General features: G+C 38.8%; 1 protein-coding gene and 1 long non-coding RNA gene across 4 annotated transcripts; one reads left to right on the top strand and one right to left on the bottom strand.

Moving 5' to 3' along the window:
• Window positions 1-93,286: 93,286 nt before the first annotated feature.
• LOC310633553 lies at window positions 93,287-108,461 on the bottom strand. Its single transcript, XR_014491025.1, has 3 exons — window positions 108,420-108,461; window positions 107,157-107,239; window positions 93,287-94,427 (listed from the first exon to the last, which is right to left on the bottom strand). It is a non-coding gene; the product is annotated as an uncharacterized lncRNA (long non-coding RNA).
• A 309-nt stretch (window positions 108,462-108,770) lies between these two features.
• On the top strand, window positions 108,771-143,512 carry TXNRD3 (thioredoxin reductase 3). Of its 3 annotated transcripts, none has more exons than XM_083352221.1 (16): window positions 108,771-109,026; window positions 118,040-118,100; window positions 124,868-124,977; window positions 125,660-125,779; window positions 128,690-128,762; window positions 131,520-131,639; window positions 133,044-133,186; window positions 135,218-135,333; window positions 135,421-135,646; window positions 135,814-135,906; window positions 136,213-136,289; window positions 136,783-136,939; window positions 137,786-137,893; window positions 139,674-139,769; window positions 140,727-140,861; window positions 142,304-143,512. In XM_083352221.1, the coding sequence occupies exons 1-16, from the start codon at window positions 108,904-108,906 to the stop codon at window positions 142,364-142,366; spliced, it is 1,821 nt and encodes a 606-aa protein (XP_083208347.1). In that variant the 5' UTR covers window positions 108,771-108,903; the 3' UTR covers window positions 142,367-143,512. The 3 variants fall into 3 exon arrangements, with proteins under 3 accessions (XP_083208347.1, XP_083208346.1, XP_083208348.1); XM_083352220.1 differs by lacking the exon at window positions 108,771-109,026 and adding an exon at window positions 113,175-113,599; XM_083352222.1 differs by lacking the exons at window positions 108,771-109,026; window positions 118,040-118,100; window positions 124,868-124,977 and adding an exon at window positions 128,047-128,181 and having other exon boundaries at window positions 125,736-125,779.
• The last annotated feature ends 667 nt before the right edge of the window (window positions 143,513-144,179 follow it).

The raw sequence follows: 144,179 nt of genomic DNA, 5'->3' as shown, positions 1-144,179 counted from the left end.
ACTATGGATTGTCACATGGGAGCACAAGGTCTGATGTCATTATTTTCTTTGTTACTGTGAAACATTTTTTCTCATTGTTTTGTCCACTGCTATGTCCTATTGAATTGTACTGAAGAGTCCAACAGGTGGAGCATGATGGCTACATTTAGCAAGTATGCATTTTAATAATTAACAAGCCCTAAAAAGGCTTACATTTCTGATACAGCTTATGGCCTTGGGGCATTTGCAACTGCTTCAGTTTTCTCTGCACAATTGTACTGTATATGATTCATGTATCAAAGACTGACTGCAATATCAGGTAATAATTACTGCATTATGCTTTGAGGACATGCACAGGTTTTCTATAGTTATCCCATCATTTTATCAGTGACAATGATATTACTTAAATAGAACTCAGTGCCTGGACAATTTTGAACCACCTGAACCATGGCTGTCTGCCAACGTATTGCTACAGATGCCACACAAGGAACAAACTAGATATAATGTTATAAACATGTCTTTCTTTATATGATGAGAAACATCTTGGAATTCTCCTCTTTTTTACCCAACTTCAACTAACTCCATTTTGTTCAATGTTGTCCTCCAGCAACATTAGACAAATGTCTTAATTCCTGTCCTGTAATAAAAAAAATTAAAGGCAGTTTTTAAATCCCCATAGGTTTGGATAGCTCCACAATTTTAGCTAGAGAAAACACAGGTGTAGCTCATGGCCTCCAAACAGCTTTTGACAGCATTCCTTCAAGTTTTGCCAATCCATTACAGCTTCTACTTTTTTTGCATAGAATCTATGGAACTGGAGGTACTTTGGATGTGACATTTTCTTCTAACACGTTTCTTATTTTTGCTATACTTGGATGTGACAAGACACAATGTCTTTTGATAGACACAATGTCATTTGATAGCTTTTTTGTGATCTCTGGGTGTGGAATTGTAGCTTCCAAACCACTGATAAAACTCCGATTCTTTGGCAACTTCTTCAGCCAGTTATGATCCCAAAATGCTGGTCCACTTCCTTTCACAAAACTTTAGTACAATGTACTCTGTTGCTTATTGTCTTTTGCAGTTACATGTATCACTCCACTGAGAGCTATTTTTTTCTCCAGCAGCATTTTCACCTCTGAAAAATCAAAAGGTAACATCCAGCAGTAATCTAATAGTTTTGTTTTCTACCAGTTTAACTGTCAGTGTTCATTTTCTTCCCCTCCCAAAGAATCTTGGGAATTATACTTTTATGATGTTGCTATGATCTATTACTGAATCAAGAGACTGTACTGAACAAGCACCACGAAAGGACTCAATGCTTACCAAGGAGGAAAGGATAAAAAGTTGGTGGCTACTGAAATAAAATACATCCAGTTGTTGGGATGCTTCATGAAGAAAGTGGAAGAAGATGAGAAGTAGCACCTGGGCTGGGACTATTTTCCTCACAAAGGAAAACATAATAATGGTAGAAAAGGTGACAGTGTTGGAGATTAGGTAATATTTTGGGCTAGGTAAATATGGTTTGGTCTCTACATTTATATTGAATTAAATTATCATTTGGAGATCATTAGAAATATACATTTGTTTCTGTGAGTATGAATTTATCCTCTTGGTCCCAAACCAAGATAGAGACCCATATTTATTTTAATATTCTTGATTGATTGATAAGATTTATTGGTCACCCATGTTACCACATGGTAACTCTAAGCAGCTTACAATCACAAAAAATAAAAAGATTTATGTATATGTATGTTTCTGTGTGTATATGTGTATGTATATGTATATGCATATACATATACATATACATATACATATACATATACATATACATATACATATACATATACAGAGGGCTGGATGCCAAGATCATGGCATCCAGCCCTCTCAATTCCTGGCAAATAGATAGGGAAGAAATGGAGGTAGTGACAGATTTTATTTTCCTGGGCTCCAAGATCACCGCAGACAGGGACTGCAGCCAAGAAATTAAAAGATGCTTGCTCCTGCGGAGGAAAGCCATGGCAAATCTAGACAGCACACTAAAAAGCAGAGACATCACCCTGTCAACAAAAGTGCGTATAGTCAAGGCTATGGTCTTCCCAGTTGCAATGTATGGCTGTGAAAGTTGAACCATAAGAAAGGCTGAGCGCCAAAGAATTGAAGCCTTTGAACTATGGTCCTGGAGAAGATTCCTGCGAGTCTCTTGGACTGCAAGGTGATCAAACCAGTCAGTCCTAGAGGATATCAACCCTGACTGCTCTTTAGAAGGCCAGATCCTGAAGTTGTAACTCAAATACTTTGGCCACCTTATGAGAACGAAGGACTCACTTGAGAAGAGCCTAATGCTGGGAAAGGTTGAGAAGGGGACAACAGAGAATGAGGTGGCTGGATGGAGTCACTGAAGCAGTAGACGTGAGCCTAAATGGACTCCAGAAGATGGTAGAGGACAGGAAGGCCTGGAGGAACATTGTCCATGGGGTCGTGATGGGTCGGACATGACTTCACAACTAACAACAACAAAGCTGAGGGATGAGGTGGAAATGTGAATTAGAAAAGCTACAAATTCCATCATAGAATTATAATGCTGAAATTTACTTCCAATGAATAATGGGCTATGATTTTTTTTTCACTTTTCAACAGGCTATTCATCTACAAGTTTTAAAGTGCCTGGAAATCAGGGCTTTCTGCTGAAGACTAGTCTCCATATTTAAGCCCAGAAACAGTTTCAGGACTGTATACACCCAGACACCCCTAATGCTAACATCAACGTAACCTTGTCTGTTTCTCTGGAGACTCTTGGCTGTCACCCAGAGCAGTTGACAGTGGGATTAACACTCTACGCTGCAATATTCAGGCAATATTACTGTAGCTTTTCCTGTTGCCTAGCAACAAGGCCACCCAGAAGCTTAATGAAGAATTTCTCCACAAGCTGTGTTTGTCCAGAATAGGCACTCATCACCTCTTTGCAAACAGTAAGCAATCCCCCCTCCGTCCCCTTATTTATTGAGGCAAAGCAAAATGAAACTCCATATCCCACAAGGGACTTTTAAAGTAAATTTGTTAGATAATCAAATATTTGCAGGTGCCTGCAAGGAGATATTGATTAAAGAGAGATCTAAACTGTCTGGTTAATTTGAAGGGCTTGTTTGTCTATATACCCACAGAGTCTTTCTAATGGATTGTTTTTTCTGACCAGGTCAGTACTCTGGAGATTTCCCAGGATCAGTTTTTCAAGTATCAGACCCAGCATAGAAGACTCATCCCAGATATTCCTGGCATTTTGATTTTACCACAGATTTGTTAATGCTGCATTCAGATTTTGCTGGAGCATGTTTAGTGTTTCTGTTTTGTTGCATAGTTGTAATTCTAGGATTTTATCCTCAAACCAACAATTAATTAATAGAGAAAATAAACATAGTAACCAGGTTTAAGGGAGGAGTAGGGAGCAAAAATTCTACCTTATTTTAAAATCTTCAATAAAAAAAATACTTTCCCATGGATATAGACAAAAGACGATGAGAATAGAGCTGGAAGGGACATTGGAAGTCTTCTAGGGCTAGGCCAGGGGTCGGCAACCTCGGCTCTTTTATGACTCGTGGACTTCAACTCCCAGAATTCCTGAGCCAGCTGGCTCAGGAATTCTGGGAGTTGAAGTCCACGAGTCATAAAAGAGCCGAGGTTGCCGGCCCCTGGGCTAGGCCAACCCCCTGCTCAAGCAGGAGACTTTATACTATTCCATACAAGTGGTTGTCCAATCTCATCTTAAAAACCTCCAGTGATGAAGCACCCACAATTTCTGAAGGCAAGCTGATTTTACTGTTTCTCCTTAATTCCAGATTGCTTCTCACCTTGATTAGTTTCCATCCATTGTTTCTTGTTTTGCCTTCTGATGCTTTGGAGAATAATTTGACCCCCTCTTCTTTGTGGCAACCTCTCAAATACTGGAATACTCCTATCGTGTCACCTTCTTTTCTCTGGACTAGCCAAACCCAAATCCTGCAACCGTTCTTCATATGTTTTAGTCTTCAGGCCTTTAATCGTCCTAGTTGCTCTTCTCTGTATAATTTCCAAAGTCTCAAAATCTTTTTTGCAACAAGGTGACCAAAACTGGATGCTGTTTTCTGGGTGTGGTCTTACTAAAAACTAAATGGATGGAGACAGTATAAAGGACATTTACAGAAGGATATTTTTTTAAAAAATTAAAATTAAAAAGAAAGCCTGTAAGGGGCAGATTCTGAGGCATTAAAGTATAAGCTGCCAAGAGTTACCTCATGGTGAGATGGACAGCTAAATAAATAAATAAATAAATAAATAAATAAATAAATAAATAAATAAATAAATAAATAAATAAATAAATAAATAAATAAATAAAATGTTCCAAGTGGCAAATGGCTGAAAAATAGCTGAAGCAAATAAATATATGTTATATAACCAAGCAGGCAAATCTTCTTGTTTTGAGAAGTATCATTGCTGCCACTATCAAACTTCCTAAGTAAATATTGTTCATTGAAAGAGAAATAAACCTGAGAGAAAGTTGATGAATTGATGGGAGTGAAATAAATAAAAATCTTTGCAGTTAATAATCTGAACTGAAAAGGAACAGAAAGCTTTTATAACATAACAGACATGGCAAACTCGCGATGTCACGTGACATCGCACAACGTATCGGGATGGTTTTGCCATTGCTGGTAATGGGGTGGGCGCGGCTTCCGGATGATGCATCCAGCCCGCAGGCTGGCAGTTTGACACCCTTGATTTATAACATATAGTGTATAGTATATAACATTTTCTTTTAAATAAGTATTACAAGTGCCTGAATCTGAGACATTGGCCCAAATGTGTAAACATTCACAGGAATCTATAATTGTAGAAGTTTCCACATCTCTGAAGCAGGAATGGGCAATGTATGCAAATTTCCATGCATGTTCGTCATTAGCTGTATTCAAATATTTATTATAGATTCATTATAGATTGCTTGAAAAGCAGAAAGAGGGGAGGAAAACAAAGAATAAAATTTACATTTGTCTGAGATACACGCAACCTCATATACAAAAACTTATTCAGTGCAGACACGTTCATTTATTAAACTTCTCGGGCTTCTTTGAAGAGTCAGGGCTTATCCTTACTGCTTATGAGGTGAGATTAAGCCTTTAGCCTAAACACAGCTAGGGATGCTACTGAAAATTAGATATCTTGGGAAAATGTTCAACTACATACACACATGAGATCTTCCAGTCCAGATGACTTCCTATCCTAATGGCTGAGGATTAACATAAGATCTAGAAATACCTATGAAAGCACTGCTGTCAGAAATTGGGCATCCCCAAACCATGACTTTTGTTTCATTTGCTAGCTATTGAAAACAAGATACTTTTCCACTCTGGGGAATTTATCTTAATTTAATATAAAATGAATGAATAACAAACTATTACTATAGAGCAGGGGTCGGCAACCTGAAAAAGCAAAAGAGCCACTGGGAACCGGTTCCATCACACATAAAAAAAGTGGGAGCCATGCACGTGTGTCCACGCACGCGCACGCGCAAAAAACAAAACATTTTGCGCATGTGCAAAATGTTTTGGTTTTTGCGCATGCGCGTGCGTGGATGCACGCGCACGGTTCCACTTTTTTTTATGTGGACGCACCTGCACGGTGGTGGCGACGGGTCTCCCTGGTGATGGGTGCTGGGTTGCGGCACTGCCTTCAGCCCGGGCGCCGCCGGAGCCACCCCCGGGACCTCCAAACTGCCACCCGTTCTGAGAGGTGCGTGCGCAGCTCCTCGAACGGGTGGTGGCGTCGCCCATTTGGAAAGCTGCCACAGCCCATTTGCAAAGCTAGCGCCTTCGGCGGAAGGCGGCAGCTCTGCAAACGGGCCGCTGCAGCTTTCCAAAATGGCGGCGCCACCGCCCGTTCTGAGAGGTGTGCGCACAGCTCTCCAAACCTTTGGAGAGCTGTGCACGCACTTCCGCCCGAATGGGCAGCGGCGCCACCCGTTTGCAGACCTGCTGCTGCTGGCTTGGAAAGATGCTGCAGCCCGTTTGCAAAGCTACTGTCTTCCTCTGAAGGCGGCAGCTTGCAAATGGGCCGTGGCAGCCTTCCAAACGGGTGGCGCCACTGCCCGTTCAAGGAGGTGCATGCACAGCTCTCCAAAGCTTTGGAGAGCTGTGCGCGCACCTCTCAGAATGGGCAGTGGCGCTGCCCTTTTGGAAAGCTGTCGCGGCTCGTTTGCAGGCTGCTACCTTCCTCCGAAGGCGGTAGCTTTGCAAACAGGCCACGGCAGCTTTCCAAACGGGTGGCTCCACTGCCCGTTCGGAGAGGTGTGCGCGCACCTCTCCAAATGGGTGGCGCCACTCTCCATTTGGAGAGGTGCACGCGCACCACTGCCCTTTTGGAGAGGTGTGCACGCACCGGACGACTGGGAGCCGCAGGAGATGGCTTAAAGAGCCGCAGGAGACTCTGGAGCCGCGGGTTGCCGACCTGTGCTACAGAGCATTGGTCATTAATGTGGATAGAGTTATCCATAATGAGTGGTAAAGGAAGCAAAGCCAAGGGAAGAAAAACTAATATCGTTAGTGAAAATTCAGCAATCTGTGTCCTAGTTTTACATCAGAGTGTCTGACCTGAAGGGTATATAAAGGCCTATTTCTATTTGTAACCAGAGCTGTCAGCAGAAGTCTTGCTTTGTATCCTATCAACAGGCATGGCATACCCTTTTCAGATGGCCCTAGAACTTCTTCCCAAGAAAAAATTAAGTGATAGCATTTGGTGTGTTTTCAGATAGACAGGCAAGATTGAGGAGTGGGGAGGTTTCAAAAAGGCTTTGAATCCTTCTGCTCTGTTGTTCTTTCTAAGTCCTTTTAAAATAGTTTAGCTATATTAAATGCTTTTGGATTTTTTAGTATATTAAAATGTGTGCTTGGGGTTGTAACTTTCTTGGGGCCTTTTTGATTAAGATTTTTATTACACTTTGGTTTGTGTCAGTGCAATGAACACAGGCCAAAGAATAAACGGCTAATTAAGAAAGGGAAAGGGAAGCATGGGTGGCTGTCAATAGTTATAGGTTAGTTTCATTATCAAGCTTCAGGAAGTATGGTAAACAAAGTACTTCATCTACTGTTAAAGCATTGAGTCCAGGAGAGCTATTTACAGATTTAGCTGTGGTATACAAAACATTGTTATAAATAAATTAGTAAGAAAGGCCACATTTTTTCACTATTTTCATTGTAGATCCACCTTTGTCAGCTACAGACAAAAGCAGTGATTGTCCAAGGTTGTAGTAATTGTGCTTATAACACACATACACAGTAATGTGTGTGCATCAACATCATTTCATGAGTGAATTTGGGTTTCTGCCTGTTGGGCTAACTTTGACTTACTTTCTGACACAACCTGTACATGGTACAAATTTAAATATGAAATCTTTTTTGCCAATTTGAATGTATACTTAACCATTTGTGAACCTGTCTCACAGACTCAAAAAAGTGAATATGGCAGGTGAAGAAATATGGATACCCTCCCATTTATTTTTCCTATTAATAAATATTTAAATGCTCCTAGATAACAGCATTAGCTATAAGACATAGATTAAGATACAGAAGTGACATGGGAGTGTTGAAATCAAGGCAGGATCTGGAAGAGTAAGAAAAATCTCTGCCCCCAAACTGGTAAGATCTACCAAACAGAATCTAGAGATTACAGCAGATGGGCAACTGCAAATTTTAGCTGCCCCTGAAGTGATTAGCTACAGATTTATAATGCAACAATTTCCTTGCATGACAATGATCTACATGGGAGAATTGTCAGATAGAAACCTCTTATTTGATCAAATAAAAGTTATTATCTGAAATATGCAAAAGCAAATCTCAATGAACCTGTGGGCTGTTTGTTTTTTTGTTTTTTGGCAACACAGTGTTTTAAACTGAAGAAACTAAAACTGAACTTTCAGCCATAAGCACAGAAAATATGTTTCGAGGAAAAAAAATGCAAAATCTTTGGGAAAAATAATACCATGCCAACTGTTAAGCACACTGGTAACTCTTTTATGCTTTGGGGTTCCCTAGCCCTCATGGCCCAAGAAATATTCCACTGGTACAGGTAAGAATGAATTCTTCCTAAATAAAAAATATATCCCAGAAGCTAATTTCCCACCATTGATGCAAAGTAGGTATGTATTGAACTTTGCAGAAGGATGCCTTGTTTAAATTTATGCTATGGGAACATTGGTCAACTTCTGTTCATTTGAGGATTCCTTGAAACATACAATTTGACCAGAGGTTGCTAAACTTTTGCATGTGCCTGTAGCAGCTTAAATTCAGCTATGTCAGTGTAGCTAGGTTGTGCTGTTAGTGAGCAATGAGTATTATTACTCTTTGCATTCTAGGGCTATTTTTCAGTTTTTTTACATTTCCAATTACACCTCAAAGTTGCCATCGATCTGTTTGCCGTTAGCATGGAACTCAGAGATGCTCTGATCTATTTAATGTAAAGTCTCTACCTTCATTAACCCTCCTTTTTGTTTTAAGACAGACCATTTAAATTGATCGCTATTAAATAAAAATCACAAGTGCTATCAATCCCTCTGCTTCAGAGAGTTAAAATAAGCAACGATTAGACCAGAAAGCGACTGCTTTTTTTAATCCTTTTGCTTAAACTACTGCATTAGTTCTAACATGTAGGTTTAAAACTGCTTCCTGCATACATTGATATTGCTTAGGAAAAACACAAAAGAAAATGGACCATTGATTTGAATTGAGCAGTACTGAATCTAACTTTTATATGTCATCTCTGCTGGTGGATTAATGTTATTTACACACTATCCTGACCCACATTAACCTGATCCCAAATTCCTGGATCCTTTCAAAGGTTTTTTTGTTATGTCCTTTTTCCAATCTGGATGTCCCAAACCTATAGAATTGTATATAATGGGCTGTTGTAGTTGAGAATCCACATATTGATTAGTCTAGTGCAGACATGTCAAACACAAGGCCCGGGGGCCAGATCCGGCCAGCGAAGTGGTTTCATGTGGCCTGCGAAGCCATCCTGGAAACAGTGAAGGAACGGCCCCCACTGCCTTGGCCCTGGCCCAGAGACCCTCCTTCTGCCAGAGACCCTCAGATCTGTCCCACTCCTGCCCAGGCCCCCATAGGCCCCCTTGATGTGAACGATGTAGAGCTGGCCATGCCCACCCAGTAGGCCATACGCACTCTAGCCACGCCCACCCAGTAGGCCACGCCCACCCAGGCCATACCCACCCGGCCCCCTTAGGGCAACCGCAATGCTGATGCGGCCCTCAGTGAAATTGAGTTTGACACCCCTGGTCTAGTGAATACTGCCTATATGTAGAAGTTCTATGTCCAGGACATGACTAAAGTATAGGGGGTGGGACAGAGTCATTGGGTATAAACTCCCATGCTTTCAAAATAGACACATTTGCATTCTAAACATAACATTTTTGGGGAGATTACCTAAATTAAACTGGTGGAAGGAGTTCCATGCTACCCATGGAAGTCCCTAGCCTCTTCTCCTTCTGCTACTGGTTTTACCTTCCCTTTTTCTTCTTGTTTTAGGAAATCGAGCCCTTCATATATTTAAACCTATGTCTTTGATACTCAAAAGTAGTTTTCAAATCCCTTCTCTCTTGCTTGGTTCCTTCGCTTTTCTGCACAAAAAAAATTATGCACAAACATAAATATCATTTGCATTCAAAAATTTACCTTAAATATGCTTTTCACCAGAACCCCTCTTCAAGATGCTTGATTGTGTGAGTGAAGGAGGAAAAGTGACAAAAATGAAAATACATACATACATACATACATACATTTTCTTTTTTCTGGTATTAATCTTCAAATGCTATCACAAGCTAACCTGTATCATCTCAGTGTTGGGATTACAAATTGTGGGATTGTAACTAACATGATCCAAATCAGAATGGCAGAAACTGATGGGTGCCTATTTGGACTGATACCCAATGGTGTCAGCCTAGGTCAGGGGTAGGCAACCTCGGCTCTTTTATGACTCATGTACTTCAACTCCCAGAATTCCTGAGCCAGCTTGGCTGGCTCAGGAATTCTGGGGGTTGAAGTCCATGAGTCATAAAAGAGCCGAGGTTGCCTACCCCTGGCCTAGGTGTTTGATAATCTTTACATGCCTGCTAGAAAAAAGTAGGTACTTTTTTCAGGTCTTTTTTTTCTCATAGACTGCCCAGAACGGAGTTCCGGCACCTTTTTTGAATGGAACCTTGTAGGGTAGGCAAGGCCTGTGAGTTCCGGCACCTTTTTTTCAATGCTGTCGTAACTTTGAATGGTCACTAAATGAACTGTTGCAAGTCAAAGACTCCCTGTATGTGATCACTGAAAAGTGGACAGGACCTTTTTGGTTGTGATGACTTTTTTTGCAAAACAGTCTAGGGAACCCTGAAAGCCCCCCATGCAACTCATCTCAGGGGTGTCAAACTGCCGGCCCATGGGCCGGATGCATCATGCAGAAGCTGCGCCCACCCCACTGCCAGCAATGGCAAAACTGTCCCGATATGTTGCGCAACATCAGGTGACGTCACGAGTTTGACATGTCTCCTTTAAACTTTTAAGCAATGTTGTTCTGCTGCCCTCAAACACATTTTTGCCATTTGCAATTCTGCATCATTCACATTATTGTAGCATTTGTTTTATAGTGTGAGGGAAAAATAAATGATAGCAGTAAGCAAGAAGGGGGCATGACTGCTCCTTTTCTTCTCTTTAACCTTTAGTTTTAGCTTTGCAATCACAAATACTTCTATTTCACTTTCTGTTGTATAGAGAAGTATCAGGTTTTCTGGAAAAAAAATCAAGACTGAGAGTATGAAAAATCATTGAATGCCATTTGCTCCCTTGGAAAGAAAAAGCCTCTACATTCACTACTGGCTTTCCCCTACATACATCTTCATTCCAAATTCCTAAAAGTGCATCTGTGTGTTTTGAAACTGCATGTGAAAAGAGACAACCCACAGGGTGACAAGTCTAGCTGTGCTCAGCAGGAACAGCAACACCTATTGATTCATTATTTCTCTACCCAATGTTTATCTTAAGCCCCACCTTTATACAACTTGTGTTTTTTTTTTTCCTGTAGGCAATTAAAAGTGTATATCTCTATAGACAGCTTTGTTCCCTCAGTAAAAGAAACTTCTTACTTTTGTGCTGCAGTCCTACTTGGAACTTCAGTGACAGAATCTATATACCCTGGAGTTTCAATGTGTGTGGCTTAATGAGTTTAAAAGTATGTGACTTCCATTTTCATACGCGCTTTTGAAGTGATCAAGCCAATTGAATGGACAAATGTTTGCACTGTAGCTCCAGTTAAAACTAACCATCTCCTGCATTTTTCCTGAGTAAAAAATTATTTCACTTTCACAATTGTTTAAATCTGCTAATGTGGACGGCACTATAGGCAGAATGCTGTTGCGTACACCCTGAATGAAATTCACAGATCATTAGTCTAATGCTCTGCTATGAATCAGAGGCTTTGTGAAGAATAGTTTAAAGGATTTACATTTACAGTTTAAGAATGCAGAAAAACAGCTTGTATGGTTCAATTACCTCTAGCTCAGTATTGTCTACGTTGATTTGCATCTCCAGGATTTCAGGGGGGAAAAATTGAGATTCAAGGTACTGGTAATGGTGTTTAAGGCCCTACATGGCATGGGTCCGGAGTACCTTAGGGAGCACCTGCTGCCGGCATCAACTTCCCTCCGCCCTGTGTGTTCCCACAGAGAGGGCCTCCTCAGGGTGCCTCCGGTCAGAGAATGTTCATTGGTGGCCCCCAGGGGGAGGGCCTTCTCTGTGGGCGCCCCGGAGCTATGGAATCGGCTGCCGGTTGAGCTCCGGATGGCGCCCGGCCTTCGCTCCTTCCGTTGCGATCTGAAGACATTCTTATTTGAACAAGCCAGCCTGGCCTGATGGGGGATGGGTTGGGTTTTATGGTTTTTCTTAATATTTGTATTTACTGTTTTTAGTCGGGCATATGTTTAATTTTCTTTTAACTTTTGTATTTTTGTATTTTTTATATATTTGCCCTGTTCACCGCCCTGAGTCCTTCGGGAAAAGGGCGGTATATAAATAAAATTATTATTATTATTAAAAAATTCTCCAACCTCACCTGAAGAAAAGAAAAGATCATATTGTCAGTAGGGTGGGTATTTCACCAGTAGGCTTCAGACTACCACCAATTCTCCCTTTTTTGTAGTCATTTGGTTAAAGATTACAGTTAGAAAAGAAATTAATGCAAACTCCAAAAAAGTATAAAAAGAAAAACAATTTAAAAAGATGTAGAAAAGAGAAAAAAAGAAAAAGGAAAGCACAGAAAAAACTACAAGTATAAACAATTTTAACAACTTATCACCATCTCTTAAAATACAACAAATACTTTGTTCATCCCATGGTGATGACCTATAAAGCCCTAAATGGCTTGGGTCCGGGATATCTGAGGGAACACTTGCTGCCGGCATCAAGTTCCCTTCGTCCTGTGCAGGGAGGGCCTTCTCAGGGTGCCGCCGGCAAAGGATTGCCAGCGGGCAACACCCAGGGGGAGGGCCTTCTCTGTGGGTGCGCCTGCCCTCTGGAACCAGCTGCCCATAGAGCTTAGGACTGCCCCTGATTTTCGTTCGTTCCACCGGGACCTGAAGACCTGGCTCTTTGAGCTTTCCGGCCAGGACTGAGGATTTTTTAAAAATTTTTAACTTATTGCAATTGGGTTTTTAATCAGAGTTATAGGGGTTTTAGATTTTAATTAAGGAAAATTTAATCTATTTTAATTGTTATTAATTTTTGTATTGTAATGTTGTTTTAATTGCCTTGTGAACCACCCTGGGTCCTACGGGAGAAGGGCGGTATATAAGTTTAATAAATAAATAGATAAATAAATATCTCATGTCTTAACTATAAGCAAAATCCAGACACTTCATCACTCATCCCTTGTCAGCAAAAGTCCATTAAGGGTTACCAGAAATAACAACCTATCTTTTTTAACCTTGATCAAATAAGACAACTATATATTCTTTTCCTGTACTTTCAACAATCTTACTTTTTAATCCCTTCAAATAATGTCTAAGAACTTGATTAATTTTCATTATTTTTGTCTCGTCTCGTAAAATTCTCCAAAATTTTAACAGAATCTCTTTGCATATCGAGTAAGAAAAGGCTATCCAAATCATTCTTCCAATTTGTTACTTGCATGCCATGTAAGCATTAACACATCAATTGGTTTCATCTATACGCCCAGCATATTATATTTTTCCATATCATTCTTGTAGCTTGTCATATGTACAGTAAATCCACATTCAAATCAATTTCAGTCTCATCCAGTATAGCTTGTTCTTCTTTTGTGACATCATTAACATACACATTAATACAGATACTATCAATGGTGTCAGACATTCTTAAAATTAACTATGGAGTCCATTGTTCAAAAATATCCTTTAAAACATCCACTATTAAAGTATTATTCTCCATTCTTTGTTAACAAGTCAAATTTAACTATTCTTCTCATTTAACTGAAATGTTTACTTTGTTCTAGCTTTGCTTCGTCAAAGTCCCATCCTATCATGTTTGTTTTTCTTCAAAGAACCCCAAAAACCACAGTTTCTTTTTTTATATAATTAATTTCAAATAATTATTTAAATTAAAAATGGACCCTTACTCCATTTTAACTTTCCAACCTTCAGAATTTGTAGATGCTGTAACCCTGAAGGTTTTTAAGAGATTAGACAGCCATTTGTCTGAAATGGTATATGATCACCTGCTTGGACTAGAACACCTCCAAAGTCTCTTCAACTATGTTATTCTGCTCTAATGTTATCTTTTTTGGGGGGGAGGGGGGCAGATCTCTGACTACTGTCTTAACAAACCAGGATTTAATAGCTCTACTTGTTATAAGCTTTGGGAAAACATAACTTTTTTTCATAAAGTTACTCAGAGGAATCAAATTAGCCCAACAGGCAGAAAATATCCATGGGATATTTTTAACCTGTACTATAGATGTTGTAGAAAAATTTAGCAATGTTGGATCAAAACCAAGCTGTGAATTAAGCCTCATCTTTTGTGATGCTGGTGGGGGGGAAAGTACCCTAATTATAGTTGGTCCATTTTATTCTTTCTTGCCAAAGATGCAGGGGAGGTTTATGCACAGATATGCCAGGAATGAATGCCAGCTAAGAGAAGCATAACAAAAAGTGTCTATTGTTTCAGCCAAGGAAAAGGTGGCCTGTTTTATGCATCACCCGGCAGATTTGCTTTCAGCTAATATTACAAACTATACCTTTAGAGAAGCTCCATACTGCAGCAGGAATTTAAATTTTATTCCTAATGCTAGAACAGAACTAACCCTGATCCAGCACTGGTGATATGATAATGTAATCTCCTAAAAGGAATATATAACAGAGTTATTTCCCAACTGGAGTGAGCATGCCATGAAAGCAATTCAGATGAGGAAGTCCTACAAATTTTATAGCCCCCAGATAAAATAATTACTATTCTGAGACTCCCTGAAGAGATTACAGATACCTGTAACAAAAACCCTGCACGTGAATTCTTCCATTTTTCCCTGCAATTGCCCTTATTGACGGTCTAAATTTGGACTGCAAGATAGGAAAGATCTTTGGTTTAGAACAGCAAAAGCAACAAGCTAGTTCCTACCTTTAAATATTTGCAATGCCATTTTAAGAAAGGGATGCTACTTTGAGGCTCTTCTCATTAACAAAGTTTGCCTTGTCAAAGCTGAAGCGGCATTGGCGAGGAGGGAAAAAATGGCTTTATTAAAAACAAAAGAAAGAATATTAGAAGAAATTCAGTGTTTTCTTATTTAACCCAATCAGTCTGAATACTTTTTTAAAGCCAGAGACTAGCCTAACTCTCACTGGGGCCAAATTCAGCAAACCAGTGTCAGGATGTGAAAGATAAGCGAGCCAAACTTCCAGCTTCTTCTTATTCTGCAGCTGTGAATTTCCATCTCTTTTGGAATCTCTTAAATCAAAACTGTAACAGTTACTGATAACATTTTTGTTTTATGAACAGATTGTGTCTGTTCTTTGCTTATTTACCAAAATGAAACAACTTTACTGGGAAGATAGCAGGAGGTGATAGAAGGTGAATTCAGCTGCATTCACACAGCACAGCCCTTAGAAAATCACTGGGCTACGAAGGAGACATTTCCATATTTCACAGCTATTTTTGGCTGGTGCCTTAAGTTGATGATACAGCATAAAAAAGAAGGGAGGGAGCAAGCTCTGAATGAAAGTGGGGGGGGTAGGGTAATGACAATTCTTTTACTGTGCCTTCCTTCTTGAAAACATGCATTATTCCAACCCTTTTGCTCATCAAACCTAGCAAAGGAAGAGGGCTATGCCTGTAAATTCACAATGCTTACAAATACAAATCTCTCTCTCTCATTAGCCCTGCAATAATTGGAACCAGTTTTTAACAGCATTTCTTGAATCCCAATTTTTCTTTCTTGTTTTACTTTTCCATGAAAACACTTCATCACTCCTGTCTGTTATCTATCTATCTATCTATCTATCTATCTATCTATCTATCTATCTATCTATCTATCTATCTATCTATCTATCTCTCTATCTATCTATCTATCTATCATCTATCTATCTATATCTATCTATCTATCTATCTATCTATCTATCTATCTATCTATCTATCTATCTATAGAGAGAGAATCTATCTTCTATCTATCTGTATCATCTATCAATCTATCATCAACTCTCATCTATCTATCCACCTACCTACAGTATGTATTTACTTTGAAGGTCTAAAATGACTATATTTTAGAAATGAACCTTTTCTATAGGTGTCACACAAGTGCTTTTGCTATTCAGGCTTCCTCCAAAATCGTACAATGTGGTTGCTGCTATTATTCCACCATCAGTATCCCTAGTTCTAGGAAAGAATAAGCTCTTGCCTAGAAAACCTTATAATCAATTATTTGATTATAATGTTATTAAACATAAGACATCTTTTCATTTATAGACCTAGTTCTAGTAGGCAGGAGGCACAGTTCAAGAGCATCACCAGGTATAGCACTGGAAATAGGAGAACAAATGCTACTTTTGCAGAAGGTTTTCAGAAAGGTTAAGGGGTGAAATGGGCACTTTAAGAGCCTATAAATGCACAAAAGGACCCAAATTTTTAGTCACCCACTCAGAACATCCACAAAGAAGCTGCAGACTGTACTTTTTATATTGCTACAGCATGGCATCAGGTTTAGGTTAAATATCTCATGGAAAAAGAAATGTTTTAAGAAAGTTTTAACACAATTTAACACAAATTAAACAGAAGGCACTTCCTGCTGTGTGCTGACATCTTGTTCAGCTCCTGTAGAGGCTTAAAAACCAACCTATATATAGTTTGAAACATTGGTAAGGGGAAAAAAATAATGGCCTATGGTTTACTTTTATTTTATTTTTGGGTATTTTTGGCTCTGAGATTACAGGTCGGCCATCAATACACCAGTGTCTAGCCAGTTTCATGCATCCCCATATACAGGTGAAACTCGAAAAATTAGAATATCGTGTAAAAGTTCATTTATTTCAGTAATGCAACTTAAAAGGGGAAACTAATATATGAGATAGACTCATTACATGCAAAGCAAGATAGTTCAAGCTGCGATTTGTCATAATTGTGATGATTATGGTGTACAGCTCATAAAAACCCCAAATCCATAATCTCAGAAAATTAGAATATTACATACAATCAATAAAACAAGGAGTGTACACAGAACAATATCAGACCTCTGAAAAGTATAAGCATGCATATGTACTCAGTACTTGGTTTGGGCCCCTTTTGCAGCAATTACTGCCTCAATGCGGCATGGCATGGAAGCTATCAGCCTGTGGCACTGCTGAGGTGTTATGGAAAACCAGGATGCTTCAATAGCGGCCTTCAGCTCTTCTGCATTGCTCGGTCTCATGTCTCTCATCTTTCTCTTGGCAATGTCCCATAGATTCTCTATGGGGTTCAGGTCAGGCAAGTTTGCTGGCCAATCAAGCACAGTAGTCCCATGGTCACTGAACCAGGTTTTGGTGCTTTTGGCAGTGTGGGCAGGTGCCAAGTCCTGCTGGAAAATGAAGTCAGCATCCTCAAAAAGCTCGTCAGCGGAAGGAAGCGTGAAGTGCTCCAAAATCTCCTGGTAGACGGCTGTGTTGACCTTGGACTTAATGAAGCACAGTGGACCAACACCAGCAGATGACATGGCTCCCCAAATCAACACAGACTGTGGAAACTTCACACTGGACTTCAAGCATCTTGCAGTGTGTGCCTCTCCATTCTTCCTCCAGGCTCTGGGTCCTTGGTTTCCAAAGTAGATGCAAAAGTTGCTCTCATCAGAAAAGAGGACTTTGGACCACTGAGCAACAGACCAGGTCTGTTTTTCTTTAGCCCAGGTAAGACACTTCTGACATTTGTTGTTCAGGAGCGGCTTGACAAGAGGAATACGACATTTGAAGCCCATGTCCAGGATCCGTCTGTGTGTGGTGGCTCTTGGTGCACTGACTCCAGCCTCAGTCCACTCCTTGTGAAAGTCCCCAACACTTTTGAATGGCCTTTTCCTGACAATCCTCTCCAGGCTGCGGTCATTCCTGCTGCTTGTGCACCTTTTTCTTTCACACTTTTCCCTTCCACATAATTTTCTATTAATGTGCTTTGATACAGCACTTTGGGAACATCCAACGTCTTTTGCAATTACCTTTTGAGGCTTTCCCTCCTTATGGAGGGTGACAGTGATGGTTTTCTGCACAACTGTCAGGTCAGCAGTCTTCCCCATGATTGTGATTCCTACTGAACCAGACTGAGTGACCATTTAAAGCAGGGGTGTCAAACTGCCAGCCCACAGGCTGGATGCATCACGTGAAAGCCACGCCCACCCCATTGCCGGCAATGGAGAAAAAGCTCCAATACGTCGCGTGACGTCACGTGACGTCGTAAGTTTGACATGTCTGATTTAAAGGCTCATGAACCCTTTGCAGGTGTTATGGCTTAATTAGCTGATCAGAGTGGGACACTTTGAGCCTAGAATATTGCACCTTTTCACAATATTCTAATTTACTGAGATTGTGGATTTGGGGTTTTCATGAGCTTGTACGCCATAATCATCACAATTATGACAAATCACGGCTTGAACTATCTTGCTTTGCATATAATGCATCTATCTCATATATTAGTTTCCCCTTTTAAGTTGCATTACTGAAATAAATGAACTTTTACACGATATTCTAATTTTTTGAGTTTCACCTGTATATGGGAAAATGGGTATTCTACAGGTCCTTTCTTCAAGTCAGATACAGATACAGCACTGAATGCACATATGCTATGTATGTACTCAAGCTTCCTACTGTATGTCATCAGAATTTCTGTTTGCCTAGATTTTCTGAATACTTTTAATTAATCTTATATTTGTGCCATTTTTTGCATTATATTGACTTGAGATAATTCTCATTTGAAATGAGAGTGACTGATGGCCGAAGCTAAGATATTGCCTTATATTAAGGAATGCAATTGGATCCTTTTAATCCTATGCAGCTTTCTATCAAAGTAGATTTTATTGCTAAAATCGGACCTGTTCAGAAATTACCTATCTGTTTTAAAGACTGGATCCAAGCCTTTAGGAATAATAGCTCCAGAAATTATGGAAATCCAGAAATTAATTTAATTTAATTAATCCCATTCCAACTGGTCTAGGCCAATTCAGGAATTGCCCAAAGAAAACGAGGATCCTCTGGTAGAAACCAGATCTGAATCTCAACCATTTCAAAGTTTTGTTGATTTGTAGAAATGTTGAAGTGCAGAAAGTGATACACGTCACTAAGTACCCTATGTAAGAATTATCAGAATGGGAAGAAACGGAAAAGGATGGGAGAGTCCCTATATTTAATTGATATTAGATAATCCATGGCCTGTTGTGTCATTCTTGTTTCCATAAATAATATACTGTAGACTTGTACCATTTCCCCCCCCGCCACTCTTGACCCTTAGAAGAGCCCCGATGAAGCCTCCTCCTCCTCCTCCTCCTCCTCCTCCCACAGAACTGGCTGCCACTTTGCTTGGAGTTGGGGAAAACAAGGAAACATGGATCATGAGGAAAACTGCACCCCTGCTTCTCATTCTGGTGCATCACCAAGGTCCTCCACCATCTTCCAGGGAGGAAGAGGGTTCACCTTTCCATCACCAGTAGCACCAGTCATCCCTATTTATCAATCTGGCACCACAGTTGCCCCTTCATCCTTCCACATAAAGTATAGGCTTGGGCCATTTCCCCTTCCCTCATGACCTTCAGGAGAGCCCCAATAAAGCCTCTTCCTCCTTTTCCTCCCCCCCACCTGTGGAATAGCTTGTCACTTTGTTATGGGTATGAGGAACTAAGGAAGCCATGGCCAATGAGGAAAACTGCACCCCTAGCCCCCATTCTGGCATGTTCCAAAGGGGCCCCTTCTTCCTGGGTGGAAGAGGGCTCACCCATCAACTGCTGGGCTGCACTGGCCAGTCCTACACTTCCAGCAATCATCCGAGTCACTCCCTTGTTCTTCTTTCACAGGCCACCACCATTGAAAGATTTCGAATTTCAAACTCAGTTCCAAAGCATTCACTGATGGCTTGTCAGTCAAGTCGACCAATTGGTTGCAGGAGCCAAAGGGAGTTGGGAAAGAAGGTGAGGACATGCTCCTCCGATCTTACCTTGTGCCATGCAATCTATGAACTTCTGGGAAGTCAGAAGATGTGGTGTCTCTGATATAGTCACAGCTATGCCAAAATTCAACCCCATGGGTGTGATGGGAGCTGGATTTTGGATGCATTCTGTATGTTGGCCCATTTAAGATACGTTGATTCAGAAATTTTCCTCTGTGATGCACCATTTCACCCAATTGAAGGTTACAAAATATCAACCTGGCACAAGAATTTTAATAGTATATAAACTCTAATTTCTACTAACCCTAAATGATTCTCGAATGTGCATCAAATGAGGGGGGAATGGATGTACTGGAAATTAATATTATAATCCATGCATGCCTCTACTCAAGATCCTTGAAGATTATCCCTGAACTGAGTGTTCAATGAGGGATTCCAGGTTGCAATATGGCTGTAGTACTTCATCTGTTGCTTCAAAGAGCTAGGCCCTATTATCACATCTGTCCAACTCTATTTTGTTTTGTATCTCCTCCACTTAACAATGGGCACAGTACAAAATGAGATAATTCTCCATTCCTGTTCAAGGCAACTGGGACACTGCATCTTGTGCCTGAATAAAATCTAAAAGTGTAATCAGGCCACCCTGGGGACTTCAAAAGTGGCCCCTCCTGCGATATTAGAGAAAGGTTTCTCCACACAAGGTCTAATCAGGTTAGCAGAGTTTTCTCTCTTCATTTCACAGCTTCCATTCGCTGCACCAGATTACAAACTTTCGACACGTAATTGAACCTGACTCAAGGAGCCAACTGTATTTCAGCAAACTTTAAAATGGGGAATAGCAAGGACTAAAGTTTTCTTTCAATGGATGCAATTTCTATGTGCAGAAATCAATTCAACTGACATCGGTTGAGTTTTAATGCTGAATTAAAGAGCTGCCAGGTTTCCCCCAGGGGGTGGTTTATAGTCTGGGCTTTATGAATTCATTAAAATGCACACACAAACTTTTAGGGAAGTAGTATTACACTGTAATAAGAGCTACAAATCGACAATATTCCTCTGAGAGATGACTCTAATTTGAGTTGCCTAGTTGGCAAAATTGTTTTCCATTGCTTTGCATCTATTAGCACAGGGTGTCATATTTTGCCTGGTTCTTGTTTCACTTCCTCACTGTTGGCTCAGCAGGGAGAGCATTTAAGAGCTCCAGAGGAAAGCAGACTCTTTTAGGGAGCTGTCACCTTTGCAGGCACAAGACCAGAAGGAGGAGAGATGCACAATGCATTTACAAGCTTTGTTCACACACACAGAGAGAGAGAAGAATGCTCTTTTTCAAGAAAGAGTCAATTGATTTTTCTCTCTGCTACATTTCAATAGGAAACACAGTAAAGCCATTTTGGGGTAAAGGCACAAGACCAGAAGGAGAGATGTGCAATGCATTTACAAGCTTTGTTCAGAGAGAGAGGGAGAGGGAGAGAGAGAGGGAGAGGGAGAGGGAGAGGGAGAGGGAGAGGGAGAGGGAGAGGGAGAGGGAGAGAGAGAGAGAGAGAGAGAGAGAGAGAGAGAGCAGTGGCGTAGCGTGGGGGGTGCAGGGGGGGCCGGCCGCACCGGGCGCAACATCTGGGGGGGCGTGCTCGCACTCGCAGCTCTCTGCCCCTGCCTGGCTCACTCACTCTCTCTCACTGCAGTGCTGGCTGTGCGAATCTGATCCGAGCCGCCGGGTCGCCGACCACTGTGGAGGGGGGGGTGCCAGGCGTGTGGTGCGGTGTGGAGAGAGAGGGACTATCTGGGGGAGGGACAGTGCAGTGGTGGAAGAGACTCGAGTGCTAAAATCCACGGGTTAGGGGGCGCAAATTACTTGCCTTGCCCCAGGTGCTGACAACCCACGCTACGCCACTGAGAGAGAGAGAGAGAGAGAGAGAGAGAGAGAGAGAGAAGAATGCTCTTTTTTAAGAAAGAGTCAACTGATTTTTCTCTCTGCTACATTTCAATAGGAAACACAGTAAAGCCCATTTTGGGGTAAAGGCACCAAGGCTCAGTGGAGTTTGCGGTTGGGCCATTTTTCCATCGGCAGGAATTCCCACCAACTCCTAGCCCTTGGGCTTTCCTTCTTCCTTATAGTGTCGAAATTCACATGGACATTTCTTTGCTCATTTAATAAATGGAGCCAAGAAATTGCTGTGCAATATCTTGGCAGCTTTGCAGCTCCCTCCCAATTCTGAATGCTCAGATTCAATCTTTTTTCTTTCTCCCCCAATTTTCCCAATGAAAAACTAATTGCAGAATCCTTTTCTAAATCTAATCTCTTGCCTCCTGTTATTTCCAATTTGATATTGTATAGATTGATTTCTTCTATGGTTAAGATTCTTAATCTTACCCCATGCCCTTTCTTGAATAGGGAGGCTCTTCGCTCGGTCACTCAAGCCCCGGTCCTATCCCATCTGGACTATTGCAGTGTGCTGTACACATGACTAGCCTTTTTTTAAAAAAAAAAAAGCTGGAATGAGGCCACATGAGCAACCTTGAGCATACCAACATTGGCACATGTAACATCTCTGCTACGCTAACTGCTTTGGATGCCAGTTTGCTTCCTGGTCCAATTCAAGGTGTTTGTTATGGACTTTCAACCCCTACATGTCATAGGGCCAGGTTAACTATTGTCCCATCACATCAACCTGCCACTTGGCCAGGCACGGAAGGAATGCTGTGGGCTCCATCAGTTATAGAATTTCAACTGGTGGGGTCCAGAAGAAAGCCTCCTCTGCCATTTACCCCATTCTTTGGAACATTAAGATCCGTGATGGTGCAGTGATTAAAGTGGAGCACTGCGGTCAAACTCTGCCCACAGCCTGGAGTTCGATCCTGATGGTGCTCAAGGTTGACTCAGTCTTCCCTTCTTCAGAAGTCAATAAAATGAGGATCCAGATTACCGGGGGCAATGTGCAAATAATGCTTTTACATTGTAAACCATCCAGAGAATGCTATAAAGTGCTATGGAATATTATATAAATCTAAATGCTTTTGCTATTATCTCCCCAGAGGTGAGATGGGCCTCCACTCACCTGGCTTTTTGGAAGTGTTTGAAGACCTGCCAACTTACTTGGGCTCCACAGAGGAGGGCCATGTGGCTGGTTAGTGTTAGTGACTGGTTAGTCTTAACTCTTGCCTCTTTAATTGTAATTATTTTATTGTTGTTTTTAATTTTTATCATATTTATGTATAGCTTTCAAGTTTTTAATTCTATTTGTATACCACCCAGAGTCACTCAATGAGGGAGATAGGCAGTTTCTAAACACTCTCTCTCTCTCTCTCTCTCTCTCTCTCTCTCTCTCTCTCTCTCTCTCTCTCTCTCTCTCTCTCTCTCTCTCTCTCTCTCTGTGTGTGTGTGTGTGTGTGTGTGTGTGTGTGTGTGTGTGTGTGTGTAAAATAAAAGTTCCTCCCAGCATACAACACCTACACAAATGAATAAACTAATCTGCCCCAAATCTGTCACTTTATTCTCCCAGAAAAAAAATGCCTAAAATTTAATTGAAATGAAATGAAAAGACTTTAAAATAAATAGCAATAGCACTTAGATTTATATACCACTTCATAGTGCTATACACTATACTTCATAGTGCTATTGCTCTATAAGCAATTTACAAAATCAGCATATTGCCCCCAGTAATCTGTGTCCTCGTTTTACTGACCTTGGAAGGATGGAAGGCTGAGTCAACCATGAGCCATTATTGAACTCCTGGCAGTGAGCAGTGAGTTAGCCTGCAATATTGCATTTTAACCACTACGCCACCATGGCTCTTATGAATATTTTATTTTGTAAACATTGTTGGTTTCATTTTCTGAGAAGTAGCTACACTGCTTCACACTGATTTGTTAAAATTTGTAAAAGGCCCAGGCTTTTATCATTCCTGATAACACACTCCCTCTTCCAATAGAGATGTGGCTTAATAGCATTTAACAGCAATTCTTATTAGCTAAAGAAAATTACCTTGTATCTCTGTAGTTCATAGCAAACCATGATAACTTCAAAATAATGTTGCATGTGATGTCATCATACCAACGCTTCTGTTAGCAATAGCAATAGCACTTAGATTATATACCACTTCATCGTGTTTTACAGTCCTCTCTAAGAGTTTTACAGAATCAGCATATTGCCCCCAACAATCTGTGTCCTCATTGTAGTGACCTCAAAAAGATGGAAGGCTGAGTCAACCTTGAGCCAGTCAGGATTGAACTGCTGGCAGTGAGTAGAGTTAGCCTGCAATACAGCTCCAACTGCGCCAACACAGCTCTTATTGCTTACTTGTAACCTGATGTCTGAAGTACATCTGTTTGCCATGTGCAGGATTACATTGGCACATATTCTCCCAGCATTGTGAAAGCCAAAATCAGATTCAGCCACAGAATGAAAGTAATACAACTTGTTTGTCACTGTCTATTGCAAATAATTTATGAATGTGTTTTGAAGGCTAAGGTGTGTATATGCGTGTATGAGGAAGGGAGAGAGGGAGGGAGGGAAAGAGAGAGAGAGAGAGAGAGAGAGAGAGAGATTTGTAGTGATATCCAGGGGCAAACGGATCAGAGGATGATAAGGAAACAGAGACAATTACTTAGCTATTGATTAACATTTTGTAACTGTAAAGCTGAGAGCTATCAAAGTTCAGGACATGAAAATGCAAAGGTAACAAAAAAGAAAACCCTTAAAGTTGCATTTAACAAATTGTTCCCTTCCACATAAATATTGAACAAAGGGATTACAAGAGAGTAAGAGAGAGGAAGTGCACCATTTTTTGCACCTGAGAGTTCCCATCACGTGGATCCTGCTCTTGTGAAAGGTCCCATTGTTTCTTTGGTTGTGAAGCTAATATAACTATGTGAAGTAGTGCTGATTTGAATCAAAGTATTGCCTTGACCCAGACCATTGTAGCTTTTCAATTTGGTATGTTGTATTGACTTAGAAAATTGAATTTATCTACTTCAGCACCTTGATTCTAAGGTCTGAAGCAGGCTTTCTCTCTTTGTCTATCTACTTGATTTTATTCATGTGTTCTGCATATGAAGAGAAGACTTCTGAAACAGTCAGACCTAGGCAATACAGCTATTTTGATCCAATCTGGAGATGATTCTGCAATCCACTGTGATTCAGCTAAGCTTTGTCAGGGCAAATTACCTCATCGAAAATCTATACAGCTTTGCATGCTAATAGCAGCCATGCACATTCTGCGATTTACCCAGAAGTAAAATAATCCTTGGACCCTTTCATAATTGCTGTGAGGATCTTATGCATAGGGTACAGAAAGGGCTGAAACAGTCCAAGGAACAAATAGATCATGAGAATCTCTATTCATTGTTTGCCTTTTTACTACCCGTGGCTGTGGATTGGTACAATTAAGTAGCTTCAGTCACCCTTGAAAGATATGTCCCAGAAAATGATGCCATGAGTTTAAAATATACTGCAATATTCATGATTTTATTTGCTGCCATAGGCCACAACAGTGGCTGTCCTATACACGTGCACACAATGCTCCAGATTAATGTAATAATAATGTAATTTCCAGGTCCACTGACAAAAATCCAATGTGTTCTATGAAAAACACTTACCGGTAGTACCAGATCATCAGGAGGAAGAAACTTAAAATATATATTACACCACATGCAATGTTTGACTTGACTTTATGTGTCAGACACTGAAGAAGACAAGGGGTTGAACTCTTTTAGAAGCATGCAAAATATTTCACTTTTTCCAGAGTCAGAAAACATATGATAAGCCATGAGGCCTGCCTGACAACACAACTCCTTTCTTTAGTCTGTCTCTTCAAGCCTGGGCCCGGCCTCTTCTTTTGTCATGCTTAACACCTGCTGCAGGGTAGCTGGCTCTTTTTCTTTGTGCCAAGAAGCTCGCACTGTTTCAAGCACACCCCAGGAAATGTACAGGAAAGGCAGCAGCGCAGCCTCTTTTACCTATAAGTACTCACAAGGCTTCTTGGGAAGAAGGTAGAAGCACAATAGAATGATTAGTAGAAATAATTATACCAATGCATTTTGCTGGGAAATTATTACTAAATAATCAAAATTTTCCATTTTTTCAAAGGTGTAGATATTATCCATTGAAAGTTTATGCTTCATATAATAAACCTTGAAGGAAGGAATGCAAACTGGAAAGTAATTTTGGCATTTCCCTATCAGCTTCCTATTCCATCACATTCCCTAATACTGGCAGCATCTTGTCAGAAAATTCTGAAAACAAACCACAACCACCTTGAGGAACAGTTCTTTTTTTTTTTTGGAACGTAGAATAGTAGGGTTGGAAGGGACCTTGGAGATGAATAGAATAGAGCTGGAAGGGATCTTGGAGGTCTTCTAATCCAGCTCCCCATTCAAGCAGGATAACCTGTACCATCTCAGAAAAGTGACTGCCTAGTATCTTCTTAAAAACCTCCAGTGATGGAGCACCCACGATTTCCAAAGGCAAGCAGTTCCACTGGTTGATTGTCCTCACTGTTAGGAAGTTTCTCCTTAATTCCAGGTTGCTTCTCTCTTTGGTCAGTTTCCAACCATTGTTTCTTGTCCTGTCCTCTGGTGCTTTGAAGAATAATTTGATGCATTCTTCTCTGTTGCAGTCCCTCAAATACTGGGATACTGCTATCATGCCTCCCCTATTTCTTTTTTTCTTTAAACTAGCCAAACCCAAGTCCTGACACCGTTTTTCATATGTTTTAGTCTCCAGGCCTTGGATCATCTTAGTTGCTCTTCTCTGAACTTTTTCCAAGGTCTCAACATCTTCTAGGCAAACCCCCTGCTCAAGCAGGAGATCCTTTACCATTCTGGACAAAAGGCTGTCCAGTTTTTTCTTGAAAAACTTTGCCTTCTGAAAAACATTGTTCTCTGAATACATAAACTTTGTATACAAAATTGCATCCTCTAATTTTGAAGATCTTAGATTTATCTGTAAAATTTCTTATGTGTAAACTAAGGCTACGGTCCTTTTCCTGGTTTCCTGGGCATAAGCTACACATAATTCAATGAAGCTTATTGCAGAGTAAGCAAGTATGGGACTGGCCTTCAGGGTTGGCCTGTATGGCTGCAATATTATCATTAAGTGAGGGGGGAAAATGATTCAGCACAAGCTTATTGAGAGTCCAATTAATTCTGTGAGAAATAATTTTCAAGGATTATTATAAATATAATCCCCACTGAAGGATTAAATTTACAACAATAGACAACTACGCAAAACATACAAAACAAATTTGAGTTTGGATGCAAGTCCTATTAAAAGTAACCATGGACATTTACGAATATTAATGTATTTCCTTTATGAGGAGGATTATAAATCTCTCCAACTTTTGAACTCCATTTTCATGAGTAGCAATACTACTCAATCAGTGTTATCTGGCTTATAATTCCCAACTCTCTATTGCTCTTCCATGCCGGGTTGTGTAGATATGAGATTGGTCATAAGAAGACTGGCACAAGTCTTGGCAGAGAGCTTTGCATTTTTCAATCTCTAACCTCAGAATCACTGGGAAGACAAGTCATCCATTTTATTTTCTGCAACTCTGAGAGGATCTTTTAAAATCTCTGAGTTTACTTGCCCTAAATAGAAATATGGCTTGGCTTTTCTTTCATGAGTTATACAACCATTTAAGTACATGCAGGTTATGTTCTAACACTTTCCACTGCAAGGATGCTCTGTAAATATCTGTAAAAGAAAACAGAAAATTCAATTGTATATATAGCTAAGATTATGCTAGGCAATTTTTCCTCACATTTCACAACAATCAAAACAGAATCGTAAGCATTAAGTACATTGCAAAAATAAACTGGGTATATCGACCATTAAGGTAAGGAGTCTGCATTTATAAACTTGTAATAGAGAAGGAAGAAGTATGAAGACAATATTTAAGCTTCATAAAATGGGTCTCTGTTTAAATCAAGCCTTTGAAGAAATTACAATACCTGTAATAATCTAATTCTCAACAAAGGTGCTTTTGAAATTAATCTCACTAGGTAAGTTGAAATTTCTAGTGGATAATCATGGCAAATGTTAACACCAAATTTCTCTCTGTATGTGACATACACTGCCACATAGGATTTATAGTAATTGTAATCAGGTGTGGTAATTTCTTTTAGAACCCTTCACAATATTTGTTAGAGATGGATAGAAAAAAAATGGACACCCTTATACATTTATCCATTTACCGTAATATCATTTATATGTGAAAAGAGATGGGATTGCATTAAAGGATCTAATCCACTGGAGATGCGAACTACTTCCCTTGCCAAAGTCTGTTTTAAAAGTGGGCTGTGCCTGGAGGTGATTATATAGTGGAACGTTCGTGACACCTAGTGGATGGTACTTTCTGACACTTTTCTTCTGAACTACTTCAATATTTGCATCCTTACAAGAAAGACTAGTTTATAAACTGCTGCAGCAAATGACATCAGAAGGGCTAAGAGTATATTCCAGGCTTTAAAATGTGAATTACCTTTCTCATTAATCAGCCAGCATCTCCCTTTCTTTTTTTACATTTTTCGGGTTTTTGAAGATTGAACAAAATATCTTGCAGCAGCTTGCTTACCTTATTATTTCTGGGTTGCAATTTTAGCTAATACTTTCCTATATCATCTACTGGCATCTGGATATTTGCAACATAGACACTGTAGCCTCACTCTTGGGGAATTTAACAGGCACTCTAACTCATTCCCACTAGAACCTCTGGACAGTTCAAGTGATCTGTCAGTTGTCAACAAATGTCTTTTCCACCCATCCATGTCTGTGCAGTTTTGTTTATGATCACTTGTGATTACTAAAGATTATGTCATATCAAAAAGCCATAGGCAGAAATGATGCCCCCTTTTATGTAAACTGTTCACAAGTCACACTAGTTGTGTGAATTACTTTTCATTGCAAACCCCACAGGTAATGTCAAAAGAATAAACCCTCTTGTGACTGAGGGGGGGGGAAATACACCATTTTAAGTAGAATAAGAAAAAAATTAATCCTAGATAAATTGCCCACAAATAATCTTGAACATTCTGAAGTTAGATCAACCTAGAAATGACCAGGTTACAGGGTTTGGATGATAAAATAAACAATCCAAACAAACTGAATCATTTTTTGGATTGTTGAGACCTTAGAAAGAATACAGAGAAGAAGAACAAAGATGATAAGGGGTCTGGAGGCTAAACCATATAATGAACAATTGAGGGAAGTAGTGTGGTGACTCCCCCAGAAGCTTCCCCAGGTACCTCTCTAGATGTCATCTCGGAGGAGGATGAACCAATTCCTGGTTGATTGATGACTCTGAGCAGCTATCTGTGAGGAATTTGGCTGAAGTGCAGCTGCAGTCTTGAGCCGCAGACTGAAGCATATAACTGCAGCCAATAATGAGGAAGAGGAATGGCCTTCTGCACCTGAACAAAGAACAGGTAGGACAGAGAAAAGACAGGAGCAGAGAAAGCCTTGCCCTTCTTGATGGGCTGCACTGGAAGCTGGCTATTTAGCACAACAGAGAGATGGAGGTGATGCTGGGAATAATGTGATTGTTTCCTAGCTGTGTGTTTCCTGGTCATTGTGATTCCTGCCTCACTTTGGATTGACCCTGTGCCTTGACTTGGATTGTGCCTTGGAAACTCTGGACTTTTCTTGCCTCGTGAACTGTCTTGTGTTGTGGATTTAAGTTTGCCTGGTGGATTCATTTTGACTGAGAAATTTTCAAGTGCCTTGTGGGCTCTTTGGCCATTGCTCTGTGGACTAGAATTGGTCTGCTTGTGATTGGACTTAATTGGGACAGTTTTGGGGTTTGGGTGAAAGGAGTCGCTGGGGAATATTAATAAACTCACTAAACCACAGTTACATGTGTGTGTGAGTGAACGGGATAGCACAAATAGGTATGTCTAGTGTAATGAAGAGAAGAACTAAGGGTGATATGATAACAGTTATCATAACAGGGCTTATCATGGAGAAAAGGGATTTGACCTATTCCTCAAGGCACCTGAGGGCAGGACAAAAAGAAACAGGTGGACAATCATTAAAGAAAGATCCAACCTAGACCTAAGAAGAACTTTCCTGATGATGGGAACGATTCATCAGTGGATCAGCTTGCTTCCAGAAGTTCTGGGCATTCCACCACTGGAGGTCTTGAAGAGGTTTTAAGTTGGACAGTTTATGTTCTATGTTCTAAATAACTGTAACATACTAAGTGAAAAAAGCCTATTCAAGAGTAACAATAGAGCCTAGCATGTTGTGAGCATAGACTTACCAGGTATTAACTAAGTTGCTTAAACATGCTGGGTGACCACAGCCAGCTGTATGAAAAAAGCTATAACTTAAATGATACAGTGAAATCAGGGAATGCTTAGTCTTTGAACAAGTATAAACCTGAAAGGACTAATAGAAGCTTTTGCCACTTCAATTCCTCTTTCTAGACATTTATTCTTAGTTATATACATGTTCTAGAGAAAAAGCCATTCAGAACAGGCTCCCCCTTCCACCGATGATCTGAGAATACCTAAAGATAGAATCCAACCCAGATTGCAAATTTGGGAGAAGCAGTAGCATTAGTGTAGTGTAGTGCTTAAGGCTAGAAATAGGAGGTGGAGAGTGCTAGTCCCACCTTGGCATAAAAGCCAGCTCCTTGACTTTGGGCCAGTCATTCTCTCTCAACCCAAGTTACCTCGCAGGGTTGTGGTTGTGGGGAAAATAAGGGGAGGAAAAAGTATTATGCATGTTTGTCACCTTGAGCTATTTATAAAAATAATAAAGGTGGGATAAAAATCTAATAAATAAATTAGAAGTTCCAGTTTTCTTGAGACCTCTGCCAGTACTTCACCGCTCAGTGGAGATTTGTGTGTTAAGTAGACTATCTTGTGCCCACAAAACTATCCAGATGTTCTCAGATCCATCACATGGTGGAAAATGTTATTCTGTAGAATATGTGGAAGTAAGAGTTATTTGGCCGTTAACTTCTGCCTATGAAAGAGGGGCATCATGTTATTGTTATTATTATTTGCTTCAGGGAGCAAACAGGCTTAGATTCACCCTAGATATTTCAGTAAACTCCAAAGCTTCTTACAAAAGTTCTGCTATACAAACCTGTAGTTTGTTGCTAGTTCAGTTTTGAACTTCAGTGGAAATGGAACATGCACTGGAGGTGGAGGTGCCACTCATTCTTCTAAGAAATTTTCCCCAGCCTTTACCTCCTGGCATATTCAAATATCTCTTTATAACATGCTGTTGGGCATTAAAAGCAATGTTCCGACAAATGACCATCTAGAGAGAATTGGGGGTGCTTTGAATAGAAAAATGGCACAGAAAAGTGATTCCTTTAATCAATCCTCTACCTATTTTGTAATCACTGGTTGTTTGTTTGTTTGTTTGTTTATAGATAATTTAAACTTAGAAAATACATAAGGGAGACAATGTTACCTATTTGTGACAAATCTGCAACACTTGAAGCTTCTGCATTTAAGAGAACATAATAACAGAGTTGGAAGGGACCTTGGAGGCCTTCTAGTCCAGACCCCTGCTCAGGCAGGAAACCCTATACCATGGGTCGGCAACCCACAGCTCTTTCAGCCTTCTCTTGCAGCTCCCAGTCGTCCTCCACCATTCCTTCTCTCTCTCTCTCTCTCTCTCTCTCTCTCTCTCTCTCTCTCTCTCTCTCTGTGTGTGTGTGTGTGTAAAAAAGAAAGTGGTCTCACACTATTCTCCAAGAAGCTGACAAGCTCATTGGGCGGGGCTCCTGCCTTTGCTGCGTCTCCACAGGAAGCAGCAGAAAGCAGGGCAGGAGATCCAGCCCAATAAGAATGTGTGTCAGCTTGTTCGAGAACAGCATGAGGCCAGCTTGCCAGGTGAGCAGAAGATCAGAGAAAGGGAGAGGGTGGGAGAGAGAGAGAGGGAGAGAGAACTCATGCACAGCAGCCTCTATTTCTTTTTAATTAAACTCTTCAATCAAGCTCCCCCCTCATATGTGCGCGCGTTTTGTGGCTCCCAATGGTTTTTTTTCCCTCTGGGAAACTGGTCCAAGTGGCTCTTTGAGTGACCTTCCCAGACAGCTTCCAAGAAGGAAAGTCAATGGGGAAAGCCAGATTTGCTTAACAACCATGTGATTCACTTAACAACTGCAGTGATTTACATAACAAGCAAAAAAGTCATAAAATCAGGTGCAAGTCACCTAATAACCACCTTGCTTAGCAACAAAAAAATCTGGTCCCAATTGTGGTTGTAAATCAAGAACAACATATACAAGCTTAGGGTAGGTTGGTAGAAGTACTGATACAAATCAGGAGGCAAAATATTTGTGCCCAGAGGCTATTCTAATTTATTTATCAATCCTATCATTAAAGAATTTAAAAAAAATATTCCCCAAACCACAATCTAAATTCAAAATATTCAAGTAACTTATCAGTGTTGTTTGAACATCAGCTTTCTCTGCATTACTGTACTTGGAAACAAGAAATCTGATTAATTTTGTTGCTAGGAAAAAAAAAACCATCACAGTGCTCTAAATTCAGAGCTACCGATTCTCATGTTTCTGATTTGTGCCAATGTCTAATTTGACCTCAGTGCTTTTAAAAGGCATCTCTCCTTGGTAACTATTATTTGTTTTTAATTTTAATTATCTCTGTGGCCAGAGGGTGGCTTTTCTACTTAAAGAGACTGTACATTTTCCTACTTTCTTCCCATTAAAAAGTCTGCAACTTTAGTTTAGCAGGTCAAACTGTGGTCCAGTTATCCTTGATCAACAATATTTTAGCATAATGATTTCATATCCTTTGTACATTAACAGTGAGTTATTAAAAGGACTGGATGTACTGTACACTCAGCCACTCTAATATTGCTTCAGTCCAAGTATGCCAAGTGTAGAACATTTTGATTTGTTATCTAAGTAGCAAAAGAAGAAGGGCTGGGCTGGGCTGGGCTAGGGTCAAGAATGGGGAAAAATGTGGTGTTTCCTCTGCAGTCACATGGCAACAACACTGTTATCTGGATCAAGCATCTCTTTGTGTAAAATGTCAATTTCTGGGTGCTTGTATGTTAATAATCCAGAGATGAATTAGTCTGAAAATCATCCTTCTGTCACTAAATTTCCAGATGAGTGGGAGAGGCAGAAAACTGAACTAGCTCTACAGTAGGACTGCCAATTCCTGTGATTTCAGCAGCCAACTATCAGCTCTAATATTAATTGGCTGTCCGGAGTCCAATTAAATATGTGGAAGGTTGTTTTCCTTTTATTTTTTCCCTTTAAAAAAAATTTCACATTTATGTGCTTCCCATATGGCCCACTGCTTCCTGGATTACTGAAATGGTGCAACAATTGAGGGAGACATGAGGCAATGCGCCATAAGTGGCAGTCACAATTATGGCCACATTGATTGCTCCTGGAAGTTAATTCTGACAGCTGGGAGTGGCTGGATCCACACCACCCAATGCTTTAAATACAGTGGAATGCCAGGCCTAGTTGCTTTGTATCCAGGAATGGCCTCCCATTTAGAGCTGATGAGTCATTGTTGCATTCAAATGAGCTACCAGAAGCTGCTTCTAACATAGTCTCCAGACCTTCTTTTCCCATTGGTAGCTGGTTCTGAGGCACAAGCCATCTCTTGTTTCAAAATGTTTATTTATTACAATCACTTACATTCCGCCTTTTAGCATAACTGCCTTAAAGCCGTAAAAACAATTGTAAATAAAATACAGTTTTATTGTCTTACTGAAAATAAAAAAAACAAAGGCATTTCCAAGGAGATTTTCACAAAGCAATTGGTAATAATGGAAGGGACTTTCTTATAGTTTCTCATTTTAGCAGGTAACTTTGGTGAAAAGAATCTTATAACCTACTGTATGTATGTACATATGTATGTATGTATTTATACTTTCTCTGTGTCTCTTTCTTCCACTTTTCCTCCAGGACTCAGGATGACATATCTGCCAATTTTTTTTTCTCCCCAAGAGGTCTGTAAGATGAGCTGGCCTGACAAAACTGATATGCCTAAAGCCATCCAGTGAATTTCAGACACCCACTGACAATTTGAGCTTAAGTGGATTTGGGTCTCTCTGGTCCTAGTCCAAGAATCTGACTACTTCTACACCGTGACATGTCTCCTCTTTTTAAGGACATTTAGTACAGTACCTTACTAGTTTGGTAGTTATCCTACTTATTACATCTAATAAGATATGTTGTTATTTGAGCATTTCAAGGAAGATAAGCAGTGTCATTGCATCATCTTTGTGACAGCCCTTCACATTTTGAAAGGCAACTATCATGTCGCTTTTTTTTTATCCTTCTGTACAAGGCAATTATTGTGCACTCATTCTGCCTCATTCACTAGATGTTGTTGAATGGTACAAACAGAAATGACTTTGTAACCTTCTACATTTCCTATTGGTTCTTTCACCTTTTTTAAATAAGGGATAAAACAAATACTTTTTGTCTAGAGAAAGTTCTTCACCTAACTCTGCTGACTAGTCCTTCTCAGAGTTCAGCAACATCTGGAGATCATAGCATTTCCCCATCTATTTTTGGTAATACTGCAAGTCATATAGTTGGAAATATTCATATTTGTCCTTTTTCAAAAATGAATCATAACCTTCCATCTTCCCTCATAGGACTCATCTCCAGATGCCCCTGAATCTTTGTTGCCCTCCTTGGGACACATTCCAGATTGCATATATCCTTCGTAAATTGCTAGTGCCCAGAATTTAAATGGACTGGGAGAAAATGTCAGTGCTAAAATGGAAATGTGTGCTTTGGCAACAACATCAATACAGCAAGAGAATCACGCTCAGCTCTTATGTTTCCAACAGGCCATGAAACTAAAACTGCAATATTGTCCCATTTACCAGGCCATGTAATCTACTGATTTTGAGGAGATTTACTTCTGAGGGGTGTTTTTATTTCTGAGGAAGCCATTTGAATGTCTCAAAAAGAGGTAGACAAAAGGCCAGAGAGATTAAGCTGTACAGAAGGGTAAGGGATTGTATCTTCCACTCAACCGGCTATAAGAAACTCTTGGCCTGCCCAGTGAAGGGGGAGTGATGTTTTGAAGTCTGTTCTAACACACACAAACACATATTAGGCAGCACAGAAGATCCTTTCGAATGAATGGCAACACAAACATCACCTGTCTGCAACTCTTTAAAACTGCTAAGACTTTTCCTGAGTATGAGCAAATGCTTCTTTTTTTAACAACCCCTGTAATCCCTGAATTGAGCTGAGCATTTCAATGGCCAGATGCCCTTCCTGGCACCTGCACAGAGCTTACAGCAAATATTTTCTCTTTGTGCCCAGAGAGAAAAATATCTGCCACTACCTAAGACTGAACTCCCAGCTCCTGATTTTGAGGTGACAATACTTCTTCTAGGCCATCACACCACTCACAATGAGCAATTGCTAATTTGGTTTAAATTTCTGGCCTTGAGTACTCCAAAACACTTTTTGCTTCCACAAAATAACCCTTTTCTAGTTCTGAACTCCTGGATGTGGACCTGTCAAAAATGATCTAGTTTCCAAATTAATTTGGTGAGACCTGAGGCTCTTCAGAAAGTCAGTACATTGTTGATGCATTCCTAGAATACACAGCTACAAGATAATTTTGAGGGTTCAGGAATGTGTCACACATTACACTAAGCCATGTAGTTTGGTTTTGGCTAACTATTTATTTATGTGAACCAGGATATTATTGTTTATTCAGAAAATCAGCATAATGCATGAAGCCAGCAGTGGTGTTCCTTTGAGCAGAAATGGACAGCATGTAGACTGGAAGCCAAACATAGATTTGGTTTGGAAGGTTCTTCATTACTATACTAAGATATTCCAATGATGTAGCTCACCGTACAAAATAATACCTAGCAATTCCTGATATAGATGAAATCACTGTAAAGTATGGTCAGAATTCAGGCTTGCAAGTTTGGTGTTTTTTCTTTTTCTTTTTCTTTTTTTAATTTCCTATGTTGCTCAGTCAGGGCCAGAGATCAAATGATGACTCAGATCTGGAGTTAGAGGAAAACAGTACTTCAGGAAGTATAGCCAATTATCCATTTCACCATATGAGTTCTACACTGGATAATCACCATATATCAGTTCAAATTTATATGGGAATCATTATAAATCAAGGGTTTGAAATGTTTAATTTGATGGGGAGAGGTTAGGAAGAGAAACATTTTATTGTTGGTACTGATAAATGAACTGTAAGGGTCCTAATTGTCAGTCTACTGAAAATCATCAAGCAATCTGTCAAAAGAACCTCCTCTAGCTTCAGCGTACTCCTTTATTAAAGAATACTCATTATTCTGACCAAATTTGTACTTCTTCGGGGGGGGGGGACATGGTAATTAACAAGCAACCTAGAACTAAGGAGAAATTTCTTGGCCATGAGAACAATCAACCAGTGAAACAGCTTGCCTTCAGGGGTTGTGGGTGCTCCATCACTGGCAATTTTTAAGAAGAAACTGGAGATCCATTTGAATCCATTCCAACCGGAAGAAAATATACCATGTGCTGCAACACAAGGAAAGCTTTTTTGAAAGTCACCTTATAATTTAACAACATGGTTTACACTTTTTTGTTGATCATTCCTGAGCTGAATTTTGTATGTCAATGTTTGTCTATCTCCAACTAAAATCAATCTGCATTTGGTCACAGCATCTGTAGTTAGATATCCCTGCCTCTTGTGCTATGAGCAACTTGTGCAAGTACTAAGATGAAACCCTTCAAGCATGAATAATAAACTAAAACACACTCTGGAAGATAGATTAAAGCACCCCGGCACTTTGAGATAACATTTGCAATGCGGATAAAGCGCCCGTGCTTTAATTTTCCAGCCACCTACAACAAAATAAGCAAGTGTGCAGAAATAGTATTTTTCTTTCAGAACCAGGTTTCCAAATTATTCACACTGAAAGAAAACAACCAAAAATGATTTTCAGCAAACAGTGCGTGTAGAAAGATTATACATGATTATCAGCATTGCAGCGATAACTTGTCCATTTGAAGCAGAGTGTAAAGAAACACAAAGCTGTTTCTTAACGGACTGCGTACGCTTTAAGTCTAATTAAGCAATGGATAAATGTGGTTGGCTAAACACTTTGAGACTGCTGAGAATCAAATTTGGTAGCAAAAGCAAACTGTGTGTGCTATGCATGTAAGGAATGTCCATGAGAGAGAGGGAAAGCAAAGCAAGGTATCAAATAGCACTAACATATTTGCTCAGAATCTTAGAAAGATAGGAGTAAACATTTTAATACAAAAAAACCCTAAGCAGATCTATTAAAATATAAAGCCAAGTTTGCAAAATACACAAGTTTACTTGCACTGACCTTGAAAAGACTGCTACAGCAGGAACTATAGAAAATCAGAAGTTGCCTTGCAACAGATAAAGAATAGATACATATAAATAAAACAGGAACGGGAAAAGAATTAAAATATAATATATTATGGATTTTTTTAAAAAAAACAGTTTTAGATTCTGTATAGGGAGGTTTCTGGATTGATACTTCAAAATACATTATAGTGAATCATAAATAGAAAAATAAAATGAAATATTTTCTCTTGCAAGCAAGAAGCTGTTATATGCAGCTTTTATAAAATAAAATACAATACAGGTCGTCCTTGCCTTATGACCACAATCAAGCCCAAAATTCATGTTGCTATGTAAGGCAGTTAAGTGAACCATGCTCCATTTTACAATCTTTGTTGCCATGGCTTTTTAGCAAGTCACTTCCCACATTCACATTGTTTGTCAGAAGCTCCTAGGATGGTTGCAAATGACAACCCAGAACCCCAGGATGCTGCAATCGTTATAAATATACGCCGGTTCCTAAGCACCCAGTTTGATCACATGACTGTGGGGAATGCTGCAATGGTCCTAAATGTGAGAACTGGTCATAAGTCCCTTTTTAGTGCCATGGTAACTTTGAGTGGTCATTAAATGAATAGTGGTAAGTCTAGAACTATCGGTATACAAATAGTTAAAGTACTATATTTTACTTTTATGAATTTGTCCAGACAGTCATAGATTTTTAAAAAGCATCCCTTTCTATGAAAAAGGAAGAAGATAATAATATTGTAACTATAAGATGTTTGGGTTTGTCTTATATATCTTGAAGTATTAATTTATAAAATAATATGTATGTAATATAAAACTAGTTTTGGAGATTATGCTTACTGTAACCTGTTACAGTAAGTTACTGTATATTTTTGTCTCTGATAATTATCTTGGATAAAATATATTAAACGCAAATAAAATGCAGCTATTTGCTGGATAAAGAGAACAAAAACATTAAAAACATTAAATAAAAGACATCAAAACAATTGATATTCATAAGTTACTAAGAAATACTCCCCTAAAATAAGACCGCCAGATAAAATTATCAAGGCAAAAGTAACCAGCTATTAATTGCAGGTGAATTCTGCAAACTATTACAGAAAATGTGGCTGCATTAAACTTTGTTTTTGAGTTCAAGTCACACAAAAGGAAATGGATATAGAATTAATCTGCTTGCCTGGAAAGTTTAATAGGGAATGCTATTAACCTTATTGTAGAATCTCTGTAAAAATTACAACATAATAGAAAATGAGCTAGCAGTTCAACTGTTCAAGGACAGATTCTGTTTCCATACAGAAGTTTAGTAAATCAGTCTTTTTAAAACTGTTGAGGGTAAGGTACTAAAGTGTAATAGCAGGGAGGTTTTCTGGTATTGAGGTTAGTTAGTTTTTCATGGTAGTTAATTGACTTAAGGCTCTTCAACAGGTTCCATTGACTGATTGTGATTATGTGTCATCAAATTATTTTCAGCTCCTAGCAGCTTCATAACTCAACTTTACTGGAATTTCTCCTGTATTCAACTGGAGTTTTCATAATCCCAATCCCCCATCTGTGGTCTGCTGTAGACTGTCAGCAGCCCAAGAAAAATCACATTTTAAAGGAATATTCATGTCGTAGCAGCTTGTCCTCCACTTCTGTATTCACAAGAATCAGTAGCTGTCAACATTTGTGAAGTGAAACTTGATGCAAAATGTTTGTTTTAAAATTTAGAAACAGTTCATGTTTCATTATTTTATTTCAACTTTGGTCAAACCCAGTTCAATGCATTTGGTCATGATATTCCTTCTACAGCAGCTTTCTCCAAATATTAGATTGATCCATGTCAAATAAAGCAAATCTAAAGCATGGGCTTAACTGAACACTAGAGTGGCCATTAAATAATAATAATATATTTTCCTATGTTTATTACCCCATTCCTATTTATGTATAGAACCTATTTTGTCCATAATAACTCTGAAGAAGGGTTGATTCAATTCAAAACGTGAGAGAGAATATGTCAAAATTGAACACCAATTTGGTATTTTCCCTCCTCCTCTGTTTTTTTCCTAGTCCAACATCACCCCTTATACTAGACTCATTCCCTTTAAGTTAAAAAAAACTTAAGTTCATTTAGTCTTCAATTTAGGCTGCGCAATAGAGCCTACCATTGGAGATTAACTTCTTTTGGTAGTGGACAGATCCAGTGATTCTCTGTTGCTTCTACTGTATTAAATTGTTATCCTTCTTAATAGCTTGAGTGGAATGATTGGGTGGGGTCAGACCTTGAAGGGTTAATTTAAAAAGGTAATAATTTGGGAATTTGATTAAACTCTTTGGACATTGGCTCATGATTCCCCCTTGATGTGTCATCTTGTCTCACATATGGGTTAACTTTTAGATAAAACATTTGGAAGGTTTCCAGGTTGCCCTTTCAGTTTAAATCCAAGGAAGTTCTTTAAGTCCTAAATCTGTGCTCAGTGTTAGAAACATACAGGATGCAATGTTAGTCTGGGGATGTCTTCAAATATAAAAGAAAAGTGTGCTTCATCTCATCCAGAATAGAATGCAGAGTTGGAAGGGACTTTGTAGGTCATCTAGTTGAATCCCCTGCTCAAATAGGAGACCCTGTACCATTTCTGACAAGTGCCTGTCCAGTCTCTCCTTGAAAGCCTTCAGTGATGAAGCACACACAACTTCTGAAGGCAGGCTGTTCCATTGGTTCCATAACTAAGGCAGAATATCAGCAAATAGCTTGAGCCTGCAAAGATGGAGTGAGGAAAGCTAAGGGCAGATATGATATTGTCGCCATTATGGAAACATGGTGGGATGAAACCCACAAATGGAACACACAGCTAGAGGGATTTAAATTATTCAAAAGAAATAGACCAAATAAAAGAGGAGGTGGAGTTGCTCTCTATATAAGAAATAACTACATCTCTACAGAAATAGAGCACAACAATGATGAAAACTATAAACCTGAATGCATTTGGATCAATATAAAAGGGAGAAAAAATGACATTGCCATAGGTGTGTACTATAGGCCACCCAACCAAACAGAAGAAATAGATGAACTTTTTGCTAGTCAGCTAATTAGGTATGTAGGAAGCACCTCACAATAGTAATGGGGAACTTTAACTACCCTGACATCAACTGGGAGACAAACTCTGCACAAAGTGGAAGATCAAACAGATTCCTGACAAACCTAGCAGACAACTTTGTCACCCAAAAAGTAGAGAAGGGAACTAGGGGATTAGCCATTTTGGATCTAATTCTCACTAACAGAGATGAAATGATAGAAGGTGTTGAAGCCACAGGAACCTTGGGAGGAAGTGATCATGCAATATTGGAATTCAACATTATGGAAGCACAAGCAATAGAATACAGTCAAACTAGAGTCTTGGACTTTAAGACAGCTAATTTCAATAAACTTAGAGAGACCATGGGAAGAATTCCATGGATGAGAATCCTAAAGGGGAAAACAACTCAAGAAGCTTGGGAAATTTTGAAAAGTGAGATAATAAAAGCCCCGTCTAGCACAATACCAACAAAGAGGAAAAATAACAGCTCTCAAAAGAAACCAGCATGGCTGCATGAAGAACTCTCTGATAAATTGAAAGATAAAAAGGACAAGTATAGAAAATGGAAAGAGGGGCACATAACTAAGTCAGAATATCAGCAAATAGCCCGAGTCCGCAAAGACAAAGTGAGGAAAGCTAAGGCTCAAAATGAACTAAGGCTTGCGACCAAAGTCAAAAATAACAAAAAAAGCTTCTTTCAACATGTAAAAAACAAGAAAAAAGTGAAGGAAATGATTGGTCCATTAGTAAGTGAAAGTGGCAAGAAGGTGACAAGCAACAGGGAGAAAGCAGAACTATTTAACTCATTTTTTGCATCTGTCTTTACACAAAGGGAAAAAAACAAACCAACCTACAGTATCAAAAATAGTGCCATAAAAAAAAGAATAGAAACACATTAAGATAGGCAAGAAAATGGTAATTGAGCATCTGTCTAGCCTGGACGAGTTCAAATCACCAGGACCAGATGGATTGCACCACAAGGTTCTCAAGAAACTGGCAGATGTGATCTCAGAACCACTGAACTATATTTTTCAAAGATCCTGGAGCACTGGGGAGCTACCAGAAGACTGGAAAAGAGCTGATGTGGTTCCCATGTTCAAAAAAGGGGAAAAATGTATCCAGGAAATTACAGACCTATCAGCCTGACCTCAATACCTGGGAAGATTCTGGAAAAGATAATCAAACAACGAATCAGCGAGCACCTAGAGGCAAACAAAGTCAAACATGGGTTTGTCAAAAACAGATCATGCCAGACAAATCTTATTGCATTCTTTGACCAAGTGACAAAATTAGTGGATCAGAGGAATTCTGTGGATATAATTTACTTGGATTTCAGTAAGGCACTTGATAAAGTAGGTCACAAACTACTACTTGATAAGATAGACAAATCTGGCTTAGACAGCATCACCACCAGATGGATTCGTAGCTGGCTGACCAGCCTTACTCAGCATGTGGTCCTCAATGGAACCGCATCTACATGGAGGGTAGTATGTAGTGGGGTGCCCCAGGGCTCTCTTCTGGGCCCAGTGCTCTTTAACATCTTCATCAACATTTTGGATGAGGGGATAGATGGGCAACTCATCAAATTTGCAGACGACACCAAGCTGGCAAGAATAGCCAACACTTAAGACAGGCTAAAGATACAGGAAGATCTGGACAGACTTGAATACTGGGCGCTATCTAACAAAATGAAATTCAATGGTGAAAAAAGTAAGGTTCTACATTTAGGCAAGAAAAACCAAATGTACAGGTATAGTACAGGGGGTAACTTACTCAATAGTAGTAACTGTGAGAGGGATCTCGGAGTCCTAGTGGACAATCACTTCAATATGAGCCAGCAGTGTGCTGCAGCTGCCAAAAAAGCCAACACAGTGCTAGGCTGCATTAACAGAGGGATAGAATCAAGTTCACATGAAGTATTAATACCACTTTACCATGCCTTGGTAAGGCCACACTTGGAATACTGCATCCAGTTTTGGTCACCACGATGTAAAAACGATGTTGAGACTCTGGAAAGAGTACAGAGAAGAGCAACAAAGATGATTAGAGGTCTGGAGGCTAAAACATATAAGGAACGGTAGCTGGAATTGGGTATGTGTAGTTTAATGAAGAGAAGGACCAGGGGTGACATGATAGCAGTGTTCCAATATCTCAGGGGCTGCCACAAAGAAGAGGAAGTCAAGCTATTCTCCAAAGCACCTGAAAGCAGGACAAGAAGCAACGGATGGAAACTAGTCAAGGAGAGAAGCAACCTATAACTAAGGAGGAACTTCCTGACAGTTAGAACAATTAACCAGTGGAACAACCTGCCTCCAGAGGTGGTGAATTCTCCAACACTGGAAGTTTTTAAGAAGAGACTGGACAGCCACTTGTCTGAAATGGTATAAGGTTTCCTGCCTGAGCAGGGTGTTGGACTAGATGACCACCAAGGTCCCTTCCAACTTTACTATTATGATTATGATTAAGTCAACTTCAGTAAAAGGCAAGATCATTCAGATATATTGGCTGATGTAGTATACAATTGGTGGCTGGATTCTTTTTAAGCCAGATTAAAGCTAGTTGCAAGGAAAAAGAAAGAAAAATACATATTTATCTAAAGATTCAAAAACAGATGATAATTTAGCCCTCAGAAATAATACATTAATAAATGACTTTCACACTTGGTGTATTTACAATATAATAAGATTCATTTTATCACTTACAAATCAAATGAATTGTGATATATACAATAACCAATAACACAATAACCATGCATTTTAATAGTCCGGCTTGGGAGGAAGCAAATTCCAAGTTTCCTGAGGCACCCCACTGTTTCATTGTGACTATAAAGAAAGGGGAGGCAAAAATAATGTTGAAATGATATTAATTAGCTATGAAATATATTCAGTACAAAACATTGTTCATAAACAAAAGAAAAGGCTGAACTTGCCCATAAGCTAATCATTTTATGAGAAAAAAATGGAAATTAATAAAGTTGTGAAATTTAACCAGTTATCCAATATATAACCACAATCTGAAAGTGGACAGATTAAATTATATGAGTTTTGAAGGTGTCAGGATTTGATCCAATTCAAGATTTTATTCAATTATAAGGTTAGCCAGGGAAAGAGCAAAATGCTTGCAGCTGTTTTTGTTTGCTTGTTGTTTTTAGAATGGGATGAAAATAAAGAGAATATTACACACTCCAATGAATTTAGCCAATTGAAGCAAACTGTAACATTCTTATTCTGCTTTGTATTTTTATTTTTATTTTATTTCTAGTGTGTTTTATTTGGACAATAATAAATTCTATTTAAACAGAATAGTAGATTCTTTAGAAAACGTTAATTTGCAAAATTTCAGCCCCCAAATTTTCCATTTTTTTAAGGGAGAAATAATTGGAATGAAAAAAAAATAGTCCAGCTTATCCACCAAATAGTCTGTAGAAAAATTGTGCTGAATTAATGCAGAAAGTGTTCTATTCCAAATTACTAAGGAAAAAAATTAAATGTTTTTATTTTTAAAGATTGGAGAGTCTATCACAATTTGACTATCTGCTTTCCTGGCTGGTTGACTTATTTCATGCCTCATTGGCAATGTTAGCCTCTTCTGTATATTGTGTTATCAATATTGCATATATAATCCTGATTATTTCTTTATGTCACAATGTATTATGCATGATAATTGAACAATAGCCTCACTATGTCAGAGTCACTTATGCAATGGAAAACAGTCACTTAGTACAGACAAGGTAGAGATAGGCAAAAGGAAAACATAGCAGAGTAGATAGAGAAAAACAAGACTGACAGAACAAGAATTGCAGACAGCTTGGACACAGGGGCTAAAGTACAGGTCACACAAATAGAGTTATGAAAGGATTTAAAAGGTGTATTTACTTGAATAAATGGAAAGTATAACACAGGAAAGACTAAAATAGATAAGAAAGACCAGCAGAATAAATTTAAGTCTCTTTCCCTCCACATGGGAATCTACCAAAATAAATTTCAGCAGAACAGCATGAGAGACAAGCAGCAGAGCAGCATTCCCTGCTCTGATAGGCAGATTTTTCAGAGCATGGGTCAACTTGCCACGGCCAACTCACCACGGCCAACTCGCCACATGATTCACTTAGTTCTTTTTATTTTTGTTGACCACGTTTTGGTCAAAATTATTTTATCGCTTGTATCAAAGGAAATAATTCTTATGACTACTAGTTTTTGTAATGCTTTGATGAATAATAAAAAGAAGTAATCCTGTTGAATTGTCCCACAGTGAGTTGTCCTGCGGTGAATTGGCTGTGGCGAGTTGTCCCACAACGAGTAGACCGTGGTGAGTAGGCCATGGTGAGTTGGCTACAACAAGTTTGCCGCAGCAAGTTGTCCTAGACCCTTTGCGGAGGTGATAATATCAATATCAGAAAATCCTAACACCACTCACTGCCCAGTTTTATCCATATAGGAAAGCTATAAGAATATTTGAGACCACAAAGCCAGGATCTCCAAATTATCTTTCAATATGTTTGAAACCATATTAAGGCACTTGATTCCATGCCTCAAATTAATTCAAAGATTTGAATAGAAAGGATTATTTGATCAAATCTCCTTTGAATCGAATCATTTCAAAGTCCCTTAAGGCAGACATGTCAAACTCGCGACGTCACGTGACATCACTCAACATATCGGGAGAGTTTTGCCATTGCCGGCAATGGGTTGGGTGCGGCTTCTGGATGACGTGTCTGGCCCGCGGGCTGGCAGTTTGACACCCCTGCCTTAAGAGATCAGAAAGAGGTCTAATACAAATGAATATATTGGAGAACACACTGGTAAAGACCAAACAAAGAAATGACTCTACAAATATGGTTCTTAAAAATGAAGGATGATGGTGCTGCCTTGAATTACTGGTTGAAAATTTTGGAGGTTACCAAGAAGGCTGGCTGAGGTAATTAAGAAAATCAAGCAAGACCATTGTAGCATCAAAATAAAGAAAACAACAAAGTAGAGCATCTAATATATATGAAAATTCTAAGATTTAGTTGAAGCAAAAATAAAGCACCGAGACCCTTTTTAAAAAAAACCTATATAAAAGTCAAAAATAATTTGACAGCATTAAAAGAAGAAAAAGAAAACAGAAACACGTCAATAAGGAAGTTTCAATAATTTTGCAAAAATGAATATTGTACTGGAACAATGATAAACTGCCAAAAAAACCAAAACAAATAAACAAACAGCTTCTCTTAAAATGATTTTCTTTGACTGGAATCAAGAGTAACAATGCCACAAAAGTTTATGACTACTACATGGTTCTGAATATACATTCCTCCTATTCTTTTCAGTTGTACAACTGAACAAACATGATTTAGTTCATCATTCACCCCCCTTCCCCCCCCCACAACATTCTCCACTTGAATATAAAATCAAAACTGTGTGTTATCTGCAAAAGTATGGTCAGCAAGGAAAACTTTTATCAAACAGCTAGGCAAATAATAATAATTAAAAGTTTCTTCACTTTTTACTTGAGTCAATTTTCTATCCAGTTCATAGAATTAATCACAGCTCTGATAGAGCTATAAAAACATTGCCAGAGGGTAATTTTTAAGATTCCAGGAACCGCATGAAAGTCAAAGCCTATGATTAATATCCATGACTTGAACAAAATGGTTGAAATTATGAGGAACAATAATAATAAAAAAGATAAGCAATGTGATAAAAACAGAGCCAAATGCACATTTTGGTTTCACTCTCTATATCACAATCACCAATCTCCTTTAGTGTTCCCCAGTGACAGGAAGGAGCCTTGGGACATGTATGATTCTATAGTACAAATATTTAGTAAGAATTTCAGAGATTGAAAATCTGTCTGTCTGTCTGACTATCTAATCTATCCATCCCAGAATGACTTTGATGCTATATTGATAATGTTATGTAGCAGCTCAATTACTTGTATCTTTGTAACTTCTAGTTCTTAAGGTGTGTGAAATCTATGGCAAATGTTCAAGCAATCTGAACCCTTTGAAACTAGCTCTGATCAGCAGAATGAAAAATGCTGGTAGTTCAACAAAGTTGGGAGGACAAAAATTTCTTCATCCCTGCTTTCAGTGAACAGCAACAATTAAATCAATACTGGAATATTTGTTCCAATTATGTATATTTGTATTTGTTCAATACAAGGATATTTAAGTTGTATACAACCATTCTGACTGCATAAATATTTAATTCTGTTGAGTCTTTTACTGAATTAAAGCTTTTGTTATTGTTGTTGTTACTTTTCCCATGAGGACTGAAGTGCCCTTCACTTTCTCTGCAAGTCAAAATAACTTAAGAAATATGTCAGATGGACAGGTGATCGACACAAAATGGTTTGCTACAACCTTGCAGTGTTTTATTAACTTCCAATTTATGTACCATTTACATGGAACAGTGTCTAAATCATATCTAACCCATGCTAAAGATTTCCTTGTTGTAATTTTTCCTGAACTGGAAAAAAGCATACTGTTCCATAGGGCAGATGTAGTGATACCAAAGGCACATCCATTGAATCCCACCAAAATGCTGTTTTCCCATGGGCAGAGGAAATCAGAGACAGACATGGATTCATGCCATACAGGACTTTAAAGGTGTTAGTTAGCATCCCTGAATTGCAAGCGGAAGCTTCTCTGTCATCTAGTACAAATCATAGAGTAGTAGAATAACAGAAGCTACATATTCTGCTGCATTCTGAACTAGCTGTAACTTCTGAGTTGTCTTCTAGGGTAGTCCTAGGTCGAGTGTATTTTAGTAAGCAAGGTAAAAGGTAAGTTAAATGCGAGTGATCATGAGTCAGGCCTCTCAATCCAGGAATGGGTGCAGCTGATACAAAAGATGGATACAAAAGATGCAAAACCAATGGAACACCTTGCCTTCCAAAGATGTGGGTGCCTGAGAGATCTAGGTCTCCTGGATCTAGGTCTCCTGCTTGAGCAGGGATTTGGACTTGAAGTCTTCCAAGGTCCCTCCCAACTCTGTCATTCTGTATTATATGTATTTGTATAAAGTTCCTCTGAGCCATGGTTGCTATTTGCTCTTCAAGCAAGAGTTATGTGTCTAGGAAGACTTCCAAACTGTGCAGCAGGCTTGTCTAATGCAATGTGATCCTATCCAGAACCAAAGGTGGAAAACTTCTAGATCCAAGTGATTTGAAAATCCCCATAGCTGCTCAGTCTTGCTAGGTTTGAGTTTGAGCTTGTTCATCGCCATCCTGACACCCAGAGCTTCCAACCTCTGAGCAACTAGGGACTGAGATGTACAACTGGATATCATTAGCATACTGATGGATACGCACTCTCCACACCCTTTCCACAGCCATTCCTTCAATGGGTTGCTTTTGTATTTGCAGTAGAGGAGCGGATCCTAGGAGGAAACTGGAAGGAAAGTCCTAGGTTTAATCTGCAAAAAGCCTTTTGCAGACACACACTCTTGTGTTGCTCCTTTCTCAAGACATGATTTCAGAAGGTTAGCAGCTTAGACACATATTCTCACCCTCCTTAGATAAGAGAAGAGAAGCTGTGGAATAACGGGGTTTAATTATTTGGGGACAAAAATAAAATCTAAGTGCAGAAAGGTATGCAGATGGCCTTCAAGAAGGTGTTCAAAGGTTACTGCATAAACACCAATTTAACCTCAGAAAGGAGGAAGAAGTGAGGAAGAAATTCAAAATTCACCACTACTACTACTACCTTGATTCTCTTGGGTATATAGAGAGAAAATCTCTCAGGTTTTCAACATTCGGTTATTTTACTCCACAGCAAAGCCCAGGTTGTTGATGACTGTACAAAATCATGATTTCCAGAGCACAAGCTTCTTAAACTGCTAGAACAAAAACTAGATTGAGATTTGTGCAGAAAAGACCACAGAAACATTTGTCCCAGACACCTGAGAAGGTACATTTTTCTGGGCACTTTTTCCTGCACTTTTGATAGAAAATGTTGTTTCCAAGATATATATATAGTAATAATTCATAAACTGTCTTGCTACCTGGGTTCCTGCTGAGATCCAACAAACACCAACATGCAAATAAAATTGTCAATACATAACACTTGTAAATTATGCCATAGAAAGAATTCAAATGCATAGGCAAGCCAGCTGAGGTGCAAAATCCAGAGCTACAGCTGACTGCTTAAAAGCTAAAATACTTTCATATACAGGTAATCCTTGATATCTGACCATTTTTTCAGTGACCATTTGACATTACAGTGGTGCTGAACAAAGGGACACACATCCACCTGCAAAGTTCTGACTGCAATCATCTGACAAGAATTTGATGGTTGGCAGAATACCAGCCCTGACGACCCTGGGAATGATACAAGTGCCCACCACCATGGGCCAGGAGACCTCAATCAGCTAGGCCCACTGGTGTGCAGGCCTTCTTCTTGCCCCACCACTCTTTTGGAAAGCTTGGACCTTTCCCCTCTACACCAGTCCCCAAAGACTTGGACCTTCCTCCTTCCCCACCATTCTCTCAAAGGCTTGGTCCTTCTCCCTGCCCCTGCAACAGTGGAGCTGGGATTGTGGTAATTGAATGAGGTGGTCTTGTGAGTGTCTTGCTTAACAACCAAAACAATCTACCAAAATGTGGGGTTAGTTGTGTTCATAGGTCAAGTATTGCTTGCACTAAAAGCAGGTCAGACAGAAGAAGATGAAGGTCTCTCCACTGTCATCCCAGAAATACAGGACATGGAATGATGTTCTTATCTTACAGGAAGACAGGTTTCTGCTGAATGATGAAAAACATTTCCTAACAGTAAGAGCAGTTTAACAGTGGAACCAATTACCCAGCCAGATGATGGCCTCCCCTTCACTGAATGGTATTCTTGCACTGAATAGTGGATTAGACTTGATAGCCTAGATGGCATCTTCCAACTCTAGGATTCTGTGACTTGATGTTGGATGGACAAGTTGGCTAGAGCCACCTGGGCTTACTGCTAAGATAATGGGAATAGGAGCATATGTCTTACTCTTGGCTTGGAGAAGTGGGCAACATGAATTGGAATAGACTTTACAAGGACCAAATAACAGTAGTTCTGATCCCTCTTCTCTTAAGAAATAAAGAGCTGGCCATAATCTAATCGTCAGGATTGTGAGGAGAATATAAATTATCCCTGTTCCCTCCTTGCTCAAGAGTAAGGCTGACTCCATTATGTCACTAGGATACTGGCCACTACTCAAGGAAAGCACAGTTTGCTACATGTTGATATTTTAACGGGGTGGTAACAGGATAAGCATTCATTGGTTGCAGAATTAATTGGAAAAGAAGACAGAGAATGTAAGTGTAAAAAAGAAGCATTTAGGTTTTCAGAAGCTGCATTTCCCCCCCCCCCCTATTTTAATGTCAGTATTCAAATGTTAGGCCAGTTGTCTTTAGTGAATGTCGGGAGGAATAGTGGTGACCTATTGTAGGATCCACTTTCTTTCAAAAAAGGAAAAAGTGGAGGAAAGGAGGTTGAAAATCAGAAAGAAATCCAACACAAATAAGCAACGATCTGCATGGTTTCAATACATTTAAAGGTTGCATTGCAAGTTGAAACAAAATGATAAGCCAACCTCTCCAAAAAGAACCATGATTTAGACATCCTTGCTGAAACTATATGATTTTTCTTTCACAGCCAGCTTTTTTTAATATGAACAACACAGTTAATTTACTGAAGTATATGTGCTTGAATAGTACACTTATTCTTATTGTACTTTGTAATTGATGTGGTGTGCTGGTTTTTTATGTATTGCTCATCAAATGACCAATCTGTCAAAATCTTTCACTAGTGTAAGTATAAATATTTCCAAGTTATTGTCTTCATTATTTGTATGAAAGCTGAAGGCATTAAAGTACAATTGCAAATAACTGTAAGAGAGGTTTCATACACCACCTTCAGAAACATTACACTGGACTGGCTCTTACAAGGCAGATTGTTTCCTAAGATCCCCACCCACTCTAAACCAAGGGAGAAATTTTTCTCATCTGGGATATGATGGTTGATATAAAAGCAATTACTGAGTGTAAAGGTACCTTTCCACATTTCGATAGTCCCAGTTCAGAATACTGCCAAGTTATACCCCCAAAGGGTTAAGTCTGTTAAGAAAACTAATTGTATTTTCCATAGAGATGCAACTTATGCTTTGCTGCTGGGATGAAAATCCCTGAACCTGCACTTATGAGATCCTGTAGCAAGTCTCTATCTCTTTTCCCAATACCTTGCATCCTCACCATTGCTGGCTGTTCCCAGTTCATTCACATATTGTCCTGCTCTTCCAGGAAGAAAATGTGGGCTTACAAACTTAATCAGCAAAGGCTGAGACTGCTGGCACTTCTCTAGGAATGAGGATAGAATCCATTCTATTTCAACCACATCTTTCCATTTAAGGCAGGTGTCAAACTTGTAATGTCACATGATGTGTTGTGACTTTTTTTCCATTGCCGTCAATGGGGTGGGCACGGTTTTGGCATGATGCATTGAGCCCACAGGCTGGGAGTTTAACACCCCTGACTGAAGGGGAGAAAGAGAGGGCACAGGGACAGTATTTGTTTTTCCTACAGTTACCCTATGAAGGTGATGTTATTAGTTCATCTAGCATTTTCCCCCATGGAGGTACACCAGATCAACTTCTACCAATCAGAAGAGCCATGTTCTTTTCCCTCAGAGAGACCCAGGACTGAACAATGCCTCTCTTGGTCTCCTGCTCAGAGACAAGGATGACACCCATCCAAATATGAGCTCCTTTCCATTAAGTCAAAGAGAAGAGATGGGGCTGAATCTTGCACCAGATTCCAATCCCCATTCTTTCTTCGTAGTCTTTTGTCTTCTCATTAGCTATACTCAATAAGTCAAAGTCAAAAGGTGGAGAATAGAGAGTGAAGATCTCTTCAGAAGAAGAATGTGGAACTATTTAGTCTCATTACAGCTTAGTTACCTTAGTTAGTTAGTTACAACTAAAGCCTGACCTTGTGACATCTAGATGATTTGAGCTACCTTCATACTGAGTACTAAATGAGTGAACTGCTAAGCTTTTTCACACATCTTATACTGAAATCACTGCAGCATTGTCTGTTTTGTCCTATGATTGTAAATTTTAAGTTACAATAATAATTAGATTTGAATTAGATTTTGTAGTTCCTCTTGGTTTGGATTCACACTTCTGAATAGAAGCCTTTCAATTCTATTTCTGGCTGGAGATACTATGGTGCAAAACTCCCAATTTGCTATTGCTTAGGACTGCAACAAGATACATTTCAGTGCTCCCACATCTCTACATTAGTGGATCATGCACTGCATACTTTGTGCACCTTTATTATTTATTCAGTATACATGGATTAGCAATGTATATTAACATTTCACCTAGATTAGTAAAACATAATAATAATAATAAAATATAAATGTTAAAAAATCTGTGTTCAAATATCAATGTCTAGACCATCTCACAATTGAAGTGCAGGTTTTTTTTTATTAGATATGGATAATATAGTAGATTACTTTTATTTAACAAAGCCCATGAACTAAAGATCCTTCCAGAGAAAGTCGATGATACAGGTTGTATATTAACTACAAAATCATAGGAAGTTCATATATAAAAACATCATTAACAGAGGCAGGTTTAAAAATGAAACCAAACTGCAAGGATTCCTAAAAATAGAAGAAATACCTGGCAAATCTTTTGAGAACACTTATTTTATTTATTATTTCAATTATATTGCCTATTAAGGAATTAAAATAAATTTATGGGTGTTCTAAGCCATTCTTTTCAAAGAGTTAAATAACATATTCACAATAAACCCATGAGTAGAGCAGCAACCAGCATATGGAATGAAGCACTTTGTATTTAGACAACTGAACTTGTCTTGTGTTAAATTTTACAGTAATTAATAAGGCCATGATTTGATAAATGTTATCTTGTCAGAGCAAACAATATGTGATATGTCTAGTACCCCCATGTATCATTCCTTGTTGTCCAGGATAAACATTAATCTGATTGTGGTGTCAAAGCCCATTACAAAAAATGTCACAAGCATCCTAGAATGGTATACTGGAAAAATCTGCTCTAACTCATTATTGAGTTGCAAATATGCTATCATATTTCGGTAAGGTCTATAATATAAAGCTTAAAGAGGATGCCATCTTCTGATTAATTAATCTAGGTTTATAAACAGAAACAGAAAAGGGTTTCACCATGGTTCATGCTGGCAGTAAATGTGGGATTTTGCTTCCAGGGATCTATAACCAGATGAATATTACTGACATGAAGATAAGCTAATGATCATTGCTCCTTAGGGGGAAAATACAGTTAACTTTGGAAAATGTAAGAGATGATCTGAGCTTCCTCTTTTGGCAATACAAAGTCTTCAAAGTGCAATGCTATACATGTTAGTTGAGTCTTCTTTGTAGCTTTTCCTGAAATAACTATACTGTATGATTATAGATAATTTTGTGGTGATGTGGTAGCAAGTACTGTAAAGGAAAAGCAGTAAAATCCATGCCGTTATCAGTCTGTGGGTTCTTTAGCTTGAGAAAAGGAAAAAAAGAAAGAAATGCTGTTGTGAACATGTTGGGCATTTTCATTGCCCAACGAGGAAAAAAAACAACCAAGATTTGCAACCACTTTGGGGTTTTTTTCAAGAATAAGTTCCCATTTATCCCCCGGTCCTTAAATGAACTAGCATAATTTTGTGTCTAAATAGTTCATTTAAAATCTAAGCTTAAATATGCCAGAATAAAACCTGTTCTACAAAGTAAAGATTAAAAAATAAAATGAGATTTCCTATGCTTTGTATGGCTCAGATTTAAATGGAGAGCCTAGCAACCCTTCTATCATTATATATATAAATCCAGCTACAGTTTTAAGACAGGTTTTGCCATGACACATTAGCTTCTTCATCTATAGGAAGGTCAGTTATTTCTCTAAATGCTTTTTGAATATGAACCACTGAATTCATGTATAGACACTTTGATTATATTCAATTGAGATGCTTATTATATCACATTTTACAAAACACTCAATAATTTCTAAAGATTAAGCCACCTGTTTCCTAAATTATAATGGTAATTTTTTCCCTCTAAGAATCATAAATCTGCATTAGAAAGCAGGTTCTTTGTTTAAAATGTAACTAATCCAAAATCTAACTTCTTTGGTTCATAAGAAATTGTGGAAGGCACAATACACCAACTCAAATTAACATTCTTCTGTGCTCTTAAACTCATGTCTTCAGGAAATTTGTCCTTTCAATCTCAGAAAGCTATGCAGAAGTGTAATGACTCTGAACTAATGATGCCACTAATAAACACATATGTACAATGGATGTGAAACTTAGCTACAGTTGCTAATTCAGCATTTTAAATTTTATTAAGAAATGGACCCAGAATTTCAGAAATAAATCAGAGGAGCTACTGTAACAACAATCGCGTATTCTCTATAACCAGCTCTGATGAATAAGATGGCTAGAGAGTTCAGAATACATTTAGTAATCAGTGCAGCTAGTATATTAATATTACTTCTGCAGCTGTTCTCCTTGAAACTATTCAACTTCAAAGTAATTCTAGGAGTATAGCTACACTGTGAGCCAATCCACAAGACTACAGTAATACCATCTGATATTTTAGAAAAATCTTTGCATTTTTTAGATTTTGTTTCAGTTTATTCACCTTCATCTTGTCCACTGACTTCACATAAATTCAGAATTTGATAATCTAGCATCAGTTTTCATGAGAACAAATGGCAGTTTATGGTTGGCATCTTAATGGTACCAAACTCTCAAATTCCTGACATACTGTCCCAGTGGTGTCTTGTCTCACCTGCCTCCTTGGAATGTGCTCCCTCCTTCCTGGGAAACTGTTTCTCTTCACTGTAGTCAATCACTCAATCTCCCCCTTTGTAGACACAATCCCTGATTGACCTCTACCTAATGAACACCTCAATTTATATAGCATGATGGACCCATTACATATGAGTTCAGGAAGAACATCAGACAATATAATTGTCTCTTCCAAAGACATCCTTGGTTCTCAAAGAAGCCCTTTCCAACAAGGAACAGATGAAATCCTTCTCTGAGTATTCAAGGGCAAATCCATCATTACAACCAACATTTAATGCTAGACCCCAAACAGTAAGTTATTCAAATTTACTTCTTGGATTCTCAACACAGCATATAATTGAGACAGGGTATTCTCCACAATGATGTAATTCAACATGTGGTTATGAATTATTGGGAAGGGGAGGGAGGGAGGGAGGGAGGGAGGGAGGGAGGAAGGAAGGAAGGAAGGAAGGAAGGAAGGAAGGAAGGAAGGAAGGAAGGAAGGAAGGAAGGAAGGAAGGAAGTGTTGTGATTCAGGGTCAGCCTGTGGGTTCGGCAGTTGGGTTGGACGACTCAGAGGAGGAGGGTGTTGAAGAGCTTGCTGAGGGGGTTGGAGAGCTTGCTGATGAGAGCCTTCAGCCAGGCCCCTCCCACCTGGTCACGACGCAGACCCAGCTGTGTGAGCCTGACAGCGTGGATGAAGATGACCCACAGCTGGCCCTGTTCAAGGACGCCCGACGCAGGAGGCAGTCAATCAGGAGTAAACAGAGGAAGGAAATGGGGCACCTCGGAAGGAGGCAGAGAGAAGCCACGCCCTGAACTGTATAAAAGGGGAATGCGTGGGAGGGCTGGTTTGCTGAAGGCAACCGCTTGAATAGCTCCTGTTTCATGGTTCGTGTCTTGTTTGCTTTTGTATCCATAAATTTGGTAGGCTTAGTTCCAGCCTCTTGCCTTCTTGTAAAAGGGGTTGTCCCTGCCTTTTCTGCAGGGCCGGTAGCAGGCTGGTACAGAACAGGAAGGAAGGAAGGATTTCTGATGATCCTTGGCAATATCTTACAAAAGAAATTCAATGCGAAAGCTGACAAAAATCATAAATCAATCACTCTAGGTCCCATTGCTTTTTGCCCCCCTTTGATCGTTCTGTTCTGCTATTTAAGTAAGGAAATATCTCTGAAATAATGACCCAGTGTGACACAGGTTGCCTAGTGAATGAATAAAAAGAAAATAGTATAACCCAAAATAAACCACAGGCTAATGAACATGAATAAGAGCCCAATTTTACTTCCAGCTGCAGTCTTTCTTCCAAAAACAAATGTAGCCAGTCCAGAACAGTGTCTTTAAAACCTAATCTGGTTAGACTGAAATGGAACATAGCAGGAAGATTAACTAGGTGACTTGTATGCCTTAATACAGATGTTAACTGTTCATAGGAAATGTCAAGGCTCCCTGTTTTTGATTCTTTGCATTTGGACTAAAAGCCCTTCAAATAGAAGTTACCTTCAACAGAGGATTATTCTCCATAAATTTAAGACCTCTGGCCATACCATCCATAGACATATAACATCGGGGTTCTGATATTCTGTTTTATAAAGGTTTCCTTCAGTGCAGCTGAGAAGAGAAGATGCAGAGTTGGACTATAAATAGTAAAAACTGGGAGTATATAAATGAAAAGCAATCTGGCAAAAACAGGCATGGCCAAAGCTGTATGTGATTTGCCTGGTCAGCTTAGCCCAGCTATTAGGCTTTGTAAACCATGGTTATGCCTGTAATAGTCTGTGGGAATGACAGGAGGAAAAGCCACAGTCTAGACAACCATCATGTGAAACGTAACTCACCCAGCCAAAGGAAAAGTGGTGTTAGAAACATCTCAGAATTAGCCTTCCTAGCTTTCTCAAAAGTAAAAGGAGGGGAGACGTGCTTTCAGACCTGCAAGATTCAGTTACTGTAACCTTAGAATAAAGATAAGGTCATGGTTCATGCTGCTTATCTCAAAGGACTGACAATGCCTTAGCATTAGTATTAGGCCATCCAATAATGGTTTATATAATAACTCATGATTAAATAATAGCTTAGAACAATATGTGAATCCAATTAATGACAAATTTCCAGAGAAGGATCAAAAGCAAATGGCAAAGGTGATGTCAGCTCCCTCGAATAAATCAAAGAGAAATGAAATGAACCTTTATTGTCAAAGTACAACTATGTGTACATTGAGATTAGCTGAGCCTCCCTTTGTGCTCCCACCCCCCAACACACAGTGACAACAAACCCTCCATCTTACTACACCATGTGAACCAACTACACCACACACCGGCCTCCCAAGTCAATTCTGCATAAAATTCACAAAAGTTCACAGAAGTTATTTCTCATTCAAAAGCCTAACAGCCCACGGATAAAAGCTATTTTTCAGCCTGTTGGTACGGCTGGCTATATTCCTATATCTCCTACCGGATGGTAGGAGAGTAAAGAGATACCGTCCAGGGTGTGTGTCATCCCTGAGAATCTTCCTCACTCTTCCAAGGCAACGAGCCCTGGAGATGTCATCCAGTGGTGTCAGGGGACAGCCCACAATGTCTTGTGCTGTACTCACCACCCTCTGTAATACTTTCCTATCCACGGCTGTCAGACCAGCATACCAAACCACAATACCATACGAGAGGACGCTCTCTATAGTAGACCAGTAAAAGAGGGTAATTAGCCGTTCTCTACCCTGTTCTTCTGCAAGACCCTCAGAAAGTGAAGCCTCTGTTGGGCCTTTCTAGCCACCTGGGTTGTATTAACTTTCCAGGTCAAATCTTCACAGAGGTAGACTCCCGGAAATTTAAAGGAGGAAACTCTCTCCACACAGTCCTCCCCGATGTAAAGTGGGGCAGGTTCCTCCTTTTTTCTCCGGAAGTCTAGCACCATCTCTTTCGTCTTGCCGATGTTCAGGTGCAAGTTGTTGTTACTACACCATATGGATAGTTTTTGTACCTCTGCCCTGTATGCTGTCTCATCCCCACATGACTAGATAAGTTAATTCTACTTTACTTTAAGGCTACATTAAAAAGAATCTTGCAAATCTAAAGGTACAAACTTCCTGTCACTTTTAACTATCTGAACTATTAGGATGGAACCATCTAATTTTTTTTTTCTCTGACCATTAAGTGACTGTGTATGCCTGCCTGTCTTGTCTATTGTTCCTTAGGCCAGGGGTCCCAACCCCCAGTCCATGGACCGGCACCAGTCTGTGGCATTACAAAAACTGGGCCACACAAACAAGCAAAGCCCCATCCACAGGATGCAGGGAGCACACAAAACCATTCCCCACCTCCCCCAGTCTGTGGAAAAATCTCTCTCCATGGAACTGGTACCTGATGCCCAAAAGGTTGGGGACCATTGCCTTAGGCAGCATCACATTTCCCAAGGTCATCCACACATTCCAACACAGGTGGTTACTCTTATGTCACTTCTTCAAGTCCTTAGACTCTTCCTCGGAGCTGAGTTGAGGTGATATCCATCAGTCCTTTTGCTGGCAGAAAAGTATACAATACCAGCAAACTGTTTGCTATTCCAACAGTAAAACTGCTACAGCTCATTGCCTGCTTAAAAGGAAAACATTACCATTACATTAGAACGGCTAAGGATGACTTTAAATTGCCTCAGGTATGGATTGGGGAAAAGATTAAGCAATGTCATGAGGATACAGAAGACAAAACAAGGTTGTTGAGGCACATTCATGCCACGGTTAGATGCAACTTAGATAAGTCCCTTTATTAGGCTTTTAAAGAGTCATTACTCTTTATACTGTAGTTGCTGGCTCCTTCCTAGCAATTCAGGTCTGCAGTGTGAGGATCCCAGTAGGAGATATGGCCAGATGTTGCTGTTTACTGAATAATGTGAAAATCACCCTTCAAAGTCAGGGAACAACATCCTTTGCCTGCGCTTGTGGAGACTATAGGATCTAAAAGGAAAGCCTTAATTTAAATCAGGATGGTTTAGAAACAATAAACAAGGTAAATGTGGAAACAATTAAAATCTTAAAAGTTACATAAGAACTAAAACCAAGGAGACAGACCATACAATATATACCTCTACTACACAATCAGTGCAATTAAACTTAAATAATTTCTCTAGTGAGGCATTTGTGGGTGAAGCTTCACTGTGAGACCAATCTCAGATTCAGTACAGTTTTTGACCTACCTTTATCAAAATGTTTTATTTATGGTATGTGTTATGTATTGGGCTCAAATGTAAAACCACGTGGGTAGCTGGAGCAGCTAACGGCTCTCCAGCAACCCAGACTACAAGTCTCCAGTGCTGCTATTGGCTGTCCCTAGGCGGCAATGGTTGCTTCAAACCTATTGGCTGCTGCCTAGGGGATAGACTATAAATTGCGGCTAGTTACAGCTCAGTTCTCAGTTTATTTTATTTTTTATTTTAATTTTATTTTAATTCCATTTATATCCCGCCCTTCTCCGAAGACTCAGGGTGGCTTACAAGCTTAGCAGTTCACATTCTGCAATCAATAAACCATGAGTTTGCCAGAATTCACTTGCCTCGCCTTCTTTCCTGCGCCAAAGAACCTGCTACACAACAGTATGTACACTAATTGTATTTTAATATTGTATTATATTACATTCCAAATAATGTATACCTTATTTTGAGCTTATTAGAATGTATTTTTATTTCTCTATATACTTACATTATAGAAATGCAAAAATTTTACCTTATCAGTAAAGAAGTCATAGCAAGCAAATACTTAGTTTTCCTTGAGCTGAAAAGAATAGTAACTACATCTTGAGAGTTTTTCTAAGCTTTTTAAAAATGTGTTCATTCAGTATTTTATTTATATTTACATACACACAAACACTGTTTAACATAACTCAGTTGCATGATTAAGAACATCTGGGCGACTTTTGTCTCCTTAAAATAAACATGATTTTGCTTCCAGTCTCTGTTAATAGCAAAATCAAATAATGAACTAGGATTGATAAAGAGTAGCTGGCATTTATAAACTAGAGAGAAGAGTAAATAAATGTAAAGTGGCTTGTTGAGTTGAACAGTAGCATCCTGAAAAGGCTTCATAAAGCAGATTTTGACAGTGTCATCATTCTCCATCAATACAGACTACATCAGACATGTCAAACACAAGGCCCGGGGGCCAGATCCAGCCCGCGAAGTGATTTCATGCAGCCCGCAAAGCCATCCTGGAAACAGTGAGGGAACAGCCCCCACTCCCTTGGTCCTGGCCCAGAGACCCTCCTTCTGCCAGAGACCCTCAGATCTGTCCCACTCCTGCCCAGGCCCCTATAGGCACCCTTGATGCGAACGATGTAGAGCTGGCCATGCCCACCCAGTAGGCCATACGCACTCTAGCCACACCCACCCAGTAGGCCACACCCACCCAGGCCATACCCACCAGGCCCCCTGAGGGCAACCGCAATGCTGATGTGGCCCTCCATGAAATTGAGTTTGACACCCCTGGACTACATGTTTCCAGTTTTCTTATATGACTCCACTTGCAAAGTCAAATGTTAAATTGTACCGATATGATTATTTATTTATTTTTTAAAAAAGGGATCCCGGGATTTCTTTGACTGGGCATAGATGTAAAAGAAAAACCAAAATCTCCATTTCTTCTAATGGAGAAAGGGATCTATAGAGATATTCCAGGCCTCTTAGAAGAGAAAAAGAAGTCAGAACCTGGGATCTGACTTTTTTTTCCATGGTTGTAACTCAGAGATTGCTAATAGTCCCTTCAGGGGTGCTGAAAAGCCCTGCAAGTGCCAAAGGATGCTACTTTATGCTAACTTGAAATCCTAAGGATAAAGTTGAGATGAAGTTATTTTACCACCATGTTTTGGTCCCTAATATAATAATGTTAATAAGCATTGTCCAGACAACCTGAAGCTATGAATATGCATTTTCTTTTATATTCCCTGATAAAGGGATAAAATTGAAAGAACAAATCTGATATTGTTTTATTATTACCATTGACAATCATAATAATTTGCTTAGCTTCCCAAATTAATAATTTAGTTTGATTCTAAACAAGATCAAAATCTGAGCTGGTGAAATTTCTTTCTTTCTCTCTTTTTTTCTTTCTTTCTTTCCTTCCTTTCTTCCTTTTTCTTTCCTTTTCTTTTTCTTTCTTTTTTCTTTCCTTTTCCTTTTTTTCTTTCGTTTCTCTCTCTCACACACACACACCAACTGTTGTTTTTAACTTAACTTGGAGAGTCCTCACAGAATAAGGGAGTTGTTTATGTTCTACAACTCAAGTCTCTTTGCTTGTGTCCTTTCACATCTTCTTCTCCACTGATGTCTGTTTCTTGGCCCCAGGCATAATTAGGGACACTGTCTTCTTTTTTCCAGAGCCACCCAGTCTTCCATGAAGGGAGAATTTTGACAGAGTGAAAAGGAATCCACCCCCACATATCGCCTCAGTTGCATGTAATCATTATAAACGTTGCCTTTGCTTCAAATGTTGCTTTTAAAGAAAAACACTAAAGAATGTTTTTTGTTTAAAAAAAATGCCAGATTGCTTGAAGAGTTTTCTTTCAATCACTGACCTTGAGAAGTTTGTGCCATGCCCTGAATCCTGGGGTAGCAAGACCTAAATCATTCTTGCAAATATTCACCATGGTACACTGAGCTGCAGTATTAATCTAGGAGTTCAATCAGTCACTAAGGTGGTTGCCTGGGGTACACATGAAATTTGATGAGCTTCCAAAGACCAGTTCTGGGAGGGGATCTGGGGAGGATGGTATGATGTCTTAAAAAGGTAAAGGTAAAGGATTCCCCGCACATGCATGCTAGTCGTTTCCAACTCTAGGGGCCGGTGCTCATCTCCGTTTCAAAGCCGAAGAGCCAGCGCTTGTCCGAGGACGTCTCCGTGGTCATGTGGCCGGCATGACTAGACGCCAAAGGCGCACAGAACGCTGTTACCTTCCCACCGCAGTGGTCCCTATTTTTCTACTTGCATTTTTACGTGCTTTCGAACTGCTAGGTTGGCAGAAGCTGGGACGAGTAACAGGCGCTCACTCTGCTACGCGGCATGCCTGGCTGAGGAATTATGGAGGTTGAAGTCCACAAGTCATAAAAGGGCCAGGTTTGAAGATCCCTCTCTTAATCCATTTCACCTTGCTGAATAAGGCTGCTTAACAACTCAGGTTTTTTTAGTGCTGACAAATAAACAGTGGCCTCTCTTTCAGAGAGGTTATAGATTATTTATTATTAATGAGAATCCAGAGGATGGGATATTTAATTTGTTACATTCTGATTGTTATTAAACTTCTTACTCTTTCATACCATGCTAACTGGCTCCAGTGAGCTGTTTCCAACACACTCTTGTTAGAAAGTGATGCATCATGCTGAGGAAACACCATTGAATGCAGGCATATACATATGTACATACATATATTATGGCTAGGCACAACACATGCAGGGATTATTATATACATCAGGGCTTTTCAACCAGTGGTATGGGTACCACCTGTGGTACATTGGCACCTGGCAGGTGGTATGTGACCATCCTAGAAAAATGGTAGCGGGGGAGGAGAATGAGCTGAACCGGTGGCAGCACCACACAAGCCTGAGCAAGAGATGGCTGGAGCTGCAGGGCTGTCAGGGCTCAGTAGAAGCACCAGGATCAACTCTTCTTTGGGGCTGTCAGGGCTCTGTGGAAGTGCCAGAAGAAGCGCCAGGCTCCAGCTGGAGCTCGGCGCTGATCCTGGCACTTCTGAGCCCAGAAGAAGCGCCGATCAGCTGGAATGTTGCAGCATCTCCAGGGTTTTGTGATTTACATTCAGATGCTTGGCAACTGATTCATATTTATGATGGTCAGAGTGTCCCAGGGTCATGTGAAGTGACCAAAACCTGTTGCAACCACCCAGCAGAGGGGAAGAGGGAATAAAAACCAAATACCCCCCCACCCCTGCTGCCAATCCTCAACAGAAATGCTCATAACAATGAAAACCTCAGACAGCAGGAAGAGTGCCACTGGGCGGGCAGGCAGATGTCTTGCTCGGTTGTGGCTTGGGGGGCACTTTTTTCAGTGCCATTGTAACTTTGAACAGTCACTAAGCAAACTGTTGTAAGTTGAGGACTACCTGTACTTCATCACTTTTTTCTTTTTCTTTTTTTTTGGTCATCAAGTTTTTGACACCTTGCTAGGCGACTGGTGGTACTCGGATGTTGCCATATCCTAAAAGTGGTACAATGGGTGAAAAGGTTGAAAATCCCTGATATACATAACATTTCCAAACAATCAAAATCTTATTACATACAACAGCAAGGTCCTGTATTTATAATAATAATAATAATAAGTTGGAAGGGACCTTGGAGGTCATCTAGTCCAACCCCCTGCTCAAACAGGAAACCCTATACCATTTCAGGCAAATGGCTGTCCAGTCTCTTCTTAAAAACCTCCAGTGTTGGAGCATTCACCACCTCTGGAGGCAGGTTGTTCCACTGGTTAGTTGTTCTAACTGTCAGGAAGTTTCTCCTTAGTTCTAGGTTGCTTCTCTCCTTGACTAGTTTCCATCCGTTGCTTCTTGTCCTGCTTTCAGGTGCTTTGGAGAATAGCTTGACTCCCTCTTCTTTGTGGCAGCCCCTGAGATATTGGAACACTGCTATCATGTCACCCCTCACCCTTCTCTTCATTAAACTACAAATACCCAATTCCAGCAACCGTTCCCGATATGTTTTAGCCTCCAGTCCCCCAATCATCTTTGTTGCTCTTCTCTGTACCCTTTCTGTGTTATAGCATAACACACTGAAGCTTTTGGAAAAATTATAAATTATAAAGAGAATGACATAACTCCTTCATTGCTTTTGACTATCCTTTTCCCTATAATATGGCAGGCCCCTACCAAAAAGCCTAGTCTTCCAAAAAGCCTTGATGACCTGGGTTTCTGCACAAGCGCTGAAGCAGTGTGGAGCTAGAGACTCTGAAAGTGGTTTGTTGGATGTGAGAAGTATGTTGTGAGGTGTCTGGACTTTTTATTTTTGTTTTTATAATTTTTACTGTTTGTATTGTTGGTAAGATACCCAAGGTTATGATATATAAGATGGGCAGCTCTATAAATCTTTCAGATACCTAAATAAATTTCATCAAGCTGCAACCAGTAATTTGCTCACCAGGCAGGGGAAGAAAAATCCACCCAGTATGAATATGTATCTCTAAGGTTTATAGCAGAGAACTTTCTAAAGAAAATACAAACACAATTTGAATTCCAAATTCAGAGCCCTCAGGGGCAATACACAAGTTAATATTATTATAGCAGCGACATAGGTATTTAAAATTAAACCTGTATCTAGGACAGAGAAAGTACCAAAAAGAACCTGGAGTAGCTTTCTTATGCTAAGGTTAAAAGATATAAAATTCATAGCAAAGGAGCTGTAGGATTTATATCTGCATATTAAAGAATTTCATATTCAAGTAGAAAAGATTATCCATGTCAAAGATACATAAGAAATTATCTTATACCAAGTCTGAAGTTTATTTATTCATTCATTCATTCACCTCATATAATTCTTTTGGACTCCTGGTATCATTATGATGATGATGATAAGGAGGAGGAGGAGGAGGAGGAGGAGGAGGAAGGGACCTTGGAGTCATCTAGTCCAACCCCCTGCTCAGGCAGGAAACCCTATAACATTTCAGACAAATGGCTGCCCAGTCTCTTCTTAAAAACTTAAAAAAATTCTAACAATTTAGTTCAATAAAACATCCGTCATACATGCAATTATAAAACAACAAATAAAAAATGAAGCATCCTTCATCAATTCCAATTAAATGATTGTCAAACTCCAGCAAAAATCTATCACCAGCATATATGGCATCCATAAATACTAGAGCTTGAACCCTATCTAACATCTTTTGGAATAAAATCAAGGCTGAGCAACTTTGAGAGCTATTCCTATGGGCAAGTCATTGGGCCTCTGCCATCTCACATCATAAAGTGAAGAACAGCCAGCACGTTCCTCTTGCATAACAGTGTAGAGTGTGATCCAAGGATGTGGTCCTGCAGGCATCCAGGTGTCAAGCCACATAAGGCTTTATGGGTCAAAATTCCACATTTTAAATTACACATGGAAGCCAATGCAGAATCTGAAGCACAATTGTAATGTACTGTTACTGCAAAGAGCTAGTTAACAAAGTGGCAGCTGAATTTTTCACCATTGGAACTTCTGGATAATCACCAGAGGCAATTCATTGTGAAGTATATTTTGGTAATCCAGATGACAGATGATAAGATCATGAGTTATAGTGGAAAGGTCTTCCTGACCCAGGTAGGGAAACAATTAGTGCACCAAATAAAGCTGGTCAAAGGCCACCTGGCCATGGTCTCCATCTACTCAAACACCATCTACTCTAGAAAGACTTCTAACACAGTACTCCCCATCAAGCATCAGTATTGAAGCTGACAGACTTAATGCACAAACAGCAACTCCATATTACTTAGCTTGATTGCTTCATTCCATCTAGACGCCCCCCCTCCCCCTCCCGTTGCCAGGCAGGACAATATTTCCCAAAAAAATAGCATTACAAATTATCATGCCAAGGACACTGTATCCCAGACTGCTAAATTCCCTCCCCTGGTTAACAGAACTTCAGAATTGGAAGAGACCTTGGATGTCTTCTTATCTCCAACCACCTGCCCAAGCAGGAAACCCTATACCATTTCAGACAAATGGTTGTCCAATCTCTTCTTCAAAACCTCCAGTGTTGGAGCACCCACAACTTCTGGAGGCAAGTTGTTCCACTGAGTTCCATATTTATTTATATGGAAAATACTTAAATTTGTCTTCATGAATGCATTTCATGTCTTATTTTGTATGATTTCCAAAATGGAAATTCTGCAGGTCTCACTTTAGGGAAGATGCATGACTATATTTTTTAATGCCCCACAAGAAATGCAAAAAGAGGATTTCAGCAATCTACATCCTCTGTCACTGAGTCTATGAGGAGTCTGACTCATCAAGAAGCCCAAATAGAAGATGATGCATTGACATCCTTCTGTCAAATTTAGGTTAAATAGCCTCTGGGTATGTGGGAAAGAATTTTGTCCTCGTAGAGCAAGATTTCCCATGCTGAATAGTCCATTCTCTACTCATTAAAATTCCCTGTGCTTTAACATCAGTAATGCATACTTGCACCTCTGTACTTTTTTCCATAATCTGTTCTCTTGGCAGCATATGTGGTTTTGCAGAATTTATCATATTTTAGCCAGAAGAATTTAGGAGATTAGGAATGGAAGAGTTAGAAAATTAGAAGCTGGGTTGTTTAACCTTGTCTTGTGATGAAGAGGAAAATCTCTTAGTTTATAAACCTTTGGCAGCAAATATACAAGCAAGGTTTCTTTTGTTTTGAAATAAATAAGACTAGAAACAGATGTAAAATTCGTAGCAAGGATAAAACAGTAAAGGTTTTAAATATTAAATAAGGTGTGCATGAAAAAGGGGGCTGATGGGTTGAATTTATTTAAAAGGAATATGGGAAGGTGATTTAGTAAAACCTTTTTAGGAAATATCCATTTTGATTAGTAAAACCTATTTAGGAAATATCAATTTTGAAAGCTGAGTATTAAAAAAAATTAAGCTGGCTTCAGTATCTAAGTGCAAAATGTGATCAAGCTCCAACTGACACTGAGAAATGTCAGTTCTTAAAACACATTAGAGAGCAAGTTTGATTTAATGGTAAAGGCACCAGGATAATTCCAGGGAACTTTGAGTTCTTGTCCTGCTTAGGGCATGAAAGCTGGCTGAGTGAGTTTGGGCCAGTCTGTCAGATCGACCACCTTCAGCTTGGTGCCTCGCTGGTGTTCTGCCATCAACCAGGGAAGGGAGAAGGGAACAAATGGGCAATAAAGCTATATCCCTTTATGATGGGAAATTGGGAGGGGGGATTGAGAGTTGAGGAAGAACAGGACATTTTGGAATCTGGTCCATACCTACATCTTCAAGGCTGCATATCCCGAGAGTGGAACTTCACCAGCCTAAGCACCTCAGCACTTCCCAAAACATCTTGGTGGTGCCAGATTGGTTGCACACAGATGGATTATGGGGAGAGGGCTGGGGTAACCTGTGTATTGATGCACAGGAACCTCAGATTCCACTTGACTCTACTGCAATCAGCATCTGTTAGTAAAAGTGCCTTTTCACTTCAATCAAATGAAGTCAAGAGTTTTGCTTTCCTAGGAGATCAGACTGGGGCAGGTCTGACAGAGTCATTCTCTCTGCACCCAATTCACTGCTCAGGGTTGTGATTGTGGGGAAAATATGTAGAGGAAGGAGTATTAAGTATGTTTCCCGCCTTGAGTTATTTATAAAATAATAAAGGCAGGATAAAAAAATCTAAAATAATTTTTTAAAAAATATGGATTACATTTTGGAGATAAAAATTTTAATACACTTTCTCCAGCAAGTTCAGCCTTATGAGTTCTATTTTAAAGTTGGAACAGATACATATACTGTATCTCCAGGGGACTAAAAACAGAGACTTATGTAGGAAGCCTTGGACAAAATTCCATACCAGAGATGCAACCTAATGAACAATTATCTTCTATCAGTAATACTGACAGAAAATTTAATATTTAAAATTAACTGCCTGGACCAGGGCTAGGCAACCTTGGCTCTTTTATGACTCGTGGACTTCAACTCCCAGAATTCCTGAGCCAGCATGGCTGGTTCAGGAATACTGGGAGTTGAAGTCCACGAGTCATAAAAGAGCCAAGGTTGCCTACCCCTGGCCTGGACAAACAAGCTTACTAAGGAAACTACAATGGATGGGAACAAGGAAAGTGTAGCTTAAAGGGTGTGTGTAAGATAAACACGTAAGCAAAATTGTTGTCTGGGTCTTCAGAATGGGAAAAAGAACTATAAGAGGAGATAACTAGCATAACAGGAAAGAACCTATTGTTTTAAGGAGCCATAAAACATCAGAGCTCAAAATAACTAATTGAATATGTCTAATATAATTAATGTATGTAGCAGGAAATAAGTAGGAGGTGGTAGGAAAGAGTGTAACCTCATAGTACCTCAGCCAATGGGGAAAGAGAAAGAATGTGGCAACCAGGACAAGGTGGCATAAAGAAGGGAATATTTTGGGTTGGAACTTTGGAGAGAACCAAGCTTTGACAGCTTCTCTTTCCACTTATTGCAATAAACAAAACAAAAGGCCTTCACTGTGTCTTGGCTGGTTATTGGTCAGGCGAGCTTGCCTCCGGTCACAAAGAAAAGTAGCCAGGAGCACATAACAGTGATGATTTTCCTTATTTATCCTTTCCCTGCAGCTCCCAGTTATATATCATTACAAGTTAAATCCTCCAGAGCAGCTTTCCCAACACTTTGGGGAGAGCTGGGAAGCAACAAGAATGTTCTCTCCCTCTTCTTCCTGTGGAAATCTCCACTTCATAATGGTCCACTATCCCCAGCTATAAAGTACAACTTAACAGTAGAGGGAAAGGAACGCGTGAATTGTAGTTAAGTGCTTGGGTCATTCCTAAGCTGCCTCCATTTCATCATTTTGTTCATTGGGAGACATCCTTTGAAATACATATACAGGTTGCTGATTTCAGCATATTTATTCACTGGCAGCTTTGAAATCATCGTCAAAAACAACAAAAATCACTTTTTGAACAAGCTTTAAGCTTTGCTGCATTACTTGGCACTGGGTATTCAGCTGTTGGACTCAGTGCTGCAATATAAAAGCATCAGCTGCTTCCTTAGTTTTGTTTATCTACTGAATCCTTGTATAGCAAAAAGATAACATTTAAAAATAGATGCAAAGGACTCTGCCATTTCATGCCAGAGGTATAGAAATCATATTCGAGGACAATCAGTGAGTAACTATTTTAAATATGTATGCACTGCCTTAGCCGAACAAACACTGGATAGCTAAAGACTCCCTTTTTAACCTCCTGTAATCCCTTAATTTGGGGTACAGTTGGGGTGACTGGATGAAGCTGAGCTGGTCGGATGCCCTTCCTGGCACCATGTGGTGTTCACAGCAGATATTTTTCCTTTGTGCCCTAGAAAAGTAACATCTGTCGCTCCCTAGGATTGAACTCTCAATCTTCCAAAAAGAAAGCAAGCATTTTAACTACTAGGCCACTATGCCGCTCAAACATTGGATAGCTAATGGTTTAAAAAATTATAAACTATAGGGATTAATCTACAATTTCTGGAACAAAGAATGTTGGATGCTACTGAGTTTATACTCTCACTATGGACTTCCTCATCTTCAGGTGGGCAGGAATATCCAGGCCCCCAGGGATTCCCAGATTCACGATGGGCAAAACAATGACTTAAAAATAGAAACATATTTGTAGGTTGAAAAATGCCTTGCAGCCAATAGAAACAAAGTCCCTAGCATCTGGCATGCCTTCAGGAAACCAGCCAACAACATTCTGAAAATGTATGGTATTCCTATTTATTCAGGTCAGTAGGAAGACATGTTTATAAAGCTGAATTGGGCAGAGAGAGAAAAGAGCACACTCCATCTGTTGGCATGGCTGGCAGGGTTTAGGAAGTTGTCTTTTTTCTGCCACCAAATCCCCTCCCTCCATCGCCATCCCCATAGGATGGCTCCATTAGCAATCTGAAAAACACTTACATAGCAATATCTGCCACAGGGCAGTCACAAAACAATTCAAAAGCAGGGAGGAAGGGAAACGGAGCAGCCATCAAAAATCATTTCATCACAGCAATTAAGCCAGAGAGGGAGGAACTACTCACAGCTCTTAAAGGCAAGGATTTTGATCAGTGGGTGGAAGAGGGAGGGAAAAAGAACCTTCCACTCCTACTGCAGATGTGCACTGTTGACCACTCAGACATCTGTGGCATAGGACACAGTTGGTCAAATGCCATGCTGTCCGTGTAAGGCCTGAGCCAGAGTTTTACAACTGTATGGGGAACTCAGCATACTCCAAAAACTGGACAAACAAACCAGAACAAAGAAATGAGTAAAGTCCAAAGAACTCACATTTATTTAAATTTAATTTCAATAAATAGAGGTGATATTATTATTCACTATGTATTCAGTAGTCTCCCCTACTAACAAATATTAAAATGGGAGAGTTATTTTATGGCTTATATAAGCAAGCCAATTGCTCCAGCACCAGAATAAGAAGGCAAGTTTTCCAAGAGGGCAGAATGTTGCCCTTTATTAATCCTCCACTGATCATCAAAGCAACTTCACAATACATTTTTCTGCTCTACAGAAAAAAGACACTTCCCACCTTATGCCACCTTGAATGTTTCTGTCCCTTTGGGACAGTTGACTTCAGTTTGATTTTCAGTCATCCAGGTCATGGTTGTCCCAAAGGTGCTTCGTCAAGAGGCAACTGGACTTTCTTGTTTTTCTTTGAAGACGGTTCACTTCCGATCCAAGAAGTTTCTTCAGCTCTGACTGGATGGTGGGGAATGGAAGGATTTATATTCCTTGCAGATAGGTGATCATTTCCATTCTTTTAGAGAGTCGTTGAGGCCACTTAGGGGGTTGTCTGTCCCCTCAGGGTCACCTGAGTGGTGCAAATGGGTGTGGAGCCTTCTTGGAACAGCTGAAAGGACTGTGTTGTGGAGCTGTGCTTTCTGCAAGATGTTCTCTGCCCTGCGTCCCTTCATCATTGAACACAGGCACAGGCTGTCAGGGATGGGTCTGTGTTGTATGCATCTCAATATGAAGTGCAACATTTGTTGCAGACTAACTTCAACAGTTCATTGATCAGTATTTATTTTGCTCTCTATTACCTTTTACAGCTGTGATTTCACTAGAAATGTTGTATTAATGGCTATAATTTTCGCCTAGTTACTGCTTGAACCTTGGCAGTAATTTCCACTTGTACTGTGTAAACTTGTTATTGTGAGCCACCCAGAGTTGCTTAAGATGGGTCATATAAAACTTTTAAATAAAGTACTTCTGTGTTTGTACCATCTAAGCTCTAGACAGTCTAAGAAAATTGTGTCTGGCTAAATATACTATAGAAATCAGTTACAAGTTTGCAGAGCACCCTTCCCTTAGGACAGACATGTCAAACACAAGGCCAGGGGGCCAGATCCGGCCCGCGAAGTGGTTTCATGCGGCCCGCGAAGCCATCCTGGAAACAGTGAGGGAACGGCCCCCACTGCCTTGGCCCTGGCCCAGAGACCCTCCTTCTGCCAGAGACCCTCAGATCTGTCCCACTCCTGCCCAGGCCCCCATAGGCACCCTTGATGCGAACGATGTAGAGCTGGCCATGCCCACCCAGTAGGCCATACACACTCTAGCCACGCCCACCCAGTAGGTCACGCCCACCCAGGTCATACCCACCCGGCCCCCTGAGGGCAACTGCAATGCTGATGCGGCCCTCAATGAAATTGAGTTTGACACCCCTGCCTTAGGACATTTTTCCACTGCTATTTCCTCCCATCTTTTGGCTCCAGGAAAGAAAAGGCTAATTGCTTTCCTTCCAGGGACTGGATCTTCCTGGATGTACATAGCTATCTTTGAGAAGTTCCTGTAAGACTAGAAATGGGAAATTTCTCTGAGTGACAGTTTCAACAAAACAGACTTCTCTGGAGCTATTCTTTGCTTTGGGAGAGTGAGAAAGGAGAAGGTGATCCTGTAACTATGCTCTTATAAATATTCATTATCAGAGACTTAAGAAAATATCAACATGTTTATATATGATGTGGAAAACATCTGCTTTCTTCTGTTGATATATTAGCTGTTCATCAACAATTTCTGCAGAATGGATCCACCCAGGAAAGAGATACTGTGGAGAGGGCCTAGGAATCTCTGAAGATCTGTGGAAGAAAATTGCCCTGATTTGATTATGAGACTGTGCTAAGATTAGAAAATTAATTTATACAACATGCTTAACAACATTTTAGCCTAGCACCATGTAAACCCAGCCAGTGAAATGAGTTTATGCTTTAACATGCCATACAAACCCAGAAAATTGGGCTAATTGACAAAACCTTGGTTCACTTAACCATGGGTAAATTTGCATTCTCCCGTGCTTCTATCAGTAAATTCAGACTGAACTGTTTTTAATTATTCTAAGAAACAGGTAAGTGGCAATATTACATGAATTAACATAATATTAGAAGAGTTGCTAATATTATACATGTTTGAATTATACATAAAAGAGTATAAAATGCATTCTGAACGTGAAGACAGAAGTACATCTGCAATGGATACATTTAGATAGTGATTTCAAGGACCATGCACCTGGTTTGTTTTTCCCGACTGTTTGCAATGTCCTATTAGTGCTAAATAAAATTCTATTGTTTTCCCTTTTAAACTGATGGGGCTCTTGCTGTGCACAATAGCAGCTAAATGACTAAAACTGGTGAGTCATTACTTTCACTTATTTGCTTTATTAAGCATAAATATTAACTTTTACATTTACTGAATTTTGAGATATTATTTTCTCATTATCAAAATTGCCATTACTGTTTTTTGGCCAATATAAAAGAAGCACAATAGAACTGTAAGAAGGAATTTCACTATCAAAACAGATTGGACCTTATCCATTGTTCCTGGAAACATAGGATAGCACTGAATTATAATATCCTTAACTCTTGTGAAGTGTAAAGGGGTGGGGGGGACACAGAAAAGAAACACAGCACCTGGCCATCTTCTAAGTATCTTATTGTATTCATGGTGATCATGCATTTCATAATAAAGACTGATAGGAATCTACCCATTTGTTGAAAAGTCTGTAAACACAGAGGGAAAATGTAAATGAGAATAAGTGTATTTACTATTTCCAAGCAGGTGGTAGCACCTAACTAACCTTGACTGGCCTTGAAAAAGCTAAGCAGGGTGAAACCTGGCTAGCACTTTGATGGGAAAGTTTGTAGACTAGATTTTTTTTTATTTACAATGCTTACTAGGCTAAACAAGCAGTATTTATTAGTTGCTGTCAGAATTGGAAACTCAGTAAACATTCTGTGAGAAGATGGCAATATCAAAACAGTTCTTTATTGGTGGACATGACCATATGAGTCAGCAAGAATCAAGTACAATATGAGGGATGCTCTGAGGTTTTACTACCTTTCTGGGACTGATATAAGATACAGAGAAGAAAGCAAGAATTCTGTGATTATGAGAAAACCAGAGGTGAGTTCCACACCAACATTTAGTTCAAGCATGGGCCCAGTGGTGGGATTCAGCCAGTTCGCACTGGTTCAGGAGTGGTAGCTAAATTTATCTGAATTTGGAGAACAGGCTGGCTTCTGGAAGTCCACTCTAGGCTTTGGAAGCCTCCCAGGCCTAGAACGGCCCACTGGAAGTGCGTTGATGCCACTTCTGGAAGTCTGTTCTAGGCATCGGAGGCCCAGGCCTGCATCACATAATAGAACTGGTTGTTCAGGTATTTGAATCGCACCACTAGATGGGCCACCTATGTCCTTATGTGACTCTTAGTTGATTTTCATGTGACTTACAATCTTTTTATTTATTTATTTATTTTTATTAGTTTTCCAATATTACAATAGTATCTTTAAAAAGCAATGTGGTGTCTGGGTTACAATAGTTCCATTTCAGACAAATACATATTATTACAAATCTCCAAATTGTTGTAACCAATACTTCCTCTCTCTTTTTTCCTTTAATACATACTATCTCTTATCTAAATTAACATACTTCTCATTGCTATCTATCAGTCATTTAATAGTTTTCTTATATTTATCAATACTTTAGTATATTTTATATTTTAACATTCCATCTTTAAAACATCAAACACCTGATATATTTTTCTAGCTTTAATTTTACATTGATATTAAAATTAAACGTTTAAAATTTCTGATTTTCATATTGCTAAATAACCTCCTTTCCTTTTACACAATTTTCTCCAATACCTAGTAATGTAATACACTTCTTATTTATCTCATTTCCATTTCAATATTAGTAGTACAATATTAGAATAGTAGTCATTAGAATACCAATTGCAAGGAGTAGAAAGAGTAGGACAATATAATATTCTTGTTTCTCATTTATAGTTTCCACATATTAAAAATTAACCAAAATTTATTCTGTTTCAACATTTAATACATCCTCTCATGTCACTACATCCAAGTATATTAGTTACATTCTATCATTTTTAACATATATACATCTTAATCTATATCATTTAAGGAACAATATTTCAATGTTAGTATTCATACATCTGTGTTTTATTTTTATTTTTTTTTAATTAGTCAGTATTTTTATCTACTCATCAAAACAATCTCTTGTAATCCAAGTACAATCCTGTTTATTTTGGTATTATCTATTTCAGGCCTCTTAAGGATGTCCATATTTCTTCAATCTTATTCTTGCTTTCTTCCTTTGCCATATCATTTTTCGCTTCTTTGCCTCAGGATCATCAAAGCATTCTTGTGTTGTTATATCATATTGAAGTGGCCCTCCAGTCTCCACTTTTGAAGGATTGAGGCACCAACAGCACCAAATCTTCTTATTATTTTCGCCTCTTGATATAATTGTCCTGGTCTGAATAGATTTTTTTCCACCTCTTTTCCATTATAATCTTCAAAAGTCTGTATTTGTTGAATATTTAATTCTTCTGCCAATGTATTTGATTGTTCAATTTGTTCTGTTAAGTTCTGTCCCAATAAAATATTAGTTGTAGTCACAGTTTGAGTTTGTTTCTTCGAGATGTTTTCTAGTTCTTTTCCAAAAGCTCTTATTTCATCGCCAGCTGAAGAAAGGAACTGATAAGTTTGGTAAGATATTTCCCACATAGCATAGATTTGTTTTTGGAACTCTTCCATAGTGAAGTTTCACATCTGGTGTTCAAAGTTAATCTTATCTTGTTTTTCTTAAATATTTTCTTGATTTTTTTAAAGAGAAAGTCAGATTGCAATTTCAGGTTTAGGCACTGGGTGTCCCCCAAGTACTTTGAAAATTCTTTTCTTTTAGTCTGTTTCTTTTTTTTCAATATTTTTTTTTTAAAAACACCCCTGGGCTTGCTCGCCGCCGCTTATTTGAAGGGAGGGTTGAATTCCCCCCTCCCTGTCCACAGGGGAGAAGGTACTTAGCAGCTTATTTAGGTGAAAAGAAAAAGAGGTATAATATCCTCCAACACACTCTTACACTTAGATGTTATCAGCATTTTCCTTTTATAATTGGAAACCAGATGTGGTCCAGTGCTCATCTGGCTATTTAAAGTCCCAGGAGGAAAAATAAAAAGGAAACAAGAATTCAAGGCTGGCTACTTCAAGACTTTCCTTCCCAAAAAAGAAAAAAAATGGGGAAAGGCAGAAATTCAGGATTTTTTTTCCCCCAAGCCCTTAATAGTGGCATGCTCTGGGTCATGTGATCACAAGGATCTTAAAAATGGACTAATTAGCATTTCCCATAGGAGTGCACTGGAGAATTGTATTTTCTGTGCAGCTCCAGCCAAATCCTGCTCATTTTTTAGCTCAATCATTCTTTTGCTAGCTTCTCCTGCCTATCAGATTTGGTTCCATCCTGTTCAGTTTTCAGAGAATTATCCTGCTAGCAGACAGAGTCCTGACTTTCTTTGTAAAAAAATTCTTTCCAACAAATTTCTTTCCAAATTGAGTTGGGAAAAACAAATCACAAGACGACATAAAAAAGAGTAAAAATTGATGACCCTACCCACAATTGACTTTTGGATCTCAATTAATATCTTCAGAAAACTGAAGCCTTGACCACAAAGAAATTATTCATTCCAGTTCCTTTCCAGACATTCAGGTCTATATAATTTACTCATATCCAACCACAACCTTCCCAATTTTAATATGGACTTTTTCCCAACCAGCCCGTGTATACACATGACAGAAAGGCAGAAAGGATAGTAAAATTGAAGTCCCGCCACTAAAAGGGGGCAAGGATTTGATAAGGCAGCTGTTGTCTTGATTTTTTGAACCCCTCTTATGGACACCCCTGTATTGTCCATTTACAGTTTTCACTGGTGAGAGATGAGGCACTGAAAGAGAAAAGTTGTCTGTAGAAACACCTTCTAAGCCACCAGAGTGTTTGTGAAAGTGGCAACATCTTTTTGTAAGTTCTGCATCAAAAGCTGTATAAAACAATGCTAAACCTCCAGGCTAGTAGGGGATTATACAGTTGTGAAATAATTTATCCTGCCTTAAAAGCTGTCTTTGATTTCTGCCTTGGGCAGTTTTTCAAAACAGGCTTTTGCTCCCACCTGCATAGCACCAAAAGCTAAACTGACACATGTGGAGAAGGTAAGCAGAGGCCCAAATACAACCCAACTCCGAGAATGAGGTGGGTAGGGAATTGCCAATAAAATTCTCCCTCTTTGTCTAATTGTTCTTTCTTAGTGCAGGCTGCCACTAGCAAACATTTACTGCTTTGTGACTAGAGAAGAAATCCAATCCAAAGCATTTGCGGTGAGGCACCTATCATACTGAAAGCCTTCAGATTCTTTTATTAATTGTCAGAGGAGAGGCAAGTGTTATTCCTTCAATAAAATGATATGGCTGGGAAAAAAGTGAATACTATAGCATGGATTAATGTAGCATTTCCCAAACAGCTCGATGTTCTCCATTAGCCCTGATGAAATGGAGATGATGGAATCTGAATATATTTGGAGGGTACCAGTTTAAGCAAGTGAGTTTTAACAAGGTTTTCCTTGACTGATATGATAAGGATCAAGGCTCACACCCACGTATGAATTCTTGTCTGATATCTGGTGAGTGTCATTCCTCTGTATGTGGTAAGGTATCTTTGCTGTCATAGATCTAGCTCTAAATTATAACCTAAGCAACCTTCCTTAATTTGCATTTTCTCCAGATCTCTGGTGGCTGAACTCAACAACCAGAATTCTCAGCATTACAGTAAACAAGCTGCATGGTTTGACTACTATATCTGAAGTAGTGTGGTTCATCGCTAGATAACAGCTGCCAGTATAAAGTTGTTGAAAAGTCTTTGCTGCCAGTAAGAGGTTGTGCAAACTTTTGCAGCCCAGTTTTGGCAGCCCTGCTTAATGGGAAATTTGGAGAGCGACAAATATATTGGACATGCAGACTTATTTCAAAATTTCCACAGCATATTATATAGAATAAATTGCCACCGGAGTTGAAGCCTATTCCCACTTTGTGACAGTTTATGAGTGGGCTCAAGTTTCTTAAAGGCTTACAATGCTACTATTTTATCCCTTGTGTTTTATCTCTTATGTTTTAATCTGGTGTTAATATACATTTTTACCATTTCTTGTAAGTTGCCCAGAGCAGTACACAACTTCATCTGACCTGAAATATTCTCAATAATACAGACGCAAATACATGTGATACAAATCTCCTTTATCGAGGCAGTTTACTGATTAACAACTAAAATTTAGGTCATGTTATAAAGCCCTAAGCAAGATAATACTTCTTTCCTCTCCTCACTGATAATTACTATCAGAAGACATACACATACAGACATTCTTCTTTAGAAATGACTCCTACAGTTAGGGTTTCCAGATCAGAAGAGACAAAGTTTGCTCAACAGCAAAGTATACAGTACCCAGTTGATTAATATCATGGCTCAGTCTAGAAACCAGTAACATATGTGTGGGTGGGTGTATGTGTACATGGGTGTGATGTTATCCATTCAGTCGTGTCCGACTATGGGCCAAGTCTTTTCACATCTTCCAGTCTTGCACTACATCTTTGAGTTGTTCTATGTTCCATATATATGTGCATGTATACAAAATAACTACAAAATATCCAGAGTAAGAGCATTTTAAAAGAATAGATATTAGCAAAGGGCTATAAAATATTCCTCTACATTAAACGTTATAGGTCAAGCAGGACAACTAACGGTGGTACCCAGATATGCATGTACTGTAAAAAGTTGGTGTGGAGGGAAAAAAGGTTAGATGGAACAAAAATAAGGACCCTGAAAATGTTGATTAGCAACCTAAACATTAAAAACCAAATATGAGATTGTAAACCAAAATGAGTAAATATAGCATAGATCCCTCAGAAACCAGAACAACTGACTTGAGAGAGTAAGGACCACGTTTCCAGATATACAGTCTGTGATCATTCTATTTTCCCATTAGCTGAATCAATAGTACCAATAGGAGCAACTAAGTCTAAATATCCAGATTTTGGCGAAATACTTGTTGAAGAGACAATTAACAAGCCAAAATGGGAACAAAAAGACCTAAACATCTCATCACCAGCAATCAACATGCAGATAAGTAGACTTTAGACCAATAATCAAAAAGTAAACAATACCCCAATGAAGGAACTGCCAAATAAGCTAACAATAAACAGCCTGACCAAAGAATCAAAAAGACACTTGCAAGTAACACTGACAGGGCAGGCCACTAGAATATAAATTGAGAGCACACCCTGCTTCCTACCATACTAGCACTAATGTTACCTAGTTTGGTAATGAAACATCTGCACCAAGCTCAGAGAGCAACAAGGGCCCTACAGTTTAAACCTGAGCTACAAATATTCTCTTTTTTTCTATTATAAAGTTTTTTATTATTTTTTTTAACCTCTGCATACATATGTTAGTTTTTCAAACAGCATGCGATCTGGATTCATAAAACGCTAATACATAATCAAGTCCTATTGTTTGGTTCTCTCTTCTAACCATTTGTAGAATAAATTCCAGCTTTGGTAATATTCTGTTTCTCCTTTATCTTTTAGCCTCATAGTTAATCTGTCCATCTCTGCGCATTCCAGTATCTTTTTTATTACCTCTTTTTCTGAAGGTATTTGTTCATTTTTCCAACATTGTGCATAATTTATTCTTGCTGCAGTTACAATATGTAAAACCAAGTATAAATTTTGCTTATTGATCTTTTCTGGTACTATACCTGATTAAAAAAAATCAGGATTAAATACTACATGTTCTCCTAATATTTTTTCTAGCCAAGCATGTATTTTTTTCCAATAGGCCTTTACCTTGTCACATGTCCACCAAATATGATAGTATGTACCTAAGTTATGTTTACATTTCCAACATTTACCTGATACATTTTTAAACATTTTTGCTACTCTAGCTGGAGGTAAGTGCCATCTATAAAACATTTTATGCAAATTTTCTTTACACACAGTTGACATTGTCAATTTATGATTTCTCTCCCACAATTTTTGCCATTTTTCTAATTCTATATTATAACCAAAGTTTTCCGCCCACCTTATCATTGTCCCTTTAATTTGTTCAATTTCCATCTCTAAAGTTAACAAAAAAATATACAATTTAACTAATTTCTTATCAGAAGTTAATAATATCTTATCAAACAAATTTTGTTCTTTATAAAATCCATACATTTTCATATCTTTTTCATATCTATTTTGTATTTGTAAGCATACCCACCATGACATGTTGATGCCCTGATGTTCCAGCTCTTGTTTCGATTTTAGTGTCCCGTATTTAAAATGTCTCTATATGCCAAGTTTTTTTAAATCTAACAAATTTATATGTGAAAAAGCTTCAATTGTTGATAACCAACCTGGAATTTTTACATATATTTTCATTTTAATTTTTTTCCATACTGTTAACAAAGCAATTCTAATACAGTGATTTTGAAAATATCCATGAATTTTGTTTTTCCCATACCACAAAAAAGCGTGCCACCCCAGCTGTAAGTCATGTCCCTCCAAATATAACAACCTTTTATTCTCTTCTATTGGTACTTGGTGAAGTACCCAGCATTGTCCATCCTTGAATGGGTGGTTTATTGGCAAGAGCCCTAAATAGCTGTTAAAGGTAAAGGTAAAGGTTCCCCCACACATGCCTGCTAGTCGTTTCCAACTCCAGGGACCGGTGCTCATCTCCATTTCAAAGCTGAAGAGTCAGCGCTTGTCCGAGGACGTCTCCGTGGTCATGTGGCCAGCATGACTAGATGCCAAAAGTGCATGGAACGCTGTTACCTTCCCACCGTAGTGGTCCCTATTTTTCTACTTGCATTTTTACGTGCTTTCAAACTGCTAGGTTGGCAGAAGCTGGGACAAGTAACAGGCGCTCACTCTGTTATGCAGCACTCGGGAGCCAAAGTGTTATTATAAATGAGACTTGCACAGTCCCATACTGAAAACTAATTGAGCTCAATTGAATGCTTTCCCTGCCGTGCAATTTAATATGTGGTTTTCCAGGTATACAACTTTGTTTTTGATGTTAGGAGCCAAAATGTTTCCCATGTGCTCTCTCATTAGTGCTTATAAATGTTAGGGTTAGAGTTAGTATTATTTGTATGGCAAAAAGGACTGAGATACTTATGTCTGGGTTCATAAATTGCACTAACCATGTTTTGATATGGTTGGCTATATAACCCATATTTTTCTGGTTTCACATAATGCAATAAGCTATAAGGTTGCATTTGTATTAAGCTGAAACAGATGTAATACATTTTGGTTTATGTGCAAATGGAATCAGAAAAGACATTATACACAGCCTGTCTTAAGAGCGTAAGACAAAATTTAAACCAGAACTCCAGGGCTCACAGAATACATGATAGTAATATCATTAATACTGTATGTGATAAAGGGTGAGGGGGGTGAGGAGGAGGATGGTTTAGTTATGATGGTAATTCAGAGGCTTGATCCATGTTGTTCCAAAAATTGTTTCCTGTGCACAATGATATCCATGGCTGTTGTAATTACAGCCCTACATATCTATGTTAATACTGATTATTCTATCCTAGCAGAACTAAGTAATTTGAGTCTAAAGATGTTTTTCCTATGTTTATAGAACCTGGACAGGATGCCTCTATGTGAATGGGTAACTAGAAATATTAGGTATCTGAAATATCCTACAAACAAGCTCCATATTATAGACATATTTATTCAAATATTTCATTAAAAACACTCAAACCTACCATAGATTTCATCTAAATCCAATATAAAAGAGAGTCTGCTGAAGATAGTTCTTCACTGTTATTTTTTTGATGGAAAACAACTGTAGGAGAATGGATAGAGACTCAAATAGCTACTTGATCACATAACTCATTAGGCCAATTACTCTTCATTGGACCAACCTTTTTCATAATGTGTTGATATAAGGACAAAATTAAAGGAGGCCCCCATGTAAACTGCCTTTCGAGTTCTCAGAGAAGAGGAAAGAGAGGGATGAAGTGAATCAATCAATAAGTCCTTGATTGGATATAATTAAGAAAGAATAGTAGCCGGTTCTCTAATTTAGAGCAAAATAGGCATATAAGAAAGCATTATTACCCCTTTGTTTTAAAGGAGCGAGTGAAAAATAGATACATGCTTCCCTTCCAGCAATTAGTGACATAAATACTCTACAAATTTCAAGAGGCACATAAAAAGTTCAAGAGAGGGGTAGATTCAAAGAATATTAATTGTTCCAAAGACTCTTAGGGGGCAAAGTCATTAGCTTCTTGTCTCCAGTTCTAACTATTAACGTTTTCTTACTACCATTATTAAAAGTCCAAATAAATTCCCACCTAAATTGTATAACATTGGACATTGCTCCAGCCTGTAATGAGGTTCATCTGTATTGTCTTCTTAGGTCATAACCCTATACCTATTAGCCTAGAAATCAAAGCCACTTTAGCTTAGTTGGGATTACTTTTGAATAGGTAGTTAGGCTTCCTTACATTTGTAGTGTTTATTTGGAGGAAAAAAAACAATAGAATTTATGTTTTTCCTTGCAGAGATGGGAATGGGAAAAGGATAAGAGAAATGGGAAATAATGCCGCTATGTAATGTTGAAACCCTGGATTTGCTCACTGGAATCTGCACTTTTGCCTATAGATACCTTTAAATAGATTAATAATTTTGTGTTAACATAAGCAGCAGTAGCAGAGTGTCAGTCATTACAAAAGTCAAGAGTTTGAATATCAAACCAGAAAGAGCTGAAGAAAGTGAAATCCATTAATTACATTTCTGTAACTGGCATATGCTTTTTCTGCTTTTTTTAAATGACATTTTCTTCGCCACTTGGATAACGTGAGCAACTTCAGTGCTACCCACCCTCCCCTGCAGTCATCTCTCTCAAGAACAAAATTACATTTAAGCTGCTAAAGTCAGATCTTCCCAAAGTAAAGAGAATCTTTAGAATGGATTTTTTAAAAGGTCATTTTGAACTTTATCTAAGCACGCACAAATGGATTGGAAAACCAAACCATTCAGCTGAATAACATCTTCCAATGAGCTCTGTCATCATTACTAGGACAAATTCATCACTTCCTTGAAGTTGTCTTCTCTTTCTCCCTCCAAATATATATTTGCAGTCACAAACAAGAGGCATAGACACAAACAAGAATAGAATTTAAACTTGGCTACAATTTTGTTAATTGACAAGCTCAAACATATTGAGCTTATACTCACATTTTCCAGAAATGAAAGAGGCTACCTAGACAGTTCTTCCAGTAGCTCCAAACCTTTAAAGCACAGGCTTCAAACTCGCCACGTCATGTCGTGATGTGTCACAACTTTTTTTGCATTGTCGGAGCTGGGGTGGGCACAGCCTCTGTATGATGCAACCAGCCTGTGGGCCAGCAGTTTGACACCCCTGCTTTAAAGGATTGGTCCACATTACATTGAGCTCTTCAGTATTTTACCCAAGCATGACAGAGACACACACAATTTTACTATTGCTGTAAGTTGTGGAAGGGTGGTACTAGTTTTCCCAGATCTGGATGATTACCACATATTCTCTGCACACCTGATTAACTACATCATTGGCTTCTCTTCTGAGAATCCCTGTGCTCCTCCATCTCTTTCTATCACAGCTGTGATGATTTGAGAATTGAGGCCTTTGAACTATGGTAAAGCACACTGGCTGAGGAATTATAGGAGTTGAAGTCCATAAGTCATAAAAGGGCCAAGTTTGAAGACTCCTGCTATAGATTATCATCTAAAAATATCAGAATGACTGAAAAACTCAGGCTAGGACCTACCTGGAAGGTCTTAGGAGAAATTCAAAAGTTCCCAAAGCATTGGTGCAAAGCTGAGAGCCAGAGAAAAGCAGGAGCTTCCTACTGATTGACTCACTCTTTTGCAGCCTGTTTCCACACAAAAATTATGTTACTGTGTCTGATAATATAATTAACCCACTGGGGTTGCCCCTACCCCTGCAGCGTTCACACTTCTTCAGTAGCAATTACATCCCAGCTGAAATGTAGCTAATGATGGAGCACTCAGCACCAATTATATTTGCTCCTAAGGAAAACAGCCTACCTTGCAGTGTAGAAGTCAGTGAGATGATCTTTTGTGCTTTCAACCTAGAGCAGCTTTCTATGATCAGTGCCCTCTACCTAACAGACTAAAAGTCACATAATTGTGTGGTGAAAATTGCTATGGTGATTGGGCTCAGCAGACAATAATGGTAACACATCAACCAGCAGAGGAATTTCAATTGTTAGCATAGTGCTGTCTGTCGTTTCTTTCCAAGCCTATATCCAGGCAGGTCTACATTCGTCTTCCTCTTTCTTAAGCAGGACTGTTTAAAGGCAAATATATACACTCATCCAGATATTTTGGAGTATAGTTCCTACCTTCACCATTGGCTAGGTTATCTGAGGATGGTGGATTGTAATCCAACATATAAAACCAGCAGTGTGTGGGGAAGGCTGTAAGAAGAGGAAAAGTGATACTATGGGATTTGGTAGCATTTTTAGGCATTAAGTGCCATTATGTGGATCATATTGTGCAATGATCCTAACGTCCTCTCTTTTTTAATACATACAAATACCATGAAATTGTAAAATCCAAACTAAAATTTCACATAAAAACATCTAAATCTCACAAAATTTTGCACAAGAAAGCTGAATTCTTTAAAACTGCAATAGCATTCTCTTGAATAAGAATGCTATTACTTTGGCATGTCAAGCTTACCCCACCTCTGTAAGGATTCCCAATAGAACAACAGTAATATTAAAACTAGTAATACGGTACAGTAACATTTGTATTGAAAAAAAGGCCACCATGACACTCGCATTAGCCAACTATACAATGAAATACTGTGTGTCCATTTGAACTTATTTATGAAAAGCCAGAATGTGAGCTGTATGTCTTTCCAGAGGGAAAGAGAGAGAGAGAGAGGTTGGATCTCTTTTGAAAAACAGGGGACAGGGGGAGATACTCTCAGCAATCCCTCTCACAATGGCCAAACCAGGTGATCAGATTCTACCTAGAACAGTATGTTACACAACACACAATTTAACCTTTTGCTTCTTTAAAGATAATGACCAGAACTTTGAATTAGGCTTGGAAGCCTGCTGGCAAGCAATGCAGTGACTTTCAATCAGATGTCACTATGCACAGGCAAGATTGACATGAAAGCACTGTAGCCGCTGTATTTTGTACCAGTTGTGATATCCTGGTTGGCTCCAAAAGCTGCCTCATTCAGAGTACATTGCAGTAGTCCTGCTGAACAGTAATTAAGGTTACTGTTATTTAGGTGTGGTAAGGCCATGTCTGGCATACCTATCAAAACCAGGAGAAGTTGCATCCCCTGTTGCCACCATGCCTTTTGTCACCTATTTATGCAAGAGCCAGAAGACCAACCCAGGCACATTCAAAGTAACTAAAGGGATTGAACAACATCTCTTAATGATCAGCAGTTCTAGCTCCTTTGGCTGTAAACTTAGCTTGTTTTGCCCTGTCCAGATCTTCACAGTCTACAAGCACCAGTTTAGGGCTTCAGTTGCATCTCCAACTCAGCACATAGTAGTGGTGCATAATGAAGTGTCTTCATCAGATTGGTGATACTTTACTCAAAGTTGATAGATGTGATTTTTGGATCTCCAGAGATTTTGGATATTTTCAAATTTCTATGTTCATTGCATGTGAGATCCACAGCTGCTGTCTAGATATATCACTATTCTGTTGACTGGATTATTCATGAGAATTAGTTTTTGAAAGTCTAAACAGAGACACAACTTGGAGCTATGATGTTTGGGCTTCCCAAGGAGATGATACAGTTCTTAAGAATTTTAAGTGACTAAAGTCTGTTCTCAACACCTGCCTTTTCTCTCATCTTGCAAAGATGCTTCCTATCATGTAATCCCAGTTGCTTGCTTACTTGCCATCATACCCCAGAAAACACTTGTCACTGGGGCTGTTAGTTTAGGACAGGGGTGTCAAATTTGCAATGTCACATGACATGTCACAATGTATTGCAACTTTTTTTCCATTGCCAATGGGGTGGGCGTGGTTTTGCCATGTCACATCCGGCCCGCGGGCCAGCAGTTTCACACCCCTGGTTTAGGAAATGCTTCAGTTTGAAAACCCTACATTCACTCAGTGATAAAATGTTACATTATGATGGAGAGCCAGCCCGCATTATTATCATCTGTACTTCATGATTCCTTCTTTAATGAGGCTGCTGTTAGGAATCATACATAATGGGGACAGATATTGGTGCTAGCAGTTTCCTATTACTATAAAAATTAAAGCAGTCAAACCATTACTGCATAAAAAGACAGCTCTAAAAAAAATCCTCCGAAACCCTCATGTTTGTTGGAAGTACTTTAATTTTCTGTTATTTAGTTCTTCAGGCACTAACATGGCCCAGTTCCCATCCAGGCAAGATAATTCTTTGCATGATTCACTAAACCTGATGATATGCTGCCCTCTGGTGCATCTTCCCTGTATATGAAAAATAACGTGAAAGCTCCATTTGTTTCCTCATACTCATTTTTAAATGGACGCAAGCAGTTATATTGTTTGCATTTGTAAATGGGTCACTAACCTTCACGCTTCTGGCAGAAAAGGTTATCGATTACAGGATCCATTCCTTCATGAAAAACAGGAAAGTGTAGCAAGCGAGGATTGCAGGCTGAGATTCACAAATTTTTGGCTAATACAGCTACGGCAATTAAAAGGGAAAAAGATGGACAAGATTTTCTTTCTTGTTATTTTTTTTTCCTTTTCACACCCTATTATCAAACTTCTGAAGACATGCAACTGACACTAAATAAAACAGCAGAAACCCTTGGAGCTTTTGCCTTTTCTCCTTTAAAAAAAACCAAACGTGTTAAAATGGAAGAATTAGTCTTTTAAACAACAGCTCTAGGAGCTGGTTTTCCAGGTGCACCCAAAAAAACAGGTTCTGAGTTTTACTCAATCCAAGAAACTGAGAATCATTGAGAAATTGCATAAAACTGAAATGATCACATAGGCTGTGGCTGATTGCACAACATGCTTATCCTTAATTTATTTCACACATCAAATTTTTCACACACTGAGAATCTAACCACATGAATCCAGTTTTCATAATACAGTGTTTCTGTATGTGGTTGAGCTGTTTGTGCTTCATTGTGTAGCAAGAATCAGCCACATAGTAGTAGTGTGGAGAAAGGCCTTGGGGCAATTAAAAGCTTACTCATGCAATTAGTCAATACAGGCATCAGTTGACTTCTAATTACAACCTATCATTCATGAACTGGAGCAGGGAGGAGTTGTTATAGTACAGTCTTTGCTATACTGGTATCTCCCACAGTGCTTTTTTTGTAAAAGAAAAAGGTGCCGGAACTCACATGTCATACAACCCGCCTTGCCTACCCTACAAGGTTCCATCCAAAAAAGGTGCGGAACTCCGTTCTGAGCGTTCTATGAGAAAAAAAGCCCTGCTCCCAGGTATATTGAACTGCAATTCTTGGTGCTTTTAAATAGTTTTTGGTAGATGTCATAAGACTGAAATAAACTCTTATTAAGAGACTTATTGTCATAAGACTCTTAGATGTCAAGCTTAGATGTCAAGTCGCATAAAGCCTATCATGACCAATGGCATTTTTTAAAAATTATATTTAAATCAATCAATAATTCTCTTAGCTTTGATTTGGGCAGTTGGCCTTTGTGATACAGCACTTACATTCCTTTCACTAGAAAGGAATGTAACTCTAATGCAATATTCTCCATCACCAGAAGTACTACTTCATTGGATACAAAGCACAATAGTTGACCTGATTACTGTGTTCAAGAAGGCATTACAACACTTTTAATTTGTGGTTATATTTAAGTATGGTTTTGAATTTTAGCAAGCCATTTTCCCCCTGCACTTCAGTGTTCTGCAGTGAAATGCTGGAGAAAGAAAGGTTAAACCACCTTTTCCCAAAATTCTGTCTTCCAGATTTGTTCAATAGCTATAAAAGAGAATTGACAAAAATATGTAAATAATAGAAGGCTAAAGTTAATATCTCTGAATGCTGCCTTTAATATTTTTTCTATCTTGCAACTGATGACAGCAGTCATGAAGTTATATTTTGAATTTTTACCAAAAATGTGAAGGTCAATTTAAAAATTGTGTTGATGGGTTGTCTGCTCATTCCTCTCCGAAAAACAAAATTGTTTCTGAGCCAGTGCACTGAATGGGAGATCATTTACCTACCAAAGAGAAAAAGTCCAGTAAATATAATTTAAGAGACCTATTGAGAATACATCTATGACAAAAGGCAATGTAAAAATCTCTGCTTCTGAATTATCTGATCTCCCTGCTGTGCATGCTTAAGCTACTAAAGGAGAAAAAATAAATCAACTGTGCAAAACAAAGAAGCAGAAAATATCTAATTATTCTTTTGTCCAGTTCACTTAACCTTTTATTGGCTTTGGCCTGGGTATCCCATCCAAGGCTCTGACTTGTGCATGGAAAGTGTTTAGAACTAAAAACAAACCAACCCACCCAGAGATAGGAATTCAGATTTGATTGAGAGGTGATTCATTGAGTTATTATTTATTGAGTTATTTATTATTATTGTCATCAATCATGTTTATGAAGGACTTAAACAAGCTATTTCAGTAACCCTGAAAGCAAGGCAATGGGTATGTTTTCTTTTACAAATCACCATCAATCATAGGGTATTGAGAGCAAATCACCACTTGTCCTTCCTAGTTAATGGAGGAACATGGAGATGTTTCAATCAAAAAGAACATCTATTAAAAGTAATATGTGGCTGATGTTTCTGTCATAGCAGGTGGCAGGACCACATGACCTGAGCTGACCTTGAAAAAAAGTTAATTCAAGTTGTTTCTTGGATGGGAAGCCATTAGACAAGGACTCTAACCAAGACTATAAAATTGGAAGAAAAATATGCCAGTAACCCATGATCAGTCATTTCTATATTGTTGCCAAGAATATGCACATGTCCAAATAGCCACTAAAACTGAAGCTTAACTAAAGAGAATCTTTACCCTTACCTGTCCCTCTCCCTATCCTTTTAAAGCAAGGTTCAAAACCTGAAAAAAATAAAATAAAAATGAACATTGCTAAAATCTCACAGAAGTCCCCTTTCTCAAGATCCCAACATTTCTGCTACCTTGCATGCTGTACTACCAAAACTAAAGCATTGCATTCACAGAGAGGAAGAAGAATGGATTATCTGCCGAATCCATACTGTACAGGACATAGGATTGAAGGGGTAGACTTTCCCACCTGCAGCCCTCTGGTGCTTTTTTTTTAAATTCCATTTATATCCCGCCCTTCTCCGAAGACTCAGGGCGGCTTACAAGCTTAGCAGTAGCCTTCATTCTATGTATATGCCTGCTTATTAGGGCTTTCACACACACACCAGCGGCATTATTACAAAGTCAGCTTAATTGCCCCCAACAATCTGGGTCCTCATTTTACCTACCTCGGAAGGATGGAAGGCTGAGTCAACCTTGAGCCTGGTAGGATGCGAACCTGCACTAATTGCAGGCAGCTGGTGTTACTTAAGGAGGCATTAGCCCACTGCTCCACCAAGGCTCTTGGACAAAGCTTTTGAAATATAACCTCCAGAAATCATAAATGAAAGCTAGAATACCCAACTTATCTGAAGGTGCAAGATTGAGAAAACTGATGTGAAGGTTTGGAAAAAAAATCATATACTAGGTGAAAGGAAGGGGCATAAGGAACTGTTGCTCTAAACAAGGTGGATTGCAATGATTGGAATATTTTTTTACGCTCAAGGGAAATGGTGTGGTGGGGTTTTTTTTAATGTGCATATATGATTTTATGAGAAGTGAATTTCCCAGATGGAACATAAGGACAATAAAAGGAGCAAGACAAAGCAAACAACTTTGAATTTTACAAAGTATAACACCATACAATGGTTAATACAATGATCACAAAGAGAGACATAGCTGCTGTGGTGCATGGCAACACTTCTTACAGCAGCATTCTTTATGCAGTTAGTGTGATCAGACACCTGGAATAAGATCAACAATGCAGATTATATAAAGCTTGTCCTCCTTTCATGTCTACTACCTCGGGCAGACTCATTTTTGTCTACTTTTTTAATATGGTCTACCTTTTGTCTTTTCTTCAATTGAGTTCTGTATCTGGGCTACAACTCCTGATGTCTGGTATGTGACTGCAGATATTTTTGTATGCTTTTTAATGATTAGAATTATCACTAGGGGAAGATTCTTATGCAGCATGTTCTTTAAATGACATATGATGTGAATTTTTCCTAATTGGAAAAAAGTTCAGATAAAATCACCCTTATCTTTAAAAAAAACATGAAGAGATACTGCCCTTATCCTCAAAACTTCCTACCTATTGAACTAGACCCTCCTTATGCTTTCCATTGGTTGGTAATGGCTGCAGAAGAATGACAAGAACAAATACCAAAAAAGGAAGAGATTCCTCCATTTCCTACCATTCTTCTGTCATTTTGACTAATGGGTGTTTAAAAGTGGGCAATTGTATTGGAGGTACAGTTCTCCCAAAATTTGAGGGGTTCAGTTGGAAAGTTTTCCATGTGCCATCATTTTGTTATCCTGGGTGATGGAAAGAAAAGTTGATGGTGAAGGGTGAAAAAGAAGCCTTTCCACTTTCATCCCTTCCAAATGAGTACTACTTATAAAAGGGATTTTGGAAGTTTTATTGTGGATCTTAGGAGTGGGCTAGAAGGAAGGCAATGCTTTTCTGAACCAAAGAGCTAGTCTGAAAAATGCCTCTTCAGTCAAGGTTCTTCATTTTGATTGAAATCAATTCTTCTCCCTTTTCTTAATAAAGATTTTATTAGATTTGACTTATAGTTATTTTATAAGAGTTAAAGTGCGACAGATTTAATAGTTATTGTTGTTTGCATATGGTAGATTATGATTGTTTTTACTGTTATACCTTGTATTTAGCTCTGGGAAGTCGGGGAGGGGGGAGAGGGAGGGAGGGAGGTGTTGGGGAGGACTGGGAAGAGGGAAGGGGGTTGGGAGGGGTTTTGTTTTGTTTTGTTAAAAATAAAATGTATTGTAAAACTTTTCAATAAAAAAAAGATTTTATTAGATTTTATAGGGTTAAGAATAACATTTTAGAAGGCAATGTGGTAATTGGGTTAAACAATAGGTCAGTAATACAATCATTAGTGAGTATCTCAGCTTACACCATCAAATATTTCTTCTCAGTTTCCCTTGACATTTGCAATTTCATATTTATGCTAATACATTTCTAATCATATCAAAATTCAGTAAAATTTTCAGTATCACATTTATAAATACGTTTTTTTCTTTTTGCTTATACGTATCTTAATAGATCTCAATAGACAATCAATGTCCTGCTATAAACTTTTACCAATTTTAATTTTTAGTTACAGTATTCCAATTTAAACTTTAATATCCATAGTATTTAACTTTCAGGTAACCCAAATTACCTTTATCTCATTTCATAAAAATTATAATATCTAAAATACACCTATTAAAACTTAAATATGTTTTTATTCTATTCCATAAACATTTTCTACTTCCTATCCTAATAGATCACTGCCTCAATAATAGAGTATCTTATTAGTTCAGATCCATCATCTACATACACTGGGCAAATCGATAATTCAAACCTATTTTCTTATAGTTAATTTAAATTTCCCTTGTTAATCTGAACCTTCAATATTCAACCAATTAATCCCGTTTTTTTTACTATTTTCTGACTATTTTAAGTCTAGTACTCAAATTTCCTTTTATTTCAAAATCTCCCTTTAGCCCACTAACTGACAGTTTAGGATGCTCTAATAAAACAGGGCCCCCCAGTTTTTCAACCTAATTCTAGCTTTCTTCTTTTGCCAGCCAGGTTTGCATATCAATGCTTTTAAATCATCAGATAGGTCACTCTTCATTCTTGTGTATATTATGTGCATTAAAGGAGACCATCTAGTTGCTAATTTTCTAAGAAGTCTGGCCCATTTATAATCATTAAGTCACCTTGATCTCCCAGATCTCCATGTTTGTTCTAGTATAGTTGTCTTCAATTTGATCTGGTCTTTTTCTTTCTCAGGTTTCTTCTTGTTGTTTTCGTCAAAGGTTATTTCCGGTTTTGAAATTATTGTGTTATTATCTGGATCTTCAGTAGACTGTGCTTGTTAATTCTTCTCCCTTTGATGACCTTATTCTTAACATTTAGAGATTAAATGTTTCTACTATTAGAGTATAGTTGCAGCATAAGGTCATTTATTTCATTGTTATAATTTTAATTTTTAATTTGTTTCTTATAAATATTTATGTTCCAACAATCAGAATAAAATCTTCCCAAAGTGGCTTTGGAGAGGGATGGTGTCGTATTAATGTTGACTCCTGGCAACCACCTGAACAAGTTCCTGCAATGTTCTTAGCAAGATTTCAGAAGCCGTTTGCTCTTGACTGCTCCCCAGGGCTGAGAGAGTTATTATTAGGCCAAGGTCACACAGTTAGCCTCATGCCTACAACTCACCATCTTTTGGTTTCTAGCTTTACTACCTTAAATCATTAACCAAACTGGCTCTCTAATATGGCTTATGGTGATTGTCAGGTGTCAATACCGTCAATCATTTTGACTGTGGCAAAGCATATGACAAGGTTTTGTAGAACATTATTACTGGCAAGTTATTAAAGTAGTGCTTGAATGGCACTACAATAAGGTGGGTCCATAACTGGGTAGTTAATTACACTCAAAAGTCAGCATTAAATGGCCTTACACTGTATTCGGGAGCTGAAAATAATCTTGGGATTGTTTTACATTAGGCATTTAAATTGTCATATGAATGAATGTATCCTGCAGCATAGGAAGCATGCTTTACTGTCCTTCAGCCCTGAAAGGGAATTTGGAAATAATTAGGTCAGTTCTTTCCAAGGTTTTGTGGAACAGTAAATTCAAAGTTCCCTAACCTTTCCCCAAATTCCAAGTAGCACAGAATTTTTTCTTTAATCATCCAGGGACGTGAGAAAGACTTGCTATTCCTGTTAGTGCATCTGATCATGTGCATTTTTCTTGCTTCTGTTTTTCATTCTTGTTTTCTTGGAATAAAAGATTGGGGATTTTGGAGCAAGCCATACATCTGCTCCTCACACTGAAAAAAATGTTCTGTCATTGGAGTGGGCTGAAAGCAACAACAATCTAGCTCACTATAGGGAGAAGAGGAAATGTATGAGGTGACAGATCATGACTGCATCTGCTGGTGCTGTCTTCAAGGGTTTATTTTTTGGAACACTGTATCCTCCCATCCCAACCCCATTCCCTCAATTTATACCAGTCCTTTCCCCTGGAAACTACAAGTTAAAGAACTTGCCATTGCAGTAGACTACGGGTGTCAAACTTGCCACGTGACGTGTCACGACATATCACGACTCTTTTTGGATTGCCGGCAATGGAGTGGGTGGGGCTTCAGTATGATGAAACTGGTCCACGGGCCAGCAGTTTGATACCCCTGCAGTAGACTTTCAGTAGGAACATTGCTTCAGTGACTGAAACAAGCACGGCTGTTGTGCTATCACCATTACCAAGAGAAGACAGCAGATTCAAATGGGATTGTATTGGTCAGGGGTGTCAAACTGCCGGCCCATGGGCTGGATGGTCATGCCGAAACCGCGCCTACCCCATTGCCGGCAGTGGAAAGTCACATCACGTCAGATCACATGACATTGCGAGTTTGACACCTCTGGTATTGATAAAGGATTAGCTTCTTTGGGGATGTATTTCTTGCTGGCCCAGCATCTGACCAGTTTTTTAATTCAATAAGCAGTCTATCCCAGCTGAGGGGGACATGGCAGGGACCATTGTGCAATTGGAGGTCATGATGGTCTGGATGAGGCAGAACAGACCGAATCTGAACCCAAGTAAGTCAGAATCATTCTTTGTACTTTGGGTTCTCTGTTGTCACCAGTGTTATCTCTGTTGTCTCTCTTATACGTGAAAGAACACGTATACTCCCGATTGGACTACTGCAATGCTCTCTACATGGGGCTGCCCTTGAGGACCACTCGGAGGCTCCAGCTGGTGCAGAATGCAGCCGCACAGGTTGTGATGGGGGTTTCCCGATACTCCCATGTAACACCTCTACTCCACGAGCTGCATTGGCTTCCGGTTGCCCTCCAGGTGAGATTCAAGGTGCTGGTGATGACCTATAAAGCCCTAAATGGCTTGGGTCTGGGATATCTGAGGGAACACCTGCTGCCGGCATCAAGCTCCCTTCGTCCTGTGCGCTCCCACAGGGAGGGTCTTCTCAGGGTACCGCCGGTAAAAGGTTGCCGGAGGACAATACCCAGGGGGAGGGCCTTCTCTGTGGGTGCGCCGGCCCTTTGGAACCAGCTACCTGTAGAGCTTAGGACTTCCCCTGACCTTCGCTCGTTCCGCCGGGACCTGAAGATCTGGCTCTTTGAGCTTTCTGGCCTGGACTGAGGGTATTAATTGGGGTTTTAATTGTATTTTAATTGTTATTGGGGTTTTTAGTTTCAAGGTTAGTTTAATCATTTTAATTGTTTTTAATCTATGTAATTTGTTGTATTGTTTTAAAAACCTTGTGAACCGCCCTGAGTCCTACGGGAGAAGGGCGGTATATAAGTTTAATAAAATAAATAAAAATAAAATAAAAATAAACAGGTTAGACTTTGGGGGTCCTTTAAGACTCATGGTGATGACCCAGACTTAGGGGACAGTATCAATTGTGAATATATGCAGATGGCCTTGCTCTCTCTGGCCACTCGCAGACTCATGAATGTAGGGTCATGAAAGGACAGCAAAGGAAACACCCAATATTCTAACCCACCTGAGAACATACGATGACTTGGGGAAACACCCAAAAGGGAACATACTAGCTACTTCTGCTTTCTTATCTATAGTGTGCCAGCCTTAAAGAGCGAAGTCTTAATCTCATGTGTGTCAGCTTTGCTGGGTGAATTGCTTATGTAATCAAAGTAGGTATGAAAATAAGACTTTTCTGATATTTGGGGCTTTTTGTCTCTTTTTAGAGAAGCCCGTCTTTGTTCAGTTGAATAAACATGTAAGCTTGAAGGAGACTTCTGGATTCCTGTATTTTTTTTATCAAGCAAAACCTCAGAACCTGCATATCAATGGTTCCTGCAAGAAGACTACATAAAGGCTGTGACTAGAGGAGCCTTTGCCTACCTACAGCTGTGTACCACTTGCAATTCTACCTGGTACAGAGGCCTCTGAATTTGGTAACTCATCCTTTCATCACCTCCTGGATGGTCTACTAAAGTGCATTTCCTATTTAAAAACTATGCCTCCAACACTGCTCCCATCATGAAATTGGAATGCAGAACCGTATGGAGCATTTGGTATGTACTCTGTAGTACATTGGCAGAAACTAAATGCAGGATAAAAAAAATCAAGGAAGGAAGGAAGGAAGGAAGGAAGGAAGGAAGGAAGGAAGGAAGGAAGGAAGGAAGGAAGGAAGGAAGGAAGGAAGGAAGGAAGGAAGGAAGGAATCCTATGCATGTTTACCAGACAAGTACAGCTGATTTTAGTGCCAAAGTGGGTTCTTTGGCAGCCAGCTCCCTAGATCAAATGGGAGCAGCGAGCAATGATCCAAGACAACTCTTGAATGAACATGAAAGAGAAATCCATGGAGACTGCAATTGCCGGTAGAGGTGGTCAGAGTCCTGGTTTCCATCTTTCCTGTCAGCTGGCTTTTAACTGTGTATTTCAAAGGGTTTTTTTTCTTTTAATCTAATACTTATTTTTAAAAGTTAACTAACTGGTTGAAAGCCGATTTACTCTAATTGCCTGCTGGATGTTAATGTTAATTTTCTTTTGTTGCTTTATCAGGGTTTGGTTTGGTTTGGGTTGGGTTGGGTTTTTTTCGGCTCTGAACTACTTTTTCCTTTCTGTATGGAAGCTAAGGGCAACATTCTGAGCAGTGAAACTGACCAAACTGGATTGTATACCTGATTTCACTACAGGATTTAACTTAAAAAGGTCTGGTCTGGATTTTTTCTTTTTTAAATTTTTGATGAAACTTTTTTTTCCCTTCACACTTTCATCACGAGAAATATCATTTTAATGTTCTCTGCGAAAGGAATTGTTTTCTTTGGTTGTGTAAGTTCAGACACAAGGAGTCTGCTTTTATTAAAAATGCAAATAATGCACCGTTAAAGCCTGGTGCCCTACCTTCTCAGAAAAAAACAGCAAGCTAGTCAAATAAAAATGAAAAAAAAATATGGCATTTGATTCTCTCAAATCTACAAGCTCCGTGTGAGAATATGTCATGGAAATCAAATGCAGACTCTGAACAAAGGCTTAAGTGCTTATGTCCAGCTTTTCCAATCTGATCCTCTTGAAATGTGTTGATCTTCGTGTGTTGATGATGGCAGAGCATAATAGGGATTGAACTCCAACATGTTTGGAAAATACTAGATTGGAGAAGGTTGATGAAGATGTTTTGTGTTATCATTTATCATTGGGAACAGTGGACTTGGAGGTGGCAGTAGAGGGCATCTAAGCTGGGTTAGACCTAAACTAATAGAAAGGTAGTCCACTTGACTGAGGTCACTTTGAGAAGATCCAGCAGACCTGGAAGGATCAGAAAGGTAGGGGAGACAATAAAAAGATAGAAAAGACTGTGAGAAGCAGTAGAAGAAAGATATTCTGATTAGGTTTTATGCAGCTACATACAACTGTGTTTGTTCTCTAACATTTTTTCAATATCTGTAGCTTTCATTTATGTGAAAGAAATCAGTTTCTGGCCCAGAAAGTATTATGTATGGATAACTGTATGCATTTCAGGCCTGTACATGTAATTATCCGTATGGCTTCTTGATTTTGTTGCCTGTTTGCTTATATATGCATACCAAGTCTCAAATAGCCCTAAGTGTACAATGGCTCTCTTCCCCTCCCACCCCATTTTCCTTGTTTTATCTAAAGATCAGGGGCCAATTCCTGGGGAAACTAAGGTGTGTTTCTAAAACTGATTGATATCACATTGTGTTTACGCAACCTAATCCTGTGCTGGATTACAGTTAGTGAGTTCTCTATACTGTATAATTAAACTTGCCATCGGAATGCAAGATTATAAATTAGCATCAGATAAATAATGTATCTTTCACATAATTGACAAAAAGATTTTACTTTCCATTTTCTTCACCTTCTTTCTGTTATTTGTGAGTAAATTTTTACACCTTGAGGGGTTTTTAAAAAATAAAATAAGATAAAATGATTTCCCCAGGACAGGAATTTAGAAATTATAGTGAAAATGTAGTGCCACAGCCAATCCTCCAGATGGCAGGTTTTGCTAGTTTTTCACTTTGCATACTCCTACTCCACCATACTATATTATACATCTAAATCACTTTACAAAACTGGATTTTTAAATCCATAGAACTCTCTCATCTCTCCTAAGTCCTTACTTCCCTTCTTTCAGGGAAACCACTCTTCCTTTCCCAACCAGGAATCAACACCTGATCTGTACACTTACCTTTTCTCTTCCAACTTCTCTCAGCTTCTCAGTTCAATCAAATTATAGTCTTTCCTCTCTTACTTCTTTGTCTTTCAGTTTTGGGATAGACTGGCAGGATCTCCTGCAATAATTGAGTCCCTCCCCAGGACCCTAGTCTTCATCGTTATTTACCTCAAGGCACCAGTGTGACTGTTGAATCATTGTAAGCCGCCCTGAGTCTTCGGAGAAGGGCGGGATATAAATGGAATAAAAAAAAAAAAAATCTCACCAGTTCATCAGGCCTTGTGACAGAGCAGCTATCCTCCAAGGCCAAAAGGGAGCTACTTTTTCTCCTTTTGCTCACTTCCTTGGCTGGCTCACACCAGGACAGCAAACAGACTAGGCCACTAAAACTCAAGTGCCATATTTTGTACCTCTGTAGCAAATAAATCAACATATTTTATCACACTCTGTAATCAGAGGTTATAGTAGCATTGAGTTATGTGGGCTACAGTCCTTTCATCAGATGTAAGGAAAGTGTGGTCCTCATTCACACAATATGTTAAGAACATGAGTAACTTAATGGGATTTGTTGAATGAATGACATTTGAGTGGGTTCACAGATCAGGCTAAGCTAAAATCTATGCTTTATAAACTATTGAACTTGAAGCCAAACATACATACATGGATATGTTAAACCTTTGCTGCTCCAGTTAAATAAACTGCTATGGTACCAGTAGCAGCCTGCTGGTATCCATCTTTCTTGTTTGCTCAGCTTTGGCTGTTGCTCCAGTTGTTTCCTTTCCTTGAATGGGAGGCAATGAGTTCAGCCAATCATGCCATTTCTCAATCGGATTACTATCACTCATTCTATATTCTACTGCAGGCATTTTCAGCCTGTGATCCATAGGCCATACGCAGCCCTGGACAGCTAGTAATTGGCCCCAGAAGATTGTAAAAAAAACTTTAAAATTAAGGAAGTTTGTGATTTATATACATTAACTATATATTTGATATGCAGCACAAGATGACTCCTGATCAATGTGGCCCAGGCAAGCCAGAAAGTTGGACAACCATGTTCTACTGCCTTTATAGCCCATATGAAAACTTACGTTAGTACAGTATAGAAGCTACCCAGTGGACAATATCAGACCCATTATTCTTACATGAAACCATTATTATGGGACAACACAGGCTACCATTATTTTTTTCAAGTATGTTTGGTGGATTCCATTTTTCTCTGTACTGTTCTGTAAAGAACAGCTTCCCTTTAGATGTCTACAAGCAAGCCTCTGCATTTCCCTGCTTCTTCTTATTCTTCAATGCTTTCTTATGCAGTCTAGCTCAAGAATCACAGCCTTTTAACCCCAAGGTCAACTGCTTATGCACAAACAGGCTGACGGATGAGCTGCTGCACTCTCACATAAAATTTTGCCAGCACTTACTCATACTTCTTATTATGTCTATACATGTATAAACAATGTTTGCACTTAATAAGAATGAGTAAGTACAATAGCATAGTATGTAAGATGGGAAACCCGTTCTAGAATGAACTTCAGCATAGATTGAATGCCTACTAATACTGCTATATATTAACCAGAATGATCAGGGGTTGAACATTGACATGTCTTACTTTATTGCCTTGCCTATAAATATTTGCAATCTATGTTCTGTTCTGAAGTTAAAGTTGCTTTACTTTGCTCAATAAAGTCTGTAACTTCATTTGGGCATTCCATTTCCTACAATTCAAGATATAGGTTTTATCCCTTAGATTTAGAAAAGCCAGTACAGCTTGGAGCCTGAGATCTTTGCAGTCACCTGTTCCAAGCAGAATTGATCTGCCAAATGCCTGCTCTGAATGTCTTCTGAGGTTTCCCCATATTGGGCCATGAGAGGGAAACAGTGTGGTAGTGACTCCCCTCTGAGGGAAGAAGTGAGGATGCCTCCTTCCTCCTTATGTTCTGGAAACTTGGTCGAATTTGATTATTCTGGGAAGAACTTCAGCAGGTAGTACTGCATTGCCATTAGGAGATGCTATTGCAATTTATTGTTTTATGGGCATTTATAGGGTATTATGGTGTATTATGTACTGTATATTACATGTGTCCTGCTTAGTTTATTGTACTGTAAGTGATGCAGAAGTTTCATAAATGATGAATACATAAATGATTTGCTTTGAAACTTGGGAGGCATCCGTGCAATATCCCTGCCATACATATTGAATAAATTAAATATATTTACATAACAGATTTCTCTGGCCTGGGAATCATTGGCTTATCCCTCACCAGTTTCATCATTTACATCTTCTGGAATGTTCCCACCCCCTTCCCTGTCTAGTCAATTTCTCTGGAATTCCACGTGACCTTCATCTAACTGTACTTATCTTCCAGGATCACCTAAGATTGGCTGGATGCTTCCATTTGCTTTATGAGCAAAATATAGTTTCATAATGTGCATAACTGCATATAACACTCTTATAGAAGCATAAATCCAAAGCATCCTTCACAAGAACTGCAGAAATTTTGCCTTTAAAACAAGAGCTTGTTGGAAAAAAATATAAAAGAAAAATACAAATTAAGAATCTTCATAGCCCCTTCTATTAATTGTCATTAGGGTCAAATCACAATAAACTATAAGAAATATAGCCTGTATCAGTGACAAGCAAAGACTTAGATATATGAAGTGGCTACAGTAGTCACAACAGTAACAACTGATATTACAAAACGTTCCATTTTTCTGTGTTAAGATTTGCAAGAAAACCCATAGCCCTTAACATAATTACTTCATGGAAAATTCTAATTTTGTGCTGGAATCTCTCTTCAAAATGCTTTTTGCAATTACACGCTTAAGCAGGAACACTATTTCTGACAGCTACCTCATGGGGAAAAAAATATAAAATGAGTTTTGGAAATTTAAATTTATTAATATTTTTAAGATGTGCTTTTGATGGAATCTTAACCAGTTGCTTTGTATATTTTTCTCTATGTAGCATAATCATACAAGGAAATACAGTGGACAATATACAATATGTGGATGAAACTTAGATTTTAAGTCAAATTATGTATTGGCAAGGGCTACCCATCACTGGATGACAAGTGTTATAATCTAACAGACCTCCATTAGATACTAACCATTTCCTCTTTCATATAATTATTGCTATATATAGTCATATAAATATTTCATTTCCAGTTGCCAACATAGAGTTAGGTGTGATATACTGTATATGACACTTACTCCTAGTAGTACTGTATTAGTACTATCTTGAGAAAGTTTATACAGAAAGTATATTTTTATTGGGAAAATTCATTTACTGAACTCATCACAGAAAATCTAATTATTGTTAAATAAATTTGGCTGAACCTTTTGCCTCTTTGCTATGTGATTTAGTGAACTTTTGTATTTTCAAATCTGAACTTTGATTGCTGCTCTTGCCCACCTGGGTTTTCAGGTTTGGCATCAGTTGAAAGCCCAGTGCAGGGGCATGAGTGACTTTTGTAATCTGTGAAACATGAAGGACTTTCAGAGAATCTGCTCTGCAAATAGTAATATATGGGCAGGGTTTCTTCCTAACCATTCCATCCAGATGATGCACACATCATCTCTGCTAGACCTGCTGGATTCAAGCTATGGTGGCCAATGGAGATCCCAAGAGTGTTAGTCCTCGGGGATTTTCAATTTGCTGCCAAGTAACATTGAGTCCTGAGCAGCACAGGAGTTCATGGCTCTCCATGGTAACCATGGACTTATTCTGAAGACAACTCAGGGCATACCAGTCATTGCACTTTGTGTTTTGGTCTTGGAGTAGCTGCCACATAATCTGGCACTGAAGGACATTTCAATGACATTTCAGTACATTGAAGGCAGATCGCTCTTTGATTCTTTTTTTTTTGCTGGTATCATCACACCCCCATAGAGATAAGGTTCCAAAGGGAGCTTGGATTTTTCCCAAATGTCTGGTGGTGGCAGGAATGGGTCTGCCTGAGCTACAGGTGGAAATTGTGGCCCAGATGACCTTTGCACAGACTCACCTAACGTGCCAGATGTTTGTAGATGTTATTCCTAGGTCAGGAAAGCCTTTAGACAGTCATTCATGTCTTAGTCACCTCACAAATGGATTGTTGTAATGGGGCTGCCCATAAAAAACCATTTAGAAACCACAGCTGGTCCAGAGTGTACAATAGCAACCTAGGCACTGATAGGCACGTGCACTATATGCATGTGGCATTGTTGCACACTGCACTGGTTGCCATTTGACTTCTGGATGTAGTTCAAGGTGCTCTTCATAGTAAAGAACTTGATTATCTGAGGAACTCCCATTGTTTCTGCTCATCCAGTAAGATTGTGCAAGAAGGGCGTGTTCAATTTCTCCTTGATAAGACAAGTTTATTAGGAAACAATATCATCTTTGTAATAGCATCTGGGCTCTGAATTAACGTCCCTGAGAGATTTTTATGATTCCAGTTCTGATGTTCTGAAAACCTTTGAAAACCTGGCTATGCCTATAGGATTGTAGTGGTTATACCTATAGGCTATATCTAGAGGACTGTGTATGTTTGTTCTTCTGCTTGAGGGCTAGATTGGTGTTGTGGTTAAAGCACAAGGTTAGAAACCAGGACCTTGTGGGTTCCAATCCCACCTTGGGCACAAAGCCAGTTGGATGACCTTAGGCCAGTCACTCTCTCCTAGCCCGAGAGAGGAGACAGCAGCAAAAATAGCTGGGTTTTTGTTTTTTGTTTTTGAAAAACCTGCCAAGAAAACAGCAGGGACTTGTCCAGGCAGTCTCTGAGAATCTAACATGAGTGATAAAAAGAAAAAAAAAACTAGGGTTGTATATATTTCTTCTTTTGCTCCATATATATCATTTTTACTCAACCTACATTAACTCTTTTTTAGTTTCATTATTTGCTGTATTTTTTAAAATACTATTATATAAGCCAGAGGTCCCCAACCCCCGGGCTATGGCCTACTTGGAACCGGGCTGCACGAGAGGAGGACTAGAGTGCACACATGCATAGAACTCAACTCGTGCAAGCAGCAATGACAGGCAAGCACATGCATGTGCAGCTCCACCTGCAGTCAGGCTGTGTAAGCATGCAGATGGGCACCAGCCTGGCGCTGGTGTGAGTTGAGCTGCATGGGCACAGCAGGCTGCCACTCGCATGACCCAGTTCTTCTCTCCTCCCCACAACCAGGCTGCCAGCTGCAAAGCTTGGGGATCCCTGGTATAAGCCAGCCTGGACTTAGGCTTACTATCATTCTTTTTTTTTTTTGTAAATGTTTTATTGGTTTTTTACAATAACAACCTTAGTGCCTGGTGTACAGCGTGTTGTCTTGGTTCATAAATTTTTTAGAAAAGAATATACAATTAATAATCGTTAACAATCAATAATAATTAATTTTTATATTGACAAATGTTCTCCCGACGGAAGACTCATCTTCTTTGGCTCAGCAAAAGGGCATGAATTTTACCACCTGTACGACAAGCAAATCTCTTAATTCCTTTCATATTTTCCTCAAGAAAAATCATTTTCTCTTTTTAAAAGAAAGCTGAGAAGTGAGGAATGAGAAGAAGAAACAAGGCATCTTCCATCTCCCACTGAGTGGAATGCTTGGGATTGTGAAAGGAACCATGTGTGAGAGAAATCTATTTCAAGAAAATGGCTACCTTTGAAAAGACTAGTAAATGTTCAACTGGAAACATTGCCTAAAATTAGTTTTCAGTGTGGGTGCTTAAATCTCATTTATTGACTGATATTTATGTTCTCTAGATACGTCAAGTAACTTGCTTGTAAATAATAATAATAATAATAATAATAATAATAATAATAATAATAATAATAATAATAATAATGTTGGAAGGGACCTTGGAGGTCTAGTCCAACCCCCTACTCAGGCAGGAAACCCTATACCATTTCAGGCAAATGGCTGTCCAGTCTCTTCTTAAAAACCTCCAGTGTTGGAGCACTGACCACTTCTGGAGGCAGGTTGTTCCACTGGTTAATGGTTCTAACTGTCAGGAAGTTTCTCCTTAGTTCTAGGTTTCTTCTCTCCTTGACTAGTTTCCATCCGTTGCTTCTTGTCTTGCTTTCAGGTGCTTTGGAGAATAGCTTCACTCCCTCTTCTTTGTGGCAGCCCCCGAGATATTGGAACACTGCTATCATGTCACCCCTCATCCTTCTCTTCATTAAACTAGACATAGCCAATTCCAGCAACCATTCCTTATATGTTTTAGCCTCCAGTCCCCCAATCATCTTTGTTGCTCTTCTCTGTATCCTTTCTAGAGTTTCAACATCTTTTTTACATCGTGGTGACCAAAACTAGATGCAGTATTCCATGTGTGGCCTTACCAAGGCATGGTAAAGTGGTATTAATACTTCACATGAACTTGATTCTATCCCTCTGTTAATGCAGCCTAGCACTGTGTTGGCTTTTTGGCAGCTGCAGCACACTGCTGGCTCATATTGAAGTGATTGTCTATGACTCTGAAATCCTTCTGAGTTACTACTATTGAGCAAGGTACCACCTATACTATACCTGTGCATTTGATTTTTCCTGCCTAAATGTAGAACCTTACTTTTTTCACCATTGAATTTCATTTTGTTAGATAGTGCCCAGTGTTCGTGTCTGTCCAGATCCTCCTGTATGTTAAGCCTATCTTCTGGAGTATTGGCTATTCCTGCCAGCTTGGTGTCATCTGCAAATTTGATGAGTTCCCCATCTATCCCCTCATCCAAATCATTGATGAAGATGTTGAAGAGCACTGGGCCCAGAACAGAGCCCTGGGGCACCCCACTACACACTTCCTTCCATGTAGATGCAGTTCCATTGAGGACCACATGCTGAGTACGGCCTGTCAGCCAGCTACGAATCCATCTGGTGGTGATGCTATCTAACCCACATTTTTCTATCTTATCAAGTAGTAGGTTGTGATCTACTTTATCAAATGCCTTGTTGAAGTCCAAGTAAATTATATCTACAGCATTCCTCTAGTCCACTAATTTTGTCACTTGGTCAAAGAATGCAATAAGATTTGTCTGGCATGATCTGTTTTTGACAAACCCATGTTGACTTTTAGTGATGACTTTGTTTGCATCAAGGTGTTCACTGATTTGTTGTTTATCTTTTCCAGAATCTTCCCAGGTATTGAGGTCAGGCTGATAGGTCTGTAGTTTCCTGGATCTATTTTTTCCCTTTTTTGTGCAATGTGGAACTCCATTACCTCACAGCTGTTTCTAAACTAGGAAAAAGAGCAGTATTATCCTGTGATCTGTCAAAACTTTATCTTTTCCCGTATCTTTTTCCATTAAAGGGTCTGTAATGTCAGTAGTTCTGTATTTTATCTCCTCCACCACTACATGTTTTAGATATGATTACTGAAAGTAAAAAAAAAAGTTTACCCATTCTTTTCTTATTTAAAACAAAACTACAAATAGATCTTGGGAGATTGATCTATCTCCCAGAAGAGTAGAACTGATTTCCCTAGCCTGTTGCCTCAGCGTTAAAAGACCAAGAACTCTATAATTACATTTTCATTTTTTTTCTGTAAGGTGGCCTTATCTCTTCCACACCAGGAATAAGTGAGACTACACCAGGTAATGGCCTCCCCCTGGAAGACAGGTAGAAGCAGGAGTAACTACCACGTTGCTAAGCCAAGGCAGGGGGCCAAGCTAATCTGCAGATCTCTAGGAGTTTTGAGACCTCCACCCTTCAAAATATGGACTCAGCCCTAATGATGTAATATATTTAGTAAAACATTCCATTGAATTATATATTTTATATTCTTTTATCAAAGTCCAAAAAAACCAGATTTATCAAATTATCATGTATCTTTACACCAAAAGTTCTTGATTCGTTGCTCTATCCAAGATTTAAATATTCTTCTACTATTTTGTCAATTTTATTAGATAATAATTTCCAGAATATCCAGCACCATAATGAAAAAGGAAGAAAGAACATAATACAATTGTTGCTAATAGATATCTATGGAGATTCTCAATCATCCAGGCCATGGTTGTCCTAAAAGCGCTTTTTGAAAGACAACTAGTATTTTTTCCCCTTGAAAATGTTTTGCTTCTCATCCAAGAAGCTTCTTCAGTTTTAGAAATGAAGTTCTGAAGTTCTGGAACTGAGGTTCGCAAACTGAAGAAGCTTCTTGGATGAAAAGTGAAACAATTTTAAGGAAAAAAAAACTCCAAGAAAGTCCAGTTGCTAATTGGATGTTGTTCAAACACTAATTGCTTGTCACAGGGGCTATATTCACATAATACATTGAATTAACAAATTAACCAAAGACAAATTAGTCTATCCTGTTACAACCTGTGTTGCTAGTTTGTCTCAATATGTTCTGCAAATCTAGAAAATTAGGTTAATTCCATAAATCATGATTAAATTATACGTAGGCCATAGGCAGATATACAAAATTCCTGTGTGCCTTGTTCTTGTTCTCTGTTTACTTATTTACTTACTTAGCTTGAATGTCATTCCATTGACTCTAAACAAATTTGGTATATTGAATTAATATAGCAGTAGTACATTTTTATATCTGAATACAAAATTTATATTGGTGCAATATTTTTAATAGACCAATTGCTCACTCACGCAAGCTTTTCAAGACATCTTTGTCAGGCAAGATGGTAAAAGTCCAGGACAAAAGCTTGAGGGGGGAACAGGTGCCTTGGGCTACTTCTATACCAAGTTAATTTTAGATGTGCTAAAATGTAGAATTATAGGACTAGAAATTCCCTTGAAGCTATTTTATCTGACCTCATGCTCTGTGCAGACATTCTTGTATAATTAGACCATTGCAAAGAATTTTCTTTCACAATTCTGCATCAGATGTCATCAAGATTCCAGAGGGGGGGGAACAGCCCACCACCTCTTTTATTTGGTGTTGAACTTTTTTCATTGTCAAGATTTTTTCCCACTCATAAATTGTAATCTACTGTTCCTGTTCAGATTAGATCTAGTACACTGATAGTCCTTCATAGTGTTTTTTTTTGTCTCCAGTTAGTCCCTTCTTCAATAGCTTGCTCAGAGAACTTTTTTCCTATGCCTTTAACCAACTTTGTTACCATTCTCAGAAAGTGCTTCAATTTGTCTTTATTAAAGGTGGGCAGCCTGATGACCCGGAATTAGGGGACAGTATAGGAAATATCAATTGTGAATGTGCAGATGGCCCTTCTGCCTTTGGGCTCTTGCAAAGTCCTAGGTGCAGGGTCATGAAAGGCCAGCAAGGAAAACACCCAATGTCCCAACCCATCTGAGAACATGCAATATCTTTAGGGAAACACCCAAAAGGGAACATGTTTAGTTACTTCCTTCTCTCTTATCTACAGTATGCCAGACTTACTGGGTGAAATCTTTGTCGTATGTGTGTCAGCTTTGCTGGGTGGCTTGCTAATGTAACCAGAAAGAATAAATCCAAGGATTTCTTATCTTTCACTGCTGCTCTCTTTTAGAGGAGCCCATCTTTTGCTCAGTTGAATAAAAATGTAAAGCTTGAAGGCAACTTCTGGTTTCCTGTATTGTTTACCAAGCAAAACCTCAGAACCTGCATATCAAGCCTTTTGAACATATACTGCCAAGAGGTGGCAGTACCTGTGACATTGCACAGGTAACGGTTTGGTGTGGTGATTAAGGTACCAGGCAGGAAAGCCAGAGACTGTGAGTTCTTGTCATGTCTAAGCCAATGAAAGCCAGTTGGGTGTCTTTCGATCAGTCACTTTCTCTAAGCCCAATCCATCTCACAGGTCTGTCATGGTTGTGGGGAAAACAGGAGAAAGAAGGTATGTTGGATATGTTCGCTGCCTTGAGTTATTTGCAAAAATAATAAAGGCAGGATACAAGTAAATAAATTAAATAAAAATAAAGAATGCTTTCACTATAACAATCATGATCAATCTTTGAAAAAAAAAAACATTCTTCATGTGGACATTCCTCCAGCACAGATCAGGCTCTTGACAGGCTGTGACACTTCTGTATGGGGCACTACTTGGAGTGCAGCCATGTTAGGAACCAGGCTCGTGGACACCAGGGAATCCCTGGTGTGATGGAGCATGAGCAAAATGTAGAGATGGTGATACAGAAGAATTGGTGATAAATGAATACCTCCAGTAGGCCACACAAGAGGTCTCTAAATTACATCAAGCCCATATTTAGTTTCAGAAGCTTTACAAACGGATATTCTTTTCATATTTACTAGTAGTCACTATTCAATATCCACTTCCTATTTTGGTAAATTACTGACAATTGAGAGAAAATAAAAATTAAACTTTTACAGTGCCTTAAATTCTATTTACGGTAAGTGTAATTAACTCTAAGAAAAACTTAACTGGTAAGAATGTTTTGAACATTGCAGGGAAAACAAATATAAATAAGAACTCTGAAAACAGGATTTATGACAAGGTAATTAAGATAATCAATTAATAATAATAATAGTAAAGTTGGAAGGGCCCTTGGAGGTCATCTACTCCAAACCCCTGCTCAGGCAGGAAACCCTATACCATTTCAGACAAATGGCTGTCCAGTCTCTCCTTAAAAACGTCCAGTGTTGGAGCATTCACCACTTCTGGAGGCAGGTGGTTCCACTGGTTAATTGTTCTAACTGTCAGGAAGTTTCTCCTTAGTTCTAGGTTTCTTCTCTCCTTGACTAGTTTCCATCCGTTGCTTCTTGTCCTGCTTTCAGGTGCTTTGGAGAATAGCTTGACTCCCTCTTCTTTGTGGCAGCCCCTGAGATACTGGAACACTGCTATCATGTCACCCCTCACCCTTCTCTTCGTTAAACGAGACATAGCCAATTCCAGCAACCATTCCTTATATGTTTTAGCCTCCAGTCCCCTAATCATCTTTGTTGCTCTTCTTTGTACTCTTTCTAGAGTCTCAACATCTTTTTTTTACATTGTGGTGACCAAAACTGGATGCAGTGTTCCACATGTGGCTTTACCAAGGCATTGTAAAGTTGTATTAACATTTCACATGATCTTGATTCTACAACAGTGGCCAAAATTGAGAAAAACCTTTGGGAAAAGTATACAGTAGAAATGCCACCTTTGGTTAAGTTTCCACCAATTTTTCTTCTAATTTCTTTATAACTGTAGACTTGTTCACTTAATAATACTATTTTACATTCCTTTCTGGGCAAACAGTCAACTCTTTGCACCATTACTTTAATTTTTTTACGTTTTACAAGCTCACTAAATGAAAGAGGAAAAAAAAACAGCCACCTTGATAGCGATCACATAACACTGACAAATGTCTTCCTCTCAGCTTCAATACATAACTTCAATACATGACATCAATAACTGAATCCTACTGTGATCGGATTGGCTCATTGCCAAAACAAGATAACACCTGATTGGCTCTCTAAAATCTCATGCTCATTGGCTACAATCAGATGAAGGAAAGCCACCTGATATCAACCTAAGTAAGTTGTGTTTCCTTTTTCTGGTTATTTGGCTATAACTTTTCATAGAATATACAGTTGCAAGAAAAAGTATGTGAACCCTTTGGGATTACGTGGAGTTTTGCATGAATTGTCCATAAAATGCACTCTAAACCTCATGTAAGTCACAATAGAAAAACACAGACTGCTTAAAATACTACACAAACATTAGCTGTTGTCATGTTTTAATTGAACATAAGATGGAAACGTTCACAGTGCAGGGTGGAAAAAGTATGTGAACCCCTAGCCTAATGACTTCTCCAAGAGCTAATTGGAGCCAGGAGTGAGCCAACCTTGATTCCAATCAGTGTGATGATATTGGATGTGTTGCTGACAGTTGTCCTGCCCTTTAAAAACACACACCTGTTTTGGGTTTACTGGTCTCAAGAAGCACTGAGTGATCATTTTTTGCATATTTTGTACTCACACTAATTTATCAGTTCTGGGAGGCATTGTATGTGACCTTCATCCAGACTTTATGCCTGCTTCTGCTTGAGATAAGCTCTTGTCCTTTATACACATTGGGGGAGGGAGAAAGAGAGTCAAAAGCCATCTTGGTGGTTGCAAATGTGTGATCAAAGGCCCGAGCATGAATATGTGTATGCATGAGGCTGATGCACATAGAGAAGATTGGTAAGACTTTGATTGTACAGGCAAGGCCTCCTTCCATCTTGGCTTTTTTTTTAACTCCCCCCCCCCCCCACTTTGACTATCACTTCCTTCATAGCAATTTGCACACTGTATATGGTGTGGAGATCTTTTCTTTTTTTATTGAAAAGTTTTAAAAACATTTTTGAAACATATACCCCATCTACACCCCCCTACTTCCCAGAGCCAAATACAGGGTATTACATCATACAATCTTACTCTAAAATATTCTAATTACTATAACTACTCTTTAAACCCTATCGCACTTTAACTCTCCTTAGCCATAGAGGTGTGATCTTTTCGAGGTATCCTGTACTCCCAGGTAACCTATGGAGACTCTTAAGGTTCTATTTCTAGTGCTTCCACTATTAAAGTGAAGGCATTAGTATTCTTTTCTTAAAGCTGGCCTTAACTGCAGCTCAGCTCTCCCATAATCAGATGATAATGTTTCCAGTACATGGGGAGTTGTTTATGTATGTTTTTAGTCTGAAATTTCTATTTAGACGGTCTTTCCCCTCATATTCCAATCACTCTTCTGTCCTGTGTTTCAGTTTTAATTTAAATTTAACTTCTGCATTTCCTAATTTTTAGAATCATTCTGGCTTTTTTTTTAAACTGGATAAACGATAAGCACAAAGTTAGCATGCAGAACGAAGCTTGGATTCACTTGCTCAGTAGAACAAACTTCCTTAATCCAGACCTTCCTTCAATCACCCCCACTTATATGATAGTGCTATTTTGGTTTGTAGACAGTTATTGAAAACTGCTCAAAGTCATTAAAGAAGGGACAATAGCAATTATTGTGGATACAGAATAATCTGGAAAAATCCTGCAACCAGACATCTACCCAAAAAAAAAGACATTTCTACATACTTCGTATTGAAAGCTTGCATTTGAAAAGATTTTTCTATACTCCAGAGACCAAGTGCAAAGGAGCTTTTTCTCCTTCGTAGTCAAATGCAAATCTCCCATGTTTCCTATACCGCATGACTTGTTATTACTATTTGCAATACAAAAAAAAAAGTTGGTACTGTACACTGACGTAATAGTTGCAGGACGTTCTTCGGATACTAGTAAAGAGGCATATGTCAATTAAGTTCCCAGATAGAACCCAAATATTCTCCCACTCGCCGAAACCGTACATGCCTTTGTTTCCCGCGCTTCAGAGGCCGGAGCGGGCGGCGCAAATGACCGCAATCCGTTTCGCTTTCCATCTGGCCGCCTTTGTGTGGTGGGCCCGCCCGTTCCGGTTTCCTCTTCGGCGATTTTGCCCTCCCAACCCCCAGAGAACCGCCGAGGAAACTTCACCTTCCCCCGCCCTTTCCTATTGGACAAGGAGGCGAAGGGCGGGAGGCGGGGCTGAGGGCGGGGCTCCCGCGGACCGGGCCGCGCATGCACGAGAGTGAAACTGAGCGCCTGGAGGGGAGGGCGACCGCGGAGTTGAGATCTGCCAGCGTCCTCCGCCGCCGCTGCTGCTGCTGCTGTTGTTTTCTTCGGCCTCCGTCGGGGATTGGCGAGGGCCCGCCATGCCGCCTCCGGGTCAAGTCCGTCTCCCAGACCTGGATGCGGTGAAGCTCCGCGTCCGCAGCCTAATCAGCACCCACTGGGTGATGATCTTCAGCAAGAGCTACTGCCCCTTCTGCAGGAAGGTGAGCTGGGAGGGGGGGTGGAGAGGAAGCAGGAGTTACCGTGGCAACGCTCCTTTCCCGCTGTCGGACCCTCTGGCCGCCGTTTCTGCTGGTGTCGGGTCAGTCGGGGATTCCTCGCACGCGCGCTTCCGTTGCCATTTCCCGTTTCTTCCTGGTCAGTGAGCTCTTCCCTCCCGGAGGGGACGAGCTGCCTCTTCCGCTATCCGGAGGAACGGGGGAATGGCCCAGTGATGGGATTCAACTAGGTCAAGGGTAGGCAACCTCGGCTCTTTTATGACTCGTGGACTTCAACTCCCAGAATTCCTGAGTCAGCGGACTCAGGAATTTTATGACTCGTGGACTTCAACTCCCAGAATTCCTGAGTCCACGAGTCATAAAAGAGCCGAGGTTGCCTACCCCCTGAACTAGGTGAACAACCGGTTCTCTCTGTGTGTTTGCCGCTTCCGGAAGTCCATTCTGGGCCTGGGCAACGGAAAAATTTGCTACCGGTTCTGCCGAACTGGCTGAATCCCACCACTGAGCATGGCGCAGGCTAGGCCCCCTCATCGCTGTGGCTTCTTCCAGGCTTTCGCGCCGGGGAAATCGGGCCGGCCGGCTGACGGGAGTGACATAATAGCGTTAACCTCTTCGTGAAGGCGCCAAAGTAATAACTGGGCAAAGAAAACTTTTGGGTAGTGATTACAGGTACCTGGCTAGAGAACAGGAGGACGTGGATTCTCGGCCTCCTTTAGGTATTAAGCCAGCTGGGTCAATCTCTCTTTAGAGGATGGGTTTTGTAATACATGGTGGCCAACACTCTCAGCCCTCCAGAATAGACAGTGTGGAACCACTTTTGAAATTTTGCCAAGAAAACCTATGTCCAGGCAGTGCCTGTTGTCCACACTGGTGATTTTTTGAGAGACAATCCCCCACCCCCACCCCAAAATTGGAGCCCAGATTTACTTTGCTTTGCCAAGTTTCTTTAAAGAGTTAATTCATCATCAACCTCAATTGGAAATCCAAGGTGAAGTCACAGTGCCAGAATTTCCAAGGCCTTTATTAAGAAATGTTGTGCTACACATTCTTTGGAAAGAAGTTTCATTGAAAGGACGTAAAATGTGTCCTTTGACAATTAGTCAAATGTGTGTTCAAACATGAAATTCCACCTGTATTTACATAGCTTATTTGTCATGCTTATGCCATATGTTAAGATGTTCAGAAAGATTTAAAATATTAAGAGGACAGAACGTGCAATACTTGTATGATGAAAATTAAAATAATGGTAATTAAGTGTGGATTAAAACATGATAGGATCCAATCTGGGTCGGTTACCAGGACCAGATCATTCTGGTGAGAGAAGTTCCCTGAAGATGGGCTGCAGCACAAGTCCAAAAGCTCAGAAGACTAAATTACTGGTCCCGGTGACCAACCCAGGTTGGATCCTGCAACAATATCCTGGGACATGTATATTTGCCTTCGTGCATAAAATATTATATAATTTTAATTTTTTTCCTTTAGTGTGTCATTTCTGAACTCCCACATTCAGGTTGTTAGGATATAGATTTTCTTCATGGAAATAGAATCGATTGTAACAGCAGTAGTTAATTGTTTATTTGTTGCCACACAGGCTTTAATTAAGGCTAATTTTGTAAACTAATACTCTATATAAAAGAAATTCAGGAAATCATGAAGAAACAGCTTGTTATTGAGTAACACTGCTTATACAACAATTTGTCTTGTACAACTCTCACTAATGTGTTGCACTCTGTGTTGGGTATCATTGTAGGCCTAGGAAGAATATAATGAGTCATGGTAGAAATTCAACTCTGTGGTAATTAAATACCATCATGATATACTTAACAGGACCAAATGTGAATAAGCATTGGCTAGAATTATCTCTAAATAAGTAGAAAATATGAGTTGGATAAAGAGAATGAAATCATACAAGGAAAAAAACTGTAATTTATAGTTTCATATGTTATAGAAATATAAAATCAAAATGCAATATAGGGAAGAAATTATACTAAATATGAAAAATCTTAGGTTTAAGGAAGTATAAATACATCAAAATGGCACAGAGTTTTTCATGCTTCACTTCTGAATGGCTGCATTTAAACTGCAGGTGGAACCAGATCTAAATATAAATAAGTACAAATTAAAACAACTACAGTTAATCTCATCGTTGTGAAATAATTTTGGGAGGAGCTTTAGAGGCTATAGCTATACTCAAGGATTTCATGATATGTAGGTGTTTCCTGAGTCAAAATAGAGAGATGTGGACTTTTTGCTAATATTGACAGTATGAATTGAGAAATTCTTCCAAGATAGGATTTCACTGAATCTTATTTGCATGCAATTAAAAAGATTCTCCCATTAGTTCTTCCTTATTCATTTACTAATGACATTAAAAAAACCCTTTAAAGTGGAGTTTGTTTCTGATGGCTTGATTGGATTAAGAATCAATTCAAAATGTTTATTTGGCCTAGTACTAAAAAATAGGAGGTTACATTATTACTTTACAAATGTTCCTGAAAGTTTCAAACCAAATCAGTTAAATGTACTTCTGAATAGATAAGCATGTGTTGAGTTCAGAAATCTTTGTTGTTGTTGTTGTTGTTGTTAGCTGCGAAGTTGTGTCCGACCCATCACAACCCTATGGACAACGTTCCTCCAGGCCTTCCTGTCCTCTACCATCTTCTGGACTCCATTTAAGCTCACGCCTACTGCTTCAGTGACTCCATCCAGCCACCTCATTCTCTGTCGTCCCCTTCTTCTATTGCCCTCAATCTTTCCCAGCATTAGGCTCTTCTCCAGTGAGTCCTTCCTTCTCTTTAGGTGGCCAAACTATTTGAGTTTTAGCTTCAGGATCTGGCCTTTGAAAGAGCAGTCAGGGTTGATCTCCTCTAGGACTGACCGGTTTGATCACCTTGCAGTCCAAGGGACTAGCAGGAGTCTTCTCCAGCACCATAGTTCAAAGGCCTCAATTCTTTGGCGCTCAGCCTTTCTTATGGTCCAACTTTCACTGCCATATATTGCAACTGGGAAGACCATAGCCTTGACTATACGCACTTTTGTTGACAGGGTGATGTCTCTGCTTTTTAGTGTGCTGTCTAGATTTGCCATGGCTTTCCTCCCAAGGAGCAAGCGTCTTTTAATTTCTTGGCTACAACCCCATCTGCAGTGATCTTGAAGCCCAGGAAAATAAAATCTGTCACTACCTCCATTTCTTCCCCATCTATTTGCCAGGAATTGAGAGGGCCAGATGCCATGATCTTGGTTTTCTTAATGTTAAGTTTCAACCCAAGTTTTGCACTCTCCTTCTTCACCCACAACACGAGGCTCTTTAGTTCTTCTTCACTTTCTGCCATTAGAGTGGTATCATCTGCATATCTTAGGTTGTTGATATTTCTTCCGGCAATCTTAATTCCAACTTTTGATTCATCTAGCCCTGCCTTTCTCATGATGTGCTCTGCATATAAGTTAAATAGGCAGGGTGACAGTATACAGCCTCCCAATTTTGAACCAGTCAGTGGTTCCATGTCCAGTTCTCACTGTTGCTTCTTGGCCAACATATAGGTTTCTCAAGAGACAAATAAGATGGTCTGGTACTCCCATCTCTTTAAGAACTTGCCAGAGTTTGTTATGATCCACACAATCAAAGGCTTTAGCATAGTCAATGAAGCAAAAGTAGATGTTTTTCTGGAACTCTCTAGCTTTCTCCATGATCCAATGTATGTTGGCAATTTGATCTCTAGTTCCTCTGCCTCTTCGAAATCCTGCCTGTACTTCTGGTAGTTCTCGATCCACATACTGCTGGAGTCTAGCTTGTAGGATTTTAAGCATAACTTTACTAGCATGTGAAATGAGTGCAATGGTGCGGTAGTTTGAACATTATTTGGCACTGCCTTTCTTTGGAATTGGAATGTAAACAGATCTTTTCCAATCCTGTGGCCATTGTTGAGTTTTCCAAATTTGCTGGCAAATTGAGTGTAGCACTTTTACTGCATCGTCTTTTAAGATTTTGAATAGCTCAGCTAGAATACTGTCACCTCCACTAGCTTTGTTGTTGCTCAGCTTTTCTAAGGCCCACTTCACTTCACATTCTAGGATGTCTGGCTCGAGGTCAGTGACCACCTCATTGTGATTATCAGGTACGTTAAGCTCATTCTTGTATAGTTCTTCTGTGAAATCTACTTAAGAAAGTTTAATTGTTTTTATGGTTCTATCTTTTTTGTTATCTTCGTGTTTTTCATAATCCAGAAGAAGGTGTATTTATAACATCTTCAAAAATAGGTATGGTCATGAATGATTATGGTACAATTCTGTATATGCAGCACTGGATAATAATAGAAAAACAGAGAAAAGCAGCTGTACTTAAATTATATTGAATTGCTGCTTTCTCTGTGGTGGGGGGGAGGAGGAGAGAGAGAGAGAGACAGAGATGATTATATTTCCTGCAGTGAGCAGATTGGCAGCTAGACTCAGGGCTGCTGTATATTGCAATCTTTTCCAGATTCTTGAGTTGTCGTTGTCCATCTTAACTATTTCCACTAAAGTAATTTCCAATCAATTTTCAAATCACCATGTGAGCAGAGTAAGTATTGATGTGAGTTATAATCAATACTTAAGTCTTGTGGATGTTCCCAGTTCTTACAAAGATAAATTCAGACCAAAAGTACAGAAATGGAAGGTGCCCTCAAGATATTAATACAACTCATCAAATCATGTATACTCAGAGTGATCTCAACAAGAGAAGTCTTCAATACAATCAAAGCCTTCAGTTGCTTCCATTTTTTTCAGCCAGCAATAGTGTTTTGGCACAGGAAGAAAAAAAATACATTTGAACTTTTCCTGTCTGTTTTTCAGTTAACTGCCTTTCTATTTCTGATAGTGGATTTTCAATTGTTCTGGTTTCCCACAATTTCATTTTTTTCCTCTTGCTACCAATACTTTTGCCCCATCTCCTTTAGCTGTTTATCAACATGCTTAGTTTGCAGTTTTCCTTGACTAATAACATCTCCCATAAAATAGAAAGTGTCTCTAGGTATGGAGATGAAACCATAAACACTCTCTCTCCTAGTTCTCTTCAATTTACTATAGTAATGTCTGCCTTACTTACTTGTACCACAGTTGACATTGTTTGTAATGTATAGTGTGCTGGCAAAAAATGGTAGAGTTTCCTAGTCCCAAGTGGTGAATATCTCCCCATATTTTATCTCTGGAACTGGTTTAGCAAACAGTTTAGGTACTAATCTTTTAGCATTAAAAACCCTACCTTCTGATTCTTCTAAAGAATTAAATCAAATTATACTCTTGTGCTTGATATAAATTATAGTATGTGGCTTCTAGCTATATTTTAACTTAAATATCACCTAAGCCACAAATTGGAAGCAATGCTGTTGCTTTGCTGAATTTCCTCTGTTATTTGTATGCTTTGGTGCTTACAAAGCCCATTTGCTTTACAGAAATGTTATCTGCAGGCAGTAAAAGAACTGGGATTCAAAAGCAGGGAAAGAAACCCATTTTCAATGTTCTCTTTTTTTTTACTATCCACATTATTCTGGATGGACCCATAATCCTGCAGAAAAAAAATTCAGAATGCTACAGAGGAAATAGCAATCTTTATATTTGATGGGTAATATTCATGAAACTTCCTTTCTCATATGTGGAATAGTGTCAAGATATTGATTTAATAGCTAACCAGCTTATGTAAGATGTAAGATATAATGTAATGATGAGAATGACTCAGCAGGGTTTGTGTCTCTTTAAGAGCATTTCTATAAAGGGAAGACCCTGCTGATGTGTTCTCTCTCCTCCTTTTCCTGCTGTAATTGTGGTTTGTTGGATCCTGCTGAGTTAGCACATGTATGTATATTGTTCCTGTTGTGCAATATTGTAGCTAGTGTAAGAGAATCCACTATTTAATACAAACCACTGTTTACTGTGTTCACTCCTGGGTTATCTCAGTGCAATAAGTTTGTGCACACTCTGACAGGTTATGGGCCTAGAGAGAGGAGAAACCCAGTGAGAGCTTGACCCAGAGCCAGAGGAGTTAAGGTTTGTGGTGGTAGCAGGCAACATGGACTCCATCGGCGTAATGGGAGAAGGTTTCATAGTATCTCATCTGAATGAGACAAACTTACCTCTCCTGGTGTCAGAAAATGGAGATGTACCTGCGAAGGGAGGAGTTGTGGATGATAGTTACTGATCCACCTGCAGCCCTGGATGATGGGGACTTGGATTGATACTTGGATGAATAAAATGTTCAAAAAGTTAAATTATTTTAAATTATTCTTTAAACTGCACTAAAGCCATTGGGTTCTGCTCCCTCTTCCCCCCACCCCTCCCAAAAACACAGTTAAAACTCTTGGTCATATTAGCAGAAGGAATTGCTATTACCCACTAGACCTTTGGAGATTATCCAGAGAGTACCTGTACAAGACAGAAAAAGTCATATTAGCAATTAATGTAAATTAAAAGAGCTGCTACCCTAAGGCTGTAAGTTTAAGAAATGTTTAAGTGTTTAAAGCAGACACATTTTACACAGTAAATGGCACTCTGAAAATGGAGGTGGCAAATAAGGTTCACTACATAAAACACCAAGCTTCAGTTAATTTATTCTCTTTCCATACCTTCAGAGTACCTAATAACACATTTAGTCCTATTTTAAAGAATTTTTTTTTTAAATAAGGGGTTGTGTGCTCATTTTCTGCCTATTAAATTACTGAACGGTTGTGCTTGTATTCAATGTACGTTATTTCTAGTAATTTAAATTGCAGATTTAATTTTCTGCATCTCTCAAAAGCTTTCAGTATTTTCAAGTGTCAAATTGCTGCCTATAGTTATTAGCCCTTGGGCTAACACAGAAATTGGAACCTGAACTGCATGATGTCACATGACTGCATCGCTTAGTGATGGCATTCCCAGTTGCTATTGTAACCTCAGTACCATGCAGGTTGTTAAGTGAGGACCACATATGGCTGTGATGTGGGAAGAGGTGGGAGTCCCAGACAAGCAGGCTGGTGAAAGAGCTATGGGCAGATGGGAACTGTGGAACATGGACAGTTAGTATTTCGTGCCACCGTCACCTTACTTTGAACGATTTCTGGTTGTATCCCAAGGACTTCCTGTATTGCTTATTTCTGAAGTGTTCATAGATGGAAAAGCAAATTTATAGATTGACATCATAGGTTTTCTGTTTTAATATATGTTACCATTAAGGTATTTTTACACACTGAAACAACGAAAGCTTTTAATTTCTGTTTTACCTAAAACAACTATTTCTTTAAAATTAGAAAGAATTGCAGAACTTTACTTAATCTTTGGATTGATCAGACAAAAGACAGCATGCAAAAATATTCTTGTCAACCAGTCAGTTCTTTTATATGAGGCACATCCAAGATAAGAAAGTATTGATTTCTTTGAGATTGCTTGCTTCTTCAGATAATGATACAAGTGACATTTAGCTATATCATATAGAACTTAAGTTTCACCTTCTGACTTCAGGAGGAAGATGGAATGTAGCAAACTGTTTTATGGGCAAATTGCTCTACCATTCTGAGATTAGCTATCTTTTTATCTGGAATAGTTGTATAATGTCTTTAATAAGCTGTTGCTATGTGTAAAGTAATTACTAATTTCATTTTAGAACTAAGCAAAGACTTTAATTAGAACATAGTGGCAAACTCCCACAGCTAGAACATCCACAGTATTCTTTTCCCCTTAATTCTCTTGTCCCTCTAAAACAGACGTGTCAAACTTGTGACGTCATGTGACGTTGCGTCACGCGTCCGGCCTGTGGGCCGGCAGTTTGACACCCCTGCTCTAGAAAGCCGCACTTGGTAAACATGCCGTTCTCCCACATAGTAGTTTCTATCCTTAGTCCAATTCCTCCTTGATTTTGCTTATGGGAAACTGGCAGGGAGTGCTGGAAATCACAATCATGTGACCACAGCTATGATGATACTGTAGCAACCACAACTTTGCAAATACACCTGGGGTGAAGATCCTTGGAATTTAAATTACAAAGGAGTAATGTGTTTCTGTTTTTGTACATAGTCTTTAAGATAGCAGGTTTGAGGTACCTTGATTCAAAAACTGTTGTGCTGTGATGCACAATTTGAATTAATTAAAGGTTAGAAACAGACAAGAGAGTTTTAGCAGTATATAGATGACTGCAAGATGATGTAACAGAATATTATGTTTGAATGTGGCCTTAAACTGCAGTAGGGGGCAAATATTTTGTGGGTACAAAAAAAGGGACACTGTTCATGTTAGAAGTTGCTAATATCAGTAAAACGGGTGGATTTGGAGTTTCCTTAGAAAAACAGAATGCAAGCTCAGAAGAATTGAGTTAGCTCAGGGGTAGGCAACCTTGACTCTTTTATGACTCGTGAACTTCAACTCCCAGAATTCCTGAGCCAGCCATGCTGAGGGGAAAGGAAGAGGTTGCCATGCTGGCTCAGGAATTCTGGGAGTTGAAGTCCACAAGTCATAAAAGAGCCAAGGTTGCCTACCCCTGAGTTAGCTCATTCTGTAGTAAGATTGCCCCATATTGTTATCAGATCTCTCATTCCTGTAGTAAAGGTTTTGTTATAATTTACCATGCTTTTGTAAGTCTTATGTATCATTTCTAGAAGGTGTATAACCTGTAACTCAGGGCTCTTCTGCATTCTTCTGGCAAGAGCCCAGTGACCACTGTAGTTGTACCTGAGGATAAAAGATACTTTATTCCATCTGTTTCCAAATGCTTTGGTTCCTTATTTAAGTGAGCATTTTCCCCACACTTTCTAATGGTTATGTGTATTTAAAAAACAAGTTAATGATTTTTTTGTACTAAAAATAAATATACAAAGATCAAAATTGGCATCCCTATATACAATATATTTTAAGCAATACTGTAGGCAGCCATTACTAAGCAATAATTTGTTTATTTCAAATGCTTGTTTAACCTAAAGCAGCATTGTTCCAAGAGGAACAGAAATACTGGTTTCATGACTTTTCTTATTTCCTTATCAGAGTTTATTTTTTACAGGTGAAAGATCTCTTTCATTCTCTGGGAGTAGAATATAGTGCTCTGGAACTGGACAAGATTGGTAAGGATAATATTGATCTCTGCAAAACAGAATTCAAACTTCCCCCAACTAGAATATGTAATAAAATGGTACAACTTTTCAAGGCTTTGTTTTGAACAAATAGCTCTTAAAATTCATACTGAAGCTTTTGTGAATTTCTTCTATTTCTGGATTTATACGGTTCCTCTCCTCTCAAAAAAGTGTATATGTTGCTTAATAACTTGTTAAAAAATAATTAAACTAGAGTCCCTCCAATTGGTACCTGTGGACAATTATTTTGTGCCTATCAGGTTCTCTGCTGTTCCTTTAAGCAACTGGGACTGGAATACTGTAAATCTTTGCCAACTCTTCAGCCTCATTTTAACTCCTACAATGCCTGACTCTGGGGGGAAAAAGGTTGTTGCAGGTAATTGTTTTCTTTGACAATGTGGAAAGACTTACGATAAAGACTAGCAAGGATGATAGAGAACATTCTGTGGAGGATCAAACACTGGTAAGCCAATCATCATTTGTGACTATTGTGAATGGACAGATAGATCTCTTTCTCAAGAGTACCAGTGGTTTATGGAAACATCCATGTTATGTCCTCAACATTTGAATTGTGTCCATCAAGGTAAAAAGGTGGAAAACCATAGCATATAATTAACTTTCAAAGAGTTCAATTATTAGCAAGACTATGTAATTGTAAGGGAACTAGATTCCATATTAAGTTTTTCAGTATGAGGCGCCTAGGGATATGCATGCAATAGCTTAGGCTTTACCTCATATCCATTCTTAACCTGTTCAGTTATATTGATCTGGCTTATTCTGATGAGAATTATTATTTTAGCAGACTAAACTGAAGATTTTGCCTTGTTTCTTTTATATGTTATAGAGTACACAATATAACAAGATTTTTATCACATTTTTCTCCCCAAAAGAAAAGAACAAAAGTTTATCTAAAAATGTTTTCCAAATATACTGTACTGCAGTTTGGCTTACAGTTCTCCCTATGTATAATTTCAGTGTAAAATAAAATAATACACTTGCCATAGGGATTTGACTGAAAAATAACCACCACTTTGAGGAAATACTTTCTCTATAAGCTAAAATTTCTGTCCTATGTTGCAATATATTTATGGTATTTCTCTTTAGCTCTTCATCTTTTGTTTAGTGGTATCTGTTACTCTGTATTGAGAAACCAGCCAGATGGGACAAGCAAGTTCTTGTCTTCTGTATAATTGCCGGATGTGGTAACTTAAGTTGGAAGATGTACAGAAACTTTTGAACTGCATCTGCATTCCTAGATTTTGAATTCTGCAAAACAGATTTTTATCTGTTAGCTTATTTCTGTTTTATTAAGTTAGCAGCCAAAAAGTGGTTGACTTTAATTGTATTGATCCAAACCAATATGTTACAGAACAACTCACTCCTACAAAGAACCTTACTGTATAAATCCAGTGATGGAATATTAAATAGGAATTATTAATTCCTAATAAACTTGTAGTGCAAGAAAAGATTTTTTAAGAAAGTGGTTCAGTCTGAATTTCTTTTCTACCTGTCTTCCTTATTTAGCTTGAACATTTGGTAGAGAGTTTGTTTCAATTATATTTTATATTAATTGTGTTTTGCCTTATCTGAACCTTAATAAATCTGATTAATTATATCCAGTGCTTTTTTTCTATAAAAAAGTGCCTGAACTCTCATCTTGTTAATCTTTTATTTATATAATTTTATTTATATATTTATATAATTAAAACATTATATATTTACTGATTATCTGTATTTTTGTCACTCAGCCTTAGCTGCACAATCACTGGGAAGTGGGATGTATTAAAATATGACACAAATTCCACCCCTTACATCACAACACCAGTACAAAAGGGAGAAGCTTGTATTGTGCTAGTTTTATTGTATTATTACTGTATTCTGGAACTGAGTACTGTAGATTATTTTTGAAAACAGGCAAATCCTTGTCTGAAATAATGCTGGTTTTTTATGGATTCACACATTATGCTGAGCCATATTGTTTAATTGTAATAAATCACTATTGGCAGGATTCATACATATGGACCCACAGTCTAGGTATACTATATTTATTCATATTTTATATAAACCATAAATTATGCATCTAATCTGGATTCGGCAAAAATGCTGCTTAAACTGATGTTTGAATCCACTCATTGCAAAGCAACATTTGAAACACAGTGTATGTCCTAAATAAGTCAGTTTGGGGCATACACAGAAAACTATGGCCTAATAATATGATGTGTGAACTTATTTAGAATATCCTTCCCTTCTGTTTGCAAGGAAACCCTTTTTTGTCTTGCTTTCTGATGTCTGACAAACCTACTGATGCGGCTAGGCTGGGTGTCGCTGGTGGAGTCCCCCAGGGCCGGAGCGGCTGGTGCTGTGGGAGCCGCGGGACCCACTCTACAGGGGGCTGCGTGGGGCGGGCAGCATCGCTGCTGTGGGGGCGGGGCGGTGGTGGGCTTCCCCCCCGAGGCCAGAGTCAGCATCAGAGCAGGTAGTGTGGCGGCCGTGGGGCTCGGTCTACACAGCAGGGCAGGCGGCACTGCCAGGGCAACTGCGGGCAGGGGCGCTGGGGGGGGTGGTAGTGGGCTGCCGCCCAAGGCCAGAGTCAGTGTTGGAACAGCTGCACAGGGCAGACAGTGGAGGCGGCGGCAGGCATCCAGCACCGGGTAGATCACCATCTGGCCTGGCCCGTGGAAGCTCAGCCGCCTGCCATGCCCCACATACGTCACCTCCACGCCCAGTGCCTGCAGCCGCCCCGGCAGCGCTGCCCACCACGCCATGTAGAGTGGGCCCCACGGCTGCCACACTAGCTACTCCAGCGCTGACTCTGGCCTCGCGGGGCAGCCCACTGCTGCCACCCCTACGCCCCTGCCTGCAGCCGCCCCAGCAGCGCCACCTGCCCCACCGTGTAGAGCAGGCCCTGCGGCTGCCACACTACCTTCTCCGGTGCTGACTCTGGCCTCGGGGGCCAGCCCACCGCCGCCACCCCCACGCCTCTGCCTGCAGCCACCCCAGCAGCGCCTCCTGCCTCGCCGTGTAGACCAGGCTCCACGGCTGCCACACTAGCTGCTCCGGTGCTGACTTCGATCTCAGGGGGCAGCCACTGCCGCCACCCCCCACCCGCAGCCATGCCATCTGCCCCACACAGCCCCATGTAGAGCGGGCCCTGTGGCTCCCACAACACCAGCCACTTCAACCCCGGGGGGCAGCCCACTACCAATGCTTTCTGCGCCCCTGCCCACAGCAGCACCACCACCCCTGCCTCCTGATCCTCACTTACCTAGTTGAGATGGTGAAAGTTCCTTCCAACTTGCCTTTGCTGCAGACAACTTGCCTTTGTCTTTTGGCGCGCTCAGCAGCAGTTCCTATTGGCTTTTGAAAGCCATTGGAGGGAGTAGCACAGCTTGTGCAAGTTTTTTTTCTTTTTTTTTTCTTTTTTTTGTGCAAAAAAAGGTGCTGGAACACCGTTCTGAGCGTTCTATGAGGAAAAAAAGCCTTGATTATATCTGTTCTTCATTTTATCAGGCCAGTTTTAAATTGGGACTTAAATGTTCTTAACCTTTTAGGTTAGTAGGCATAACTGGGTTTTTTGAAAGCAAGTTCAGAAAGTTAAATTTTAAAGACACACCATATAAGTACTCATAACTCCTTGCTAGTTGTATTATGAGCCCAGAGACATGCTTATAAGTAAAAATTAGTGATGATTTAATTCTAGTTTTCCCTTCTTCCCCCCCTTTTCCCCTTAATTACAAGGGCCCAAAACTGTTTTAAAAATCTGGAGAGCTTGGCAGTTATCAAGGGTGGAATTGGTATACTAATCCTTTAACATTGTTTTGGGAATCAGTGATAATGAAGCTGTTTTGTTTTTACTAGATATCATTAAGAATAACTAGCTCTACAGTATATGAAGCAAAGTTAGCCTAAGATGGAATGGTCTTTCCTCTTTATGACTAAACTGGATGAGAACAAGAACATTAATGCTATTTTTTTTAGATTGCTACATTTAACTATTACAAATCTGAGGTTTCAAAGGTATTTTTTTCAAAAGGCAACTGGACAGCTTTTTCCCTGAGGAAGATATTTTGCTTCTTCTCTAAGAAGCTTCATGAGTTCTGGCAGGATGGTGGGGGCTAGTCTGAATTCCGGTTTGCCACTGCAGCCACATAGAAGGCAAGCTCCGTCTTCCACATCCAATTTCCCTTCGCTAGGGGACCCTGGAAAGGGCCTGTAGGGGCAATGAGCAAGGAAGGGACCCCTTGTAGGGGCAATGATCGTGGGAGGGAGGTAGCCCTTCCACTGGATCCGGGCAGCCCTCCAAACTAGCGGAGGAAAGATCGGTCATAGCAATATGTCCCATCATTAGTCTGCAGACAGCCAAAGTCAAACTCACTATGAAGCACTTCGAAAGCAACACGGATGAAACTGGGTGAGATCTGATCTTCTCTTTACCCTAAGTACCTTTCTTCCTGTAAAAGGTGCTCGAAATATCTATCCCCCTGTGAGGAGAGAGGGAAGGGAATTTCTATCCTACCCTCTAAAAATAGTGGGGTCTGACTACCCAGGGGAATCAAAGCACTATAAGAACAATTTTAATCTAATTGGATTTATATGTTCCTGAAACTTGGGGACCAAAAATTTTCCTATTTTTACTGGGGACTCTTTATCTACAAAAAAGAAATAAAATTGGACTAAGGATTAGAAAAAAATAAAAAAAAACTTTAAATGCCATTGGTTACATCTTGTGGTGAAGTTTGGTATTACAATGTGTTATTTCCTAGAAGACTCTTGGCTTGAAGCCCAGACCTTAGATAAGACTTTTCTGACCTTGGCACTACCTGTGAGAGACTTAGCTGTAAGAGAATAGCTGGGCAGTATAACTGGCCTACTTGAACTGTGAATGTAAACCTTTACTGACTTTCAGAGTTACATGTGGGAAATTGCTTTCCTATCTCTTTACTTGAGAAATATTGGTCACTATATGAGATGTTGAAATACCTTGGACTATAAAATTTTGCTTGACAAACAACTTTTACTAGAAAGACTATTTATAAATACATGAAAGAGATGGATGAAACCCATTCTTTCAGCTTGTGATAAAATAAGACTTAACATAAAAGATCAAGATGCCAGCTTAGGTACACAAATCCAAACTTTGACTACAACCAAAGAACCAACAGTGCAGAAGATAACAGAAGAAGTGGGACAATCAAATATTAAGACAGAGGACTCAGTTGACCAACGAACACACCTGATGGAAAATCCAGAAAAAGAAGTGACAACACTGAAAATGGAAATGACTTTCTATATAAATCAGAAGAAATTTGAGAAAGAAGAACAACAGATTGAATGGAAGACAAATATATCAGAGCAAACATGGGGAACTGGAATAACAGGGAGACAATTTAACAAATGGGCTAGTCCTTCCAGAAAACTGGCAACTAAATGGTCTCCTTTATTTCAAATAACATATATAATAATAGAGGGAGATCTATTTGATGATCTAAAAGCACTGATATGGAAGCCTAGTTGGCGAAGGATGAAAGCCAGTATAAAGTAGAAGAAAATTGGGGTTTTGACTTATTAGAGGGGATTTCATATTATTAATTAGAGGGTTAAAGGGAGATGTTGAGATAAGGGGAATTTTGGTTATTAGATTTCCAACTAATTGGAAATTAGTTGAAAATAAGGATTTTATCTTTTAATATTTAAAAATTGGACCTAAAAGGGAAAAGAAAATTAATTATTATGAATATATTTGATTTATTGATTAACCCAGGTGATATACATAATGGCTTTGATTTATTAAAGGGGATATTGTATTATTAAGTAGATGATTTAATATGGTGGGAAATAGATAACTTTTAGGAAATAGAACAAGATTACATTCAAATAGATAAAATGTGTATTTTGGATATTATATTTTGTTATGAATTGAGAAGGGAAATCTTGGTTACCCAAAGCCTGAAAATTATAAATATCAAAGGTTAAATTGGAATATTGATAAGAAACTAAAAATCGGATAAAAATTAATAACAGGATATAGATTGTTTATGAAGATTGAATGTAATTAAGATATATATGTAGAAGCTAAAAATTTATTGATAAATGTAATAATGATGTTTTTATTGAGTTGATATAACTAAAACTACTAGCTTGAATACGAGAGAGTAAATGCTAAGGGAAAAAGAGAAGAAATATCTGATGTGGTAACCTGAGATTTGCACTAAAGATTTGTTATCAAACTATTGATTAACCCAGTCACCACGTTGCTTTTTAAATACCTAAATGTAAAATTGGAAAATTAATAAAATATTTTTTAAAAAACCTAATCCTTCCACTACCCCACCATCCTTCCAGAACCAATGAGGCTTCTTGGATGAGAAGTGAAACATCTTCAGGGGGAAAAAATAGTTCAATTGCCTTTTGAAAAGGCACTTTTGAGACAACTATGACCAGGATGACTAAGAATCTCCACAGACATTTACAAGTCTGAAGGACATTTTAATTTGTAGACTCTTTAAACATATTTCAGTTTTAGATTAACCAACTTTTAATGTGTACTTTTATATGGAGCATTAGTAAGTCTTCAGTTAGTGAATGAATATTTTTACTAATTCTTTCAGGTCTTGTTTTGCAATAGACATGGTTATTTTAATTAGAGACGTCTTACCACTTGAATGGATCTTAACAGGCTGTGGTAATGCTTTTTATGCTGAACAATAAATCAGTGAACTTTACTATTATAAACTTTATTTTCCCTTTATCAATTCTAGATGATGGACCTAGTATCCAGCAAGTACTGCTAGAATTGACGAACCAAAGGACTGTCCCCAATGTGTTTATAAATGGAAACCATGTTGGTGGATGTGATCAAACTTTTCAAGTAATCTTCCAACTTCTTTCACTTATGTATGAAATTAACTGTGACTCACATTTTTAAGAAGTTCCCCAATAGATTACTTTCACAAATTCTGGTTATTAGTGAAATAAATTATTGTAAAGAATAACATGCACATGTATATGGGATGTGTGCATACAACATATCCTTTCTGTTTGAAAATTGAGAATGTAGTATCTGCTTTTCCTAATATTATCTTTTTTGTGTTGTTCTCTACAGCTATATATTACATTAATTGCTTAAAAATGAATTTTCCACTTGTAGTATATCATGTCTTAAAGCTCAAGAAAGCACTGATATTCAGTATGGTTGCTAACCTGATTAGTTGTAATCTGTTAGCTAAACAGACCTTGATGATCAGCATTGAGATTTATCTAGTATCCTTCTACTCATAGAAGCAAATAGAGTTTATACGAATGGAAAGGGAATGAAGGCAATTTTTCAGGATTCTTTTTATATTAAGGCCCTTCACTTTTCCAGAGGAACATCTGACTTCTGAAGGGGAAATTGTAAAAGTCCCTTTCATTTCCAGAAATGTTCATGGGATCAAACAGCCAGCCCCAAAAGGAAGAAACCCATTAGATATAATCTAAGAATTATGCATTTGACATTTAAGAAAACTAATAAAAGATTCATCCTTTTTTAATGAGCTATGTTTTTATTGCAGGCTTACCACGATGGTACATTGCAGAAGCTTTTAGGGAATGGAAAGCATGAAGAGATGGAATCATATGATTATGACCTAATTATTATTGGTGGTGGTTCTGGTGGACTTGCTTGTTCCAAGGTATGTCGTCAATGATTTTTTTTAAAAAAAAATGTTACTTCAGTGTTTTAGTTTTTTTTAAATTCAGATTCATCCTATTGGTTATGATAGATAGATAGATAGATTCATCAATATTTCATATTGATGTTGAACCAATATGCAAACCAGTTTGCTTACATCATAGTTTTAAGGTAGCTCTTGGAGAGATAGAGTGAAGCTGCAGTCATACATAGAGTCCTATATGTAAACTTCATCAAATACTATGGCATATGTACCTTAGTCACTATACATCAGCTTTTGCTGCAAATGGATACAGATATTCATGTATTGGCCTTTTTTGGCCTGGTGATCTCTGTATTGAATTTTCCTCAGCCCCCTTCATTATTTAGAGTTACAGGCCTGTATATGGCAAACCCCAAATCTCCTTCCCAAGCCCCAAGTAGTGTGGTGCTACTTCATTGTGGTGATAACTGAGGGTTCTTGGGAAAGATGGGTACAGTATGCAAGAAATGTATCCCAAGAGCAAGTATGCTCAGGTAAAGGAAATTGTGAAGGAGATTCTATCTGCTCAGGTAAAGTAAGTAGTCACCTATACTGGGCAGCAGGGATTTCGAAAGATGCTGGAAGTAAAATAACACTTTACTAATCATGGCAGATGAATCATTTCATACTGCTCAGAAGAGGGCAGTGACAAATCACTCCTACATTTTAGCAAGGAGACCACATTTAATATTGGAGAGGAGTCCTGAGAATTCCATGAATAGCTAAGAAAACAAAAAAATAGATAATAGAACAAATTAAACCCAGAGCTCTCACTCAACCCACAAATGACCAGGTTCAAACTGTTATAATGTAAACACCTCTTTTGAGAAATATATAATCCTGGGAAAGGTGAAACAAACGAGAAAAAGAGAATGAGTAGCAGCAAGGTGGATTGACTCAATTACAGCACTGATGGGTCATGGGTGCACTGACAGAAGAGTGAAAGGACAAGATTTGGGACAGATCATCCTGGAAAAAAATCTATGTAGTCACTTATGAGTCAACACAGACTTGATAGCTCATAATATTGCAAAGACTGGCTTACACTTTCTAAGTTCCAGTATATATTGTTCATGTATAAATTCATCTACTTAATCTAATACAAGCATTTTTTTTTCTTTTAAAAATTGGTACTATATACTTTTCTGTATTTTTTGGAGGCCATGGGGGAAAATAAATATATCTTATCAGGATGAAAAGGAATAGAAGAAATTCAAAAAGCATCATAGTTGCCTAGGACTGTGGTGGCGAAACTATGGCACGCAGAGCCCCCTCTGTGGGCACGCACGCAATCGTCCCAGTGCTAGGCCTTTAGCTGGGTTTTATAAAACGTTTTCGCTTTAGGCCTCCGCCGCTGTGTGCCAAAAAAAAGGCTCAATCAATTTCAACTTCTCACAGGAAAAAAAGATCTCGCAAATTTGGAATTGATTGATTGAACTTTTTAGTCCCACCCAGTCTGCCGTTCCATGGCAACCACGCCCACCCAATGGGCCACACCCACCCAAAGGGCCACGCCCACCCAGCACCCAATGACACATAAGTGGGTTTTGGGTTGCAGTTTGGGCACTCGGTCTCTAAAAGGTTCACCATCACTGGCCTAGGATATCTTTAAAAAGTTAGCCTCACCAGTGGTTTGGGTGTGATAGGCCTTTTCCCAATTCCTAGTTATTTTAATGCTTTTGTAATGCTTGCTAATTAAGGTTCATTCTTTTCTTCCTCATCGTTGTCTTATGTCCATTTTTCTTTTTTGCTTGAAGCAGGGTCAAGAACGTCTACATTTTCTTATGTATTGTATGTGAGAGAAAGTTTCATATATACAGTTGAGGATAAATTAATTTCATAAATGGATTCTTTATATGCAACTAAGTGGCTTGCAAATTGATTAAAAAGTTAATGTAAAACAAGAGGGATTAAATAAAGACTAAAAATCTTTAAAATTAAGCATGTGTGCAAAATCTATTATTCTGAGGATACTGTTCCAGCCATTCTAGAGATAATAATGATAACATTAACAACAAAATAACATAATAATATAATAATAATAATAATAATAATAATAATAATAATAATAATAATAATGATAATAATAATAATAATAAAGTTGGGAGGCACCTTGGAGATCAGGCAGGAAACGCTATACTATGTCAGATAAATGGCTGTCCAGTCTCTTCTTAAAAACTTCCAGATGATCCAGCAATCTTCCAGAAGTTAACCCTCAAATCTGAAAACTCTGTACAATGTTCTAGATACCCAAACCACTTTCAGAGGATTAACTCCCTCACAATGAAACCCTCAAGACCACTCCAGAATGTTCTGGAGTTTCCCAGAATGTTCTGTTCCCAACAAGGAAGGTATCTGTCTGAACATACACTGCAAAAATGGTAATGATCTTGACAAACATCGCTATATATACTGAATTGAATTAATGATTTTTTAATCTTTATTTAACCCCTCTTTTAATTGTTTTGTAATCTTATTGCTTTGTAAGCCGCTTAGAGTCAATTCAATAGTGAGATGGACAGCATATAAATTTATTAATACATACATACACTTAACATGTACATGCCCACGTACACAAGTGTGTAACTTGCATACATTCATTAGAGAAATCTCCAGGATTGGTTTTGACTAGATTTAATAATATGTTAATAATGTAGGGAAGCTGAGCAGTGCACAGAACTTCTTTTCTGTATTTATATTTTCTACTTCTGGTTTTGTGGAACCATGTTTAATTCTATTTATCATCCTTTTAAATAAATGTAATAAATGTTAAATTGACTTAAGATTTGGCATTTTATTTTAATTATTAATTATTGCTACATTTTGTAACTCTTAAATTCTATGTTTTAGAGTCGTAATTTATTCTTATCTATTGCTTATTCTTTTCAGGAAGCTGCCACCTTAGGGAAGAAGGTCATGGTCTTAGACTATGTTGTGCCAACACCATTGGGTACTACATGGGGTATGTTTCATGCTTGCATGGACTTTATTAATGCCACTTATTGCTTAATTTGCTGACGTTCCTGATTCTGTTCTAAATGGTTCAATAAAATTACTATGTCTAATGGGTTCACAGATGTATCTTTGAGAAATTCATTGGTCAGCATATTTCTATTTTCTTTTCAAGCCCATTTCTATAATTATAATTACATAAAAAGGCAGTTACTTATGTAGCTATTTTTTGTTATTTAAAAACATTTTCTGCTAATATGTAAAATGTTATTTTTTTCTGATGTATTAAATCTGCTTGGATAGGCACTTTGTATGTGGATAGATTTGAAATTCTTGCTTGCTTACAATAGAAACTTGATCAGAAGTGAGTACAGGTGAATTTTTATTATTCTATTATGTTTTAGCCATACTTTGTGTTTTCATTCATGCTTAAATGCTAGAATTAATTATACCACTCTGCTATTGCTTTTTTCCATGGTTCCTGCCCTTTTCAATAAATTTCCCCAAAAGATTGTATTGCCTAGCTCTCCTGGTATCTAAAATAACCACTAATTTCCATTCACCTATAAGTACATTAAAAGTGGTTTTTAAATATTGTATTATTTATTTATTTATTTATTTATTTATTTATTTATTTATTTATTTATTTATTTATTTATTTTATTGCATTTATATACCACCCTTTCCCTGAGGACTCAGGGCGGTTTACAGGGAGTTAAAAATCAACCATACAAAAGTTAAAACCCAATTTAAAAAATATTAAATCAACCCTGTACTATTAAAAACCCCAATTAAAATGAATGGAACGTGTGGATGGTGCTCGCCGTCGCCTTATCGGCCTACGTCTCGGGCGAGGCGGTAAGAGGTTGTTTTAATTTCATTTGGGGAGGGTGAAGCAGGGCAAGAAGCAGTTGCAAGGAGCGCTTGCGTGGATTCGACGATTTCCATCCTCTTGGTCAGTGGTTGCCTCGCCTTTCCTGCTCTAACTCTTGGGGAACTTTTCCCGTCTTCTCCGTTCTGCATTAACCGGCAATTTAGCTCGATCCTGGGGCGCCTTGCACTGAACTCCCCTTTCTTGGTTCAGAAACTGGCTTCGGCCTCAAATTGGAGAAAGAGGGGCGGCGGGACGGGGATCAATCCGGAGTGGGAGGAAGGATGAGACGCCCCCGCTGTTCCCACATCTGCTGCGCAGAAGTTTTGCTAAGGTCATTTGCAAAGATCAAAACTTTTTAAACAGGAGGGGCACGGGGTTTTCGGCTCTGTGAAACGGGGTAAGGGAATGCAAACGCATTATTCCTGCGTTTGCAGCTCTTGCTGCGGCTGCTGCTGCGCATGGGGCTGCTGGCCATCCTGCAGGCGCTGGGCCGTCCTGCCGCTGCCCGAGGGGAGGGCCTCGCGCCCACCGGACTCACCTGTGACCAGCACCGCTCCGCTGGGCGATGCTGGCCGAGACGAGCCAGCAGGCAGCCGCCGTGAGCGCGGCGCTGAGGGGCAGCGGCAGGACGGCCCAGCGCCTGCAGGACGGCCAGCAGCCCCACGCGCAGCAGCAGCCACCGGCTCAGCAACAGCTCCGAGCGCAGGAGCCGCACCGCCAGGCTGCCCAGGAAAAGCAGCCACACCGAGAGGCTGCACGCCCAGTCCAGCTCCATGAGGGGCAGGGTGGGAAGCCGGCCGGGAAGAGGGACCGGGAGCCCGGGCCGAGCGCACCTCGGCTGATGGTGAGAGGGAAGCGGCACATGAAAAAGAAGCTGCGGGCGGAGCTGCCCCGCCCTGCGCCGAATGGGAGAAGTTCAAGGCCTGGGGGGGAAGCAGGAGGGGCGCCGGCCATGGCGGGGTGGCGGCTGCCCTCCGGCGCTGCCTGCCGCCCGGGAAACACTGTGCCTCGGGGACCGGCAGAAGCGCGGGAGCAGCGGGAGGGCCAGCGGGGCCAGTCGGGCCTTCGCCTCCTCTGCGATGGACAAGAGCCGATGGGCAGCGCCGCCTTCCCGTGGGGAGAGCCGCCCGACGCTCCCGCCCAGCCGTGTCCCGGAGCCGTGCCGGACATAGCTCGGTTGCGCGCGGCGGCCCGGCTTTGCAAGAACGGGGACGCTCGACTGATTTGTTTTTTTTTTCCGGCGTATAAGACGACCCGGCGTATAAGACGACCCCCCAACTTTTGAGGTGATTTTCAGGGGTTAAAAAGTCATCTTATACGCCGGAAAATACGGTATTATTTTTGGTTCCCTCTACTTCTCTCTTAATATCCTTTTTTAAAAAATATCCAGTTAAAAAAATAACTCAAAACCATTTGCTCATGGGAAGGATTCTTTATAACTAATTTCAAATCCTTATTGAAACTTATCTGGACTTTTAGGCTGCTTGTAATTTTCTAAAATCAATCGTTTAGCCACTCTTATTTTTCATTAAGATTGTTTTTAAATCTTCAAACTTGTATTTAAAATGTCTTTTGCTAAATATTGAAGGAAATTCACCCCATGTTTAAAACTACTTTCTGTCACTACACTATGTAGAGGATTTTTTTAGTAGCAGGTAGTCAGTGTATTACATGGCAATGTGAGGCAAAATAAAGGTGTGTGATTAAATTGTCACATAACATGATGATTCAGCCCAACTTATTTTTCATTTCATCCAGCAGAGATATTAGATTAATATTATTATCATGTTAAAAGGCAGCTAGGATACATAAGCTGGGCTATATATTTTGATAACATTTCTTGAATACTAGTAATATTAAACCAAACAATTAAAATTGCACCTTCCATTTCAGGGCTTGGTGGTACTTGTGTAAATGTTGGTTGCATTCCCAAAAAGTTGATGCATCAAGCAGCTTTATTAGGTCAGGCATTGCAAGATTCAAGAAAGTTTGGATGGGAGTATGATCAGCAAGGTTTGTAAATGTATTTATCTGGCAATATATAAGAACTCATGGTGATGCTAGAATGTAAAATTTTGCAATTAATGTGCAACTAGATTTTTCTCTTCATTGAATATTCTCAAACTTGGCAATCTGGTCTGAATAGACTTGTTCTGTACTTTGCCTTTTAAAGAACAATAAATATTCTTTATCATTCATATTTAGGTTTGTATGTATGCCGTGTTTTCCTGAAAGTAAGACCTACCTTGAACATAAGACCTAGTTTGATTTTTTGGGGGTGGGCCTAATATAAACCCTACCCCCCAAATAAGCCCTAGTTTGGGGGCAAGGCACATGCCTAGAAATAAAGCTTTGGGGAGGGTGGGGCTGCCCACAAGCCCCGCACCCACTTACCAGGCCTCCTATAAATCAACAGCTGCCTCTCCTTCTTCTGTGGCATCCCCCAGCCTGCATTTCGCAGTCAGAGGCCTTTCCAGAGCTGAGAACTGAGTTATAGATTCAATCCGTAGCTCGGTTCTCGACTGTAGAGGCCTTCTGGAAAGGCCAGACCAGAGCTCCATTCTCAGCTGCAGAATGAAGCTGCTCCTTTGGCCACAAAAGAAGTGGGGCAGATGGGCAGGGCTGTGCCACCACCGCGAGATGAGTGGAAAAGACATCCCCCTGAAAATTAAGACCTGGTTCCTCTTTTGGAAGCAAAAAAAGGTAAGACCAGGTCTTACACGGTATGCATGTGTATTTTTTCCCCATTCAGTTGTATCCATTTATGAAAGACCGGTTTAGTCCCTGAAGTTTTCTTTCCCATGAATACAGGTGGTCCTCGACTTAGGACCATAATTCAACCCAAAACTGCAACATAAATTATGTTAGTTGTTAAGAGGATCACCAAATGACTGCCCAATTTTACATTCTTTTTTGCAGCGATCACTAAGCCACCATAATGGTCATGAAGAGATCACTGCAGTCATGAAGCAAACGCTGCCGTTGTTAAGCAAATGCCTGCAGGGGACACTTCTTGTCAGAAATCAGAAATAAATGCTGGTTTCTGGCACAAAAAAAATTCATAAATTGTCATATCATGTGGGACACTGCAAATGCCTGTAAATATTGCCGGTTGCTAGGAGCCCAAAATATGATGATGTGACCACAGGAGGTGGGTCCAGCCATTGTATCTTCAAATCTGGATAAGGTCCCAATAAGTGACTGGTCATATATAGAGGACTAGTGTGTGAAAGAGACAGACAGATAAATAGTTGTTTGTGTATTCGGTATGATTGATTTCTTCTTTCTAAAGCATTTGGATTTTAAATATTTTCCAGATACATATTGCGCTGTACTTGTACAAGCTCGCTATAAATTAGATCTCAATTAAATCTGTTTGCATGCTGTTTTATCTGTGATACTTGCACCTTTTTTCAGTTAAACACAATTGGGAAACCATGGTTGAAGGAATTCAAAATTACATAGGGTCTTTGAATTGGGGATATCGGGTGGCTTTACGTGAGAAGACTGTGACATACCTCAATGCATATGGAGAATTCATTGGACCACATAAGATCAAGGTACTTGCAGAAATTTACATAGATTTTAATCTTCCAAAATTGGTTGTATATACAGGGTGTACCAGAAGTCAGGCCTCATAAATAATTTATTACTTACAGTATATTACATTAAATGTTTGGACTGGTTGCCATCTGCTTCTAAACTCCTTTGAAAAACAATAAATCATGAAACATTGAAATTGGCGTATGGGGTCTGGCTTTTGGTACAACCTTATGTTTAATAGTAAAGTGAAAAATCAGTTAAATGGGTCAAAGTGAATATAGGTCAGGAAAACTTGAAATTTGTTAACCTTGTTTGCAGTTGCACACTACATTATCTTAACTTTGAAACCACTCAAAAAACATTAAATCTATTAGTAACAAATAGATACATGAACATGTTATAATCAGTTTTAGAGGTACTTGTATACAGTAGGTACAGAGTTTTAACTGGAGCTTTGCTAAAAGAAAAAAGTTCTAAGATTTTTACATGTGTTTATATTTGCAAATTGATATTACATTATGCAACTTTCATTGCTGATTTTATCATGCATTTGAATGAGATGTTTCTCTGACTACTGTATTAAATTGAATTTGCATTCGATTATGAAGATTATTGAATTGAAAATCAGTTTTTAAAAATGCAAGTATCTGATTATGTTGCTGTGCTTTGCATGTTAATGTTAATTTTTTATTACTTGAAAGAAGTTACTGTGGTAAAACTACATATACGAGTAATGTAAAGTAGTGAGAATTCAAAGAGGCTTTCTATGCACTTGAAACTAAGAAAATCAGCCTTTTTTGTTCAAGAGTAACAAAAATAAGGTATGGTGCCTGTCTCCTGCCTACAGAAAACTTGGTTAAGAAAGCAACTTTTTACTATATAAAATATAAATATTTTTAAATCCCTGTCAGAAACAGTTGAAACAGTATTGAATTCTCAATGAAGGATTTATATCCATATATGAATAGCATAGCAGCAGCAATAATATACTTATTTAAATTGTTGACTAGAGGCTTCTTCCTAAGATTTTGTGCCTTCAGCTTGGTGCTACGCTGTTGCCCTGCCATCAAAGGACTAAGGGAGAGGGATGGGGGTAACAAATGGGCAATAAAACTGTATGCATTTTTGTGTGGAAATTCGGGAGGGGGGATGACAGCTGAAGAAAAGCAGATCAACGTGGAACTGGTTAGTGCCAAGGCATCTTTAAAGGCCGTTTGTCCTGAGTGAGGAAAGTAGCTAGCACAAATACCTCAACATTTCCAAAACATCACATTTCCTGGTGGCATCCCGTTGGCCAGGCTTGGACTGGTCATGGGGGGAGGGACAGGACTGAAGGAAATAGTTTTGTATTGTTGTGCTGGAATCTCAGATTCCATCTGACTTTCCTGCAACCAACATCTCTTAGTAAAAGTACTTTTCCTTTCAACAAAATGGAGTCGAGGGTTTTTCTTCCCTAAGGGATCAGACTGGGGCAGATCTGACAATATGTTCCTATACTTGAATACCTGGCTGCAAATCTCATAAAAATAAAACAACAACAGTTTTTGCTGTGTCATCAACATAAGATTGATTATGTGCCATCAAGTCACTCTAAACTCCCAGCAACCACATACCGTAGATTGCCAGTCTGTCCTTAATCTGCTCTTTCAGGTTTTCCAATTGTGCATTCATTGCCATAGGAACTGAGTTCAACCATCTTGCTGCTGCTTGTCCTCTTCTCTTTCCTTCACCTTTCTCAGCATTAAAGCTTTCTCTGAGAGCTATCTGGAGGCAGGTTGTTCCACTGGATAAATTGTTCTAACTGTCAGGAAGTTTCTCCTTAGTTCTAGTTTGCTTCTCTCCTTGATTAGTTTCCATCTGTTGCTTCTTGTTCTGCCTTCAGGCACTTTGGAGAATCGAAACACAGAAGATAGTAACCTTTGAATGTTTCATGCCCCATAAATTTTTAACAGTAGGACATAATAAATATATTCTGCTACAAATAGCTTTTGGAAAATATTTCATGTCTAGAAGGATAGTAGATGTGATGCTGTGATTCATTTTACTAGGCAATCAACAGAAAAGGACAAGAAACTTTCTATACAGCAGAGACATTTGTTCTTGCTACTGGAGAAAGGCCCCGCTATTTGGGCATCCCAGGAGATAAAGAATATTGTATCACGAGGTTAGTTGAAATGAAATCATTACTTTTTTGGTTTGTTGCAAAGAATGCTTAATTTTTTTAATAATTTACACTAATATCTCTTTTCAGTGATGACCTCTTCTCCCTCCCTTATTGCCCTGGGAGGACCCTAGTTGTGGGAGCCTCTTACGTAGCTTTGGAATGTGCAGGATTTCTTGCTGGCCTTGGTTTGGATGTCACCGTTATGGTACGTTCAATCCTTCTTCGTGGTTTTGATCAAGAAATGGCAGACAAAGCAGGTGCCTACATGGAAACACATGGAGTAAAATTCATCAGACAGTTTGTTCCTATTGAGGCAAGTACTCTTCGGTGTAAGATTATTTTTTTTCTTTCCATTATTGGGTGATATGGCAGATAAGCATAAACAATGATTTAATTTGGAATGGCTAATATACAAATCACAATAAAGACACTAGCAATACAGTTTGCTGTAAGTTTTTTGTTCATTCTTCTTCCATGCAGGTTATAAAGCTGGAAGATGGTATGCCTGGAAAACTCAAAGTAATCGCAAAATCCACTGAAGGATCACAAGTGATTGAAGGAGAATATAACACTGTAAGACACTTTTGCATTTTTGTGCATATGGTTGGTAAATCTTAGAATAGAGTTTAGCAATAGCTGCCATTGCAGTTTTTGCAAAAAATCATTGAACATTTGTTATTGGATTGCTCCCTTTGATTTAATTGCTAATTTCTATCCATTAATCATTAAAGAAATCAATTAAGAAAAGATGCTAACACTTTTGAATTTGTTTTATAGCAAAATCTATTGTGCTTTTAAACAAAACTACTTCTGAATATGCAAAAGAGTTCTAATATAGCACTGCCACACTATATTTCAATCATGATTCATTTTATTTAGGTTTTGATAGCTGTTGGCCGTGATGCTTGCACTAGGACCATTGGCTTGGATAAAATTGGTGTGAAAATGAATGAAAAGTAAGTATTTGATCTGTTTTTTTCCTGACAACCTGTTTGAAATTCTATTTAAAAATTATATTAAAAAAACCAAAGAGAATATCGTCCACATGTTTTCTTAGAAGTCCTGAATTATAAGGTTACGACTGAATCTTAAGCATTGTGATCTTAGTTTTAGATTAGTTCAGATTAATGACTGAATGCTTGCAATTTTTATTGCCAGTAATGAAAATGCACAACTTTTTTCAATTTTGAGATTTTTCATATATTTTTTATTTTGCTGATTGTAGATAAGTATTATGAATAAAGTGGAAGATCCCACTTCCTTGAGTTAAATTTTAATTTGTTAGACAAACTCTGAGATTATTTACTTTGGGAACATTTTATTATTTGCTTGAGGAACATATTAAGCATAAATCTTGAGACAAATTGTGTGTGTCAGAGAGAGAGAGAGAAGTGCAGTTATGTAATGGAGCTGTGATTTTCAGCTGTTATCTTTTCCTTTCATAACAAGTAATGGGAAAATACCTGTGAATGATGAAGAACAAACCAATGTACCTTATGTCTATGCGATTGGGGATATTTTGGAAGGAAAGCTGGAACTTACACCAGTTGCCATACAGGCAGGCAAGCTATTAGCTCGCAGACTTTTTGGAGGAAGTTCTACAAAGGTAAATGTATATTCTTAGTGATGGTAGTGAAAGACTTTTAACTTTGGAGAAAAAGCTGGCAATCTTATATTCAGTAACTTGAAATTTCTATGAGCTATTGCACTAAATTTTAGTACAAAGCTTAACAATTTTGGTAGAAAGTACAACTAATCTGTCTACTGATTCTAAACTTAGCTCAAATGCAGTACAGCAGTAGCCACTGTTTTTCAAAATGCAACTAACAAGATTTTATTTATTTATTTGAATAAAATGTAACACAGGTCCTACATAGTACTATATAAATTCTTATGGGGATAGAACTGGGGGGAAGTCTAGATAAGTTACTCCAGTAATAACGTTCAGAATTCAAATTAAATTGTATTATGATGCCAGGCCAACATGGTTAGAAACAAATAGTCAAAAGCAAAAGATTGAAATGTCTCAACTTAAGATTTGCAATAATTAAAAATGCTAGCAATGATTGTAATATATTGCTTTAGAAATCATCTATATTTTTAAAAGTAAAATAGCAAAATTTGGCAACATCAGTATGTAACACAGTATTTATTATATCATTTTTAAAAAATTATATAAGAAACTTCTGCCTGATCTAGCATCACTGCTAAAGAAGGAAAAAAATAAGCCTGGGCCATAATATCACAACTTTTTCTCTTCCATAAAGTTTAAATATGCATACCCTTTACCTAATATTTCATAAAGGGCTGAAAATTAAATTGCTTTTTTTACTACAGAGTAGACCACTATCCATACATTTGGTCTTGAAATATTTAAAGTAGAATACAATTGTTGGCTTCTTTGCTATTGCTGTTACATGTTTTGAATCCTATTGTATGCTTCTACTTTTAGTGTGATTATGTCAATGTGCCAACTACAGTGTTTACACCTTTGGAATATGGTTGTTGTGGCTTACCAGAAGAAAAAGCTATTGAACTATTTGGTCAAGAAAATATAGAGGTACACTTGAAATTTTTTATTTGAAAACCCATTACATAAAAAATATAACATACCACCAGCTATGTAATCCACAGTATGATCTGTGGTAATGTCTGCTGTTTTAATGTAATGTGATATAAACTCTACCATTGATGGGAATATACAGGTAGTCCTCGACTTATGACCACAATTCAGCCCAAAATTTCTGTTGCTAAGCAAGACAATACATAAGTGAGTTTTGCCCATTTTATGACTATCTTGCCACATTTGTCAAGTTAATACCTGCAGTTAAGTTAGTAATACGGTTGTTAAGGGAATCTGGCTTTCCCATTGACTTTACTTGTCAGAAGGTTGCAAAAGGTGATCACATGAACCTGGAACATCGTAACTGTCACAAATACATACCATTGCTAAGTGTCTGAATTTTGATCATGCGATTATGGGTATGCTGCAACAGTCATAATTGTGAAAAATAGTCATGTGACTTTTTTCATTACTCATGTAACTTGAACAATTACTGAAAGAATGATTAAGTCAAGGATGACCTATATATTACAACAGACCATCCAGTTTTACACAAGCTAATTATTTTAATCTGCATTGCATAAGCTAACTATTTAAATCTGCTTTACATACTGTGTATTTTCAGTCACCTATCAAAATGATTTTAATATACAGCACAAGTTTTCAAAATGAAGCAATACAACAATAGGGCTATTGTTATCAGGCAAATTCAAAAAACAGTCGATTATGACTGTAAGCCATATGATTGGTACTCCAGTTAGTAGTTAAAAAATTAGTTGGGATTTTTCCCACTTTGCCTAAACGAATTCTGCATTCCATGTCCTTTTGATTCAGTGCTCCTTCAGCAAAGTGTTTTGAGCCAATAATTTCCATTTTGATTGCTTCTTGAATCAACAAAATCCAGTAATGGAATTTACAAGGGATTTTTCCCCCCTAGATATCTTTATCAAAATATAACTCATTATTAGTGTCTGGAAAAGGTTATCCATACCAACTAATACTTCAGTTTTCCTCTTGAAACCCTGATGATCCATGGTTTATTTCTGCAGCCCACTGCAGGATTTCCCTTCCTCACATGTAGGCGAGCTGCCTGCTCTCTTTTGCCAGGCAGCTCTTTTGCTGTATCTACTTAATGACCACAAATGGGAGAGCCAGGATTGCAATTATTGAGTGAAGCAGTTACATGGGCATCTTGCTTAACAACCACTTCATTCAACCACAAAAATCCCAATCCCAATTGTCAGTGTCATTGAGGACTACCTATACTGGATCCCAGTGTCATTCAGCAAGAAAGCATATATGAAAATTGAAAAGAACCAATCTAGAAATAAGTAGAAATTTCCTGGCAGTTAGAACAATTAACTGGTGGGATAGTTTGCCTTCAGAAGTTGTTGGTGCTCCATCACTGAAGGTTTTTAAGAAGAGATTGGGCTCGAGCAGGGGGTTGGACTACACCTCCAAGGTTCTTTACAATTCTGTTACTCTGTTAAAGGTGTGATGAGAGAAATAAGGCAGGTATTGAAGACCATGTCAGGAAGACATTGCAATCAACTGAAAAACCAAAGCATCCAAAATGGAGGGGTTTTTTCCCAGAATGGGACCACCCTAATATTTTTTTGGTAAAATAAATGCAGAAGAATTCATGCTTTCACTTCATAGTTTAGACTTTTGCCATGCCGACCTCTAACTTTAGTCAGCAAATGCCCATGATGTCAAACACAATAGATGCATAGATTAAAAAAAACCTATATAACAGCTGAATTTTGTTTTTCTTCAGGTATATCACACTTACTTCTGGCCACTTGAATGGACAATACCAAATAGAGACAACAATACCTGTTATGCAAAAATAATCTGCAATAAGCTTAACAATGTATGTATTTTGCTCTAAAATAATTTTTTTATGTTCATATCTTCAGAAATAATGTTATGTGTATATGGATTGCTTTATTGATGTTTTCAATGATCCTAAAATATTTGCTGTAGGTTGGATACAAAAATCCTTCCTTAATCAGAAGGGTTCTTTCAAAGGTCTGGGATCTAGTAGAAATGATTATTAATTTTTGCTGTCTCCCATTATTCTGAAGCAGTTTTTCCTTTGGGGAAAGTAATCATCAAGTGGAATGTGATATTGGTCAATTTCAATGTTTATTTTATTAGTAATATCACATGTAGAATTTCATTCTTTGTCTAATTCCTGATCCAAACCATCTAATTGCTTTGAAATACCATTATATATATATAAAGCTGTTAAGATACATACCTATGTAGGCTTCCCAAGAAACTGGCTTATTAACTTTATTAAAGCCACTAAGAAGACTACACACCAAAACAATCCATTTGTGTATATTTTATATACATTATGTATGCAGATACATAATTTAATTTCACAGGTCTTGCAGCTGATTTTTAAAAAGTATGGATAAATTGTATTCTCATATTCTGCCTTCTCTGTGTATTCTCACAAAACTGGATTAAAGTTTCATTTTGTCTCCTAGTTTTGGGTTATTTGAGGGTTTTTGGTTTGTGTGTTTTACATACTCTAAATTTAAAGTGCTGATGATATAATTTTGTTTTCTTTTCCTAATTTGCCAGGCAATCCAAATTTTCTATGACTGTACTTCCATTACCTTAGAATTTATCTTACATGTACCAATTTTTTTTTTAGGAGGCAGGTTAAAAGTTAAAAGTTTCTATTATTTTCAGCAAGATTAAGTGCTAGCATACGGAATTTGATCATTATTCTTAGTAGTTGTAGAAAGGGAGAAAAAAATGAAGTAACTGACCTCTATTCTTGTCTCTTCCTCTTCCTCATACCTCCTAATTACAGAACCGTGTAATAGGATTACATGTACTTGGACCGAATGCTGGGGAAATAACCCAAGGTTTTGGGGCAGCAATGAAATGTGGTATCACAAAAGAATTACTTGATGAAACAATTGGTATACATCCAACTAGTGCAGAGGTAATAATTATAATGCTTTTTAAAAATATTGCTTAAAAGATGTTGCATATTCATCCTGTTATTGTCAGGACCCACCCCAAACCACGTCTTAGGAAGACAAAAACTCTTGGAGTCAGTTCTAGTCCAAAAGGAATCTTTACTAGGACATGCTTGGTTGTGGGAATACAAGACAGGACTTAGTATTGTTTTACAAATTGAAATTTTATAAAGGGTACCCGGTTCAACCCCCCTTCCCTCAACGCCATTTGGTCAGCCCCCATCCTTCTACTTCGTGTCATCCCTTGCGTGGGAAAGAAAAAAAAGGAACTTCGAATCTTTATGGTTATTGCCTTCTTCCTCTCCAGAATTAAAAGAAGACACAAGCCAGATACCTTCCTCCCTTTTGATCCCCCCAGTTCAAAAGGTTTCCTTGGTCTCTGAAATAACCTAAGGCAGGCTGAATCCACATATGCTCCTCCTTCCTCGGGAGATGGCAGAGTCCATATAGGGGGGCGGATAATGTTTTAAACATACATTTATGAATGTGATATAAATGGATTCTGACAAGTTATTTTCTAAAACAATAGTAATCATTTCAGGTTGAGTTACTTTTTGTTTAGGTGTCAGCCTTGCCAGGTAAGCCAGATAGAAATCACAATCAGATGAGTTAATCCCACTTCATTTTAAAGCTGTATTGACAATATCTTGCAAGTCTGAAAGTACAATTCCCCTCCCCCCATCTCCTCTAAACCTCCTTTCTATGAGGGAAATTCGGAAATAAACCTCCGTTTGTTTATCAATGACAGACATTCGCAGATACAGAACTTTTATTATACACATTAGAAAACTACAACATTAGATTACTTTTTGACATAATTGCCATTCGAATTGAGGCACTTGCCATAATGTCTTACAAGGTTTGAAATTCCTTAGTAGTAGTCACTTGGTGCCAACTCTGGGCTACGGGGGCTTGGGGGGAGGTTGATCAAAAACATCCCAATGGAACTGCTTCAAAAGTTCTTGGATGTGTCTAGCAGTGTGCAGGCGAGCTTTATTGTGAACCAACACTGCACCAGAAGTCAGCATGCCCCGACACTTGTTATGGATGGCTCGTCTTGAGTTTTCGTAACGTTTCACAGTAGACTTCTAAACTGATGGTCGAACCACGATCCAGGAACTTCACTAGCAGTACTCCTTTGGCATCTTCACATTCAGCGGGATTTTCTATGGCACCACTTTCAGTGTGTTGTTGTTGTTTCACGATAATGTTCACCCGCACACTGCTTGTTCTTTTATAAGGAACAGACAATGTTTCATCAGATATTGTTGACCTTTGACGAAAAACTGATTAAGAAACTATATTACTTTTTATTAAATTTAAAAATGGAGGATATAATCGAAAGCATTCTATATGCTTTGTTGTTAGGATTTTAATCTAGTTTTGCTGTTTCATTCTCTTACAGGTATTCACTACAATGGGAATTACAAAATCTTCAGGAAAAGATATCACTCAGAGTGGTTGCTGAGGTTAAACCCTGCTGTTTAAACTATTTTCTGATGGGCCACTAACCTATTGGGAGTTTCATAATGCATACCAAATGCACGGGTAAATATGTGATTGTAGTATTTTTAATACTAGAGGTGATGCATTTTTGAACTTCTATAAAAGATGGTGGTCTTTGCCAGAAATAGTAAAACAGCAGGGTGAACATTAATCCTGACGTGATTAGAATGGCACGCAAGTGTATTTTTGAAGTTATGGCTCTGAACCTCATCTGGAGGCGAGTCATGACTGATGCTTTCTAGGCAAGTTGGGAAAACCTATTCGTCCAGTCAAACAAGTAGAAAAATTTCTTCCAGAGAAACGTCTGAATTGCACAGGTGGAATTTTTTTAGTTTCAGTGGTTTTGTATAAACACTCAGGCACAGTTGAATGTATGGTTGATAAATTTTGCTAGCATGCCCTGTTAACTTTGTTGAGATAGTAGTGCATTTTGTTAATTGTTAATATAAATGCTGAGGTTTGTTTGCATTTTTTATAAATATTCCAGTTCATTTATTAGAATCTGTTAATGCATTGCATTCCCCTGGGCATTAAAGTTCCAATGACATGAAATGTGTTATGTGTTGTTTTTTAAATGAAATCCTTATAATTCTAGTCATCAGGAAAAAAACAGTGCTAACACATGAAATTATCTTTACTAATTTTGGGGAAACAATTACTATTTTGGCATTTCCCTTTTAAAAAATCTTCCGCCCCCCACATTTATATATTCTAAAATATTCCCAAATAAAATTGAAACCATCTGTTTATGTTTTCTGTTTGTGCAGTAAGCAAATAATTTCAGCCATACAATGAATGTATTTGGTTTGGTTGCTAGTTGTAAATACATTGCCTCAACTTTGCCATAGCAATGACAATTAGGTTTTGTGCTTTGTGAAATTCCTATTACAGTAAATAGTTTTAATCTGTGGAGATCTCCTTGGCAATCCTCTGCTTAGGGTAGCTTGAGAAGGGTGTCCAAATATGTATGTTTTAAATGCTTCAATTCAAAAATTGTATTTCATAGAGAGTTTTAAACTATGATGCATCATGGAGACAAGTCCAATAAATAAGCAATGTTATGTGTGTAAACTGTTATATTCATTAAAAAATGCAGCTTTTACTAAAATACATATGCATTTGTATTCTTCAAAACTAAAATCATATAGTGCCAGGAGACACGTAGACAACTTTTTTACCATGGGGTATAAAATAGGATTTTCTGTTCTGCCTGAGGGGTGCAGGGATCTGGGCAATGATATTTATAGAAAATGACCCTCATGTTGAGGAAGAGAAGTAAGAAGTTTTAAATTATTTGCATTTGAGACTGCAAATATTAATGTTGTAGAGATTTAAAACACCAATTTTGTCTCTTAAACCCCAGATGAAAAAAATCAGCCCAGGACTGTGGGATGTCTCCATTACTGTATTTACAATAAGTATCACATTCAAGTACCAATATTGTTACTTAACAACCACAATATAGAAAAAACCAAAACCTTCAACCCTTCTCTAGCTTAAAATGGAGTTCCTGGTTGCCTTCCCCATTCTTACCCCCATTGAATCATAACTATTGTACATTCTCAGATTCCCAGGAACATGTTAATATTTCAGATAGATATCCCCTTCTTTCTTGAGATAGTCCATTCAATTAAGCTTATGGGCAGGTATAATACTTTACCTTCCATGTTCCACATTCTATAAGGAATGAAGGCTCTCTGCCTCACCCAAATTTCTCCATGCCTGCTTCTGCCTCTTTTTCTCAGATTTGTCTTACCGTAATTCTCATATCTAGT

The sequence above is a fragment of the Vipera ursinii genome (genome assembly GCF_947247035.1).
Source record: "Vipera ursinii genome assembly, chromosome: 2".
NCBI classification, from domain to species: Eukaryota; Metazoa; Chordata; class Lepidosauria; order Squamata; family Viperidae; genus Vipera; species Vipera ursinii.
Note: the sequence above shows the minus strand (reverse complement) of the source record. Positions and strands in the feature narration are given on the sequence as shown.

Coding starts and splice junctions, on each gene's coding strand:
- TXNRD3 (XM_083352220.1), top strand. CDS start 113,447: ATGATTATATTTCCTGCAGTGAGCAGATTGGCAGCTAGACTCAGGGCT. Junction 135,334..135,420: donor AAAGAATATTGTATCACGAG/GTTAGTTGAAAT, acceptor ATCTCTTTTCAG/TGATGACCTCTTCTCCCTCC. Junction 135,647..135,813: donor GACAGTTTGTTCCTATTGAG/GCAAGTACTCTT, acceptor TCTTCCATGCAG/GTTATAAAGCTGGAAGATGG.